At 38.7% G+C, this 144,179-nt stretch overlaps 1 protein-coding gene across 1 annotated transcript; it reads right to left on the minus strand.

The window, feature by feature from the left end:
- Positions 1 to 41,391: 41,391 nt before the first annotated feature.
- Positions 41,392 to 116,938, minus strand: LOC149251351 (GEM-like protein 1). Its single transcript, XM_089459365.1, has 4 exons — positions 116,393 to 116,938; positions 85,758 to 85,859; positions 84,742 to 85,016; positions 41,392 to 41,823 (listed from the first exon to the last, which is right to left on the minus strand). Exons 1-4 carry the CDS (start codon positions 116,775 to 116,777, stop codon positions 41,644 to 41,646), a joined length of 942 nt encoding a protein of 313 aa, XP_089315491.1. The 5' UTR covers positions 116,778 to 116,938; the 3' UTR covers positions 41,392 to 41,643.
- Positions 116,939 to 144,179: the final 27,241 nt, after the last annotated feature.

Here is a 144,179-nt window from a genome sequence, read left to right on the forward strand (position 1 = left end):
GTCCATATGCTAAAGGATCTCACTCCACCATGCCTAGTGTGTGATCAAGTTCTAGAACCTCACTCCACCATTTCCAGTGTGTGATTAGGGTCCTCCTCGAAGAGGCACTCACTCAATGCTTCCTTTTGATCCCTTTGGGTCTCTTAGATCCATTCTCCCTTTCGAGAGAATGTCCATCCATTTTGCAGAAAAATCAACACTCGTCAACGAGAGGGGTGATCTCCATCAGCCCTAGCTTCTCTTTGAAGTATAGAAACTTGTCCCTCGATAATGACTTCGTTAGAACATCAATTTTTTGCTCATCATTGGAGATGTATTTGAGCTTTATTTCTCCCATATGCACCATGTCATGGATGTACTGGTATTTGATCTCAATGTGCTTCGACATGTCATGGAACACGGGATTCTCTGAAAGCTTCACATAGCTTTGGTTATCGCATTATATCACTGTCAATTCCAACTCTTGGTTGAACAATCTTGAAAACAACTTCCAAACCCATATTGATTCGATACAAGCCACATTAGTTGCAATGTACTTTACTTTAGTAGTGTTGAGTGCGATCGACCTCTACTTCTTGCTCACCCATGATATCATAGTAGATCCCAAACTAAAGAATACTCTAAAGGTACTCTTCTTGTCTTTAGCACTTCCCGCTTAATCAACGTCTATATATCTCTAGAGCTATACATCCTTGTTTTCAACATACCACAAGAAATAGTTTACTGTATCACACAAATATCTCAAGATGCCCTTCGTTGTAATCCAATGCTCGTGTCTCGGTTCTGCCTGGAACTGGCTCAAGGTATTCATAACAAAGAAGATGTTTGGTTTGGTGTTAACCGAATACATCAACATAACACTCAGCCATCGATACATAGATGGATCTACCAATACGGAGGCAGAGCCTATTAACTTCTTCAAGTTAGTCACCATGGGAGTTTCCATGGATTTGCAATCCATCACACTAAATCTTCGAAGGATATCTAACACATACTTTCCTTGACCAAGGAAGACTTGACCAGGTTTTTTCCATACTTCTAATCTGAAGTAATAGTGCATCAACCCAAGATCCTTCATGTCGAACTCAGAAGCCAATGCTTCTTGCATTGAATGATAAGAGGCTCGACACCTGTCAAAAACAAGTCATCAACATGTAATAGTAAGATCATAGGTGCATTCCTCACAACCTTTAAGTAAATTTTTGGATCAGCTTTTCTCTTGGTAAATCCTAGTCTTTTCAGATAATTGTCTACATGAGCATACCAAGCTCTTGGAGCTTGCTTGAGGTCTAATAAGGCCTTTTTTAATCTGAAAACATGAGATACCTTTCCATGTACCTCAAATACTTTGGGTTTCTCTATGTACACCTCTTCCTCAATTACTCCATTGAGGAAAGTATTATTTACATCCATCTGGTGTAGTTCCCATCCCATGCAAGCAACAAGTGAAATGATGGATCTAATGGAGGTGTACTTAGAAACTAGAGAAAAAATATCATCATATTCTTCTCCCTCTTTCTGGGAGAATCCTCTAGCCACAAATTGTGCCTTGTATTTTTCAATACTACTATCTTTAGCATGCTTTATCTTGTAGATCCACTTTGAAGTCACCATTGACTTCCCTTCAAGCCTTGAACAATTTCCCAAACATCAATCTTCATGATTGATTGATACTCCTCATTGATTGCTTCCTTCCATAGATGTTTACTAGATGCTTCTTCATATGTGGAAGGTTCTTCATCGATGATTTTTTTCATGAGGGCTGCATAGTTGGAGAACCTCTTAGGTTTTTTCACATCTCTAGATGTTCCATCAGGAGTTGGATGACTTTCCAACTCTTCTAATTTGGATCTAATCCATGTGGGTCTCTTCTTGATCTCTGGAACTATAATTGGTTCTATTGGACTTTTAGGCCGTTATTGCCTTCCGGTACATTTTGTAGAACTTGAATGCTCCTCTCTTGAGTCCTCCTACTTTACTTCATCCAAGGAATTTATGGAAACTTCCTTAGACCTCCAATATGCCACTTTCTCATCGAAGGTGACATCTCGGTTGACCTCAATTTGTTGTTGTTCTGGAATGTAAATTTTGTACGCTTTTTAAGATTCATTATATCCAACAAATATTCCTTTCTTTCCTGTGTTAGAAAAATATTATATATGACAGAGAAATGCAAGACATATAATATGCAGAAAAACAAAAACACATAAAACCAAAGAGACACAGATATACGTGGTTCACCCAGTTTGGGCTACGTCCACCCCGAACAGCCAATCCTTCCTTTCTATTATCCAGAAAAATGAAGAGACACAACCTACAGCAGATCCGCTGTAATATCCTATGTTTTCTCTCACAGTCTCACCTCTCTATTTCTCGCTCTCAAATATCTGAGAATCCATTTCACTTCCATCCAATGCTATTTTCCTGGATTGTTCATGTACCTGCTTACAACTCCCGCTGCATGTGCAATATCAGGCCTTGTGAAGATCATTGCATACATTAAGCTTCCAACTGTTGATGCATATGGAACTTTAGACATATAATCCATGTCTTCTTGGGTCTTTGGGCACATCTCCTTACTAAGTTTGAAATGGCTAGCAAAAGGTGTACTAACTAGTTTTTCATTGTGCATATTAAATCTTTTCAACACCTTTTGTATGTACTCATTTTGAGACAATGTTAATTTGCAATTTTTTCTGTCTCTAGTTATTCTCATACCAAGGATTTGTTTTTCAGCTCCCAAATCTTTCATTGCAAATGAATTTTCCAATTTTCTTTTGAGCGGATTTATTTCCTACATGTTATACCTTGCAACAAGCATGTCATCTACATACAATAACAATATAATATAGCTGCCATCATTTTGCTTTTTTAGATAAACATAATGATCAGAGTGACATCTAGTATAACCTTGTTCAGAAATAAACTTGTCAAATTTTAGATACCACTGCCTTGGTGCCTGTTTTAAGCCATACAAGCTCTTCTTCAACTTGCACACTATTTTCTCCTTCTATTTTACCTCATATCCTTGTGGCTGCTGCATATATATCTCTTCCTCCAAATCCCCATGGAGAAAGGTTTTATTTACATCTATTTGCTCAAGATGAAAATCTTCAACTGCTACTAGAATTAAAATAGTTAAGTCATTTTAACAACAGGAGAAAATATTTCATCAAAATAAATACCTTTCTTCTGTGCAAACCCCTTCACCAAAAGTCTAGATTTGTACCTCCGTTTTCCTCCATCTTCTTCCTTCAACCTATAAACTCATTTATTCTGCAATGTAGTTTTACCTGCAAGAAACCTGACTAAGTCCCAATTTTGGTTATTCATTAAGGAGTCCATCTCTTCTTCCATGGCTAGCTCCCACTTCTTTTTGCTTTCAACATGCATTTCTTCTTCATAACATTCGGGTTCACCAAAATCAGTCAACAATAAATAATATAATGAAGGAGAGTATCGTTCAGGGGGTATACTTATCCTGGTAGATCTTCTAACACCACTTTCAAGTGTTTGGGGTGCCTGCTGCTATTGTGGTGGTTGTTGTTGTGGTTGTTGATTATTATTATTTTCAGGCATCTTTGCTTTTTCAGTGATCCCATTAAGAACTGTGTATTCCTTATTTTCCTTTTCCAGTTTCTTTTCCTGCAACTGATTCTTATACAAGACCTTTTCATTGAATATTACATCTCTGCTCCTAATGATTTTGTGATTTTCATAATCATTTAAGCGATAACCAAAATCATTAACACCATATCCAATAAAGGTACATTTCTTTGATTTTGCCTCAAGCTTTGTTCTATTTTCTTTATTAATATGGACAAAGGCCTCACAACCAAAAGGCTTTAAAAAGGAGTAGTTTACCTTTTTAGAAGTCCATGCTTCCTCTGGAATACCACCATCCAAGGAATTTGAAGGCCCTTTTTTTATTAGATAAACAGCGGTATCTACAGCATCTGCCCAAAATTGTAAAGGCAATCCTGCATGCAATATCATGCACCTTGCACGCTCCATGATTGTTCTGTTCATCCTTTCTAACACACCATTTTCTTGTGGTGTTCTTGGAACTGTCTTCTCTCTACGAATTCCATGCTCTGAACAGTACCTATCAAACTCTTTGCTGCAATATTCACCTCCATTGTCTGATCTGAGACACTTCAATTTCTTTCCTGTCTCAATCTCAACCAAAGCTTTCCATTTCTTGAAAGTATCAAATACATCAAATTTATTCTGAATACAATAAATCCAAGTTTTCCTAGTTACATCATCAATAAAAGTAACATAATAATGAAAGCCACTGAGAGATGATACCTGAGCAGGTCCCCATACATCTGTATGCACAAGCTCTATATTTTCTCTCTTCTTTTCTTTCCCAACTCTAAGAAATCTGACTCTCTTTTGTTTTCCATAAATGCAATTCTCACAGAAGTCCAAATCAACATTCTTCAAACCTGGCAACAAATTCCTTGAGTGAAGAATCTACATCCCCTTCTCACTCATGTGTCTGAGCCTATGATGCCATAATGCTGCATCTGCTCCTTTGGAAGTTAAAGCATTAACAGAGTTAGAAATACCATTGCATAAATACAATGTACCAACCTTTTCACCTTTTGCTATTACCAGGGCTCCTTTGGTGACCTTCCAAGCTTTATCTGTGAAAGTTGTCACACAACCTTCACCACCTAACTACCTTGTTGAAATCAGATTTTTCTTCAAATCTGGAACATACCTTACCTCCTTTAGTAGCCATTGGTTTCCATTCTGTTGTTTTACAAGAACCTTACCCATTCCAACAATTTTACAGGGTTTATCATCACCCAAACGGACTTGTCGAAAATCTCCTTGAACATAATCATGAAAAATTTTCTTATCAGGTGTGGCATGGAATGAGGCCCCTGAATCTACCACCCATGAATCAGTAATATTTTCAAAAGAAAGAATCAAAGCATCTTGTAACACCTCACCTATCACATTTGCTTCATGATTGTTTTCTCACTGTGCATGTCCTTATTTTCCGTTCCGAGATCTACAGTCTTTCTTAGGTGTCCTTTCTTTCCGCATTTCCAACACACTATCCCTGATCTAGGCTTGGATCTGCCTTTCCTTGATTTACTGTGATATCCTAAGATCTTTCCTCTTTCCATTCTTCTTCCCCTAGACTCTGCACTCAAAGCATTACACGATGTCTCACTAGAGCTTTTCCGTCACATTTCCTCGCTAATGATAGCACCGACAACATCATCAAATTTTAAAGTACTAGATCCAGAAACAGAGTTACTAATGGCCATTACTAAACCATTCCAACTTTCTGGCAATGAGCACAAGAATAACAGAGTTATAACTTCATCATCAAATTTTACCCCTACAGAACATAACTGACTTGTAACTGTATTAAAATCATTTAAATGGTCTGCAACAAATCCACCTTCCGATATCTTCATATTAAATAATTGTTTCATAAGAAATACCTTGTTTGAGGTTGAGGGTTTTTCCTATAGTTTCGCCAACGCCTGAATCAAACCCTCTGTCATTGTTTCCTTCGAAATGTTGAAGGTGACCGATGCTGCAAGCCACAACCATATTGTTCCGAGTGCCTTTCTATCGAGAATGCTCCATTCTACATTTGTCATAGCTGTCGGCTTCTTTGTTTTTCTGCTCAATGGTAGGTACAGATCTTTCTGATACAGATAATCTTCCATCTGCATCTTCTACAGCGGGAAGTTTTGGCCATTAAATTTCTCGACCCTAAACTTACCATCTTCCGCCATTGCTCCCACTCGAACGAGAAACCATTCTTTCCTGTGAGTTTATCAGCCAAATAGACCTTTGGCTCTGATACCAGTTGTTAGAAAAATATTATATATGACAGAGAAATGCAAGACATATAATATGCGGAAAAACACAAACACATAAAACCATAGAGACATAGATATACGTGGTTCACCCAGTTTGGGCTACGTCAACCCTGAACAGCCAGTCCTTCCTTTCTATTATCCAGCAAAATGAAGAGACACAACCTACAGCAAATCCGTTGTACTATCCTTTGGTTTCTCTCACAGTCTCACCTCTCTATTTCTCTCTCTGAGAATACACATGTATTACTCAGCGTCAATACAATACCCTCATACATAGAGATAGGTTTCCTTCTAGGGCAAAAAATCCTAAACTAAACATAAATTCTATCGTCAGATCATCCACCTAATGAACGGCCCAGGTTGACTAGAAAATACTATACTTTTACAAGGCAATTTTACATCTGTTTTTAGCTTCAGGGGTGCTGCCCCCGAAACCCCCGCCAGGGGACCGCTGGTCCCGGACCCCCCAGCCAGGGGGGATGCCCCCCCCCCCCCCCCCGAACCCCAGTGGGGGGGACAAGTCCCCCCGAACCCCAGTGGGGGGGACAAGTCCCCCCGCACCCCCCCCCGGCCCGGTGTGGAGGGGTATACAATCTTCCTGGGGTATACATCTGGCTGAAACAAAGACCTCTAAATAATCATGCTCCACACCCAACATCCTAAAGGCTCAAGTTGTTCATCTTTTCCTTGGGAACATGAATATATACAGGACAACCAAACATTCTCATGTTCACAACCTCTGGCTTCATTTTAGAGAAAGCTTCTTCAAGAGTCATACCTTCAAGAACTATATGAGGACTTCTATTTTGAATGTACATAGTTGTTTGTGATGCTTCGCCCTACAAGAATAACAACAATTCCAGATCATGAATCATGGCCTTGATAGATTATTCAATGGATCTATTCTTTCATTCTGCTGCACAATTATGTTGTGGATTATATGGAATAATTAGCTCCCTCTTAATCCCAACCTCTTTGCAGAAATCAACAAGCTCCTTTGAGCTGTATTCTCCTCCATTGTTAGATCTTAGTATCTTAATCCTTTTACTTGTCAATTTTTCAACTTCAGCTTTGAATTCCTAAAACTTGTCAAATACCTTTTCTTTTGTCTTCAAGAGATATATCCATGTCTTATGGGAGAAGTCATCAATGAATGTCACATAGTACAATGAAAGACCAAGAGATTTTATGGGCATCGGACCACATACCTTAGAATGAATTAGGTCCAAACGTTCCTTAAATATATTGTCACTATTTTGAAATGGTTTATTGATGTTTCTCCCAAGAGCACATCCTTTGCATACACCATTGTTCTTTATCTGTAGTTCAATAACCCCTAACACGATTTCACTTAATTCAAGCAATGTTGTAAAATGAACATGTCCATACCTTAAATGGCATATCTCACTTGGATCTATTTTGTCTTGTACTAATGCTTGAATTGGTTGACTCACAAGCCTATACAGTCTTCTATCACGAATCCCAATGACCCTAGCATCATCTATGCTAGAGCCGTTTGACCATATAATTACTTTTCCATCCACAAAACCAACCCTATATCCTTTATATTCTAAACAAGAAATGTTCATAAATGACATTGTTGAGATGAACGTTGCTACTAGATTCCAACTATATGGATGTTTTTCCAATTCCTTTGACTACATAGTTGTTATTATCTCGCAACTCAACCCTTTGAGAAAACTTTTTCTTTGTCATGCTTGAAAGATTCCCACGTTCTCTGGTCATGTGTCTTGATGCTCCATTATCTACCAGACACATGTCATCATCATCTATAAAGGAACCTGTCAAAGCAGAATAGTAGAAGAAATATTTTTCACCTTTGGACTTCTTTGATTTTTCATCTCCTTCAACTTCTTTTGTGAAAGCATGTTGTTTCAATTTTCTTTTCTTGTTAGCCATATTACGACAATCTCTCTTGAAATGTTCATATTCTTGATAACCATAGCATTGTATCTTTGATAAGTCTTTCTTCTTCTTAGAGCAAGAGGATCCCTTTCCTGACTTCTTATGTTGAGGTCCAAACTTCTTCTTTCCCTTTTTCTTGAGGCGAGTTGCAAGGGATTAAACTTCTTCATATTGACAATCTCTAGTCATAAATCATGTTTCTTCTTGAGCACATGATGTCCATAATTACTAAATTGTAGGAGCTTCTTCCCAACTGCTTATGCCTGCTGCAAATGCATCCCATGATTTAGGGAGACATTAAGTGTTCTAGTCACAAGTTCTTGATCAGGAATTCACTCTCCAATAGCTTTAATTTGATCTCTAGTTTGTGAAATCCTCACAAAGTATGAAGCCATAGTGTCATCATTAGTCATCTTTGTATTTCGAAGCTCATTCTTTAAACCCATGGACTAACCGAAAAAGAGATAAATTCCTTCACACATGCGAGTTTCTCAAGAGAGATAGGAGAGATAAAAATTGGCATTCTTCTTCATCCTTCTTTGTCCTTTGCTCACTTGCCCAGAAACTTTCTTGAGAGAGTAATGTGAATTTCCCAAATGAGGAGCTTGAGCTACCTTTATATAGTAATATGTCTAGGGTGAATGGACGTGTCTCTTGGCCAGGGCCAACTTGACTTGGAAGGAAGCCGACATATCAGAGCCAAAAATTTCATTTCAAAAAATTCAAATTTACATCTTTTAAAAGTCGCCATGGGAGTAACTCAAAATTAATTTTCCTTTGAATCAAGCATTTATAAATATACTTTACAATGATAAATATAGTTACATCAAGTGACCAAAAGTACATTATTAAGACCGACAATAATTACAAATTCAATAACGGCTAGGGTAAATCCTTCACTTCTTGTTTGTTGATATAAGATAAGGATTAAATTTTATTGTTGGGTCATGCCCTGAGGTTCCTCAACAAAGGTGTGATTTTATTTCATTCCATAATTGATCTTATGGTTGGAGGCTTTCCCCTTAGAGAGATCCCTTCCAATAGGGCCTAGTTCCATAATTTATCTTGATTAGACAAAGGTAATTTTAACTTCTAGGAGTCTACCTGTTTGTATAAATCCATAAGCATTGAAGAACCAACTTAAGAGGGACACTCATATTGACGTAAATATCCCTATTGGAGATAAGACACCTAAGCCCAAATCCAACAACCAACCATTTTTTTCTCAAAATTCTTGTTTTTGTCTTTTATTTATTTATATTATTGAGAAAAACTCTAAAAATAGAAAAACATAACCATAAAAAATGAATAGTAAACCCTTGAAAATGTTTATTTTATTATCTAGAAAAACTTTGATCTTAACCATTTTTTGGGATTTGTGCCCTATTGATGATCTAAATGCCCAAGGAAAATGAAACTTCTTGTTTTGTGCTTCCAAAGGTTATCTAACATCTTTTGGATGGCATTGAAGGTGTTTTTACAATTTTGAAATTTGGTTAATAGTTATATATTCTTAAAGATTGGTAATGGCCCTTACCTAAGGTTTCGTGGGAAAGGTTGTTTCTAACCCCTTAAAGCCATAATTACAATTATAAAGTGTTTTTATCACATATTATCAATATTTTAAAGTGTTTAAAGCTAATACAACTATTGCAAAAGGTTTCATCTTGATTAGGGCATTTTCTATTTTTTACCCTAGGGAGATAGGACCCCCTTTTCATGCAAGTTTAGATCAAAATGTTGTAGCTTATCATTTACTTACATGTTTGAGTCATATTTGGGTTGTATTTTCACTTAAATTTCAATTCCCAAGCTCAAGCACCCAAGGATCCATCATCCTATTGTGTTTCAAACACTTTCGAGCTACTTCAGAGACACTTTGAATCTGGTATTTGCGTTTTCTAGTTATTTTGCAGATCTACAAGTGTAGGAAATAGACAAGCCTGTCCAACTCAAGTGGTTATCGATGATAATTCATATCACTTGTTTTATGTACCTTTCCTCACTCTTAAGCATCAAATGCAACCATTTATTGGGTATTTTGAGCAAGTTTTGTATGTTGTTTTGTATTTTCTATAGTGATAATCCATACATCAGACTTCCTATTTTGTTTCAATTAATTCCCAACCTTCAGCATATGTAGTGTTTCTAGGCATTGGTATTATTGTCTTGTTGATGAAGTATGTATAGATTAGTATACCCCCATCATGGCATTATAGGAGTTCGCCTAAAGTGAGAGGAGATTGCAGTGAGGATGTTAGGTCCCTATACTACTAGTGTACACTCTTATTGTTATTAGTGTTACCCCCTTATTTTATTGTTGTGCCCATGTATTCCGCATATTGTTATTATTGTGTCCCATAGGAGCCCATTATTTTTATTTTTGTGCCCTTACATTATTATTGTTATGTCGGCTCTGATTATATTGTGACCCCTTAGACTCCTATATATAGAAAGGAGGTCTTGTAATTTGTATCATTCAATAATTGTTCATTTGTGTAATTTAAAGGAGGTTTCCCCTCAAAGAGGTTGATTTTTAAGTCGTTGATCTATCTTTTCTTCTATTCTGTGAGTTGGTTGCATAACATTTGGTAACAGAGCTTTTGATTCTATGGTTTCACTACTTCAAACAAGCCATCATGGAATTTTCACTATAACGTTTTTTCTACGAAGCTTCAGAAGCAGAAAAACAAATCCATTTGAGATGAAATGTGAAGAACTTTTTGTTCGAATTTCACACTGTTTCTCGCTATAGTTTCTGAGATATGAACCGAGGAAGTTAGGGTTTTTGGAGGCTCCCGAATTCCATCCCAAACAGGTGACCTTGGGAAAATCGTCATAACTTTCTCTTTGAGCATTGCATTCAAATTTAGTAAAAATACACAGAAAGAGGATGGACTGTAGTTTGTTGGGTATCATTTTCAAGGTTGAAGGTCTAAATAGTGACACGTGGCAGCTCATACAAGTTTTCTCTACTAAACTAGTGTATAATCAGGTCACTATGGGAGATTTTGCATAACTCTTTCTTGGAAACTGCAATCTTGATCAGAGTAGTGGGGTTGGAAAGAGGACTCAACGGTCTACTATAGGATGAAATTTTAGACCTTGGAGATCCAAAACTACAGAGCTACAACATATTCAATATCAAGCTCCTACAAAGCAGAAAAAAGGTGTGTAGTATTTTTAAAAATTTGCATAAATTTTGTTTGAAATTCTATTTTGAAGTAATTAAAAAGGCATGGTGATTAAAATTATCATTAATTGATGCCCCAAAGAAATAAAATGGAAACACCTAGTAAGGAACCTGAAATCTCTACTATGACTCATGAAGAAGAGGAAGAAATGCAACATGATATTTCAAAATTATGAGACCAAGAGCAAAAAATTTCACTCTCACAAAAAATAACAGATGCTAAGATAGATGGTTTAAAAGCAAACATGGAAGAAATGATGAATCTCAAGATAGAGGGGTTGAAGGAAGGTTTGACAAAGTTGCTAGAAGAAAGGCAATCCATGAAAATCATGATGAAGACAAAAGGAATATCAATTACGATTCTAGAGACTCCAAAGTAGGGTTTAAGAACCACGACATTCCAAAGATATAGATGAGGAAGTTTGATGGCAAGGAACCGTAACTTGGATACGACATATGGAGAAATATTTTGATCTACAGGATGTGAAACCCTCACAAAAGGTAAGTATTGCATCTTTATAATTAGAACCCAATCAGTTTGTATGGTATAGATGGCTTTGTTCTCGTAAACCACTTGTCACCTGGTCAATTTTTACAGAGGAAATGATAGCACATTATGAAGATACAAAGAGAAACACCTTCTTTAGCCAATTGATAAATCTCAAACAAAAAGGTTCAAAGGAAAAGCACATTGAATACTTCCAAAAATTGAATATTAAGGTAACCGATATTCCAGATCAACATAGGATTGATGTTTTCATAGGGACTTTAAAAGATAACATCCAACATGAGGTTCACCTTTGGGAGCCTAATTCATTGGAGAATGAATTCAATGTGGCAAGAAAAGTTGAAATCAAAATTATGGCAAAAGGGAAGCCTACCACTCACAACTATAAAGATGGAGTGTTGTTGGTCCTAGTCTTCCACAACCTACAAGGTTAACGCCACAACAATTGGAGGAAAAAAGAGAAAAAGGGATTTGTTACAGTTGTGATAGCAATTACACTAAAGGTCATAAGTGTGCTAAAAAGAAATTATTCTACATAGATTGTGAAGAGAAGGAAGAAAAGGAACAAGAAACATCAAAAGAGGAGGATATACACCAGGAACCAACCCTAGAGAACGAAGAAATCAATCTGATCATATCTTGTAATGCGTTGACAGGAATTACCACTCCTAAAACTCTCAAGATAAAAGGACATATCAAGAAGAAAAAGGTAATAGTATTGATTGATTCAGATAGTACCCATAATTTTATTCATTGTAAGATAGTTTTTTTTAAACACAATAGGTTACTTTTTATATATTGCAAAGAAGGAAAAAGGAAACTAGTTCCATGTACAATCCGAGGAGGGCTGGATCAAAGTAGTGTACAACATGGAGTGCAATCCCTACAGCTACTTTAACAACCCTGCTTCTTAAAAACTTCAAAAAAATACAAAAACCTACACTTAACATTGAAACAACGGACTTAAACAAAAAACCCGCACTTAAATTTGGAAAAGGCGGGCAATAAAACAGACACACGGGACTATAGTTCCGCTTTCCAAAAACTTAGCGCAAATATCAAAACTGGTCTTTAAAATATTCAATCTTCGTCGTAGGTTTCCTCAGTCAAATCTGACGGACACTGCCTAACGCTGATCAATCAAACTGCACGTCTCTCCACAGCTGTTGATCCTCACGCAAAAGATCCAACGGCGAGTGATAATTTCGGGTGGACAAACCGTGCAGAGAATACCTTCCCAATAAAGTGGTATTCTCGCCCCACCTGCTTGCTACGTGTCCAATGGTGAGTGGAATCAAGGGGTTCCCTTCAGAAACCACTTACCGCTTAATCTCCTCCCGATAAATCGCTCCTATGTATTCCCGCCTTTTCGCTTTGACTAGGTCTCGCGCTAGTTAGCGCCCGATGACCCTTGGTCTGCCTCCATCGAGTTCCTCTCCCGATACCTCTGATGGCATTCCTTATCCGTTGATCTCCGGATCCAACAGATCCTGTGCTCTGTCTCCTCACGCTTTCTTTGTGGCAAATCTGGTCTCGGATGAGGGGGGACTTGCTGCTGGTGAATGCCTTGCTGTCTCGGGTCGCCTGGGAGCTTGCACAGGCGACCTTGGAGATCTTATTGTTGCTTGCAATACCATTACTGTCCAGGCGTTCGTGGGTGACACGTCTAAAGCCGACCTTGCCCATGAGAGGAGGACAATTGGAATCTTGTTTCATCATATAGTGTAGCATATTGGGATTTTGAGAGTCGAGTGCTCTAAGCAATGTTGTTTACAGTTGAGAACCTCTGCTGACTTATATTCTCTGCTTTCTTCATGTAATCTCCAATTTGAGTTGATATTTTGATTCTTCTTTTTTATTTTTCCCCCTGTAAAATTTCTTGTGAGATTTTTCAGATCTATATCCACTTTCTCGATCCTCATACTGGTTGTGGGATCATGGTATACTTTCTTCATAAACTTCATTATTCTCTTTGACAATCCCAATTGGTCTGTCAATTGCTTTTTTGGCATGACTATCAGCATCCTTATTTTGATTTCTCAAGACATGCTTTATGGTTATTTTTGCCAAGGTTTCAAAGCTTTTTCTGATCCTTTGATAGATTTTTTTGATGGCTATGCTTTTGAAGTCCCTTTTGGCATCCAATGTTGCTATTATGATAGTCGAGTCCCCTATTATTATAGAGTCCTTGATTGCATTTTTGTTTAAAAGCCTTGTGCCTAGGAGAAGGTTGTATACTTCAACCCTGTTGTTTGTCATTTCTCCAAGGTTCCATTCATAGGTTATTATTTTTTTCCCATTTGGATCTAGAATGACTCCTCCTGCCCCTGATTTACCTGGGTTATTTTTTGCAGCTCCATCAAAAAATAGAATGTGTCTCTTCTGTTCTTTTATCCATTCTGCAAATTCTTTATCATCCAGTCTTAATTTCCAATTCTTGTTTGTGTGAAATTCTTTGTTTTTTGTTGTAATTGTTGCTTTTGCTTTGTTTTCTAGCATTGCTTTTCTGTACCAGTCTTTCTCTTCTTGTTGTAAGTCATTCTGGTCCATTTTTGAGATTCCATTTGTACTTATTATCTCTGCAACTTGGCTCCAAGTTTTTGCTAGGATCTTGCCTAGATTTGGCTTTTGATCTTTGAAAATGCATTTGTTACGGGCTAACCAAATTTGCCAACATGGATTGTAGGGAGGCACTTCCATATCCTATTTATTGTTGCCTTTTTTTTCTTTGTATATGGGTAGCTTTTATCCCAATTTTTATGAAGAGTTGTCAACTGAGTTGTTGGATTTATGTTTATTTCCAAAGGACTTATTGCATGTTTCCAGCACTCTCTCGCCACCATACAGTTAATGAAGAGGTGTTGGATTGGTTCTTCCTCCTTTTGACACATGACATATTTTAAGGGCCCTTGTATTCCTTTTTTTTTTTTTTTTTCAGAGGTAACAATTTTACCTTTGAGAAGTGTCCATGTGAAGACTTTAATTTTGGGCAAAATTTCTGAATTCCAAGCTGCCTACCAAAGGCTCCAGTCATTTTGATTGTGTAGTTTTTGGAGGAGGTTATACCCCGATTTCACTGTGTAATCCCCTCCATTTGGAACCCAAACAAAGTCATCCTACTCTTCTATGTTGATGAGGGTGGCCCCTGCCAGATGGGCTTTGAAGGTTTCCCACTTACTTTTTAGTCTTGGTGGTGTTTCCAGCTTTTTCCATCTTACCCATTTATTCTGATCCCAATCCGAGATAGAATAAAGAGTGTTAAAACTTTGCACTTCCATCCATCTCTGAAGTCCCCTTAAGTTTTGTTGTTGAAGGGATATTTTTCCCATTATTCTATCCTCCCAGATAGAAATTGTTTTTCCATTCCCTGGGTTTTTGGATATTTGGTCTCTAATGAGAGGGATTATCCTTTTTACCAATTTCTAGATTTGGGTGCATGGCCTGTCTAGAATAGTTTCAGTGAGCATCTTTGTTCCATGACAGTTTAAGTATTTCATTTTCAATACTTTTGACCACCAGTGGCCATTCCCATTTATCATTCTCCAGATAATTTTTTTACCTAGAGCAATGTTCATTAGTCCTGGCAAACGTATTGCTATACCTCCTTTTTCATAGGGAAGAGTAACTTGCTCCCATTTAACAAGGCTAATTTTTTTATTATCTTGATTTCCTCCTTGCCAGGGAAAGATTCTAATTATCAGTTCCATTTGCTTGTGGGCGCTTTCCGGAGCCATAATGATTGCATATTGATATATAGGCAAGACCGAGAGAAGTGCTTTAATCAGTGTCACTCCTCCTACCAGGTTGAGTCACATCACTCCCCAATTCTGAATTTTTCCCTTCATTTTCTCTACTTGCTTGTTCCAGACTTCTGATTTTACCACTTCCTTTGCTAAGGGCAGCCCAAGATAAGTGAAGTGGCTCCAATTTATTTGTAAAGGTATTTCCAGGATTTGATAGATGTGTTGCATTGTTTTTGATGGGGTGTTCCAGTTGTATATTCTGCATTTGGAGTTCTTTAATATTCCCGCTGAAGCTAGAAGAAATTCATCCAGTACTTTTTTGAATCATTTTGCTATAATGCAAGATGCCCTGCCTATGAGAAGGGTATCATCTGCAAAGAGAGAATGGTTTATAACTTTGACTCCTCTCGATATTTGGATCCTTGTTATTATTTTCTCTTTTTCTCTGATTTTCCAGCATAGCACTCAGTAATTCAGCCATGATGATGTAGAAGAATGGAGAAAGCATACAGCCTTGCCTCAGCCCCCGAGTGCTTTGGAAAAATTTACTAGGCCGACTATTAATTAAAGGGGCTATCCAAGGATTTGAAATACATGCCTGGATAATCTCTATGAAATTTGTTGAGAAGCCAAACCTTTTAAGAGTTGCTGCAAGAAAGTTATGATTACTCTGTCAAAAGCATTAGCCATATCTAACTTAACAATCATTCTTCACTCATTTCTTTGGATACTGTTGTGGATAGCCTCCTAAACAATTATCACATTGTCTGTGATTTGCCTCTTGGGAACAAATCCTCCTTGGTTTTCTGAGATTATTTCCGGAAGTAATTTCTTCATTCTATTTGCTAGAATTTTGGTGAGAATCTTATAGGACGAGTTGCACAAGGATATTGGCCTATATATATTAAAATTTGAAGGATTGGGTTCTTTGGGAATGAGGGCTAGGAAGGAGGATTTTGTATTTCCTCCAATCGTTTTTTTTGGAAAGCATTTTTTATCATTCTCATTAGGTCTTTTTTGATAATTTCCATATGTTTTCTGTAAAAGGCTATTGTAAACTCGTCTGGACCTGGTGCCTTATCAGGGTGGAGATTCCACGTAGCTTCTCTGACTTCTTCCTCAGTAATATCTTTATCTAATTCCTTGTTTTGCTGGTCGCTTATTTTTTTTATATGCAGCAAATTTCTTCATTAGTTGCTTGTTGGTCACTTGTTGAGAGGAGTTCTTTGAAGTGTTTATGTGCTGCGTTTTTTACTTCTTCTACTCATTTTATTTCTTGACCATTTACTTGAATCTGTTCTATCTGATTTTTTGACCTCCTTATTTTCATTGTATTGTGGAAGAAGGTTGTATTTTTATCTCCGGATTTTAGCCAAAGACATCTCAATTTTAGTCTGCTTTCCTCTTCTTGTTGCCTATTTTGCTTATATATTTCCATATATATTTCCTTTTCTTGTATTTGGTCTTGCTTACTTTCTTCCTTGTTCTCTTTTTCCTTGCAAAGGTTATCCATCTTTTTTTGCAATTCAACCTTCCTAGCTTTGTCTCGAAGATCATTTTCTCTTGCCCAGCTTTTTAAGTGCATCTTTAGGTTCTTTAGCTTAGTTTCCCAAACATACTGGGGAGATCCTGTGACACTATTTTTCCAGCTATCCTTTATTTGTTTGCCAAAATCTTCCTTGTTGTCCCAAATTGGATTATATCTGAAGGGAAGGGGTCCTTGATTTTCCAGCTTTCCCAATGTTAGCACCACTGGCTTGTGATCTGAAGCTAAGTTGTGGACAATTTTACTTTTCACAAGAGTGTAAGCAGCTGCTATGCTTTCATGAATAAGAATTATGTCCAACCTTTCTTTTATGTTGTTTTTTCCAATTCTTTTGTTGTTCCAAGTGTATTTGCCATTGCTTGGCAGAATGTCTATTAATTTGTAATCTTCTATTATTCATTCAAGAGCTTCTCTTGACGGATCATTATGGAAGGTTCCGCCAAATTTTTCTTCTGTGTTCCTTATCAGATTTAAATCCCCTCCCAGGATTAAGTGCCCACTTTGTCTCTCTGCTATTTCTTCTTTAACTGATCTCCAGCATTGTTCTTTCTCTCTATAGTGATTTGGAGAATACAGATTTATAGTGTTATACTATTCTTTTGTATTGGGATTCCTTAACTCTGTTCGAATCCAGTGTCTACTGGTTTTGTGGGTCATTAATTCCCATTTTCTTTTGTCCCAAATGGTGTTGATTCCTCCTTATGCTCATGTGGCTTCTAACGCTACTTCTTCATAATTTTTTAGTTTTTTAATCATTTTTTGACTTTCTTGCTTGTTTAGTTTGGTCTCTTGGATCATATATATATATATATATATATATATATATATATACATATATATATATATCTGGTTGTACCTTGGCTAAAATGTCTCTAGCTGCATTGACTTTAAAGGATGTGCCAAGGCCACGACAATTCCAAGAGACCACTATCATTATTTATTGTTGTGTTGGTGTGATCCTCCCTTTCCTCTTTGCTAAGTTTTTTCATGACTTCCTGTTTGTTTCCCAAGGAATGAATCCATTCGTTGTTGCGTTCCTAGGGCCGTTTATTTAGTTGCTGCCTCATCTCTGATTTCTTTATTGGATTTCCTTCCTATTTTTTTTTTTTGATCCCAGGCTTGGGGGATTTCTTTGGCTTTGTTTCTAGTTAGAATGCGGTCCACTGAGGGAGGAGGAGGGGAGGATATTGGGTTGGGGGTGGATATGAGAGCTATAGGGTTTGAGAGTGGGGATCTGGGAGAGGGTGGATCAAAGGAGTCTTCTAATGGCTCAAAAGAATTCGGAGTTGTGTGGTGAGGAGGAGTCATTGTAGGCTGGGAGGTTGTTTCATTTGCTTCATGGGACTGATAAATATTTCGGGCAGTCTGCTTATTGGTAGGTTTTTACCTTTTCACTTATTCCCATGTAGGTTCTTGCTCTTCTGCATTTTCATTCTCTATTTTTTTAAGGCACCTATTTGCAAAATGACCATACTCGTGACATCCCTTGCATTTAAATGGAATTTTCTCGTAGTCCAACTGTTGGATGTGTGTCCACTAGTCGACCTTGATCTTTATTGCTTCTGGTAGGCCTTTTAAGAAATCTACTTCCACACATATTCTTGCACACGTGTGCATGTTATCTTTTGGCTCACATCTGTCAATATATTTTCCCACTATATTTCCTATAGTCTTTACAGATTCATCTTCCCAACAGTGAAGAGGAAGATGCAGGAGCCTGACCCACACAAGCACTACATTTGAGACATCCATCTCCGGATCAAAATATGGCATCCACATGTTCAGGTGTAGACCTCTGGAGTCCATGAAGTAAGGTCCGTTTCTAAATATCATATCTCTGTCCTCCTTTGTTTCAAAGAGAAAGGTGTAGTAACCCCTTCCACAGAATCCTATTTCTATCTTCCCTTGTGTGGTTGCATTCCAGTTTCTTTCCAGCCATTTTTCCACTGATTTAGGTGAAGGCCATAGCCCTGTGAACTACCCAACAAGTCTGTGTTTTGCCAAAGATATGGCTGCTCTTCTTAGAAGTGTTGGGGGGAGGGAAATCTCTAAGATACTTTCAAGTTTCTTGACAAATTTATTGACAAATGGCCCGTTCCTTAGAGCTCCATTCTCTGCGATTAAATATGTGAAATCTTCTGCATTTTCTCCATTCCCTGTCTGCGTGGAAGAGTGAGGATCTCCCTCCTCAGAGAGTTGCATGGTCTGGTTGGCCTCAGAAGCAGGAGGCTGCCGAGAGATGGATCTGCAGGGTCAGCGGCGGCTAGGTCAGCACAAGCTTGGGCTAGGCTGTTGCGTGCGTGAAAAAAATAAAATAAAATTGTAAGATAGTTAAGGAATTAAATTTCTTCCTATATCCAACATGAGAGTGTCAAGTGCTGGTTGCAAATGGAGGAACCACAAAATGCTCTATAAAGTGCCATAATATCAAGTTATCGATGGGAGAATATGTATTGAATAGTCCAATGTTTTCCATTCCAATGGGTGGTGATGATGTTGTACTAGGAGTCCAATGGCTACAATCTTTGGGTACGATAGCTTTTAATGTTCAAGAACTTTTCTTGAAATTTTTTTCATAAGGAAAGGAAGTTGAATTAAGGGGTATCAAAGGGAAACTAGGAAAGATAATCAGCTCTAACGGCATGACAACGGTTCTAAAGAAATAATAAAGAGACGTAATTGCACAATTATGTTCACTAGAGATTCAAACATCGAAATCATCCATTTCTCCAAACCTCCAAAAAGCCTTGGGCAATCATTCCAAGGCATTTGAGACTCCTAAAGGCCTCCCACCTATTCGTGATCATGATCATGTTATTCATTTGATTCCAGGAAGTATTCCTCCAAACATCAGGCCTTACAAATATCCCTATGCCCAAAAGAGTGAAATTGAACGTATGGTTGCAGAAATGCTAGAGGCTAGTATAATTCAACCTAGTCAAAGTTCTTTCTTTGCTTCAGTAGTATTGGTGCACAAGGATGGATCATGGTGCGTGTGTCTGAATTATAGGGAGCTCAACAAGCTCACTATTAAAGATAAATTTCTCATTCCTGTCATTGATGAATTATTGGACGAATTACATGGAGAAATTTACTTCACCAAGTTGGATATTCATTCAGGATATCATCAAACAAGAATGAAGACTGAAGACGTTCCAAAAACAGCATTTAGAACTCATGAAGTTCATTATGAATTTTTGGTCATGCCTTTTGGCCTTACCAATGCACCTTCTACATTTCAATGTTTAATGAATTCCATTTTCAAACCCTCCCTTAGAAAAGTTGTGTTAGTATTTTTTGATGATATATTAATCTACAACAAGTCTTGGAAGGATCATTTTGACCATGTTGATAGGGTGCCCAAGCTATTAGAGGAGAAACAATTATATGAAAAACCTCCAAATGTTTCTTTGCAGTATAGGAAGTGGAATATCTAGGTCATATTGTATCTCATGAGGGTGTTAAGGTAGACCCTAACAAAATTAAAGCCATTAAGGAATGGAAAAATCCCACATCCATAAAGCATCTGCGAGAATTTCTTGGGTTGACATGGTATTATTGCAAGTTTGTTAAGAATTATGGGAGAATAGCAGCACCTCTAACAACATTACTGAAGAAAGATGCATTTTCTTGGACTCCAAAAGAAACTAAGGTCTTTGAGCATCTTAAAGAGGAAATGTGCCAAGCATCGGTCTTAGCTACGCTAGACTTCACAAAAACCTTTATTGTGGAATGTGATGTCTCAAGAAATGGAATTGGTGTTGTTTTCATGCAAGAAGGAAGATCCATTTCTTTTGAAAGTCATCCAATCAAAGGAAAGTATTTACACAAAGCTATTTATTAGAAGGAAATGTTAGCAATACTACATGCACTTAAGAAATGGCGACCTTACCTAATGGGAAGGCACTTCAAGGTAAAAATAGATCATGATAATCTTAAATACATTTTAGAACAAAGATTATCTTTAGAAGAGCGGAAAAAATGGGTCACAAAGATGTTGGGTTATAACTTTGAAATCATCTACAAATAAGGGAAGCAAAATGTTGTTGCAGATGCACTCTCAAGAAAAGATGAAGATGTGGAAGCATTGCTTTGTGCCATTTCTATTGTCCAACCAGATTGGATAACGGAAGCAAGGGATGAATGTAGGAATGACGAAGAAGTGTGGGCACTCATTCAAAAGTTGCAGCAAGACCCTAGTGCATCTGATACATTTAGCTAGAAAAATTATTCATTATGGTACAAAGATTGCTTATACCTTTGTAAGAACTCCCAACTCAAACAAAAGATTCTTCTGAAATTGCACACCTCTACCTTAGGAGGGCACTCAGGAATTTTAAAAACTTACCACAAGATTAAAAAGGAAAATTTTTTGGGATGGCCTTAAATATGATATTCAAAAGTTTGTGGCGGAATGTTTAGTTTTCCAACAAAATAAATTTGATACAATTAATGATCCAAAATGGATCTAGTATAGACTTCTAAGTTTAAAAATATTCTTTACAGAGGAAAATGAAAGTCAAAGGATGCTCTTGGAAATAGTCTCATTGCATAGATCTCTTCAATATGAATCTAATGCAATTTGAATGGGCTAAAATGGACTTCGGATGAAGAAGTTATTGAAAAAAGAAATTTGCCCAATGTCTTTAGGCATTTTCTTATTAAATGGGACTTAAGAGAAATAAGGGCTCCTTAAAGAAATCGCATCAGAGAAAGCCAAGCGGAGTGTTACTGAACAGCCGGTCATTTACGTATGTGACATGCGATGGGGCCAATTAGCGATCTTCGATATATCACATCGGAGGAAGGCCTGCATGCGATATCAGAATCCCGGGCAAGCCGATTTGCGATTGTGATAAAGTGATTGCAATGGAATATGGACCGTCGGATTGAGGAGTAGATCAACAATCGGGAATTAATCGCTAATCACATTTCGGAGTGTCAAGTGATGGCATGCGATGAACACAGCGATTGCGATATGTCGATAAAGCGATAGCGATACGCTGATGCGATCGGCGATCGAATTGCGCAATACAAAGGGTCGTTGACATATGCGACGTGCGAATGTGATCAGCGATCAAGGCGTGGACCCGATAGATTAAGGGACGCGATTGCATATTATTTGAAGTCTGGATTTTCGGATTTTCAGTGTATTCCCGTGTATTGATGTTTTTGGCAATTTCTTAGGTTTTAAGGACGGACCCAATGAGTTTATGAATGCGATTTCATATAATTTGAAATCCGAGTTATGCAGATTTTCAATGTATTTTCGCACTATCTCTGTGTATTGTAATTTTGTTCCGTTTTTGGGAATTTGTCCGAAAAAAGGTCGCTTGTTTCTTTTCATTGTGAAACGGTCCCTATTCCTACAGTGTTTGGTTCCACGTTGTAATGGGGCGTTTCTATAACAATGATGCATTATGTAATATGCAAAGCCACAGAGCCAGCAAGCCAAATGGCCAGTCGTAGAGCCACAGAGCCAGAGGGCCAATTGAAGAAACGTAGAGGCAAAGGAATGATTACACACAGAGAAATGGACAGGAAGTCACAGAGCCGAAGGGATGCCTCACAAAAGCCAGAGAGCACAATTGAAAGAGGAAGTTTTGGAGTCGCTTGGAGGTCAAGTGAAACCAGAAACTCAGAGAGCCGGAGCTGAGAGCTAAAGCCAAGAGTCGAGAGCTAAAGCCAGAGCCAGAGCCAAGAACCAGAGCCAAGAGCCGAGAGCCAGAGCCAGAGCCAGAGCCGAAGCAAGAGTCAGAGCCAAAGCTGAGAGCCAGAGCGAGCCGAGAGCTAGAGAGCCAAACGGCCAGCGATAAAAATGGTATTCTAAGCCCATAGGTATAGTTGTAAACCTATTGGAGTTGAGTGTGGAACTTGTAAAAGAATTCAGCCATAATCCCAAAGAGTCTAATCGAGTTGATTAGAGCTCAAGGAGATGTAGCCCAAGAGGTTTGAGTGAACTCCATATTATATTGTTGTTATGTGTAATTGCTTATTGCTGCACTGTATTTGCTGTTATATGTTTTATATCATTTTAAGCAAATCAGCTTAAAGCACTTAACAGTTAAAGGCAAACACAAGCATACACCTATTTCAAGTTCTTTTAATTCTGCAAATTATCAATCATAAGCATAGATCTTGGGAATATATAAGCTTTGGAGTGGGAGAGGTTCTTGTAAGCATGACAAGAAGCCTTTAGAGCCCCATTTCAAATCAAGTGGTATCAAAGCATCAGGTTGATTAACCCCACCTTCAAAGAAGGTGATATCAGAACTGGTTATATCAGAGAAAGTTATACCAGAGCAAGCGGCATCATGATGCTTGATTGATCAAAGCAGGATGCTTGATTGACAGAGCAATATATATTCTTGCTTAACTTGAAAGGTGTTTAAATAGTCAAGGATTGGTTGTTTGATTGTTTGTAAACTGATTGTTGTTTGAGTTTGTAAAGGTTCAAGGAAAACTATTGATAGCTAAGTCCAGGAGAGGACAAGAAGGAAGAAGGGCTAAAGGCATTCTTCTTATCCCAAAGGACCTCAAAGAAATCCTTGAAGAACAATAGGTTTGTTGCAAAAGGTTGCTTGAATAAGCTCTTTATTAATCTTGTTTGAAGTTCTTTTGTTCATTTTGATAATGACAACTTCTAAAAGTGAGTCCTCAATTTCTTCTTTCTTCACAAGATTATTTAATGAAGACATGAAACAAGACTTGTTCACCATGATGGATATGGTGAGAAAAATGTATGAGGATGGAAGGAAGAGCACCATACTTAGAGAGCAGTTGAATTCCATGAAGGAATAGAAGCAGTTGCTTTCTAACAAATTGCAGGGAATGGAGAGGCAACTTCATATTGCAAATATGAACCTGCAAAGGATGCATGATTTGGAGACACAGCTCCTTGTTGCCAAAGAAGCCTTGATCAAGTATCAGCTTGAAGAAGAGGTAAATAATTCTTGTTTGTCTTCAAATTCTTCTAGGAATGTTTATGTTGGTTCTTTTGAAAAACATACCAGAGGCATAGGGTCCAAGTTAATGTCCAAAATGGGCTATGAAGGAAAAGGCTTGGGCATGAGCCAATAATGGTTGAGGAAAGGCATAAGTATTTGGGTCTTGGCTATGGACAGTGTTATGGAGAAAGTTCCAAAGCTGCCATGAAGAAAATTGAAACAGTTCCAAGAAGGAGTTTCATTTCAGGTCTTCTACCTCAAGAGTATAAAGATTGTATTCATGGAGAATGAAATAGCTTGAAACATCATTTTCAAGAAGAAGGTGTTCATAAGCATACACTTGAACCAGAAAGTTGTGGAAACTCTGAAACCATTGAAGAGGTTGATGGTGTTCCAAAGGGAGCCACTTCTTCATTTGATTCACCTCTGCATGAAGGTAATAAAGGCGAAAAAGAAAGGTATAAATCTAGTTCTAATCATATTCCTTTTGATTATGTAAAGCATGATAAATTGCCATATAAGCATAGGAAAAGAATTGCATGTCCCTTTTGTGGTTTGGTTAACCATAATGTTTCTAGATGTTGAAAGAGAATAGCCACATACAAGAAACTTTTGAAGGAAAGGAAGCAAGAAGCCAAAGGCCCATTGGACAATGCAAAGCATGTTGTCAAGAGGATGCACATGTGTTGCACTCACTGCTATAAGCAAGGGCATATTGCTAAAAAATGTTGGACTCTGAATCCAACGATGCTTCCACGAAACTTGAAGAAGGTGGAATAGAGAATAGCAGGAATGGAAAGAAATATTCCATAAATGATGTGTTTCAAGATGATTCACATGTTGATGTTGATGTGCAGACAAAGGTAGGACCTTTGAAATCGATTGGTAAGAAATGGTTAGAGTTCTTATCCAATTAAGGTTGCATGTCTTCGGAAAATGCATCAAATCAATAGAATGCATTTCTTTGTTAATGTAATGCAAGTTGCAGGTTTTTATCAAGAAGGTGAACGGAAAAAATTAAGAGACTCACTTTATTGCTGCAATGTTATGTTCATTTCAGTTTCAAAAGTACAGTGTACTTAAGCGAAATTTGAAGGATGAAATGCATGCATAAGCATGATATGCATGAACACAAGGATGTTGATGATTTCCTTGTATTTGAACATGTATGTGTGATTAACTTGAAGAGTTGATTACTTTGTTTTTAAGCATGCATATAATGTAATATTGACTTGGAAAGAATTGATTTGGGCTCCAATATGGAGATAATGATGAAGTGTTTAAGCGTTGAAAAAGAATCTTAAAGTTCTTTTTCTACATGCTTGACTTGAAGGGCCAATTGTTTTAAAGCCATGTTTTATTGGCTTGTTATCTAGTCAATCATTTGTATGCAGATGTAAAACATGAAGGTAATTCACAAGATGTGAAATTTGTTTCTTTTGATGAAGCAAGAGTTTAGGCCATCCAATTGTAGTCTGTAATCCTGTTGTTGTTGACAGTATGTCAAATAGGGACAACTGAAAATTTTGTGAAGCAGATGTAACTTCACATTGGTTTGAGCCACCTTGGATCGATGATCAAGGCATAGAATTTCAAACTACCTTTTGTGACCTTCTCAGCAGAAGTTCTGCAAGAAGTCAAGGAGGAAGACAGTTCTTCCCAGGAGGACAAGCACATCCAGGAAGGGAGTGTTCAAAGGCTTTGGTTCAGAGGTACTATGCAAGGCAAGTGTATGGAGGCTGAAAGAAGAGGGTGAGGTATTCTCATTTACTGTTCAGATCAGTATATCAGTCTTTTGGAGTCCAAAATCTTTTTAGTAGGAAGGTGTGATCCAAAATAGATCTAGTATAAACTTCTAAGTCTAAAAATATTCCTCACAGAGGAAAATGAAAGTCAAACGATGCTCTTGGAAATAGTATCATTGCATAGATCTCTTCAATCTAAATCTAATGCAATTTAAATGGGCTTAAATGGACTTCCGATGAAGAAGTTTTTGTAAAAAGAAATTTCCCAATGTCCTTTTAAAAGGAGGCATTTTCTTATTAAATGGGACTTAAGAGAAATAAGGGCTCCTTAAAGAAATCGCATCGGAGAAAGCCAAGCAGAGTGTTACCGAACAGCGGGTCATTTACATATGCGACATGCGATGGGGCCGATTAGCGATCTCCGATATATCGCATCGGAGGAAGGCCTGCATGCGATATCGGAACCCCGAGCGAGCCGATTTGCGATTGCGATAAAGTGATTACGATGGAATATCGATCGTCGAATCGAGGAGTAGATCAACGGTTGGGAATTAATCGCTAATCGCATTTCGGAGTGTCAAGTGACAGTGTGCGATGAACACAGCGATTGCGATATGCCGATAAAGCGATAGCGATATGCCGATGCGATCGGCAATCGGATCGCACAATACAAAGGGCCGTTGACATATGTGACGTGCAATTACGGTCAGCGATCAAGGTGCAGACCCAATAGAGTAAGGGACGGGATTGCATATTATTTGAAGTCCGAATTTTCATAATTTCAGTGTAACACCTGTGTATTGATGTTTTTGGCCATTTCTTGGGTTTTAAGCATTCCACCTGTACGATTGCGATTTGCGATGACAAGATGGACCTGATGAGTTTATGAAAGCGATTTCATATAATTTGAAATTCGAGTTATGCGGATTTTCAATGTATTTTCGCGCTATCTCTGTGTATTGGAATTTTGTTCTTTTTTTGGGAATTTGTCCGAAGAAAGGCCGCCTGTTTCTTTTCATTGTGAAACGGTCCCTATTCCTACAACGTTTGGTTCCACGTTGTAATGGGGTGTTTCTGTAACAATGATGTGTTATGTAATTCGCAGAGCCATAGAGCTAGCGAGCCAAATGGCCAGTCGCAAAGCCACAGAGCCAGAGGGCCAGTGGAAGAAACATAGAGGTAGAGGAATTATTACACACAGAGAAACGGACAGGAAGTCGCAGCGCGGAGGGATGCCTCACAAAAGCCAAAGAGCACAATTGAAAGAGGAAGTTTTGGAGTCACTTGGAGGTCAAGCGAAACCAGAAGCTCAGAGAGTCGGAGTCAAGAGCCAAAGCCAAGAGCCAGAGCCAGAGCCAGAGCCAAGAGCCGAGAGCCAGAGCCAAAGCCAGAGCCAAAGCCAAAGAGCCAGAGTCGAGAGCCAAAGCCAAGAGCCGAGAGCCGGAGAGCCAAACGAGTAGAGATAAAAATGGTATTCTAAGCCCATAGGTACAGTTGTAAACCTATTGGAGTTGAGTGTGGAACTTGTAAAAGAATTCAGCCATAATCCCAAAGAGTCTAATCGAGTTGATTAAAGCTCAAGAAGACATAGCCCAAGAGGTTTGGGTGAACTCCATATTATATTGTTGTTATGTGTGACTGCTTATTGTTGCACTGTATTTGATGTTATATGTTTTATAGCAGTTTTAAAAAATCAACTTAAAACACTTAATAGTTAGAGGCAAACACAAGCATACACCTATTTCAAGTTCTTTTAATTTTGCAAATTATCAATCATAAGCATAGATCTTGGAAATATATAAGCTTTGGAGTGGGAGAGGTTCTTGTAAGCGTGACAATAAGCCTTTAGAGCCCCATTTCAGATCAATTAAGACCCTCGATATATTACAACCTTTATCCATTCCAAGTCAACGTTGGGAGAAGGTTTCAATGGATTTTATCACAGGTTTACCCAAATCCGAAGGAAAGAGTGCCATTATGGTGGTAGTTGATAGACTTACCTGTCAGGCTAGGTTAACTCTAGAAATTATTGAGCGCAAGACAGAACTGATAATTTTATTCATTAGCCAACTATTATTTATACATACACAAAACGGATCAGTTCATCTTCTAGATGACTGTCCAGCTTCACCTCATCTGTTTCGGATTAGGTGTCAACATTCCCCCCCTTAATCTGAAGGGATGTTGGTGAGTCCAAGCATCGTTCTGAATCTTTCAAGCTTTTCTCTTCCAAGCGCTTTGGTGAAGATGTCTGCAATTTGCTCGTTTGTGGAACAATGACGGAGATGGTATGTTTTGGCCTCAACATGATGTCGAATCAGATGATATTTAGTATTGATGTGCTTAGTACGATCATGGAACTTTGGGTTCTTGGCCAACTTTATTGCAGAGGTGTTATCAATCATGAGTGGAGTTGATTGTATTTGTTTTACCTGCAAATCTTCAAGAATTTTCCTGAGCCACACAATTTCTTTCGTTGCTTCAGTTGCTGCCACATATTCTGCTTCTGTTGTGGAATCTGTTGGTACTGATTGTTTGCGTGATCTCCAGGAGACAGCTCCCGATCCAAGACTCATAGCATATCCTGAAGTAGATACCCCAGTTTCTTTGTCTCCATCGAAGTCTGAATCAGAGTATCCAATCAAGTTGAAGTCGTCCACCTGTGTATACTTGATTCCAAGGTCTTGAGTTCCCTTCAAGTACCTTAGAACTCTTTTTGCAGCAGACCGATGTCCCTCACAAGGCTTTTGCATAAACCTGGAGAGGATTCCAACAGCAAATGAAATGTCTGGTCTGGTAGTAATGAGGTAGATGAGACTTCCTACAAGTTGTCTATACTTTGTTGCATCCTCAAATTCCTTTCCTTCAATAGATGTGAGCTTCAAGTTTTGTTCCATTGGAGTAGAAAGGGGATTGCACTCTGTCATGCCAAATCTGTTTAACAAATCTCCAATGTATTTCTTTTGAGAAAGAAATATGGACTTTGGGTGTTGGGTTACTTCAATGCCAAGATAGTAATGAACATAGCCCAAATCAGTCATTTCAAAAAAAATTCCTAATTCTTTCTTTATGGATGCAATATAGCTTTCATTGTTCCCTGTCACTAAAAGATCATCTACATATACCACAAGATATACAACTGTTTTTCCAACTTTCTTGACAAATAAAGTTGCATCATCAAGATCAAAATGATTGAAGTTGAGTTTCAGAAGATGCTCAGTTAGTTTTTCATACCAGGCTCGTGGTGCTTGTTTGAGGCCATACAAGGACTTCACAAGTTTGCATACTTTGTGTTCATGTCCTTTCATAGCAAATCCTTCAGGCTGGGACATAAAAACATTCTCTTTTAGATCTCCATTCAAGAATGCAGTTTTTACATCCATTTGATGGACTTTCCAACCGTTCTAAGCAGCTAGTGCAAAGAGTGTCCGAATGGTGGCCCATTTTGCTATGGGAGCAAAAGTTTCCTCATAATCGACCCCTTCCTTCTGTGAAAAACCTTTTGCCACAAGCCTAGCTTTGTGCTTGTCAAGTGAGCCATCAGCTTTGTACTTGTTCTTGTAGACCCACTTGCAACCAATTGGTTTGGTTCCAAATGGAGGATCAACCAGCTTCCAAGTGCCATTCTTTATGAGGGCATCATACTCTTTCTGCATCGCTTCTTTCCATTTATCATGAGAAGCAGCTTCTTTGAAGGAAGTTGGTTCAAAATATGTAGACAAGTTCAATTCACAATCATAAGTAACATCCATATCAACAGGTGAATTAGAGTTATCTACATCACCTCCATCTTGTCGGTTTGAATTTCTGGTTCCTGTTTTTCCAATTTCATCAGGATGAACACTTTCAAGTGTCTTTGTCAGCCACTTTGGGGGACCTTTCTGAGATGGTCCAGGTTGTTCTGTTGATTGAGTTGGGTCTGAATCAAGATTGAGTCTCCCAATTCTATCAATTACATCACTTAAAGCATCATCCGTTGTTGGAGTGTCATGCAGGGGAGATTGTTCTTCAGAAGGAGATTCCACATGTTGATCTAGTATAGGAATCCCCCCTTCAAGATGTGGAATCTGATTATCAAACTCTTGGAATGATTTCGGTTTTGTGAATCTATCCAAGCGATCAAGTTGCCGCTCAACAACACTGTCAGATTTGGATGATTCAAGAAAAATGACATCTCTAGATAAAACAAACTTCTTATTTACTTCATCATAAAGGCGGTATGCTTTAGATGTGTTTGAATACCCCAGGAAGATACACTTACGACTTCTAGCACCAAGTTTGTTTCTATGTACCTTTGGTATTAAAGCATAACAGGTGGAACCAAATATCATGAGATGTTTTACCGAAGGAACATGTCCATACCACAATTCATAAGGAGTCTTGTTTCTTATAGCACTAGATGGACATCTATTCTTTATATATGCAGCACATAGAATAGCATCAGCCCAAAACATTGTCTTTACATTTTTGAAGAAAAGCATGGATCGTACCATATTCAAAATTGTTATGTTCATTCTTTCAGCGACACCATTCTGTTGAGGATTATAAGGCACAGTTGTTTGATGTTTAATCCCATGTTGGCGAAGATAGTGTTCAAATTCGTTTGATGTATATTCTTTTCCATTATCAGTGCGAATAGACCCAATATGAGATTGTGCATCATTTTCAATCCATTTATGAAAATTCTTGAATGTTTGAAAAGCATCAGATTTGTTCTTCAATAAGTAAACCCAACACATTCTGGTGTAATCATCAATAAATGTCATGATATATTTATTTCCATTTGCAGAAGGAACAGGCATTGGACCACATAAATCTGAATGAATAAGTTCAAGCTTCCTATGTGCTCTTGAATGTGAATCATGAAAAGACTGTTTGCTATGCTTTCCTAGAATGCAAGCATCACATTGTTTATGTTTTCTAGGAATTGTAGGCAAACCAGCAACACCATTTTTCTTCAACAAGCGGAGACTATCATAGTTTAAATGTCCAAATCTAGCATGCCATAATAAACTTGATGGAAGTGTACCTTCATCATGATGAGAAATATATGAAAAATGTTGTGCATGAGCAGAGGTTCCTTGCAGTTTAAGAAGTCTTTCTTCTTCTATACCTCTCATGACAAGTGAATGGTCAGATGCCTTTCTTACCTCAAGCTTTCCATCAAACATATGAATGGAGTGACCTTGCTGGCGGATGTGGACCAGGGACAGCAAGTTTCTCTTGAGCTGTGGGAGATATAGAACATGATCCAGAAGAAAATCTGGAAGACCAGGCAGTTTAAGCTTGATTGTGCCAAGCCCTGATGGCTTGATTTTTTACTGATCTGCAAAGTATACTGCTCCATCAACATTGTCAGTGAAATCTTCAAAAAATTCTTTCCTATGAGTCATATGACAGGTTGCTCCTGAATCAAGCAACCAATCATTTTTCGAAGAAGCAAGTGAAGCATTAAACAAGTCTTCATTTACTCCAATGTTACATTGTGCCTCAATATAGTGAGCGGATTCAGGTGCTTTACCTTTGTCTGTGTCATCAGTTTTACCTTTCTGTTGGTTTCTTCTCTGCTCAACCTTGTCCCATGGTAGCTTGCATGTAGAAGCATCATGTGATCCATTTCGTTTGCAGTGAATGCAATGCAGATCTGCCTTTTCTGCTTGAGAATGTCTGCCCCCCCTGCCTCTGAAGTATCTTCCTCTTCCTCTTCGTCCACCTCTTCCTCTTGCAGAATCTTGAGCAGGATGCTTTTCTTTGTGAGCAAGGAAAACAGTCTCTTCAGAAGATTTAGGGACTGTTTTCTTTCCAAAGGCTTTTTCTCTTTCAGCAAACTTTTTCACAAGAGAGTCAAAGGTTATATCTTTAAGGTTTCCATTTGCTTGTACAGACTCAAGATAATTAGAGTAGGTAGGATAGAGTGCTTTGAGAAAGGCAATAAGAGAGATATCCAGCTCAACCTTAGTGGATTTAATATCATGCATTATAGACTTTATTTCAGATGCAAGAGCAAGAGGATCATTATTTTTCAGTTCAAGAGTGAAGAGTTTAACCATGAGCTGAACAACTTCAAGTGCAGAATGTGTATCATAGAGTTCTTTCAGCTTTTGTAAAGCTTCAAAAGCAGTGGAATAGGATGAAATATGACGACTTACTTCCTCATTTACAGATGTTGCGATCAATGCATAGGCTTTGCTGTTCTTGTTTTCCCAAATGGCGAGTTCTTTGTCTGATGTGGGTTGCACAGGGTCTCTGTCTTCTTCTCCGACACACACACCTTTCCACAGCTCATTGTAGATGAGGGTGTGTTTTACCATCCGAGACCATTCAGAATAGTTCTCCTTGCCAGTGAGAACTATTCCGACCATTGAAATGATTGAATGCATTCTGTAAAAAAAATTATCTCTGCCAAAAAACTTCTGTTGAAAAAAAAATCTTTATGCCATATCCTTATGCATTTTATTTTCTTCTAAAAGGCGCTAAGGGATCTCTTCAACATATATCACTTCAATATATATCAATGTAAAAAACTGTTGAAAAAACAGCGCAATATATAAAACTCCGCTCCAAGTATAAGCATGATATTGCATACTGTAATATGAGTCACATACTATAATATGTCATAATGTTTTTGTAACATAAATTGGATGAATTCAGTCAAAACTTCGCTGGCCTTGTCAGGCTGCGCCAAAAATCCCTGTCTCAGATAACAACAGGATGAGAACACATTCAATCTTCTGCCAATTTCCAGTGGACAAGAGATCCTTCAACGACTGATAACTTAGCAAACTCAAGAAACCCTACACCAAGCAGTAATACAGCAAATTCAACAAGACCTCTGGCTCATACAACAGTACCTCACAATTTCCAGCGGAGAAGATCATATCATAATGGGAAGAGCTAACATATGATTACAGGTTTTTCTCAATAGATGAACAGTTAGCTTGCTACTGTGGGTTCCCAAGATGTCGCGGAAATATGGACGATGAGGAGCAGTTCTTACAATAAAACAGTTATTGAGTATATCTGGCACCCACGGGTTCTCAAACCGTTGTGCATACAATGGGTTACGGGTGCTTGTTGCGTGCAAAAATTCCTCTTAAAAACAAATGAATTGGACACAAGGAATTGTCCCACAAGGAGCAGTTCTTACAATAAAATCGATACCATGGTTCTTGCAATAAAAACGCAGCGAATAAAAGACTGAGCGAATAAAGACTGAGGTAAAAAACTGAGCGATACCACAATTTTCAGGCAGTCACCATTACACGCTTTAATTTTCCTTCCTTCGCAGGGCATCTTGGTTTCTGGCAAAAAATATGTCAGTCTTCAATAAAAAAAAAAAAAAAAAAAAAAACGCAGTCACCATTTTAATCTTCCTTCCTTCGCATGGCATCTTGCAAGTCTCTATCCTAGATTCAGCTGCATGAATTTCCTCCTCGAACATCGACAGAAATCAAATCGAGTCTAATACCACCGCCATAGCTATCACTCAATTATCCGAAGTTGCAGGTAGTAAAGGAAATGTCAATCTCATTTTCGAGCAGTATTACAAGGAACAAGAGATTATACCAGAAGAGTAATGGGATAGGCTTTTACCATGGTTAATGGAGCTTCAACGCATCAACGCATCAAGGTAATGGAGCTTCAACGCAGCGTTCCAGGGAATACATGAACGCATCAACGCTCAGGTAAAAAAAACGCACATTAATTACTCATGGTCTGAGGGCGCAGTCTCCATGTCAGGACAGAGGGCGCAGTCTTCAGCAGTGTCAGGGAATCGCTCAGGATGATGCAGCACTCAGCAAGAGTTACACTATTTTGGGACCTGAGCTCTGATACCATGTCAGGCCAGGTTAACTCCAGAAATTATTGAGCGCAAGACAGAACTGATAATTTTATTCACTAGCCAACTATTATTTATACATACACAAAACGGATCAGTTCATCTTCTAGATGACTGTCCAGCTTCACCTCATCCATTTTGGATTAGGTGTCAACATTACCAAGTATGAAAACTTTTGTGCATTATCTCATCCATTTAAATCCAGTACAATTGCTATTGCATTTATAGAAACAATTCAAAAAGCTGCATGGAAGCCCAAAGATTATTGTAAATGACAGAGATCCTATTTCAAATGGAAATTTTTGGACGAAATTATTTTCTTGCCTGGATACTCAATTAGTTCAGTGCTCATATTATCATCCTCAATCAAATGGGCAAACTGAGATAGCGAACAAATGTTTGGAAGGATATCTTCGTTGCTTTGTATCTGATAAACAAACACAATGGGTCAAGTGGTTACCTTTGGTTGAATGGTGGTATAACACTTCCTTCCATACTACAGCAAAAATGACCCCATCTATGGCACTTTATGGATATCATCCACCATCCATAACATCATCTTTAAGAGAAAATTCTAAGGTTCAAGCAGTGGAAGATCGCATAGAGCATCAACAACAAGTTCTCCAACTCTTAAAGGATAATCTCACTTTGGCGCATAATAGAATGAAATAATAGGCAGATCAACATCGCAACGAAAGAAGTTTTGATGTAGGTGACTGGGTATTTTTACGGCTACAACCATACAAACAAATGTCCCTCAAGCAAGCTAAGAAGGATAATAAATTATCACCAAATTATTATGGCCCTTACAAGGTATTGCAAAAGATTGGTACTAGGGCATACAAAATGGAGCTTCCTGCATCTTCCCGAGTGCACCTAGTTTTCCATGTTTCATGTTTAAAGAAGGTTATAGGTGACAAGCTACCAGTTCAAACAATATTGTCAGAACTTGACGAGGAAGGAAAAATCATAGTGGGACCTGAAGCAGTCACAGAAACAAGAACCCAACAGCTATGAAATCGATTAATTTCAGAGTATCTGATCAAGTGGAAGAACTTACCCTCTGAAGACTACACATGGGAGGATGATAATTTTATATGAAAGCATCCAGAACTACTCAAGCGTTGAGAACAACACTTTTTTGGAGGAGAGGGGCATGTTAGGTCCCTATACTACTAGTGTACAACCTTATTGTTATTAGTGCAACCCCTTTATTGTATTTTTGTGCCCATGTAATCCACGTATTATTATTATTGTGTCTCATAGAAGTCCACTATTTTTATTGTTGTGCCCTTACATTTTTATTGTTATGTCATCTTTGATTATATTGTGACCGCTTAGACTCCTATATATAGAAATGAGGTTTTGTCATTTGTATCATCCAAGAATTGTTCATTTGCATAATGTAAAGGAGGTTGCCCCCTCGAAGAAGCTGATTTTTAAGTTGTTAATCTATTTTTTCTTTATTTTGTGAGTTGGTTGAATAACAGAGGTGACAATTGGTGCACCTCCTATGTGCACCACTTAGTACCTTGATCGAACCTTGTTGAGACGACTAATTTGGGTGGTAACACTACTCACTTTATAGAGCTCATATAAATCGCTTATTTCATGACTTTGAGGAGGTTGCCTTGGTAGTTGAGGTTTCTATTTTGGTTATTAAGGTTATTAGCTTTGTTTGAGGAGGTTGTGGAGATCCTTTTGACTCCTTACTCATGCATTGTGAACATCATTATATAGGTGGCATGTTAGGTCCTTATACTACTAGTGTAAACCCTTATTATTATTAATGCAACCCCCTTATTATATTTTTGTGCCCATGTAGTCCCCATATTGTTATTAGTGTGCCCCATAGAAGCCCACTATTGTTATTTTTGTGCCCTTACATTATTATTGTTATGTTGGCTCTGATTATATTATGACCCCTTAGACTCCTATATATAGAAAGGAGATCTTGTCATTTGTATCATCCAAAAATTATTCATTTGTGTAATGTAAAGGAGGTTGCCCCCTCGAAGAGACTTATTTTGAAGGTGTTTATCTCTCTTCTCTATATTTTTGTAAGCTGGTTTCATAACATTTAGTATCAGAGCTTTGGATTCTAGGGTTTCGCTACTCCAAACAGGTCTTCGTGGAATTTTCACTATAACTTTTTCTGTGACGTTTCAGAAGCTAAGAAAAAACTCCATTTGAGCAGAAATCGTTTTGAACCTCAGGTCCGAATTTCAGATCTTTTCTCACTATATTTTCGGAGATATGATCTGAGGAAGTTAAGGTTTTTGTAAGCTCCAGAATTCCATCTCAAACAAATCACTGTGGCATTTTCGCTATAATTTGTTTTCTACGAAAGTTTAGGTTTTGGAATTAAAACCCATTTGAGCGGAAATCTTGGTGAAGCTCAGATCCGAATTTCAGATCTTTTTTTGCTATATTTTCGGAGATACAATCCAAGACATTTAGGGTTTCTGCAGCTCCTGAATTACATCCCAAACAGGTGACCTATGGAAAATCGTCATAACTTTCTCTCTAAGCATTAGATTGAAATTTCGTAAGGAGTTACAGAAAGAGGACGGCCTGTAGTTTTCTTTGTATCGGTTTCAGGTCCTAAGGTTGAAACAGTGACACGGGGCACTTCGTACAAATTCGCTCTACTGAACTAGTCTATAATCAGGTCATCGTGGGAGATTTGACATAATTCTTCCTTGTAGAATCCATTCTTTATCAGACTTGCGGGGTTAGAAAGAGGACTTAGAGGTCTACCGCAAGACGCAATGTTAGACCTTGGAGATCTGAAATTACAGAGATACAACAGATTCAAGATCAAGCTCCTAAGATCAAGAAAAAGAAATATGAGGAAGTTTGATGGCAAAGATCCGGTAAATTGGATACTACAGATGGAGCAATATTTTGATCTACGTGGTGTACAATTGTTACAAAAGATACATATTGCATCTTTATATTTAGAACTGAATCAATTTTTATGGTATAAAGGGCTTGTTCTCGTAAACCACTTGCCACTTGGTCAATTTTCATGAAGGAAATGATAGCACATTATGAGGATACAAAGAGTAACACCTTCTTTAGCCAATTGATAAATCTCAAACAAAAGAGTTCAATGGCAGAGCACATTGAAAACTTCCAAAAATTGAATATAAGGGTAAATGATATTCCAGAGAAGCAAAGGATTGATTTCTTCATAGGGACTTTAAAGGATAACATTCAACAAGAAGATCATCTTTGGGAACCTGATTTAATGGAGAAGGCATTTAGGTTGGCAAGAAAAATTGAAAGCGGAATTATGGAAACAAATAATCCTACCACTCACAAATATAAATATGCAAGTGTTTTTGTGTGTAGCATTCCATAACCTACAAGGTTTACACCAAAACAATTGGAAGAAAAAAGAGAAAAAGGGCTTTGTAACATTTGTGATAGAAAATACACTAATGGTCATAAGTGTGCTAAGAAGAAATTATTTTACATAGATTGTGAAGAGGAGGATGAAAAGAATCAAGAAACATCAAAAGAAAAAGATATACACCCTGAACCAACCCCAGAAAAAGAAAAAATGAATCCGACCATATCTTGTAAAGCATTGGCAAGAATTACCACTCCTCAAACTCTCAAGATAGAAAGACATATCAATAAAAAAAATGTTCAAGAAGTGAAAGATCACATCGAGCATCAAGAAATGAATCCAACCATATCTTGTAATGCATTGGCAGAAATTACCACTCCTCAAACTCTCAATATAGAAGGACATATCAAGAAGAAAAAAGTTCAAGCAGTGAAAGATCACATTGAGCATCAACAACAAGTTCTCCAACTTTTAAAGGATAACGCCACTTTGGTGCAGAATCGAATGAAACAACATGCAGATCAACATTGCAGTGAAAGAAGTTTTGATGTAGGCGATTGGGTATTTTTACGGCTACATCCATACAAACAAATGTCCCTCAAGCAAGCTATTTATGAGAAGGAAATGTTGGCAATACTACATGCACTTAATAAATGGCGACCTTACCTAATGGGAAGACACTTCAAGGTAAAAAGAGATCATGATAGTCTTAAATACTTTTTAGAACAAATATCATCTTCAGAAAAACATAAAAAATGGGTCACATATATGTTGGGTTATGACTTTGAAATCATTTACAAAAGAGGGAAGCAAAATGTTGTTGCAGATGCACTCTCAAGAAAGGATGAGGATGTGGAAGCATTGTTTTGTGCTATTTCTATTATCCAGCCAGATTAGATAAACGAAGCAAGGGATGAATGGAAGAATAACGAAGAAGTGTGGCCACTCATTCAAAATTTGCAAAAGATCTCAGTTCAAATAATATTGGCGGAACTTAACAAGGAAGGAATAATCATATTGGAACCTGAAGCAGTCACAGAAACAAAAAATCGACAGCGACGAAATCGATCAATTTCAAAGTATCTCATCAAGTGGAAGAACTTACCCGCTGAAGATTCCACATTGGAGGATGATAATTTTATATGGAAGCATCTAGAACTACTCAAGCATTGAGGACAACACTTTTTGAATGAGAAGAGCATGTTAGGTCCCTATACTACTAGTGTAACTTCTTATTGTTATGAATGCAACCCCCTTATTATATTGTTGTGCCCATGTAGTCCTCATATTGTTATTAGTGTGCCCCATAAAAGTCCGCTATTGTTATTGTTGTGCTCTTACATTATTATTGTTATGTCGACTCTAATTATATTATGGCCCCTTAGACTCCTATATATAGGAAGGAGATATTGTCATTTGTATCATCCAAGAATTATTCATTTGTGTAATGTAAAAGAAGTTGTCCCCTCAAAGAGGCTTATTTTGAAGGTGTTGATCTCTCTTTTCTATCTTTTGCGAGTTGGTTTCATAACATATCATAACCACCGCATACTATATTGTATTGTTAACAATATCTACATAGTTAATTGAGGAAATAATGGTTCTTTATGCTAGATCTAGGTTATATTATTTTTTGTTGAGAAGATTGTTAAATCTATTTTCTATCTAAGATCAACATTTCTCATTGTGAACTTTGTTAGAAGCCTATGCACAAAACTCTTTATCCACTTTTCGGGTCTACTGTGAATGGTTAATTAAAGTGCTCTCTTGGATATTTTGTCTATATAGATACTTATAAAAATGGATGGATGTAAATGAATCAATGGTTTTGTGTGCCAATTTGATGAGTAAGCATCTCCTCTTCAAATCTTATGGTATTTTTTTTTAAATGTATTCAAGTTTGCTAATACTTTTAAAGTGTTGATTTTACACCCTCTTTTCCTTCTCTTGGTAAATCCCTTCAAGACTATTTGAAAATTTTAGGGACAAACTTCCTTTTGACAATCTTGAAATTCGTTTAGGTTACTAAAATGATTTGGTAGAGTTTCTGATCTTTCAACTCTATCTATATTTCTAGTCCACCTACTTCTAAAGAGGAGCCCTAGTTAACCTTATATGCCTAATCACAAACTAGGCACTAGTCTATCCGTATTATAGTCAAAATTAAAATTAAAATTATTTTTCTCCCTTTTATTTAAGTAGATATAGAGTTTATCTAATTGACGTCTTAGTTTTCATCTCTAAAACCCTAGATATTTTATAGAATTTTCATCATTTTAAGCTGAAATCATTTTTTCTGAAAATCTATGTTGTTGTCCCAAATTTCTGCATTAAATAAGAGTTCATTGATTCATTTTTAGCATTTGTTATATGTACTTAATTTTCAAATTAATATGTTGGTTTCATAGTAAATTAATTTCTTATTCTATCCTAAGAGAAACCATAATTTCATTTCACATTAAAGGGCTAAAACTTATTGCTACAATTAACTGTTTATAGTTCAATTCAATTCATTATTAAAACAAGTTTTAGCAACCTTGATTAATTTTTAGATCTAGAATTTGTGAGAACTAAGACATATAAGATATACATCATAAGACACAAACTTGCAGTTGAAATCTTAACTCAAATATGGAATTAATCCTAACTAATCAACTGGATCCCTAAATCTCTTATCATTCAAAGTTAGTTATAATTGGGTAATAACAAAAATAACTATGGACTTGTTTTGTCTTGCCATAGAGAACCTTATTGATACTAGAGAAAGCTCCCTCATGTTGAGCTTCATCCCAACATATATAGAAGAAAGTAGTTGTCTAGGTAATAATGTCAACTCTTTCAAGTTACACTCAAACTTAGTGCTTTGTGAACGCCTTACAATAAAGGGTGCAAATTTGTCTCATAACAAACCCAACCAAAGCAAGGCGTTGGTTTCTTCCCTTCTCAACCAACCAAAAAACTTCAAAATTCATCTTTTAGATTTTTGCTTAGTAATCTATAATTACAACACTTAAAAACCATAAATTACATTTCATTTAGAAGCCATTTGCATTGTCAGATCAAATCTTAAGTTTATCCCATTAATCTCTAGCAAATCACTGATTTTTGGCCTAGAAGCCTTAGCTCAATTTGCTTGCTTTAGCCCTAGTTTGGGAGTTGATTTATATTTTTAAAAGGACATTTACAGTTTGATTTAGATCTATAAATTCCATCAAGATAAAACTTTAAAATCAAAATGAAAATATTGTTGTTTTGAAAGCAAACATTGACTTTTTCTATATCAAAATACCTAGGGCATTTTCTCTTGTACCTCTTTCATTGTTTATTTGTAAATCTTAGAGGCATTTGATTTCTGTTCCAAACATAAAATTTACAGCAAGAGATATATATAAATGAACTTAGAAGTTGATTTGTGGTTTCTAGACGCAAATCTTCAATCTCTAGCATCAAAAACTAGCCAATTTGTGTACTTTGTCTTAGCTTCTTGATGTTTCAATTCTTATAAATAAAGCATTTGATAAAGTTGATGCAAATTTGGAAATTATCTCGAGAATACATTAAAAGTTAAAACAGATGGATAGATCAGTTTGCATACTTTAAAAGCAAATCTACTTTCTTTCATGGTTGATATCTAACTTGATTTGCTAGTTTAGGCCTGGATTTATCATTGTTTACATTCCTAAAAGAGAGTTGTTGATAGATCTAATTCAAATCTGAAATTCCTGCATTTCATATTTCTCAAACAGATTTGGACTTGTTTTATTGTTTTCTAGCGGAAGGCTTGTTGAATCTCTTCACATAAATCTAAATCAACTTGCATTATTTTAGCCTTGTGTTCTGTTGATCAATGGATTTAGAGGCTAATTTAAATCTGAATGCAGTAATGAACCTGAAAGCATTATAATCATAAATATTAAATCAGATAACAAAAATGAGCTCCCTCTTGTTTCCACTTCATACTACAACACCTTGAACTTAGTTAACCATAGGGAAGCCCCCCTTGACTAGATCCATCCTTAATCTAAAGTGAGAAGGAAAAGGCACTAAGGTGACTGTGGTGGCTTTCCTAAGTTGCTCTTTGGTCTCATGCTTGTGCTAAGAAAGAACCTAGGAAGTAAGATGCACAACAAATAGGAACCTGTTTTTGAGAATAATACACAAATATAAAATACAAACACTCAGGTATGACAACCTGTTACCTAAAATCAAACAAAAATTACACCTAGTTATACACCTGCATGAACATACTAAAATCGTACGCATAAGTGTTAGATCACCCAACAATACATCCAATACATGTGAGGAAACATTAGATGTTTGAAACCATTTACATGAATGTTGGTGATTTTATTCATTAACATAGCTTAAATCTAATTCTAAGTTTGATGGACCTAAATATCATTTTAGTCAAGAATGATGTTGATTCTATATATTAGCATAGCTTACAGTTATTTCTAAATCTGATGGACCTAAATATAATCCAAGTCTTTAAATATGAACAACAATTCACTTCAACAATGACAGTAATAAAAATAGAGGTGCCGAAAATAATTTACTTGAACAATGACCACTTAATAGAGATGCCTACAATTCGGAACATATGGGGACCAGCATATCTATAATTTCATGACAACTGTTGGAAACAATAATGTAAGCAGCCCATTTCGAAAGGAAAATCGCATGTGGAAAAGGGATTATGTGAGATCCAAGTTTATTTAGGAGAAAGCAAAGACACAAAGATAAAAATAATACCAAATCAAATGTTTGCTACAAATACGGGTGTGTGTTTTAACCAAAGGGAGAAAATTTTCACAAGAAATATGCATGGATTTAGGTTATACATGACCATGACTGTGAAATACAAATATTCTAACGTTGATCATCCATGCTCCAAAGAGGATACCTTACAGTATAAACAACTTCAAACTTGCCCAACAGGTGATTATGAATTAGATGTCCTCCTTTGATGGTCCACTGGTTAGCTATGCCCCCTCTCTTTTCAAAATTCCTTGCAGATTCTTTACTGCTTTATCATAGTTTACAAAACCCATGAACCAAAATTCATGGTTGTCAGTAGAAATTATCTGAATGTATTTCTCCGCAGGGTTGGATCTATTTGCTGAAGGATTGACATCTTTCAGTTGATGAAGAGGTAGCACCACCTATCCATCACCACCAAATATTAATACTCTATCACTATGTGTACGAGTATGCATTGCAGCAGCAAAATTCCAAGGTCTTTCAACAAACAATTCTATTTCATTAAATTAGGAGGCAAAAGATGAACAAATGTTAACAGAGATGTAAATTCCACTTTTACCAATAAACTGAAGCATGTTAATAATGTTACTGATATTACTGCAAAATACAAAAAGGGGAAATGATACACATATCTGCATGGTCACGATACTTCATGTGATGGCACAAAAGAATGGAAACATGATGAGATATAATTTATCCACAAGCGATACAATCATAATAGATATTCAGCAGACCTCCACCACATGTTAAACAGATCAGCAATAAAAAATCTCTAGCGACACTAATACAAAAAATGTAGTCATATCCAGAAATACTGTAAATTTTTTGCAAGTCCACACTTTTCAGCCAGTCAGTTGGCCGCAAATAAATACAGCATTTTAGTATTCAACGTTATGTACTCACTTTAAAGATACAAGCCCAATAGAATAAAATAATATGTAATTTTAATTTCATGGTCTTATTCATACTGTAATTTAGTGTATATAACTCAGAACTTTTGAGTTCCTAATAACTGAGGCAGCTTAGGGGCTAATAAAGGGCTTTAGTGATCCGAATTGGATCCTCAAACATTCTTATAGTTTCCTGAACTCTATAAAACTCATACCAAAGTTTTAAAGTGTTGTGGATGTGTCGAGCTTATCAGAAATAACCTCAAGACAATGGCAATTTGTGGTCAGCATGGAGCAACGAGGACCCTCGGTCAAGCGCACAGACTGTTGGCCCATGGTAACCGCGTGCTGGCACAAACTAGCAAAACGAGAAGTCAAATCCAAAAACAGAGGCCGTTTCTGATCAGGACATCCCCCTCAGTGAAGGAAAGCCCCGAGCGCTTGGTCACGGGGAAAAGCATAGAACTACACGGAAATCGCTGATTCTGTCAGAAGGCAGGCCCCGCGCTAAAACCGGCAGGATATCGGAAGGCCCTCAAGTGGTAAGCGGGTTCGGCCGAGTGCTGCCAATTCCAAATAATGGGTGTCACGCGTCCAGCGGATGAGAGAGAAAACCGCTCTCATCGCGCGGGTAAAGGGCATGCTACTTACCTGCGCGATATGGACGGAGACCGTAGGATCTGGAGGCCCCAGATCAACGGTGGAGAAGCAATCCGATGGATGACCGGATTCGACAGGGAAATAGGCTAAGGCAGATAAGATTTGAGATCCGACATGACCGATGAGTTGGCAGAGGGAGTAGTTTCGCGGGCGATCTTGGAGCAATGAAAATAAAGACCGTTCCAACAGAACTGACACTCAGTTCGTGGGGAAACAGGTTGCCACCTCTCTGTGAAGCGTTACAGTGATGATGACGCAGAGCAGGGGAATTCCAGTGGACAGAGGTAGGAGATCCAGAGAGCCGGGAAGCAAAAACAAACAGTCAGGGAGCAGATTGGCTTTAAGCCACGAGCGGACAGAGAAAGCAAAGAGGAGGAGGAGAAGAAGCAACAAAAGAGAGCAAAGAGAAAGAGAAGAAAAAAAAATTGCAGAGAACAGAGAAGCCGAGCTGACCTGCATAGCAAAGGCAGCATCGACAGACAGAGAGAATCCGAAAGTCTGTGAACTCCAGAGAAGGCTTGAGAGGTTCAAGCAACTCCTCTGTGTATACCTGTCAGGTATTGAGTACCAAATTAGACTCATACCACTGAGACTAGTTGAGGTCGAGATTCAGTAAGGGGAGTCTGTGTACTCTAGAGACTTGGGGGATCCAAGTACAGCCCTACTAATCATTATCTATTAAGTGAGACTCAATTTGAGCTCACTGTTGTAAAACTCTGCTTTTTAAGACACAATAGAAAGGCCACCACTGAAGGCTGGACCAAGAGACGTAGCCCAGGAGGATTGGGTGAACTCCTTATTAAATTTGTTGTGTTTATGTGTTTGCTTATTATGTTCTCTTACCGTTTCAGTGTCTGTGTATTTCGCAATCTTATCGATCCGTGGCATAAAATAACATAGACATCCCCTAGCACATAACTCTGTAATACCTTCATTAATTAACTGAGATCATTCACGAGTGATTTCAGATCAAGTGGTATCAAAGCTCCTAGGTTGTTAAGGTTAGACAAGCTTGTGCTGGATTTTGTTGTTGAATGCTAACTAGATCAAAGCTTAAATTAGGAGAAGGAGAGTTGGTCGAAACTAACCCAGAAATTGGAAGAGTTTGTCCTAAGAAGAAAATGTCAGAAAAGGGTCCCTTGGGACCAGACCCCCAATTCATAGCTAGTTTTGTGGCCATGAGGTCCATGGTACAAGAAATCTACAGGGAGTTTAAGAAAGGAAAATATGAAGATTCATCACACTCCAAAGAAAAAGGAGAAGAAGAATCTCTCCTCCATGACCACTCAAAAGGCAAAGGGAAAAAGAAAACTTGCTCACACCTCCTAATAGCCCTGAACATAAAAAGAAGACATATTTGATTAAATTAGATGTTAGATTTGATTTACCAATATATGATGGAGAGTTGAACGCAAAGAAGCTGAATAATTGGACCAAACAAATTGATGTTTATTACAGAGTGCAGAGTATCGACTCAGACAAGAGTAAGATTCAGTTGGCCAGCCTATGCCTCGGAGGCACTGCCTTGGTATGGTGGAAAGGCAAGACACAAGCTGACATGAAGAAACATGGTAAGATTCTTTCTGTCTGGAGTGAATTTGTTTCTGCAACCAAAAAGCAGTTCTATCCACTAGCTTACATGCAGCAAGTCATGATGAGCTGGCAAACTCTTCGCCAATTGAAAGGGAAAAGTGTACAAGGTTACACCCAAGAATTTAGGAAAAGAGCTTTGATTCTAGGAATTTCATTAGACTCACCTGAGACTCTGTTGAAGTACATAGATGGTCTACACAACTACATGAGGCACACTATCCTCATGTTTAATCCCACTAGTATAGATGAGGTATCTGTTCAAGCTACACATTTCGAAGCTAGAAAAAAGAATGGGAACCCAGAAGTTGGAGGATCATCCAAGCCCGTTGCAAGCAAGAATAAGGAGAAAAGAAAACAGAAATGGAAAGAGAGGAAGGCAAACACTGCACAGAAACACAAGTCTTCATGCACTCACTATAAGAAGGATGGGCATGATGATGAGCACTATTGGATTCTGCATCCGGAGCTGAGACTTAAGAATTCGAGAGCAAGAAGAAGAACTCTGCTGCAGCTATTCAGAAAGATTTGGAGTCAGACTCAGGAGATGAAACAACCATTGCAGCCACAGGTATAAAAGGTTGTCCACTTTAGAGAACGCAGAAATCAAGAAGCAGGTGCAGGAGTTGCTCGAGAAGGGTTTCATCAGACCTAGCACATCACCATGTGGGTCTCCAATCATTTTGATGAGAAAGAAAGATGGCTCGTGGAGAATGTGCATTGATTACCGAGCACTAAATAAGATAACGATCAAAAATCGTTATCCCCTTCCTTGCATAGATGACCTATTAGATCAATTGAAAGAAGTTGTTTATTTTTCCAAGTTAGACTTGCATAGTGGATATCATCAGGTCAAAGTTGCAGAACAAGATGCATGAAAGACTGCTTTCAAAACAAAGCAGGGATTGTATGAGTGGCTGGTTATGCCTTTTGGCTTAACCAATGGTCCTGCTACTTTCATGAGAATAACGAATGATGTACTCAGACCTTTTCTTGATGATTTTGTTATTCTATATCTAGATGACATTCTTATATTTATCAAAACGTGGGAAGAACATTTAAAGCATGTTAAGCAGACACTAGAAATTTTGAAAAGAGAAAAACTTTATGTTAAACTCTCAAAATGTGAATTTGACAAAACATCTTTGAATTATTTGGGACATAGAGTAGGGGGTGGTGAATTGAAGATAGATCCCTCTAAGGTGGCAGCGATTGTAAACTGGCTTAAACCCAAATCTGCTATAGAAGTTAGAAACTTCTTAGGAGCAACACAATATTGGAGAAAGTTCATTTCTAACTTTTCCTTAATTGCAGCTCCCTTACATGCTTTAACAAGATTGAACAAGGTGTTTCAGTGGGAGGCAAACAGCAGAAAGCCTTCAACACCTTGAAAGAAAAGATTAGTACAACACCAGTACTAGCACTGCCTGATCTTCAAAAACCATTTGAGATCCAAACGGATGCCAGTGACTATGCCATGGGAGCAGTGTTGATACAGCACGGTAAACCCATATGTTATCATTCTGAGACATTTGATTCTGCAGTAGTTAACTATCCCACGTATGATAAAGAATTGTATGCATTAGTACAGAGTGAAAAAGTGGAAACATTACTTAATGGGCAAGGAGACAGTTATACATACTGATTATCAACCACTTCAATATCTACACTCCCAAACTAAGTTGCAGCAATCAAGACACTATAGATGGATGGGTTTTCTACAACAGTTTCATTTAGTCATCAGATATAAAAAGGGCATACACAATAAAGTTGCAGACATGTTATCCAGACCAATTATAAATGCATCTACTATACTTAAGCATAACTCAGTATCGCATGAGAGCTACATTGAACAATATGCTCAAGATATAGATTTCAAAGATGTATATGCAACTTTAAGTCAAGGCAAACGAGTAGAAGAATTGGATTATCACATTAAGGGCCAACTCTTGTATCATTGTGGGAAGCTATGCATTCCGCAAACTGAAAGAGTAAAGATAATTTAGGAAGCACACTCTTCTCTAATATCAAGTCACTTTGGTGTAAGTAAAACGGTTGCAACGCTGCAAAGATTTTGTTATTGGCCAAAAACGAATGAGACAGTTTCTAGATATGTAATAGGATGTACCATGTGTGCTAAAGCAAGCCCAGCAACAGAAAACTAAGCTTGTACACTCCACTATCAGTTCCTTCTCATCCTTGGGAAGTGTTTCCTTGGACTTTGTTGGAGGACTGCCTAAATCTAGGAAAGGTCATGACTATTTGTATGTTGTTGTGGATAGGTTCAACAAAATGTGTATTTTGATACCTTGTAAAAAACAGATTACCGCTGAACAAACTGCAAAGTTGTTCTTTCAGCATGTATGGGTTCATTTTGGATTACCCACTTCCATTGTATCTAATCGAGACACTCAATTTGTTGGGAAGTTTTGGTCCAGTCTGTGGGATGGACACCAAACTGAAAAAAAAAAAGCACAGCCTTTCATCCACAGACAGAAGTGGTCAACAGGACAGTGATCCAGTTGCTCAGAGGCTATTGCAGCAAGCATCCCAAACTTTTGGATGAACATTTGTGTTATGTGCAGCATACTTACAACCGAGCAAAACATTCTCCCACACAGAGATCTCCTTTTGAGACCTGTTTTGGTTTCACACCAAGGTCTCCCTTGGATTTTGTCTTTGGTAAAGACATAGCAATTGATGGACACAGTGATGTGGACAAGGCAACCAAGTTCATTGAACAAATCCAAGAGATTCACCAGGCAGTACAGGAATAGCTGGAAAAGAGCCAAGCCAAATACAAGGCAAGGCATGACAAGCATCGGATGGAGCATAGTTTCCAAGTTGGTGATCAAGTCTGGTTGTATATCAGCAAAGACAGAATGCAAGGTGAAGGTAAAAAGCTAAAGCCAATAAGGTATGGACCTTTCAAGATACTTGAGAAAATTGGTGAGAATGCTTTTCGCCTTGATTTACCAGCTTACATGCACATCTACTCAGTCGTTAATGCAGACAGCTTGAGACTATTTGAACCTTCATTAATTGAAGATCCTGAAGAGCAGAGTCAATTGCCTTCTATTGATGATCTGTTACCTGAATATCTCAATGAATTGTAGGAAGATACAGTTCTGGATAGGAAGGTGAGGACGACGCGCAGGGGAGATGTTGAGTACCTCAGGATTGGACTCAAGGGTTCAAAGCCAAGCAGCGCAAAATGGATAGAGATTGGACAAGTGACACTGTTATACCCTCAGTCGATGCTTTAAAACCAACTTTTGGTGGTCAAGAATCTTTTTTTCAGTGGGAAGGTTGTGATCTGAATTGGATCCTCAAACACTCTTATAGTTTCTTGAACTCTGTAAAACTCATACCAAAGTTTTAAAGTGCTATGGATATCGAGCTTATCAGAAATAACCTTTGGACAATGGCAATTTGTGGTCAGCACAGAGCAACGAAGACCCTCGATCAATCGCGCAGACCATTGGCCCATGGTAACCGCGCACTGGCACAAACTGGCAAAACGGGAAGTCAGATCCAAAAACAGAGGTTGTTTCTGATCAGGGCGTACCCCTCAGTGAAGGAAAGCCTCGAGCGCTTGGTCACGGGGAAAAGCATAGAATCGCACAGAAATCGTCGATTCCGTCAGAAGGCGAGCCCCGCGCTAAACCAGCAGGATATCGGAAGGCCCTCAAGCAGTAAGTGGGTTCGGCCGAGTCCCATGCAATTCCATACAACGGGTGACATGTGTCCAGTGGATGAGAGAGAAAACCGCTCTCATCGCGCGGGTAAAGGGCATGCTACTTACCCGCGCGATATGGACAGAGACCGTAGGATCTGGAGGCCCCAGATCAACGGCGGAGAAGCAATCCGATGGATGACCGGATTCGACAGGGAAATAGGCTGAGGCGGATAAGATTTGAGATCCGGCATGACTAATGAGTTGGCAGAGGGAATAGTTTCACGGGCGATCTTGGAGCAACGGAAATAACGACCGTTCGAAGAGAACTGACACTCAGATCGTTGGGAAATAGGTGGCCACCTCTCTGTGAAGCGTTAATAGTGATGATGACGCAGAGCAAGGGAATTCCAACAGACAGAGGTAGGAAATCCAAAGGACCGGGAAGCAGAAGCGAACAGTCAGGGAGCAGATTGGCTTTAAGCCACGAGCGGACAGAGAAAGCAGAGAGGAGGAGGAGAAGAAGCAGCAAAAGAGAGCAAAGAGAGAGAGAAGCAAAAAAAATTGCAGAGAAAAGAGAAGTCGAGCTAACCTACAGAGCAAAGGCAGCATCGACAGACAAAGACAGAGAGAGTCCGAGAGTCTGTGAACTCCAGAGAAGGCTTGAGAGGTTCAAGCAACTCCTCTGTGTATACCTGTCAGGTATTAAATACCAAATTGGACTCATACCACTGAGACCAATTGAGGTCGAGATCCAGTGAGGGGAGTCTGTGCACTCTAGAGACTTGGGGGATCCAACTACAGCCCAACTGATCATTATCTATTAAGTGAGACTCAATTTGAGCTCACTGTTGTAAAACTCTGCTTTTTAAGACGCAATAGAAAGGCCACCATTGAAGGCTGGACCAGGAGACGTAGCCCATGAGGATTGGGTGAACTCCTTATTAAATTTGTTGTGTTTATGTGTTTGCTTACTGTGTTCTCTTACTGTTTCAGTGTCTTTGTATTTCGCAATCTTATCGATCCGTGGCATAAAATAACATAGACATCCCCTAGCACATAAGTCTGTAATACCTTCATTAATTAACTGAGACCATTCACGAGTGATTTCAGATCATTTAGTCACATGAGTTTACTCCATTACGTAATGTTGGTTGTTGTCATGGTTCATGTTAAAACTGAATTTTCCCTTGATAGATTCAAGTGTTAACTTCAGTATTGCTTGTGCACACATTTGTGATCAAGTTTGACTTCTCCTTCCTCCATCTTGATTGTTTAGCAGTGACAGCTTATGGACACATTCACAGTGGGTTCCATAGATGTAGTTATCAGTTTCTAGGGTTTTCATTTAAGTTATAGAGATTAAGTTTCAGAGGTCAGATTTGCCTCCTTGTGTTTTCAGTTCTGTATTTAGGCAGTTATAAGTTTGTTTAATGTTCATTATGTAATATGGAATCATCCAAAGGGCTGAGTAGTTTCCAAAACCTGAGTTGAGGTTTCCACTTATTGGACAGCAGGTCAGATCAGAAGTATTAATTTCTCGTAAGTCAGTTTCGTGCATCCCTGTCAGAGGAACCACTACAGGAAAACCTCACGCTCAGTTAGGATTCAGAGCTTAAGTGCTGAGTTTAGGGTACTAAGTAAAGGAGAATCTGCTTCACCAGTATGGCCATTTCATTTGTGTTTCATCTTTAAGAAGGGACTTCAAGACAGTTCCAAATACCACCTTGTTATGAATATCATTTTGGATCCTTGAAGATACCTGGTTCAATTTCTCAGTGAATGTGAATCAACTAGAGGGCGCACTTAATAAGGGTGTTTGGGTAGACCTGCAAAGAAAATTTTAATTTCAGACTAGCACATAAACATCACTTTCTGGGTCCGTAGCAGAAACTTCATGATGCAGATTTGAAAGAACAGAACGCAAGAATAAAATAACTCATTTTCCTTGGTGATCTTCAACAGTTTTACAGAAGTAATGGCACCTTTGGATGGTCAGCCTGAGCATATTGAAGCTGAACTGCATTGGATTCTCAGTCTAGGGCTGACCTAAGCTTGTTTGGTGTGGATGAGGTCGACCTCTGTTGAAACCGATTGATGGGCCTCCAAACTGTATTTTTACGGCTCATTTTACATCTACATTCCATACATTATTGCTCCAATGCCATAACATTCATGAAAAAATCATTCTTTTGATGACCAATATAACCTATGTTTTTTATATTATATATAATTGGCCTAATTCAAGTTGAAATGTGACATATGCTTGATCTTAGAGTGATTTATAGTTTTTATTATTATTATATATGTTATATACAAAGGCTAATGTGATCCCCAAAGGCTATGTGCACAAAATCAAATCAGCAAGACAAGATTGATATCCTTCATTCATTGCTCCAGACAAACTTGAAAGACTCTCGAAATTTCATCAGAGTTCTGTCCCTTCACCTTGTCTAGAAAAATGGATTGATCCCATAAAACAGGCTGCATGATTTTAGGAGATTTTGGGACAGATTTCATCAATCAAAGGATTGAGTGAAGGCTTTGATAGGATTCCTTTTCAAGTGTAAGATGAAATCTCCTCTAGAGGACAATCATTCATCAATTTGTAAATTCAAATTTGGAAGTAATACATCATTTGGGTTCAAGTTTCTTGCTGAAAATAGTGTTTTTATCTTGAGGGATTCACCCTATTGCTTGCTTCAAATTTTGGGCCTACTTTGGAGAGGTTGAATCCCCTCTACATATGGATTGAATGGCTACTGTTTTATTCTCTTCCAAGAGCTGTAGTTTTATTTCTGCAATTCTTGTACTTTTGTTTCTAGCATTCATTTGCTTTCATGTATTTCCTTTACTATTTTTGCTTTATGGTTTGTCATTTCTTATTATTATAATAGTTTGGTTTATGGTTTGTCATTTCTTGCTATTACAATAGTTTGGTTTATGGTTTGTGATCTTCTGCTGTTAGAATAGTTTAATTTCTTAACATTTACTTTATGTTTATTTCCTTTATGTACATTTACTTTATTGTCATTTGTTTTACCTCTCTCCCTTGCTCAATCTCAGCTCACCCATGACTCTAATGTGCTCCTTTCTTGACACCATTAACTGATTGGGTCTTGTTATGACCATTGTATCCTTCCTCTCTACTAACTAGCAAGACCTCTTGAAACTCTTGATTGGGTAGAGAACCATTAGTAGTAGAGAGCTAAGAGAAGGAATGAGGTTTGGAATTGGGCAACCCTTCTTGTTATTAGAATAGTTTAATTAGTTTACAACCTTCCTGGCAGTTTAATTAGTATTTGGTATGGCTTAATGTTCATTTCCTTGTTTCCATTCTTAGAATTAGCATGCCCCGTTTGTGGTAGATAGTTGTTTCAGTGTAGTTTGCACATACAGTGCACAGCACCTCACAAGTTTGTATGAAACCTGGGTTGACATTTAAAGGATTTCAACATTCTTGTTGCAATTTTCTAGCCCATTTAAGAGAATTCAGCAATCTTTAAGTTTGCCTGGAACATAGAATGAGACAGATCAATCTTGTCTTGCTAATTTCTTGCACTTAGCCTTTGGGGATAACATTAGCCTTCATATATAACATATGCAATAATAATAAAAACCATAAATCACTTAAAGATCAAGCATATGTCACATTTCAACTTTAATTAAGCTAATTATATATAATTAGAAAAACATAAGTCATATTGGTCATCAAAAGGATGATTTTTTCATGAAGGTTATGGCTTATGGGAAAGAATGTATGGAATGTGGATGTATGTAGAATGGCCCATAAAATAAGACAATTTGGAGGCCCATCACCAACTTTCGTCCAACTTAAGTTTTTAAAAAAATTATGTATTTAATGCTAGAGGCTGTGCTCCTCTTAGAATTTTTTGTGATTTCTTTTTTGATGATCTGAATCTGTGCTTAGGAGGAGGTTGCTGGTTGGAAATAGGGCATTTTGTTGACATATGAAGTTGAACTAGGATTGAGAGTTACCAAAAACCAGGGCACATCATCCGTCTTTGAAAATCAGAGGAAATAAAGGCAACAAATTGTAAACCTGTAGTGGAAAATTGGGGGTGATTGGGCATGGTGATAGGTAACACAGTGATTGGGTTGTAACACCATCTTATGATCAGGTAATAACCCCATCTTATAATAGCAATTACAGCTCTTAGGATAACAGCCAGGTGCATTGCAACATGAATGTTTCACCTCTATCCTGTTGTGAATGAAGACACATCTTTGAGAAGATTTTTCTATTTTTAGAAGACTGTTCATGTACCCTACTTGAGGAGTTGTTTCGAACCTTACCCCATAGGTGGAGGGTGCAATAATGTGAGATGTTTGGTAGTTATCTGGTTCTATTTTTACAGCAGATAGAGAACCATTACAGGATTCAATGTGCTGCATTCAAATCTATTTTAGCACTCAGAATATTGACATGTGTCACTAGAAACCCTCTCACAGTGGTCAAAAACTCTTCAATGAAGTAACTCCCATTATTTCAAGGGATATATGGGGCTTTCATGGCATAATCAAGGGTCATGTGTACAAAAGAAGGGGAATGCCCTAGTGTTCTATAGGCACTTTGTGAAGAGGAAACTACTGGATGGTCATCCTTGGAGGATGTCCAAGCTGAGAAAGGCTATGGTAGCAAGGAACTATTCAAGCCCTATTTTGTGCATATTTTCACCATTACTGAGTGCCTAGCTTGAATGAGATATTAGATCGATAAAGATAAGATGCTCAATAAGATAATAATGAATTCTTGTTTCAGAGCATTGTGTCCGAGATATTAGGCAGCAGCTCTTATCTACTAGAAGCTTGTAAAATAGTAAATTGTTATACACAACATCCAGCTACATATTGAAGCCAATTGCAACATAATAGAAAGTGAGCTGGAAATTTAAGCGTTAATTGTTGTATTGTTTTGTCTTGCCTATTCCTTTATGGAGTCAGAACCACACTTTTGTTGAAAGAAATTGTTTATGAGGTTGTCGTCTAGGTTGAAGGACGTTCATCATCCAGTGAAGGAAGCTTCTATCTGTGAAAATTCGAGAATCCCACCCAAATCAACTACTGCAGCAACTGATTGAACTTCTACTATCTGTTAAATACTGAAACAAATTATTTACTATTTCCTACAGCAAATATCGAAGCTAATACAACTACAGCCTTCACTAAATTAATTTTCCCAAAACAAGAACAGAACAATAGAGAAAGATACACAAGTGACACGGTATTTTTTGGACAACTGTCCCTGGAAAAACCCAATGTGGGAAAACCAGTGCAGCAGCTCTGAGGGTTTTATATTATTAAGCAGTTGTTTCTGAATACAACTCTGGATGCCCTTCTGGCAATCCAGTTACAGAGAAAATAAATTGGCAGAAAAACTTAGTGAGATTACCTCACTTAACCCGGCAATCCCCGGTTGTTCCAGCAGCTGAACCAACTATCCCCTTTGCGTGACTCCCAAAAGGCTTTGCATCAGCTCAACTGGGAAACGTTTTCCCTCTAGAGCAGTGTCCAGCCTTCCCAACTCAGAAATGTTAGCTCCCTCAGCAAACTTGGAATTATGCGTTGAAGACTGCACAGCTTTTGTGTGAGCCCTCCTAGCTCAGTGTCAAGCTCTGCGTGGGCCCTTTTGGCCCAGCGTCAACCCCTCCTAGGTCTGCGCTGCCTCCTCATGGTGTCTCTCTGCCTCTCTACTGCGTATTCTAGGTCCTAGAGAAGATACTCCAACCCAACTATCCATGCCCCTCACTGCAAAATCTCACTATCGATATTCGCCCAACAACTGCTCTGCTTCAGAAAATCAAACTTCTAAACTCACTATGTTTTTCCAATTGACCCTCAAGCCTCCTTAAATAATCTCCTTGTTGACATTCAACGGCCCAGATTAGAAGTTAATCAATGGCTAAGATCATTTCTGCTTGACCTCATCTTCTTCTAGAAGTTACACCCACAGTTTATATTAATACCCTTTAATTATTTTATTTTCCTAAAGTTTAGACTTAGGGTCCCTTTAAAAATAATTAATTATTTTAATAAAATTGTTTTTGGGGGGAATTTCCCAAAACACTTTCTGGGTTCTTTGGAATACATGTGCCCAAGCCTCCTTAGAAAATTTGAGACTTATAGCACATTCGATGCTACCAGAAATCAACACTCCCTCTTAGCAAGGAATGTGCTCTAGTAATGCCTCCTACTGAAGCATCACCCTGACTTCATAACATCTCCCTCTGTGTTGCTGATGTCTGACATGTCCACCAACCACTACGCAAATGTTGCATTTGTACTGTCGCTGACCCTGCCTGCCACTGTCAACATTGCATCCGTATTGCAACTCCCTCTGAAATTATGCATTCGTGCTACTGCTAACACTGCCACTACCAACTTTTACTGCGCTGCAAACTGTTGTTGCTACTACATCAGCAACGGAAAAACATCCCAAATTACTAAACTAACTGTGTTCAGTATGATACCATGTGAATGTTGGAACCAGACTGCTGCTAGTCTCTGTACTAACTCTTTGAATCTACTGCGATGTTGCTGACCTTTGCTCTGTGCCATCTGCATTGTTGGAGAACACATCATCCAGACCTCACAGGAGAACTCATCATCCTACTACACAATCGTCATGGAGAACACATCATCCAGACCTCACAGGAGAACTAATCATCCTGCTACACAATCGTCATGGAGAACACATCATCCAGACCTCACAGGAGAACTAATCATCCTGCTACATAGTCGCCACGGGGTGTTACAAGGAAAGTTTTGATTCTTTTACCCTGTGATCATATGTCGCTCCAAGAAGTACCCCGCGCCCCCCCGTCATGGAGAACACATCATCCAGACCTCACAGGAGAACTAATCATCCTGCTACATAATCATCATGGAGAACACATCATCCAGACCTCACAGGAGAACTAATCATCCTGCTACATAATCGTCATGGAGAACACATCATCCAAACCTCACAAGAGAACTAATCATCCTGCTACATAGTCGCCACGGGGTGTTAAAGGGAAAGTTTTGATTCTTTTACCCTATGATCATATGTCACTCCAAGAAGTACCTTGCGCCGCCCCGGAGCTCCTAGAGCTCAATATATCATACAGGGCCCTCATCAGAGGGTTTCTGAACGACACCAAGTCGTTCTCGGAAAGTCAAAAATTTGACCTTTCCTAGGGGCTTTGTCAGAATGTCGGCAACCTGTTCATCTGTACCGATATGTTGGAGCCTTATTGCTCCTTGCTGCACCATATCTCGAATATAGTGGTACCTGATATTGATATGCTTGGAGCGATCATGAAATACGAGATTCTCTGACAAATGAATCCCACTCTAGTTGTCACATAGGATCACGGTGGTATCCAATGTAAATCCAAACAGCTCACTGAAGAGCTTTCGCAACCAGACTGCCTCACAGGAGGCCATGCTAGCAGCAATATACTCTGCCTCGGCAATGCTCAAAGCCACCAACTTTTGCTTCCTGCTCATCCAGGATATCGAAGCAGATCCCAAGGAGAAACAACACCCAAAAGTGCTCTTATGATCCATCACACTGCCTGCCCAATCAGCGTCTATGTATCCAAGTAGTCTCACATCTTCGGCAGTGTATCTTAGCCCATATGTAATTATGCCACGAAGATATCTTAACAGATTCTTGGCACCAATCCAATGTATGTGATGAGGTTCAACCATATGTTGACTTAATGTGTTGACTGCAAAGCATATATCTAGACGGGAGTTCACTAAGAACATTAATGCTCTGACGAGTTGCCGATACTCGGTAGAATTTCGTAAAACAGGTCCAGCAGCACTACCGCTTAACTTCTTGAAGTCAAGCTCCATCAGGGTAGTTACAGGCTTGCAGTCTACCATATCGAATCTTTCCAATATCTTCACCACATATTTTCCTTGAGATAGGAAAATTTCCCTTGGCTTCTGCCAGACTTCAAGTCCTAGGAAATAGTGCATCAGTCCTAGGTCCTTCATTTCAAATTTAGAAGCCAACTCCCTCTTACATTTGTGAATGAGAGGGTCTGCACCTGTTAGAAAGAGGTCGTCAACATACAGCACCAGTATGAGAGGTTTGTCATCTTCAACCTTAAAGTAAAGGTTGGGATCGGCTTCACTCCTAGTGAATCCCAGCTTCATCAAGTAGCTATCGATCCTTTCATACCATGCTCGAGGTGCTTGCTTCAGCCCATAGAGGGCCTTCTTCAGCCTCCACACATGAAATTTTTTAGCACAAATCTCAAATCCTTCGGGTTGCTCCACGTAGACCTCTTCTTTGATCGAACCATGCAAGAACACGGTCTTAACATCCATCTGATGTAGTTTCCATCCTTGTGAGGCCGCAAGGGCTATGATCGAGCAGATGGTGGTATATCTGGCAACAAGTGCAAATATCTCGTCATACTCTTTTTCTTTCGGTTCCCTAGTGTCAGCCTCTTGAGAGCTCCTCACTGTAGGAAGATTGTTCACCTTGTTGAGAGCCATATCTTCGTCAAAGGTGACATCATAACTAATCACGACTTCCCTTTGATTGGCTACATAGATTCTATAGCCCTTAATATTTTCACCATAGCCCACGAAGATTCCTTTCTTTCCAGATGCACCCAATTTATTCCTTTTCTCTTTCGGCACATGAAAATATACAGGGCTTCCAAAAATTCTAAAATGAGATAAGTCAGGTTTCTTACTGGTGAACCTTTCTTCAGGAGTCTTGGAACCCAATGCTTGATGAGGGCATCGGTTTTGTACATATACGGTGGTGTTTGCAGCTTCAGCCCAAAGAAACTTTGGAAGTCTTTGATCATGGAGCTTGGCACGGACAGCTTCCACAATCGTATGGTTCTTCCTTTCCGTCACACTATTCTGTTCAGGAGTATATGGTGTAGTAGTCTCCCTCTTAATGCCAGCCTCTTTACAAAAATTATGAAAATCATTAGATTCATATTCAGTTCCATTATTAGTCCTTAAAATCTTGATCTTCTTTTCGGTTTGATTCTCGATCAAGGCTTGAGATGTGTCACAAGACATGACACCTAGCAGACTTCCTCCGACCTGGTATAATGAATCAACTCGAAACCCAAGAGTGAAGGCATTTTTAATATTGTTTTTCCATGCACATATCTTGCCATTGATGAAAGCCACCTTGTAGCCTTTGTCTTCCATTGCCAAAATGAACACCAGGTCCTTTTTGAAGTCAGGTACATATAATACATCCTGTAAGTGGATCGTATTACCTTGATTCAATTTAAGAGAGACATTGCCTACACCATTCACGGGATATTTCATATTATCTCCAAGGAAAATTTCTAGGTTAGTTTCTTTCTCTATCAGATTATGGAGAACTTCTTTGTAACCAATGAAGTGCCTTGAGGCACCACTATCAATGAGCCAAATTCCCATTGAGTTCGAAGGAGCAGAGGTAGATAGAGTAGCTGGTAGATAATATTCATCCTGCTTATTGTCAACAGTGTTAGATTCATACCTGGAATTTCTAGCCTTCTTGAATGATTGTCCTCTTCCTTGACTTCCAGCACTCCTTTTACCTCTGCTATTAGATTTGTCATTCCTTTGATAGCCATGAGAGGGATTTTGATCATCGTCCCAGTGTGAGTCTCTTCTATCAGGGCACTCCCTTGCATAGTAACCTGCTTTATCGCAAATGTAACATCGTCCTTTTCTTCCACCCTTAGGTCCAGCCTTTCTTTTTTATTTAGTCTCGAAATTATTACTTTTCTTAGCATGAGAAGAAAAGGCAGCAGGAAGACATTCAGGCATGGGCATTTCTTGCTCTTCTACCCTTGTTTCTTCTTGAATGCATCTAGCCATTAATTCCTCGAAACCAAGAATTACATTATTGTTCAGAAGAGTAGTCCTGAACACATACCATTCGGATGGTAATCCTCCAAGAGTTGTGAGTGCCATTTCCCTATCAGTAATAGTCTCCCCAGTAGATAGGAGATCATTCCTAATCTCGGTGATTCTTAAGAAGTATGCTTGAATACTCTCATCTTTGCCCTTCTTAATTTCCTTCAGCTTATTTCTAAGAAACAAAACTTGATTTGCATCATTAATTTTAAATAAACTCACCAATCTATCATAGATTTCCTTGGAGGTGTTCAAGTCGAAGATGTAGGCCACCAAGTGCTTGTCGATAGAGTCCCGGATGATCTTCTTTGTTTTGACTTCGCCAGTTTTCCATTTGTTCTTCAGTGATTTCTCTTGCTCTTGCTCGGGCTTTGTCTTCACCTCAGCTCTGATACCATGTTAAGTTAGGTATGTTCTATGCTCAGAGCAGTTTACTTCTTTTTCTTATTATTATCCACAGATTAGCAATCACATGTACATTAAATAAAGTGCAGATAGAACATTAACCGATAGACAGAAAACAAGCCAAGACAAGAGACACAAGATGTGGCAACTAGCCAGGGACAAACCCCAATATGGGGAAACCCTTTGATCAAATCTTCTTTTATCTTCAATAATTCAGTAGAGAGAAAGAGTACAAGGATCTGATTTATATCAGCAGCAGCAAACCCCAGATCAACCCTAAACTAGGGCAGCAGACCCTAGATCGAACTTGTCAAGATTCCACCGGTGAGTCGTTCACCGTGCACTAGTCCAAGATTTTGCCACGCACCAGTGCAAGATTTCGCCGCACAATAGTGCAAGATTTCGCCGCGCACCAGAGAGAGAGATGTGATGATTAGTGTGTGTCCAAATGAGGAAAAGACCTCATGTATTTATATATAAATTTTGATGATGAATAGATGCGTCTGTTGGGCTTCTGAGCCTACATGAGTTGCTGGTCGGCTTGATAATTATTCCATAATCAAAATAAATTCATATCTCCATAAATACTTATCAGAATCGGATGATCTTTAGATCAATCTTACACCTCTCAATGAGAGGAATCCAAGAAAAATATAATCAGCCATGAATAAGGTGACCCACATGAAGTTTGGCCCTAGTTGCCAATTTTAACAACAAGGGATGTGCATTGGGTAAGAATATCAAGAGACCATTGGAAGTAGTGCTTCATAGTCAAAAGAAATCTCGGAGCTTATTCGTTTTGATGTTTGTGGTCCTATGACTCCTAAATCACTCGGAGGTCATCTATATTATGTCACATTTATAGATGATCTTTCAAGGAAAACTTGGGTTTACTTAATGAAATCCAAGGATGAAGTATTTAACAAATTTCAAGAATTCAAAGTTGAAGTAGAGAACCTTACAAAAAGGAGAATCAAGATATTGAGATCTGATAATGGAGGAGAATATACATCCAAGGAAATCAAAGCTTTTTGTAAGGAGCCTGGGATTAACAGGGAGCTGATAGTCCCATATAATCCTGAACAAAATGGAGTTGCAAAACGAAAGAATCAATCCATTGAAGAAAGTGTAAAAGCAATGTTACATGATCAAGATTTACCAAAATTTATGTGGGGTGAAGCTACAAAGACAGTTGTATACATACAAAATCGAAGTCCCCACAGGTCTCTAGATAACAAGACTCCTGAAGAAGTGTTCACTGGGAAGAAACCAACCGTAGATCATCTCCAAATTTTTGGTTGTCATGTCTATATACATATACCTAACGACAAAAGAAAAAAGTTGGATCCATCTGGCATGAAGGGAACATTCGTGGGCTACAGTAACTCTTCTAAGGCCTATAGGATCTACATAAAGGAAGGACATCGAATAGAAGTCAAACGAGATGTGATATTTGACGAAAGTATTGCATTCAAGAAATCAAAAGATCTCCCTATGGACTCTAATGATGAAGAACTTGTTGAAGGAAATATAACTAGGTTCGGTCTTCATAAACGTACTTTTGATATTTGCATTTATTCAAGAAAAGAAATATTATTTTTATAATATATGTCAATGAGTTTCTTGCTCATTGAAATAGGTCTAGCACATGTTAAAGTGTTATAGGTGAGTCAAATAGTCAAAATAAAATGTTGAAGACCTAAAGGGCATGTTACACCATGTATATGTTTGTATGAGAGTCAAAGAATATCCCTCCAAGCAAAGCCAAGTCTCCTCCAAGAATGTGGCACCATCAAAAGAAGCCAACCGAAGCAAATAAGTCAAGTCAGCCTACAGTCTTCAAGTCAGCCTAAAAGGAGGGACAAGCCTCTATATATAGAGGTTGTCCACTCCCTCATAACGTCATAACTTACCTTTGAAATCAGCGAGCAAGGAAGACCGAACAAGGGTAAAAAAAGAAAGACGAAGAAGGAGCCTCTAGTGCAGCGAAGAAGGAGACTTAAACCAAAATTGAAGGAACTGTTTTTAGGGTGAAAAACAGTCACACGTGTGAGAAATATAGGACAGTCTACGGTCACTACAGTAGCAAGATAACAGTCATATATATCTCATGGCTTGGGCTAGTAACCTAGGCCTATAAGGCCTCCTACTCAAGTGCAGGACAAAGGACCAAAGTATAGGGGAAACCTCCCACACATGCGAGAAATTAGGGTTGCAGTGCTTCCATATCAAGTCTGCAACTACATCTCAAGAAAGGGCTCGGTTGGAGGAAAGATAAAGTACTCTTCATATGTAAAGGAATCTACCAAGGAATAAAAAGGAATATATGTTATAGAAGATACCTAATAAGGACTAATAACAGTTGCCAGAAGAAGGACGAAGTGTCAAGGAGCAAAGTGCCAGAAGAAGAAAGACTAAGTGTCACGGAACAAAGTGCAGAAAAGAGGAAGGACTTGACTTGTGCTTATTCTAGTCAAGGGTCTAGGGTTTGGCATTAATCAATAAGAAGTTTCAATAAGAGAAGCTTACCAAAGGGTTTTCCTCTCAAGAGAAGAAAAGTTTTGGCCCTGGCAGAGAGCCAACATCTTGTGTTCTTGTTCTTATGTTTCTAATAGCAGTTTGATGAAGTACACACACATGCACTAATAAGGAGAAGAAGAAGATTAAGCTAACAAGAAAAGTAAAAAGACTCCACAAATTGTTATCAAGTAAAGAAGAATCACACTACACCTAATTGCCTTTGATTCTTCAAAATGGTATTAGAGGTAAGGTGACACATCAAGGAAAGGACATCTACAAAAGTTGAAGCATCAAGCCAAGAAGTCTCAATCACTTCAAGAACAAGAAGGTCTACCATCTATCATTCATCAAGGAAGACTACAAAGCAAAAAGAAGAGCCTTATATAAAGGCACCTACAAGAGGAGCAAATCAAAGAAGGACCTACATCATCTACAAGCCATCAAGCACATTTCATCATCAAGTCAAGTCTACTTGGAGAAAGCAACTTGATGAACATCAAGATCTAAGGAAGGCAAGCCATCAAGTCTTCAAGGAGAAAGCAAGTCTACTACATCTCAAAATCTATCAAGTAGGTATATGTCTCCTTTTGAATATAAATCAATGTCTTTTTGCAAGGAAAGCAACAAATTGGTAGGTACCAATAACTTTCTTGCATGGAAGAAGAGCACTGATTTACTTCTCAAGGAGAATGAACTTCTAGAACATATCAAAGGGAATATCACTATTCTCGCTAAGGAGCAAACGCAAACCTTAGCCAAGTACAACAAGGATGAGACAAGAGCTCAAATGATTCTAATAGAATCCATCAAGGACTCTCTCATTCCTTATGTCTCCAAACTTGAAACATCAAAAGAAATCTATGATAAACTAGTACAGCTAATTCTCGGTAACCACAGCTAGAGAAGTGATATCTATACGAAATGAATTGTACAAAATGAAGATATCAAAGGAAGGAATAGCTCCCAAATTCATGAAGATATATGATTGGGATCAACTTCAAGAGTTAGGGCAAGTCATGTCCAACAGGGAAATGACAACTATAGTAATCAATGCTCTCCTTGAGGATTGGGGCAACTTCACATCAAGCATATATGCCAAGAAGGAAGCCACCCCACTAAGTGAAATTTGGTCTCTATGCAAGATAGAGGAAACAAGATTCAAAGCAAAGGAAGATGTGGGATGAAAGGAGCAAGCTTTTGCTACCATGGCTGAGAGAAAAGGAAAATTTGGCATATTTGGTCCACAAACAACAAACAACAAAGATATATCCAAAATCCAATGTTATGGATGCCAAGAATATGGACACTACAAAAGGAATTGTCCTAAACTAAGGAAGGACAACAACAACAAAAGAAAAAGGGAAGAAGCTCATGTGACTCAAGAAATGAAAGAAGAAGACAAGAAGCAAAAAAGGGAAGATCCTCGGATTTCTACTATGACTAAGTCAAACTCTTTACTTAAAGTCTTCTTTCAAAGTTTTAAGTAGTATAGGAGCATGTAGGAATAGAATAAAATTGCATGGCTAGAAACATCTTCTAGAATCTAGAAGAATGATGTACATAGAGTTCAAAATACTCATGGAGAAGGAGCATTTATAATGGACCAAAATGCATGGTTAGAAATATCTGCTAGAATATAGGAGCATGGTAGATATTGCTCAAGATATTCATGTAGAAGGAGCATACCTAGTATAGGACCTCATCCACAATGAAAGAAAATTGATCATAATTAAGAATCTTAGAAGACCTCCATCATCAAAAGGAAAGAAACATTTGCAGGGTAAGGGTCTTCAAGATCTTATGATGGAATCTTCAAAAGAATATTCATAAACAAAAGCAGATGTCTCATTGGGAATCCCATTCATGGGATTCAAGAAAAGGATGATATGCAGGCAACCTAAGATGAAGCAAGAAGGGCCACACCATGGACAATCAATTGAAGATAAGATGATCAAAGGAGAATCAAGATGAGGTATGTATGCATCAAAGTTTAGTCATGTTATCATATGTATATTATTGAGTCATGGGAATAGTTCTATAACATGATCAAGTAGGAAAGAATCTCTTTCACCAATGACATGCTCGAAGGCATGTACTACAATGCAATGAAGGTCAACAAAAGAAATACTCACATAAAGAGAATAAGGTCGCTGACTAAGGAGCAAGTGAAGAAGGAATGTTGACTAATCCTAGAAGCAAGCAATGAAGAAATACTCCCACAAGGAGCATAAGGTGGTTGACCAATCTATCCAAGAAGAAGCAAGTGAAGAAAGAGGTCAAGCATGTGAAGAACACCATGATCACCAAGAATCACTATCTAACAAGATATTTTGAAGACATCTCCCAAAAGAAGGCATGACAACTCTGACAAAGGAAGAAAAATATCAAAGGACCCTTGACACCTATGAAGGCCTTGGAGATATGAAAGGTACAAATCACTGATTCTACTCTACAAAGATGTCATGATGAAGAAGCCATCCAACAAAAGCACCATTTAATGTTGAAGCAATATCAAGATGAAGTCATGAAGGGCTACTAGATCAAAGCATGGGAACAAGCAAGTACAAAGAAGCATCCATGTGAAGAGTAGTCTGAAGCATAGACAAGATGACAAGGAATAACTAGATGACAAGAGAACTTGATATATGACAAGAAGGCCACTTTCCACGAAGGAAGCAATGACATGACAAACCAGGAAGGAAAGTGATCGATGGATGGTGCCCTACCAAGAAGTTCAAACAAAAACTTCATGACATCAAAAAAAGGAAGGAGATCAAGCAGTTGGAGGACCCACGAAGAAGAAGTTGTTGATGAATGAACAAGTCCCTAGCTAAGAGGGAGTTATAACAAGTTCCCAATTACAAAGGAACTTGGACAAATACCTTGTCAGAGGATACTCGGGCATGTCTTCCTCAATTGAGAGGAATTGATATACACAACATTCTTGTATTCACTTGAGAAGAAAGAATGGGAGGATTGGGTAATCATCTGGCATCTGATACTCTTTGAGGATGTGTAGGGCATCTAGATAAGTGTAGGCAAGAGGACTGATATTCTTTTAGGGTTGGGAACCCAAGATAAGAATAGTCGTAGAAGGTCATACTCAGTGAACACCTAGGTGGGTATGTACCTTGAGAGACAATGACTAAGGTGTCTATAAGTCATTGGTCTTGCCAACATTGTGCTCTGATCTATTGAGAGATAGAGTTGTCAGTCAAGGCCTTGTTGTGGAAACAATGTTGGTTACTATGATGCTATAACAAATGGATTTCCAATCCGGTTTCTCTTATGTGAATTCTTCAAGATTGAAACATAGCCAAACACCTTGTAATGTTGTATGAATACCTCCCTAGTTAAGAGGGAGTGTTGAAGGAAATGTAACTAGGTTCGGTCTTCATAAATGTACTTTTGATATTTGTATTTATTCAAGAAAAGAAATATTATTTTTATAATATATGTCAATGAGTTTCTTGCTCATTGAAATAGGTCTAGCACATGTTAAAGTGCTATAGGTGAGTCAAATAGTCAAAAGAAAATGTTGAAGACCTTAAGGGCATGTTACACCATGTATATGTTTGTATAAGAGTCAAAGAATATCCCTCCAAGCAAAGTCAAGTCTCCTCCAAGCATGTGGCACCATCAAAAGAAGCCAACCGAAGCAAATAAGTCAAGTCAGCCTACAGTCTTCAAGTCGGCCTAAACAGAGGGACAGACCTCTATATATAAAGGTTGTCCACTCCCTCATAACAGCATAACTTACCTCTAAAATTAGCGAGCAAGGAAGACCAAAAAAGGGTGAAAATAAGAAAGACAAAGTAGAAGGAGCCTCTAGTGCAACGAAGAAGGATAGACTTACACCGAAGTTGAAGGGACCGTTTCTAGGGTGAAAAAAGTCACACATGCGAGAAATAGAGGGCAGTCAGCAATCACTACCACAGCAAGATAACAGTCATATATATCTCATGGCTTGGGCTAGTAACCTAGGCCTATAAGGCCTCCTACTCAAGCGTAGAAGAGAGTCTCTCAAGCGAAGGGCAAAGGAACCAAAGTATAGGGGAAACCTCCCACACATGCGAGATATTAGGGATGCAGTGCTGCCATATCAAATCTGCAACTACATCTCAAGAAAGGGCTCTTCATATGTAAAGGAATCTAACAAGGAATAAAGAGGAACATTTCTTATAGAAGATACCTAACAAGGACTAATATCAATTGCCGGAAGAAGGATGAAGTGTCGGGGAGCAAAGTGTCGGAAGAAGGAAGACTAAGTGCCAAGGAACAAAGTGCAGAAAGGAGGAAGGACTTGGACTTGTGCTTGGAGGACATTCTAGTCAGGGGTCTAGGGTTTGGCATTAATCAATAAGAAGCTTCAATAAGAGAAACTTACCAAAGGGTTTTCCTCTTAAGAGAAGAGAGGTTTTGGCCTTGGCAAAGAGCCAACACCTTGTGTTCTTGTTCTTATGTTTTTGGTAGCAGTTTGATGAAGTACACGCACATGCATTAATAAGAAGAGAAGAAGATTAAGCTAACAGAAAAGTAAAAAGACTCCACAAATTGTTATCAAGTAAAGAAGAATCACACTATACCTAATTGCCCTTGATTCTTGAACAGAACTTCCGGTATTCGAGGAAGAATTTATTAGGGAAGAAGAAGAGTCAAACCATGAAGATGAAGGTCCCTGTGAAACTATACCACTTGTGGTAATTCTCGAAACTAGAAAAAGACCTAACTTGTCGAAGTCTACACTTCTAGATGCAGAAGGTCATGGAGCAGCTAAGGGTACATTCAGGGAAAGCAAGAAGTTTAAACAATATTCTGGGTATGCAGCCTACATGACAAAACTAATTGAAGCAGAGCCATCCACTTTTGAAGAAGTTGTCAATCACCAAGAATGGAAGGATGCCATGAATGAAGAATATCAATAAATAATGAAGAATGGAGTTTGGGATATCGTACCTAGGACCATAGACAAATTTGTGGTAACTTCCTAGTGGCTCTACAAGGTCAAACGACAGCAGATAGAAGTATTGATAAATATAAGGCAAGATTTGTGGCTAAGGGCTTCTCTCAACAAGAAGGCATCGACTATGAAGAGACATTTTCTCCGACGGCAAGGTATACAACTATATGTTCGTTGGTCCCTTTGGCAGCATCGATGGGATGGAACATCCACCAAATGGATGTCAAGACTGCATTCCTAAATGGCACAATTGATGAGGAAGTCTGTATAGAACAAACCTTGGGATTTGAAGTTAAAGATAGAAAGGCATATGCCTGCAGGTTGAAGAAGGAATTATATGGCCTCAAGCAAGCACCAAGGGCATGGTATGCAAGAATGGATGCATACCTACAAAGATTAGGTTTCACAAAGAGTTTTGTTGATCCAAATCTTTATATTACGGTTGTGAAGAGAGAGTCGGTAATCATTTTTTGTATGTGGATGATCTTCTTTTGATAGGTGTGGAAGGTCGAATTGGAGAATGTATGAAGCAACTAACAACAAAATTTGACATGAAGGATCTGGGGCTAATACACTACTATTTGCGACTGGAAGTCTGGCAAGGACCTAATGAGATCTATCTAGGTCAAGGGAAGTATGTGATCAATATGCTGAAGAGGTTTGACATGATGGACCACAAACCAATGACAACTCCAATGATCACAAACTTGAAAAGACTAAGGAGTTCTGAATCAAGCCATGTGGATCCTTCCAAGTATAGACAATTAATTGGCTCACTAATGTACTTGGTGAATACTCGACCAAACATATGTTTTGCAGCAAATGTTTTCGGTCAATTCCAAGTGGAGTCGAAGCATGATCATTGGATAGCAGTAAAACATATACTGAGATATCTGCAAGGAAACATCCATTACTGCCATAAATATGATAGGAAGAATGATGTCCACCTGATTGGATATACAGATTCTGACTAGGGAGGCAGTGAGCAAGATGGAAAGAGCACTATAAGAGGATGTTTCAGTTTGGGATCCTCCATGATCTCATGGATAAGCAGAAAGCAAGAGAGAGTTGCTTTGAGTAGTGTCGAGGCTAAGTGCTTTGTGACCTATGAAGTAAGCAGAGAAGCGATCTGGTTGAGGACGTTGTTATCAAACCTATTTGAAGGACCGATGGATCCTACAATGATACATTGTGTTAACACTAGTTGTATACGATTGTCTAAAGACCCAATGTTTCATGGAAAGACAAAGCATATCAACAACAAGTATCACTACATTCGGAAGCTAGTACAAGATGGTGTGTTGCAGCTACAATATATCTCCACTGATGAGCTGGTAGTTGACATATTGACAAAATCTCTTCCTAATAATAAACTTGTGTATTTGAGAGACAAGCTTGGTTTGGTTGATGTATCCTCCCTAGTTGAGAGGGAGAGATAGCCACATCATTCTTGTCTTCACTTGGGAAGACAGGATGGAGGATTGGGTAAGCATCTGGCATCCGATACTATTTGAGGATGAGGTAGGGCAGCCAAGATAAGAGTAGTCGTGGACCGATATTCTTTGAGGACTAGCTATCCAAGATAAGAATAGTCAGAAAAAGGTCATACTCTGTGAACACCTGAGTGGGGTATGTACCTTGAGAGACAATGAGGATGGTTTCTATAAATCATTGGTCTCGCCAGCATTGTGCTCTAATCTAGTAGAGAGATAAAGTAGTTAGTCAAAGCCTTGCTATGTGACAATGTCGGTTGATATGATCAGTGTTGATAATATCGCCGAAATATCGGCGATATTCGCAAATATCGCGATATTTTCGGCGAGCCGAAATATCGCCCTCGAAAAATCGCGATATTTTCATGTTTTGAATTTCGCGCGAGAATTCCGAAATTTCGGCGATATTTTAGTAAATATCGCGAGACGAGGGTAAATATCGCCGGTTAGGTTGTATCGACTTATAAAATGGTTTTTGAGTTTTCGATGCTCAGAAACCGAACTGGAAAAACGTGACAAGAGGCTCAGCAAATCACATGAGTTTCACAGCTCCAAAAGTAAAATGTTGCCACGCTGGACTGGTCCAAGTCAGGATAAACGCGCTTCGTTTCGTACGACGCGTGGCACCTGGCAGGCTCCTCATAGGGTCGCATTCACTCAACCTGTTGAGAAATCTTAGAACTATTATCCGGAATGGTTTGTTTTCCCTTTTTCTCGTATTTAATTTGCCGTCGCTATCGTCCTTCAAATCGGAGAAAACAATGGACAGTAGTAATTCTTTCATTTCATTTGAGGAGAGGTGCAAAAATCCACGGGCCCTAACTTCTCGATTGCCCACGGTAATGTAATGAGGACGTCTCTACAAAATCAAATCTCTTACAACATCTATTGACCAGGGCTTGTGATAATCCATTATGTGTGGGATTCAAACTCTTTGGGCATCTAGTTTCTCATATATTTTCACATAAAATTTCAGATAATATTGTGTTTCTAAATTAATTCATTAACATTAATTTACTAATTATCCGTATTTTTTTTACTAATTATTCATATATTTTCATAAAAATCAGGTAATATTGTGTTTCTAAAATAATCCATTAACCTTAAATTTTTTTAACTAGTGTCTCCTTCATTAATTGACATAACCTTTATAGCTTCATTAAATAGTTTTTAGTTAGTAACCAATGATTATATTATGATTTGAATTTTTATATCCAATAATAATATAAAATATTATTTATTTTAAAATTTTAAAATATATATTTATTTTAAAGTTTTAAGTTAAATGTTTATATTAATATTAATATTAGCTTAATTATTTTATTTCATTAAATTGTATTTTTGAAATTTGTTAGTTATTATATATACATTTTTATAAGTCGACCCATTTTGGGAGTATGGGGAGGCTGTTGGTGGGGCAAATCAGGCATATATATCATGCAACTTGTGTGGGACCAAGATGTCAAGAGGGATTACACGATTGAAATACCATCTGGCTAAACTCTCTGCATATGATGCAGATGTGATGCCTTGTATGGTTTCTAGTGCAGAGGTTATACAAAAAGCTCGTGAAGCAATTGCTGAACAAGACAGAAAGAAAGCTACTAGGGAGAGGCCAATGGTCTCAGATAGATAGCTGCTAGTTTTATTTGTTTTGCAACTTTTGCTACATATAAGTTTATAACTCATGATGATGAAATACTTTTAAAGTTTTATATATGTGATGTTGTTTTGTTTGAGTCCTTGATTGGACAATTATCAATTTATCACTATCAGGGATCAGTAGGATATGTGATGTTATTTTGTTTGAGTCCTTGATTGGACAATTATCAGGGATCAGCAGGATTTGGTATCGCCTTTGAAGTTTGATGTATCATTTCTATTTGACATCATATATATCAATGCCTTCTTCATATTTATGTGCCAATGTGTTTAGTTCATGTTGTTATTGCTTTATATGTTTAGAAATCTGAAAAAAATGAATATATTATGCATTTTTTATGCTTGCCGATATTTGCCGATATTTTGCCGATATTTGCGCCGATATTGCCGATAAGATATTTTCCGGACCCTCGCCGATATTTTCCCGATACCGATATTATCAACACTGGATATGATGCTAAACAGATGGGTTACCAAACCAACTCTTCTTATGATACCTCTTCAAATTGAGAATGTCCATGTACCATTTATGAATACCTCCCTAGTTAAGAGGGAGTGTTGAAAAATGTGTAACTAGGTTCGGTCTTCATAAATATGAAATGTACTTTTGATTATTGTATATTATAAAATGAAAGAAAATTATTATTATTATTTTTGGAGCATGGGTTTCATGCTCAAGGTCTTTTATTTTATAGGTCAAGCACCCATTGAGTGATTCTAGGGTTTGTCCTAGGTCAAGAAGTCAAAAGAGTCATTGTCATAAGTTGAAAACCCCATCGAGCACATTGTAACTTGTAAAGAAAATTATTTTTGTCCTTAAAAGTGTCAAAATACCCTCCAAGATCAAGTCAGCCTAGCAGCTGGCAAGTCGGCCTAATTTGAGGAGTCACGTCCACCTTTGAGAAGCCTATATAAAGCAAGTAACTCGACCTCCTTGAAGCACATTCATCTCTGTCTCATTCAAGCGAAGGAAGAAGAAGAAGATGGCAGCGAAGAAGGAAGAGGACGAAGAAGACTTGGTTTTGGGATATTTCTCTCTCACACGTGCAAAGGAAGGCTAGGGTTTTTGTAGCATATCTAAGGTTTTCTTCTACAGGTTTGATCTTGAAGAAGGGAAAGAAAGAAGGTCAAGCGAAGTTCACAAGAAGCCATCCTCAAGCCCCAGGAGTAAGAGAACTCCAAGCGAAGGTCTAAGGAAGCCTTGGGAGGCTAATCGAGCTCACATGTGTGGCAGCGACAGCGGCAGAAGGGCCGAAAATTTCAGGTCTCCAGTGGAGGCGGAAATTTTGCAATTGGATGACGAACTTGTGCTATTGGAAGAGATTTGACTGGGTTTGACTTAGACAAGGAAAGCACATCATCCACAAAGGTTAGACTTGGTCTTGGTGTAAAGGTCTTGGAACTCATCAATTGAAGAATCTATAAGGAAGAGAAGAGATTTGCAGGTTTTCTTCTCAATTGGAGAGGTTTTGGCCCTAGCTTGCAGACTATATTATGTGTTCTTGTTCTTCTTGTTTTTGGCAGTTGTTTGATGATATTTGAACATAATAATAAGTAAAGAAGCTAATAAGTAACTTAAAGTAAAAAGACATCACAAGCAATTATCAAGAAAAGAGAAATCACTCTAATCATAGCCCTACAAAATTCTCAACATGGTATCGAAGCTAAGGTTGGCTAAAGGCATTATGAAGATCTTTACTACATTGAAGAAGGTTCTAAAGAAGTGTTTGAAGATAGAAAGTCATCTCAAGAAAGGTATCAAGGAAGCATGGAATCTCATATTTACTCCAAAGAAGGAAGTGACCAAGACAAAGGACGAAGGACTCTTCTCGGCACTCACTAGCACTTTTCAAGATGAGAACATTTGGGTGATCGATAGTGGAGCATCAAGACACATGACTAGTCATCACAAGCAACTAAAGACATTATCAAAAGGAAAGTCTTCTTACTCCGTAGATCTTGGTGATAATAAGAGCTATCCTGTGAGAGGAATTAGATCAACCTAGATAGAACTGGAAAGTGGAGGCAATATTCATCTCAACAACATCCTATTTGTTCCAGGTTTGCATAAGAACTTACTTTCCATTTCAAGTCTAGAAGATAAAGGTGAGAGAATGGCTTTTATTGATGGAAAAGTTGTAATATGGGGTAAAGACTCAAGCATAGCAAATGCTAGAGTAATTGGGATTTGTGAAGAAAAACTTTGCAGGTTGCTATCTCCTCTTGCTCAAGATTTAGTTACATTGAAATCAGCCCATGTGAACTTTGGCATAGAAGATTTGGTCATCTCCATTTCAAAATCTTTCCAACTCTAAGTTCGATAGTAGATGGCACTCCTGAATTGAAAGAAGATCACGAAGGAGTATGCAAGGGATGTGCATTGGGTAAGAATACCAAGAGACCATTTGGAAGCAATGCCTCACAGTCAAAAGAAATCTTGGAACTTATTCATTCTGATGTTTGTGGTCCTATGACTCCTAAATCACTTGGAGGTCATATATATTATGTCACATTTATAGATGATCTTTCAAGGAAAACTTGGGTTTACTTAATGAAATCCAAGGATGAAGTATTTACCAAATTTCAAGAATTTAAAGTTGAAGTAGAGAACCTTATAGAAAGGAGAATCAAGATATTGAGATCTGATAATGGACGAGAATATACATCCAAGGAAATCATAGCTTTCTGTAAGGAATCTGAGATTAAGAGAGAGTTGATAATCCCATATAATCCCGAACAAAATGGAGTTGCAGAATGAAAGAATCAATCCATTGAAGAGAGTGTCAAAGAAATGTTATATGATCAAGATTTACTGAAATTTTTGTGGGGTGAAGCTACAAAGAAAATTGTATACATACAAAATCGAAGTCCCCACAGGTCTCTAGATAACAAGACTCCCGAAGAAGTGTTCACTGGGAAGAAACCAAGAGTAGATCATCTCCAAATTTTTGTTTGTCTTATCTATATACATATACCTAAGGACAAAAGAAAGAAGTTGGATCCATCTGGCATGAAGGGAACATTTGTGGGCTACAGTAACTCTTCTAAGGCCTATAGAATCGACATAAAGGAAGGGCACCGAATAGAAGTCAGTCAAGATGTGATATTTGACGAAAGTATTGCATTCAAGAAATCAAACAATCTCCCTATGGACTCTGATGATGAAGAACTTTCGGTATTCGAAGAAGAAGTTACTAGGGAAGAAGAAGAATCAAACCATGAAGATGAAGGTCCCTGTGAACCTATACAACCTATGGTAATTCCCGAAACTAGAAAAAGACCTAACTGGTTGAATTCTACACTTCTAGATGCAGAAGGTCATTGAGCAACTCAAGGTACATTCAGGGAAAGCAAGAAGCTTAAATGATATTCTGGGTATGCAGCCTACATGACAAAACTAATTGAAGCAGAGCCATCCACTTTTGAAGAAGTTGTCAATCACCAAGAATGTAAGGATGCCATGAATGAAGAATATCAATCAATAATGAAGAATGGAGTTTGGGAGATCATACCAAGGCCCAAAGAGAAATCTATGGTAACTTACAATTTGTTTTACAAGATCAAACATACATTAGATGGAAGTATTGATAAATATAAGGCAAGATTGGCTAAGGGCTTCTCTCAACAAGAAGGCATCGACTATGAAGAGACATTTGCTTCGACAACAAGGTATACAACTATACGTTCGTTGGTCTCTTTGGCAGCATCGATGGGATGGAACATCCACCAAATGGATGTCAAGACTGCATTCTTGAATGACACAATTAATGAGAAGTCTATATAGAACAACCGTTGGGATTTGAAGTTAAAGATAGAAAGGAAAATTTCTGCAGGTTGAAGAAGTATGGCCTCAAGCAAGCACCAGGGGCATGGTATGCTAGAATGGATGCATACCTACAAAGGTTAGGCTTCACAAAGAGTTTTGTTGATCCGAACCTTTATATTAAGGTTGTGAAGGAAGAGTCGGTAATCATTTCCTGTATGTGGATGATCTTCTCTTGATAGGTGTGGAAGGTCGAATTGAAGAATGTAAGAAGCAACTAACAACAGATTTGACATGAAGAATCTAGGGTTGATGCACTATTATTTGGGACTGGAATTCTAGCAAGGACCTGATGAGATCTATCTAGGTCAAGGGAAGTATGTGATTAAGATGTTGAATAGGTTTGACATGATGAACTGCAAACCAATGACAACTCCAATGATCACAAACTTGAAAAGACTAAGGAGTTTTGAATCAAGCCATGTGGATCCTTCCAGGTATAGACAATTAATTGGCTAACTAATGTACTTGGTGAATACTCGACCAAACATATGTTTTGCAGCAAATGTTCTCAGTCAATTCCAAGTGGAATCGAAGCATGATCATTAGATAGCAGCAAAACATATACTAAGATATCTGCAAGGAACATCCATTACTACCTGAAATATGATAGGAGGAATGATGTCCACCTAATTGGATATACAAATTCTGACTGGGGAGGCAGTGAGCAGGATGGAAGGAGCACTACAGGAGGATGTTTTAGTTTGGGATCCTCCATGATCTCATAGATAAGCAGAAAGCAAGATAGAGTTGCTTTGAGTAGTGTTGAGGTTGAGTATATTGCAACTTGTGAAGTAAGCAGAGAAGCAGTCTGGTTGAAGACGTTGTTATCCGACCCATTTGAAGGGTCGATGGATCCTACGATGATACGTTGTGATAACACCAGTTGTATACAATTGTCTGAAGACCCAGGGTTTCATGGAAAGACAAAGCATATCAACAACAAGTATCACTACATTCAAAAGCTAGTACAAGATGGTGTGTTGCAGCTACAATATATCTCCACTGATGAGCAGGTAGTTGACATATTGACAAAATCTCTTCCTAATAAGAAGCTTGTGTATTTGAGAGACAAGCTTGGTTTGGTTGATGTATCCTCCCTAGTTGAGAGCGAGAGATAGCCACATCATTCTTGTCTTCACTTTGGAAGATAGAATGGAGGATTGGGTAAACATCTGGCATCCAATACTTTTTGAGGATGAGGTAGGGCATCCAAGATAAGAGTAGTCGCGGACCAATATTCTTTGAGAACTAGCTATCCAAGATAAAAATAGTACAAAGAAGGTCATCCTTTGTGAACAATCGGGTGGGGTATGTACCTTGAGAGACAATGATGATGGTGTCTATAAATCATTGGTCTCGCTAGCATTATGCTCTGATCTAGTGGAGAGATAGAGTTGTTAGCCAAGGACTTGTGACAATGCCGATGGATATGATGCTAAACAGATGGGTTACCAACCCAACTCTTCTTATGAGACCTCTTCAAATTGAGAATTTCCGTGTACCATTTATGAATACCTCCCTAGTTAAGAGCGAGTGTTGAAAAATGTGTAACTAGGTTCAGTGTTCATAAATATGAAATGTACTTTTGATTTGTAAATTATAAAAAGAAAGAAAATTATTATTATTATTTTTGGAGCATGGGTTTCATGCTCAAGGTCTTTTATTTTATAGATCAAGCACCCATTGAGTGCTTCTAGGGTTTGTCCTAGGTCAAGAAGTCAAAAGAGTCATTGTCATAAGTTGAAGACCCCATCGGGCACATTGTAACTTGTAAAGAAAAAAAAATGTCCTTAAAAGTGTCAAAATACCCTCCAAGATCAAGTCGATTTGGCAGTTGGCAAGTCGGCGTAATTTGAGGAGCCAAGTCCACCTTTGAGAAGCCTATATAAAGGAGGAAACTCGACCTCCTTGAAGCACATTCATCTCTCTCGCATTCAAGCAAATGAAGAAGAAGAAGAAGGCACCGAAGAAGGAAGAGGACAAAGAAGACTTGGTTTTGGGTTATTTCTCTCTCACACGTGTGAAGGAAGCTAGGGTTTCTACAACAGATCTAAGGTTTTCTTCTACAGGTTCGATCTTGAAGAAGAGAAGGAAAGAAGGTCAAGTGAAGGTCACAAGAAGCCATCCTCAAGCTCTAGGAGTAAGAGAAAGCCAAGCGAAGGTCTAAGGACGCTGTGGGAAGCTATTCAAAGCTCACACATGTGGCAGTAGCGACTACAAGAGGGCCAAAAATTTTAGGTCAGCAATGGAGGCCAAAATTCTGCAGATGGAGGTCGAAGTTGTGCTACTGGAAGAGATTTGACTGGGTTTGACTTAGACAAGGAAAGCACATCATCCGAAAAGGTTGGACTTGGTCTTGGAGGGTAGAAATCTAGGGCATCAATAGTTAGGTGATTTCTCTACTCATGAAAATTTCTTGTGATAGTCCTTTTATTTTTCTTTATTACAATCTTCTCTTCTTGAGTTATTATTGTGTTACTTTCATCAAGACAATTACCAAATCATGACCAATAAAGAGACAAGAGACACAGTATATAGGCTTGTCAGCGAGGGCCAAAACCTCTCACTCTTTGAGAGGAAAACTCAAACGAAATTCTTCTTATAGAACCTTCAATTGAGGAATACCAAGACCATGACAAAGATCGTTGACACTAGAGCCCTCTCAAGACCAAGTCACAAGCCTCCTTTTCAACATTGCTCTTCCTCTTTTCCTTCTTGGCTTCCTTTAGAATTTCGACCTCTTCTTGTAGATCTGCAACCTTACAACAGAAACCCTAGATGATTTTTGCTCCTTGAATGGTCTCCTCAAGAGGGAGACTCCTTTCACTTCCTTACTCGACTTCCTTGAGGGAATTCCTCTCCATAACTTGATCACCTTTGTATGACTGGCTATGATGGAGTACCTCATCCTGGGTGTATAGATGTGAGGAAGGAGCAATCATGGATGCATGAGGTACCTTAGCCTTTGTTTTTCCACCCTCTGAATGCCTTTTACTTTTTCTTGATTCTTTTTTGTATTACCACTCGTAGATCAAGGAATGAGAACTTGCTTTATATGATGTATAGCAGTTATTACCCCCTTTGGTATGGGGCAGTCCATTGCCCAATAGAGGTTGGGACATGCAAGGGTTCCTTGCCTTCTATGAGATGGGGCAACACTGGCCCAAGAACGGGTGATGGTCATATGAGAGAGGTAGATCTCATGCTTAGCTTCTGCCTGCATGTTATTTTGTAAGTCTTTGGCCATCTTTTGCATTTTGATTTTTTCTTTTGTTTTTTTCTTGTCGCCATTATATGCTTTTTCTATTTCTTTTAGTTACATCAACCTCCCAAGGTGCATTTCTAGGCCCTACCCAAGTATGAGGATATGCGGGTTCCAAATCCTAGAGAACCAATTATCAGTTGAACTCGAAGAAGGGAGGTAGAATAGGGGCTCATAATTTAAGATGGAAAATGGTAAGTATGGAATAAGGAAAGATGGGGTGCACTATTCTAGGGAGATATTTTTTCCTAGGGTTTCAACATTTCTTTACTCAATTAAGTGATGAAACAAACAATCCATTCAGTGGTACAATATAATATGATCAAAACAAAAATACAATATCAATGTTCATTCCATTAACAGTATCACTCTTCCATTCGCACATATAACCAATTCATATTAAACTTCAACTAATCCACGTCGAGTTCCAAGTCCAACAAACTATAGTCAATGAAAATTATACATCCAACTACCAATTACTAGAACTACCCATACCATTTCACAGATTAAAATAATGCACCACTAGTGTACTCTTGTGAATTCTAATAAGAAGGCCTAATGGAGTACCCTTCTCTGAATCTGCTATGAGAGGAATCAATCCTAAGTTTAGGATTTGTTGTTTTCTCCTTCTAATCAACCTAGAGGACAAGTTTGTAGTCTTCCTCGAGAATTGTACTAACTTCAGGAGATTTCAATATGCCCCAAACCCAAAAACAAACCTTCAGGAGGGTCTGACTTCTACAAGAAACTTTTGTTTTGCTCCAGAATCCATGGATTGCTTCAAGGGAACGATACTATCCGTCTCGGGAGTATTTTCGCCCAAGATTAACCTCAGAAAATTCGTGTTTCCTACATCAAACAATTTTGGTTTCCTCAAACTTCGATCTACTGGTTACAAACAGCCTCATTTGCCTCAGAATTATTTTGTTTACTGCTATGTTGCACGGGTTCCCGCACCCGAGGGTGGGGTTCTCGAACCTGTCCCGGGTTCCCGCACCCACGTACCGGATTCGGGTACGGGTTCTTCCCAGAAGAACCCAGAAGAACCGGGTTCTTCCATGAAGAACCGGGTTCTTCAAAAAAAAAATTGGGTTCTTTTCCTTTAATGGGTTCTTGGATTCTTGGGTTCTTTTAAATTCTGTGGTTTTTTTTAAGGCTTGTGGCTACAATAAAGTATAAATTATGGCTGCTAGCAGCATATATTTCATTGTTGTCCCACCAAACACACAAGGCAGCCCAATAAAATAAAGTTTAAAATGTTGAGTCTTTGAGAACTCAGAATACTTTAGGATTTTTGAGCGTACTCCTGAGTTTGTAGGAAACTTGGCTAGTGTATCTCAGTCAGCTGTGTGTGACAAAATCTGTCCCATACCATGATTCATGTTAATATGTAAACAATGAACAGTTTTTCGGTAATAAATTTTGAAATTTCAATGTCAATGTTGAATGTTCAATGATGTGCATGTTTAAATGATTATCATTAAAGTTTTCTTGTTTAAAGTGGAAAAAATATACAATTTGAAATTTCATATATATTATTAATTTATTAATTATAAATTTATAATTTATAAAATATAATTATTAAAATTTAATATTATTATATTACCCGACGAACCCACGCACCCTGTTTCCAAAAATGTCGTCCCCGTCCCCGTCCCCGTCCCCGTTCCCATCCCCGAACCCACGTTTCCTGGCAACATAGGTTTACTGCCTCAAGATCGCTCTGCGAACCTAAATGGACTTGCGACCTGCTTCAGAAGATCTTTTCGTCGATCATAGAGAGAACTCGTGATGATTAAGCCAAGAAAAACTTTGGTTTGTCCAAGCGTTATCCTTAGAGAAAACTCGCCCAACTTTAGGGTGACTAGATGTTGCCTTGCCACAAATCTTTCTAGAAATACTTTGTTGCTCCTTCAGATCGTTATGCCCCTGTTGCCTAAACAAATAAACAAAAGACAAAATATGTTGAAAGACTTCATTACTTCCTCAAATGATGCTTCCTGTTGCCAAAACAGGAAAAGGTGACTAGGTACGGTGGGATCACCTCCACCAAAACTAGTCCAAGAGAGAAAATGGGGTCTTAAACCCTCAATGCCTCAAGCTCAACAAAACAAAGACAAATGATCTAATCCAAGTGATACCTTAAGTCATTATAATCCTCTTGTATTTATGGATTTCCTTGAAGGGGGGTTTTCTCGTTAATTAATTGATGAGGTTCACACCACGCCCCAACTTTGGGATTTTTAGCCCTAGCTGCCCCAAAACATCCCCAAACATTGGGTATTTTGGGGTTTTCTTCTTTATCAAGGACTATAGCCTACAGGGATTGATAGTCTACTTCATCCCTTGGACCAATTAATCTCTTGAGGACATTACATGGGGCTATGCTATCTCAATCATGGTTTCCAAAGTAGTGACCCTTCCCAAAGCCACGGGCCACTGTACTAGGATTGAAAATTAACCCTCCATTTAAGGTGAGGGAACAAGATCACGACAAAGACCATTCTTCTTTCCAAGTTACCCATAATCCATGCCAAAATGCCCAAATACAAACAAGCATAAGAACCTGATTGCAAAATGAATAAATTACCTTGTGATCAGAAGCCCACCTTCAAAATGTGATCTTGGCAAATGGGCAAGGAGACATATGACCGATGCAGGTAGCAAAGACATGAATGGCACGTCACATCGGCTACAAGGTGGCTCTCAGGGGTTGCTAGCTATCGACTGGAAGAGATGAATAGGACAAAAGTTTCTCCTAGGGGTCACCCACTTTGGTGGGTAACAGGAACCACTTGTGGATGCACTTACATTAATTTTCATGGGTAGCATTAATGGAATCAAAATACGCTCACAAATTTTAATTTTTTGTCGCATGGTTTAGCAAACACTCCACTTAATAATGGTCTTGTCTTATATGTGAACATTTAAATTAATCATGTGGATGGTTAATGTTTAAACACATTTATTTATTAAGTGTATCCATATGATGTGAATAAATTTCATGTGAAAGAATTTCTCTCTTGGTTGTCATATTTCCACATGTAATAGGCATCTCTTTTATTGGACATCAGAGTTCATGAGATTTAAGAATTAATGAGCTTTATTTAAAGATCTCACCAAGACACTCAACATTAATAACACCATTAAATCAACCAATCTAATCTTTAAACATTTGATCCCTTCCAACCTTTGGTTCATTTTCTACCCTGTTTCCCTTGACCTAGTAGTTGCCCCTCTAGAATTCCCTTCTAGGACCCTTGCTAGTTTGAGTAGTAATAGAGCAATAGCCCATTGTCACCTCAGCTAAAGCTCCATACTCTTTACATACTTTCACTAATGGGAGGAGACCCAGTATGAAGGGAATCACCTAGATAAATGTGTCAATAAAGGGAAATGAGTGATTCCTAAAGGCCTATTCACAAGAGAAACTCAAATTGTGGTTTGCTTGCTTGAAAAGCAAGGTGAAAGGCTCTCTAAGAAGGGCCAAGGGGATGTCAAGGGCTAGATTTTGCAAGTAAGACTTGTAATGGAGAGGCCTAGTCCAAGAAATCTTTGTGGGAAACTTGGATTCCAGGTGGTCTTTGTGAAGTTGTCTTTAAGAGGTTGCAGGACCACATGGGACCAAGTGGACCCGCAATAGGTCAAAGGGATGGAGTTGATCAATCAAGGGTATGTTTGACCTAATTGTGGAAGATAAGAGGATCAATGGACAAATATTCTTGGAACAGAATGCAATGATTCAAATGAGGTCACTAGCCAAGGCAAACCTAGGGCAAGAAACAGTCCTCAAGCTAGGGCTTGCAATATTTCGAGATCCCACCACCGAATTTGCTTCAAATTTGGAGCGTCTCTAGAGCAAACTCCGGCGCAATTGTGGACCAAAAAATACAAGTGTTTGGATGGCTAGATTGTTAGATAATTGATGCCCTAAGTGACCTATGTAGGCTAGACCTAGAAAGAAAGAGAGAAAGGTGAGAAAAATATGCTTTAGAGTGACCACCTATGGAGGACCATTACCTAATCCTTTGGGGGAAATGGAGTCAAGGTGATTCCAATGTTTGGGATGGTTTCACTTCATCAAGGAGGCCTCTAGAACATTTTTGCATGGCAATTAGGGCATGAGAAAACAGCTTCAAGGTCTTTATACTTCAATATGCAATATGTGACGACTTGTCAAGATGAATTTCAATGAAATATCTCTAGGAACATTCACTTATTCAAAAATGGCCTATAACATGATGCAACGCTAATAAAAGACAAATTTATACCCTTTCAAATAAGAAAAGCAACAAAATTCCAACCTAGTATAGTGATAATCCCAGCATCATTTATGTGACATAGAAAAGAATGAAAAAATAACGTTAAAAGAGCTCTTACATGTGAGTACAAGTATATCCAATCATCATTATATGCCAATATAGAAGCTCCAAGACAAAAATGAAGAAATCCAAACATCAAAATTCATCCATCCACCCAAATTCGCCCTCCAAAGAGAATAGTGAAAATCTCACAAGAGAATATGATCAATACAAGTGATGATGAAAGAATGAATCAACTCATCATCTATTTATACAATGTCTAATGAATTCAAGTTAGCTTATTTTGGCCTAATTTAGCCCCTAGAATAAAATAATGTGCAAAATAATAAGTACTTTTGGTGACATGCCCACCAAACTAGCTCAATAACAAAGGAGTAAGCCTCTCAGGAGGGTCAAATGATCAATAACATGTGTCGTTGGGCCTTAGAAGGTGCCTAATGAAGTCCATAGGTGCCATAATGTGAAATAGGACTCCAAAAATAGTGGACAAGGGGTTGGCCCCTTGTTCTCCAAGTAATAAACCTGTGGTGCTCCCAAATGGATGTGGGGGCACACAAATGTCCTCATGGGCCTCCAAATAGATCGAAGATGCCAGTAAACTATCTGCAAGGGCTAGGATGATGATATAAGTGATGCCACATCATCATATAGATCTTGGACCATCTGCCAAGTGTATGGTGCAATTGTGGAGCCGGCTAGGCATGGTGAACTAGGTGCATCTTCCTTGTCCAATAGGTGAACCACAAGAAATCTTCGAATGACTCTGGGATGCATGGGATGTTATCTATTGTTGGGAGGCCCATGGCTCTCTACACACACCTTACATGTGCCAATGTAACCCTCTGGAGGGTTAGGACCCCGTATAGGGAGACCAAACCCAAAATGGAGACCATATGTAATCCTGCATAAGATCCAATGCGTCCCCTTGCCCTCCAGTACACCAAGTCATTAAAGAAATCAAGTAAAAGAGTTTACAAACCATGGAAAACAAGTGGGCACTTCATAATGGCATACCCTTCCATAGTGAGCTTTGGCATGCGCAAATGTCTCCAAGCTCAAAGGGGGGTTAACCAAGCACCCTACTAAGTGGTTTCTGCTTCTAAAGGGTGTGGTATGTCCATGGTACATCCTTCAAATGGTGGTGGAATGTGATAAAGTGATGGAACATAGTAGGGGATGAAGGGGAAATCTTAGGTCACATGCCATGGTACAAGGGTAACTAATGAAAGGGAAGCCCACACTTGGGTAAATGATGTGTAGAAGGGAGTAATTGTTGTACATGAGTTACCCCGACCTTGATTGTTCCACCCTTCTTCGTATGCCTTTTTCCTTTTATGATTTTTCTTTGGTTAACTGCTCGGAGCTTAACGAAATGAGAGCATGATGTGTAAAGTATAGCAATGGATATCCCCTTTAGGGTGGGGCAATTCATCGCCCACCAGGGGTTGGGACAATCATGGGTTCGTGAATGATAGAGGAGGCTCATCTAGGGCCTATAAGAACCAGGGTGATAGCCATGGAACGGGGTAGAGCTCATGTAGTGGCATTTGCCCACATGCTAAATGTGTTTGCCCCAACCGTCTTATGCATCTTTTGGTACAATTTCCTATTGAATGTGGCCAATTATGCTTTTTCCTTTCTTTTTAGCTGCATCGTTCCAGGCCCGACCCAAGGTGTGGGAAAAGGAGAGGGGGAGGCTGACCCTTTGTGGACCTAGGTGGGAGGAGTGATGAATGGGATTATAATGAGTGGAAGGGGAGTGATATATGTGGATCAGAGAGTGGAACCACGCAACCAAAATCAAGGTTTCCCATGTAGTACCATCCCTAAAGCCCAAAGGTCAATAAAAGAGATCCCACGGGACTAGGGTCCAAGGTTAACATCCAAAAGAGACCTAGGGGACAAGAGCACAGACCTAGTCCACTCTTTTCGCTGAATCCCCCCATTAATCCATGCCCATGAGTTTCCATGATAAGTAAACTAAAATACTCAATTACCAAATGACAAGGCATACCTTTAGGTTTGGGAGGTCCACCTTCAAAGATACGATCATGACAAATGGGTGAGGGACCACATGGCTGGCTCAGTTGGCGAAAAAATGGCACAATGAGCTAGTTGGTGGCTGCAAGGGGCTAATACTGGCTGCCGGCTGAGGACCATTGTGGAGAAAAAATTTCTCCTAAGGATATCACCCACAAAGTGGTGGGTAACATACCCCACTTGTCCAATTTGGGCTAGCATTGTAAACAAACCCATAGATCATAAGCTCCTTTTGTTGAGTAACACAACTAGTCCTAGGCCTTTACCACAACAATAGAATTTAGGACTAATCAAAGGATTCACCCTCTTGGCTTGGTTTCGCCAAGCCTAAAGTGAGTAGTGAGTAGCAAGCCACTTAGGTGACAGGTGGTGACTTTCTAACTAGTTGCCTTATGCCTTCCCCTTTCCCAAGTTAGGACTTTTCCTCTAGGAAGTGTCTGACAGCTAACACTAACCACTAAGTTAGAGTCATTCATAACACCATAAATTTATTACATTTCAAATTTAATATTATTGTGTTAATCCTCCAACAATAATTCCTGATTTTACATTTTCTCCTCTTCAATGTGCATTTACTGGCAATCACTGCATATTTTCTAACATTGAACACAAGCAAGTTCTTAAAACTTGTGCCTCATCCAACAATAACTCAATGTAAAACTCTAAATTTCTCTCATACTACACATTCGTCACTTTGAAGCTACAAATATTATGTAGTGTTGTATCATGAATCAAGGGAGAACTAAAATAAATCTTTGTGTGACTCTAAATTTCCCCCTTACTACAAATTCGTCACTTGAAGCTGAGAGTGTTAAGTAGGGTTGTAACTGAACAAGAAGACTCTCTCCCTTTGAAAGACACCTTTCATTGGTACTATTCACCTATCAATTATTTACAATTAATATTATAATGACAAGGAAAACAATTCAGCTATGTGCATTTTTCTTAATTGTCCTTTATGCATGCAACATTAGAAGCCTCAGTATTTCACTTTCGGCATTTCACCTCCTTTTCTTTTTATTTCATAAGTTACAAGAGTGTCAATTGGGAGATACAAGAAGCAAAGTTCTTATTCATTGACGGTACCCTTTGGATTCTCTTCAAGTTTAATAACTGGGTGGGTAGATATGAAAAAAGTAGTGGAGCTCGATATTACCAAACCCAACTCCTAGGAGGAGAACAGCAATAACATCAAGTGGAGCTCGTCATAGAGGAGACAACCGTCTTCGGAGGTTTCTTGGCCCTTATTATACCGTCTCAAATGAGAGGTTCAGAAGGATTGTTAATCAGAACTATAGAGAGTACGTGCATTTGCACACTAACCCCTTTTACATTTTGGTTGAAAACGTGTTTTCCAGAGAAGGCGAGATAAGTAGCAAATTAAAACATGAAAAATCCTTTCCTGTTGTTCTTTAATTCCAGAACAAGAAGTTACGATGACTATTGTCTCTTTCTACAGCATTTCAAGAAAAAACATATACTAGTAAGCACATGCTCCTATAGAAAACAAAGGTTGAGATCTCTTTGGTTGTAATTTTAAACATCTTAAACAATGAACTGATTATCAGGACCAATAATCATCCCATGGATCAAGATTGATAGAATATTATATTATTTGGTTTCCATTCAACCAATAAATCTCCACTTACTGATAGTAAACAGTTCTTGGACTTTAAAGCAAAGAAAAATGCATTAACCAGTTTGAGGGCATTGCTATAACTGAGCCATGTGAACTAATTCTGTTAACAAGTATGGCGTTATCACTGATGTGAGAGAACAATGAATCTAAAATCGTGGCAGGCTAATTTATAAGACATTTGCAGCCTTTTAAATCGCATGAATTATCTCACATCTCCTAAGAGAAGAACAAATCCTCCACCTATTGTAGCCATATATTTTGTTTTCCTTGTATGTATCTATATGCACTTGTTAAGTAAACGTGAATTTGTGTTGCCATATGTTTAATTAATACTCAAAAGAAACAAAGAGAGATCCCTTTTCAAAATGTTAAAGACTTCAATTATTTTCACACATAAAATGGTTTTGAATAATTTATTTTTTCCGCTTGTCTTTCTCAAGTTCAACTTACAGTGAAATTGTCAGTAAGGGGTCATACCTTGTAAAAACTCCATTCAGTTTTATCAGGATTGACCTTGTAAGAAAGAGGGTTATCACTGCAAAAAGCAATCTTTTCAGTGGACAAATAAAGTGTTCCTATGACAGGCCCAGCAGTAGTTGACAAGTAGCAAGTGTAAGTCTTCTGTAGTTGTTCTTCTGGGAGGGTTTCAAATGTCTGGCGGAAGATCTTTTCATAGCCACCTTCAGTAAGCACTTTCGTCCCTTGAGCAAGCCTTTCCATAGCTGTGTCGGCAATACTAGGGCCTGTTTTCACTGATTTAAAAAATAAAAATAAAAAAGTTATCATTTTGACATGTTGCCAAAAAATCATTAGCTGACTTATACAATAGCCTCTATGTCTCTATCCCTGATTAGTACCAGATAGTTTCCTATTAACAGTTAAAATAAACAGTATCATATATGAGTCATTTCTTTCCTCATTTATGGCATGTACTTTTAACCTTACCAGCTAAAGGAATGCACCAAATCAAAATAGTTGTGACAGTCAATTACAAGAAAAATTATATGCCACTATGCAACAACAGAACTCATATGTTTATCATCAACAATTTATTGCACCACAGTTCAGATGCAGTCCAAATAGGTCTAAGCATGCCCAATAACATAATTGACTCTCTGAAAATGACAAAGTGATCCACTGCAAAGGCACTAGCCAAATTAAAAATGATACTCAATTTTTTTTTCTAGTTTACCAAAAGCTAATTGTTTTTGCAGAAAGTGACTAGACAGAACTATAAAGTATTTCAATATCTCTTATCTATAGGTTCTCTAAGGTTGGAATTCATCAACCAACTATGTTTTAACTTCTATTTAAATTTCAGCAAAACTAAATCAACAACTGTATCCACTGCACCATTACAGATTCAATTTAACACATTGCATGATGATGTCCCAGTTACTTATCTGCCATGCTACTTTAGTATATTAAATAACAAGGAACCAAGATCCACCTGAAGTGTTGTGCTTTCGAGAAAGATGGAATTTAAAACTTACAATGTTGCCAGACATTCCCAGCCAGGTCTTCTGCCATTTTTGTTGCCTCCCCAACCTTCTTGCCCCATCTACCCAATACATTCTTGACTGTTTCCATAGAATCTGCATGCATGAAATAAATCAACTAATTTTCTTCTCCTGTTAGTCAAATTTAATGTGTTAAGAACTTAAGACTCTGAATAATAAAAATCTGCCTTGAATGTAAACAGCCAATTTTCCCACTCATCTTCTTCAGGAGTAAAAACATACTGACAATCAACAATTTTTCATTCAAGAGTACAACCAAAGGGGCAGCAAAAATGAAAACCATTCGCATTATTTTTTCTAAACATAACTCATCTTATTTGAAATTAAAGAACAAAATACATTTCCAATCACAAATCACTGAGCAAATTTGAATTTGCAGTGCCCCAAATAGGCAGGCCTGGGTGGTGCTCCTTTCTGCAGGATTGAAGTTGACTTTGAGGGAAAAACAATCATTCCGGTCAGCACCTACTGGCACCCCTTTTTGAAGTTTTGGTTAGCACACCAACTTGTGCCCATCTGTGGACTGTGCCACTGCCTTTTACATGCACTACACTCGACAGAGAAAACCCTGCGCCGGACCAACCCTGTGCTATGGCATTTGACCTGCTAGAGGTATTGAGATGCACATCTCACATCCAGTATTGCAACTACCTGATTTAACTGATTAATTTAATTTTATACTGCATTTAACAGATGGGAACCAGGGATCTCAGGTTGGATATATAGAGAATTGTGTTGAATATCAATTGGACATATTTAGGCTTCAGTTAGATACTATTAGACTTGAGTTATCTATTACTGAGATACATGTTGGATCCTGTTATCACAAAATCTCACACCTTAGTGCAAAGCCTTTCACAAGGGTGTAGACAAATGTAGCATGTAAGTGTTACCATTGTCACCTTAGTAATCACTTCCCTTATTTTAGTGAAGATTGAAAGCAAACAAAGGGAGGCTTCCTTAGCAACTTCAACGAATCCTATAGCAAGAAGGGATCAAATCTACGACATCCTATGTTAGTTACTCATCATACCACCACTAAATTAAACATTCAAGATGAAAAAAAGTGGTTTAATGAAAGCAATTTCCAAGTTTACATGAGTGAAGTATCCAAGACAATTTGTGATATTTGTCAAGTGAAAATAAGCCAAGAGGGTACCCCAAACACTATAAATAAAGTAAAAGGACTATGGCTGTGTAAAACTTGTGTGAAAGATGACAATCTTCAGCAATATATCAAGCTATAACAGCAGAAATAATTCGTCCCTTCAAACAAGCACACAATAAACTAGGGCTGAAAATCCAAGTTAGACCAAGGTTTTTATAGACATTTATTTTCTGAAATATAAAGGGAACATAACAGCCCTAACAATGCAAGAAGTCAAGCCACGGAGAGCTGAAATTCAATTAGCAATACAATAAATGAGAACAAGATATGTTTTTGATGATTAAATGCTAACTAAACCTTAAACATCTAGCCTAATTATGGCAGAAAATTGAAGTACAAATGCACATAAACCCTATTCTGCCCCTAGAACAACAAAAGAGAAGGTTAATTTTGATTTGTATGATTCACTAATGGGAGTTAAGACTAGTGCCCACTTTTTTTTTGGGACTTATGGAATCTAACCATGCACTCCCTTGAAAGAGGCTGAAAAATGGATTTTGGATAAACCCTAGGGTAGTCCAGCATACACCCTAAAAGTTTTCCTATAGAATGATAGCTAGGGTAGTCTACTACAAACCCTACTTTAACCTCCTATGTGTTTCAACAAGCTTTTAAAAATGATTTGAAGTTATCACATCCATCTTATGAATCCTCCACTCCATCTCTGAAGAAATGGCAATACCCATTCTGGTTGACTTGAGTTATGTATTAGTGAGATACATGTTGGATCCTGTTATCACAAAATCTCACACCATAGTGCAAAGCCTTTCACAAGGGTGTAGACAAGTGATGTAACTATTACCATTGTCACCTTAGTAATTACTTCCCTTATTTTAGTGAAGGTTGAAATCCAACACAAGGGAGGCTTCCTTAGCAACTTCAGGGAATCCTATAGCAAGAAGGAATCAAGTCTACGGCCTCCTATGTTAGTTACTCAAAAATACCACCACTAAATTAAACATTCAAGATGAAAATGGTGGTTTAATGAAAGCCATTTCCAGATTTACATGAGTGAAGTATCCAAGACAATTTGTGATATTTGTCCAGATAAAATAGGCCAAGAGGGTACCCCAAACACTATAAATAAAGTAAAAGGACTATGGCTGTCCAAAACTTGTGTGACAGATGACAATCTTCAGCAATATATCAAGCTACAACAGCAGAAACAGTTCATCATTTCAAACAAGCACACAATAAACTAGGGCTGAAAATGCAAGTCAGACCAGGGTTTTTATAGACAATTATTTTCTGAAATATAAAGGAAACATAACAGCCCTAACAATGCAAGCCCCAAAGAGCTGAAATTTAATTAGCAATACAATAAATGACAAGGTATGTTTTTGATGATTAAATGCTAGCTAGACCTTATAGACATCTAGCCTAATTATGGCAGAAAATTGAAGTACAATTGCACATAAACCCTATTCTGCCCCTAGAACAATAAAAGAGAAGGTTAATTTTAATTTGAACAATCGACTAATGGGAGTTAAGACTAGCACCCACTATTTTTTTGCTGCTTATGGTGTCTAGCCATGGACTCTCTTGAAAGAGGGTGAAAAATGGATTTTGGATAAACCCTAGGGTAGTCCACCATAAGCCCTAAAAGTTTTCCTATAGAATGATAGCTAGGGTAGTCTACTACAAACCCTACTTTACCCTCCTATGTGTTTCAACAAGCTTTTAAAAATTATTTCAAGGGAAAGTTTGAACATACATCTTATGTATCCTCCACTCCATCTCTGAAGCAATGGAAATAACCATTCTTAGCTATCACATCCATCTTATGTATCCTCCACTCCATCTTTGAAGCAATGGAAATAACCATTCCGATCGATGCATATCTGACAACAGGAGAAAAAGTCCCCTCATAGTCTACTCCCTCCTAGGAGAACTCTCTTATCACATCAACGAGCATCTTCACCATATTGAGCTTGTGTACTGCACAACTCAGAGAGCAAGTACAACCAAATCTACAGAAGCATGAAGTTAGCCATATCAGAATCACAGAAGCATTTCAACTTTATACATATCAGATTCCCAAACTTAATTACAAACAAGAGACATATACTCTTTAACATCTTGCTAGGGACTTTGTCATAAACCCTAGACTACTTCATAACAACTTTCATTCCATCTAGGGTTTCAATATTTCTTTCAAAGGTGTAACATACCCTACTACAACATATAGCAAACCCTAGAAACAATTCAAACAAATATAGATCTACAAGGTATATAACAATTTTTAAAATTCATATGTTAGATTTTCCACTAGGGTTTCATACAAATCCTATATTTCATACAAGAGAATTAATCAATCAAAACCAATCAGACATGACTAACTTCCACTAGGGTTAGTTGCAATCCCTAGATTTTCAATCAACCATCAATCACAACTAAAACTCGGATTTGTGCAAATCCCAAATCATCATATTGCCATTAGAGATTTTACTTCTACTAAGGTTCAACTCCATAACCCTAGAATTTCATTTTCACAATCTCATCAATCATTATATAAATAGATCTCAGATTGTTATATCACACATACTAAAGAATTTAACTACTACTAGGGTTTAGCTACAAAACCCTAGATTTGCAAATATCATCTTAGAATCTTAGGCAAGGACTTATATTAAATCCTAAGACTTATGACCATCAATAACTAGGTCAACACATGTATCTAGAAAATCATTACCATGCATAAGCATATCATATGTCTGACAACATTAATACATTAGACATATACTAGACCAAGCTAGAATTTCGACCAAAAGGACATATCTATATATACCTAAGGCTCCATCATCATGCAAAGGCATTTCATATCATGTGTTAGTCAAACCCAACTTCACAAATAACAATAAAGTTAGACATATAACAAATTTGATTAGACTAAGGTTTGATCACAAAAACACACACATACCAAGGAAATCATTTCTAAGGCATTATAAGGGCCTTGCTTACTTATTCCACCAAACCCTAGCGAGTTAGGGTTTCATTATAGGAACATAGCAAACCCAATATTACCAAAGCTTTCAAAGGTTCGAGATTTTGGACTTTATCATTCAACCCTAAGTTAGGTTTTCCTGATCATACCAAAATTGAAAATCCCAAACATGACATCATCAATAAAACTTCAAATAGCATTTCACAATATCTCTAAGTAGTTTAGGATTTCGAATAGTCATATTATACCCTTAGGTTAGGGTTTTCCAGAGAACCTGTCTCGGGTTCTATAAAATCTTTTAAGAATAGGAGTGGGGTAGATTTATCAAGTGATGAATGACCCAAAATAAGAATTAATATGATTCACTATAGCTAGACACAACAATGTTAGTAATGGATTTTCAAATGAATAAACATTTATTTATAAAGAAAACAATGCTTTAATAGTTTAAGGCATACCTTTATTTCTTGACAAACCTTATCTTGGGTTGCTTTCTTCCATACTACTTGAGGATATAGTAGATGTTTTCCTAGTCAAGACAATAGAGGGAGAATGATGATTAGTATTTAATATAATCAAAATTAAATGAATACATGAAACCAAAAACTGAAAGGAAATGAGATAATTATCTTTGGGAGTTGTTGGGGGCTCCCTCGAAAGCTTGAGGGATACCTACAAACTTATAAAAACAATACAAATGTCTTTTTCGAAAATATGTTAAAAACCTATAAATTCTAAAACATCAAAAATATAAAATAAGATATCTAACGGTACAAGCAAAGGACTTAGTAGTGTAAGTCTCTTTCTTCAGCAATGTTGGCTTGATCTCTTTCTCTCTTCTTGTTTCTTGGATTGTCAAAAGAGACACTCCTATAGTGACCCTTCTTATGACATTGATAGCATTCTACCTTAGACATGTCAACTTTATTCCTTGGTCCTTTCGATTTCTTTCCTTTATGTTGAGCAATGTAGGCATTTGATACTCCTTCAAGATTGGCAACTAATGAGATCCTTAATTCTTCCTGACTGCAGGCAGTCCATAGTTCTTCAAAAGTGGGAGCTACCTTCCAACTGTTAAGTCCTGCAGCAAATGCACCCCAAGTAGGTGGCAATCCTAATAGGGCAGTGATCACGAGTTCTTTGTTTGAAACAATTTCATCAATGGCCAAAAGATCATCCCTGATTCTTGCTATCTTCACAAAGAAAGAGGCCATTGTGTCTTCTTTAGTCATCTTTGTGGTCCTTAGCTCATTCTTCAAACTTGCTACTTGACCAATGTTCCTAATAGTGAATAATTTTGACAAGGCTTCATACATTTCCTAAGCATGATCGATGTTGGCTATAAATGGGACTGGATTGTCCTTTATTCCTTCTACCATTAGATTCATGGCCATCAATTTTAGTTCCTTGAATTTCACTTTGTCAGCATCGCTGGAGTCTTTTGTAGGCTTCTCTATTTTTCCTTTGACCAAGTCTAGTACCTTGTTCTTTTCAAGGATGAGGTCAATCCTCTTCTTCCAAGATCTATAATTTGAGGCTCCTTCAAGTTTGTTCTCTCCCTTGATTGTGTTAGACATCTTCCTTGAATATAGTAGATTCCTTCCTTGAGATAATCCTTTTGAATGGTTCCTTGATCAAGTGCTTGAGACTGCATTTTTCTTCTTTCTTTACCAAAGCTCTGAAACCATGTTAGAAAATCAAGAAGGCAGAAAGATTTTCTTATTCTTGATAATTATTTGTGATGTTTCTTGTTATTACAATTCTTTATATCTTCTTTCTTTTAGTTCATCAAGCAATTACCAAAGCAGCAGCACATAAAACAATAGACACCAGATGTAGGCACTATGCCAAGGCAAAACCCCCCTTAAGGGGAAAACCCAATCAAGAAATTCTTCCTTTCAATAGTATTCTGTGAAACTCTTCACCCTAGAGAAAGACCAGACCTTCCCTCCACACCAAGTCAACCTCCAAGAATTTCGACCCCTTTCCAACAACTTTGATTAGGCGATAGCTTCCGGCAACAGGCAGCTTCCAGCAACAATGGAACTTGGAAGACTTCGATTTCCCAATCTAGGGCACGAAACAGAGAGAGAGGGGCATCAAAATTTCGATTTCCTTCTTCTCCTTAGACTCCACCCAACTCGCACTTCGTTTGTCTTCCCAGCTACAAGAGATATCAAACTTCTTGTGAGAGAGTGTGTTCCAAATGAATTCGATGTGCTTGTATTTATAGGCTCCATGTGAGGTCGAATTAGTGTCCTTAGGCCGACTTGATCTCTTCTAGGCCGACTTGGTGTGGAGGATACATAAATTATATTTGACTCAATACTTAACCTTTTTACATGATTCAAAAGCCCAAGAAGGGTCTCTTTAAAAGTACAATGACTCTATTGACTCGGAATAAATCCTAGAAGTCCTCAATGGGGACTTTGACCTAAAACATGGTGACCCAAGCATGAAACCCATGCTTTAATAAGTCACAATAATAATAATAAAAATTATTTTCTTTATTCTTTTGACAAGTACATTACAAGATGACTCAAATACATTAAATGAAGACCGAACCTAGTTACATTTTCCAACACAACTTACTTATCAATTTTTCCTATAGTACTTTCTCTTTCCACTATGTTAGTATTTCAATTTTTCTAAGAGAGGTTTGTTGAGAAACCAAGATGCTGGTAGATTAGGATTGATTTCTCTTAATTTGATAATTACTTGTGAATGTTTGTTGGCTTCTTATTAAATTTATATTCTCTTCATCAAGCAATTACCAAAATTGTACAAAATATGAAGATCGCAAAGAGACAAAGAACACAAAAATTAGACTCCGAGCCAGGGCAAAACCCCACAAGGGGGGAAACCCAAACAATCCTCTTCTTATAGAATCAGATCAAAGTGAGATATCCAAGATCCAAGACCAAGACTGCCACAATGATCCCAAGTCAGCCTTCCTCCAAGTCACCTCCAACCATGTCAAAGTCAACAATGTCAACGCTAGTCAAATCTCTGAATTTCTGGTCAAACCAGAGAAAAGTTCGGTCCTACAATAAAGGCCAAATTTCGGCCCTATAATAGCTCTGAAAAACCGCAGAAAACTTGCATATGTGAACAGACTTAGGGCAGAAAACAACATAATTCTCTCTCCTTTGACTTCACTCTCTCTCTTTTGACTTTCATTGATTCTTCTTCTTCTTCTTGCACAGTGAATCGATGTGATTGTTGAGTGAGTGAATGAGGTCGAATTTCCTTGTATTTATAGCTATCCACGACGGTCGAATGGTTGCCCCTAGGGCCGACTTAGTCTTGTGGATGACATTTTGACTTTTGATTCAAGACAAAAATAATTTTCCTTTTATTACAAGAAGTCCAAATGGGACTTTGACTCAATTACATTTCTTTGACTCATAATAAATTTTCTTTTGACTCAATTGACCCTATAAGCATGAAGAACATGCTTTGACTAGAAATAAAATAATAATAATGAATATAATAAATACATCAATAGTACATTTGAATTACATTATGAAGACTGACACTAGTTACATTTCCAACACTCCCTCTTAACTAGGGAGGTATTCATAATGACACAACAAGATACTCTCAAATTGAAATATTCTCATAAGAAAGGATTCAAATTGATAAGCATCAACATAACCAGCATTGTCAAAAATAGAAAGGCCTTGACTAACAAGCTCTATCTCTCCACTAGATCAGAGCACAATGCTAGGAGGCATAAATTTGGACACCACTACCTCTCTAGGCACATACCCCATCCGAATGTTCACCAGGTATGTCCTCACAAGATTATTCTTAACTCGGATACACATCCTCAAAAAATATTTGTTATGAATAAAATATAAATATATAGCTAATAATAAAGAATAGTTAATTAAAATAGTAATTAGTTATTCAAGTCTATGGGTACATTTTGGGACCCGCAAACTATTATATCAGATTGGGACAGCAAGTTCCTAAGTGCATTATGGTTGAGCCTTTGGTCGTTATTGGACACCAAGCTCACCAAGTCGTTACATTCCATCCCCAGACTAATAGTCAGAAAGAGGTCGTCAACAAGATGACAGCGCACATACTTTTCATGTACAACTCCAAGCACCCACAAACATGGGATGAGAGTCCTCCCTATGTGCAGCACAGCTATAATAGAGCTCTCTATAGCTCAACTGACCACAGCCCCTTCCAAGTGGGCCTCAAATTTCAACCATTGTGCCAAATTGATGTTGCCATGCCTCTTGCAACTACACAAGCAAAATCTACACATGTACAGTCTTAGGCTGATAAAACCACCAGGTTTATTGAACGCATCCAACACATTTTCCAGTAGGTTCATGATATACTAGATAAAGCCAATGCCGAGTACAACAACGTCATGACCAACATCGAGTGCCACACAAGTTTCAAGTGGGTCGCAAGGTATGGTTGCATCTACAGAAGGAACGCCTTGTTGGAGCCCATCAAAAGCTTTAACAACTTCGATACAGGCCTTACACCATCACCAAGGTCGTGGGTGACGATGCTTTCAAGCTAAGTATCCCTCCATTCCTTGGCCTGCACCCAGTATTCAATGTGGATTGTCTTCAACCATACTTTCAACCATTGTTGGACACATCAGACATTGTTGAGCAGCTACACCAATAGAGCTCAATCCAGAGTGCATTGAACAGGCCACAACTAATCAGATAATGGACACACAGGTTAAAAACACTCGCCAAGAGAGGATCCAACTATATTGGGTTGTTAAAACCAACCAAATCTTGCACCAAGGCATGTGGCTCACCAAGGACCAAGTTCAGTAGAAGTATCCCCATCTCATGGAGGAACTCAACGCAATGGGGACCATTGCTTCCTAAGGGGGGAGGATTAATCCATGTGGATATTGGAGGCCACCCACCTATTCCACTTGGACCATGTTACCGCTCAAACTAGCAGGGGTCCTAGAAGGGGCACCTGCTATGTCAAGGGCAACAATGGAGCAATAGCCCACTACCACCTTAGCTAAATCTCCCTACTCTTTACGAACTTTCACCAATGGGACGAGACTCGATATGAAGGGAATCACCTAGATAAATGAGTCAATAAAGGGAAAGGAGTGATTCCTAAAGGCCTATTCACAAGAGAGACTCAAATTGTGGAAAGCAAGGTGTAAAGCTCTCTAAGAAGGGCCAAGGGATTTCAAGGGCTAGGGTTTGCAAATGAGATTTGTAATGGAGAGGCCTAGTCCAAAATACTTTATGGAAACTTGGATTGCAAGTGGTCTTTGTGAAGTTGTCTTTAAGAGCTTACGAGAGCACACGGGACCAAGTGGAACCAAAATTAATTCAAGGGGGTGGAGTTGATCGATCAAGGGTATGCTTGACCTAATTGAGGGGAAGAAAGGGATCAAAGGAAGAATATTCAACAATCGTAATACAATGATCCCAATGAGGTCACTAAACAAGGGAATCAAAGGGCAAGAAACAATCTCGGAGCTAGGGCTTGAAGTATATCGAGATCTCACCATCCAAATGGCTTCAAATTTGGAGGGCTCCTAGCAGCCACAACAACGCGATAGAGGCTAGGAGATCGAATTTTTTTGATGGGTAGCTTGTGAGAAATATAATGCCCTAGGTCCCCTATGCAGGCTAGGCCTAAAAGAAAGAGAAAGAAGTAATAAAGGTAAGCTTTATGGTGATCACCTATGGAGGACCAGTGCCTAATCCTTTGGGAGAAATGGAGTTAAGATGATTCCAATGCTTGGAAGGATTTCACTTGGTCAAGGAGGCTTCTAGCACAATTTCGAATGGCAATTAGGGCATGAAACAATTGCTTCAAGGTCTTTATACTTCGATATGCAATATGTGATGACTTATCGAGATCAAATTTTAACAAAATATCTCTAGGAATATTCATTTATTCAAACATGGCCCATGACATGATGCAATGCTAATAAAAGACAAATTTTCACCATTTCACACAAGAAAAGCAGCAAATTTCAGCCTACTATAGCGAAATTTCCCAGCAACATGCATGTCACATAAGAAAAAGACAAAATAGCATTAAAAGAGAACTTACATGTGAGAACAAGTATATCCAATCATCCTCATATGTCAATATAGAAGCTCCAATACAAAAAATGAAGAGATTCAAAAATCAAAATTCATTCATCCTTCCAATTTCGTCTTCCAAAAAGAATAGCGAAAATCACAAGAGAGAATGATCCAATCCAAGTGATGATGAGAGAACGAATCACCTCTCATCTATTTATACAATGTCTAATGAATTTGATTTAGCTAATTTGGGTCTCACTTAGCCCCTAGAATAAAATAATTAGCAAAATAACAATAATATTGGTGACAAGCCCACCAAATAGCTAAATAATACATGGATAAGCCTCTCAAGAGGGTCGAATGATCATCAAAGTGAGTCGTTGGGCCTTTGAGGAGGCCTGATGAAGTCCAAGGAGTGCCATGATGAAAAAAAGGACTCCAAACATAGTGGACAAGGGGGGGCGGAGCGGCGGGCTTGTTTTCCAAGCAAAAGCCTGTGGTGCTCCCAAGTGGGCGTGGGGGCACAATGTCATCCTTATGGGTCTCCAAATGGATCGGAAGTGCATGTAGACCATTTGTAAGGGCTAGAATGATGACATAAGCCCTTTCTCTACAGCGGGGGACAATCCTCTTGATCTTGGAATATTTGCCAAGTGTATGGTACATATGTGGAGCCGGCTAGGCATAGTGAAACAAAGTGCATCATCCTCATCCAAAAGGTGGAATAGGAGCAATCAACGAGCGTTGTTGGGGATCCATGAATTAATCTTGGCTATGGTGGAGGCCCATGGCTCTCAACACTCACCCTACAAGTGCCAATATGGCCCTCTGGAGGGCTAGGACCCCGTATAGGGAGACCAATACCCAAATGGGGATCCACCTGCAATCCTGCATAAGATCCAATGCGTCCCCTTGCCCTTTTATACAACAAATCATTAGAATAATCAAGTAAAAGAGCTTACAATTCATGGAATCAATGGGGCACTTCATGGTGACATGCCCTTCCATACTGGGCTTTGTTATGCACAAGAGTCTCCAAGCTCAATAGGTGGTCATCCAAGGACCCTATTAGGTGGTTTCAACCAATGATGACAATATCGTCGAGATATCGCCACTATTTGCAAATATCGCAATATTTTCAGGGAGATGAGATATCGCCAAGGAAATATCGCAATATTTTGTCTCCCCGAAAATATCGGTGATATCTCGGGAAAATATCGCGCTACGATGCAAAATATCGCTGGGCTCAAAAAGAAATTCGCCGTCGTGGCTAGAAAAGGTCGATTTTGTTTTTTTTTCATTCATTTTGATCTTTTATTGTTGGAGAAGGAAGGGGAGAGCATTGTGCTTGCCGCCACGAAGGATTCAAGGGTTGAATAGCCATTATTGCCACCAACAACGAATATTTTGTTGATCAAAGATTGAAGAACAATGAGACAATCTTCATTTCTTCCATTAACAGGTATGTTCATATAAACCCCTATGTTAATGATTTTTTTGATAGTTTTAGGGTTATTCTTGCTTGCCTATTTGCCTACAAACATTTTGCTTTCTTTTTCCATTTGCTATGATTTTCATGCCCATGAACAAATGCAAGGGTTTTCTCCATATTTGGATAGCAAACTCCATTTTTTTTTTACTTTTCAAATGCACCCTCTTATTATCATTTATGATTTTTCATTGAATTCACATTGCAAATAATGTAGCAAAAAAATTATTTTGTAAAATGAGGTGGTTATTACTTATTAATTCCATTTTTTTTGGTGCCCTAGGTGAGTTAGCTCACTACAAAATTCAAATATGCCAAAAGCCTTGGACCCATTTGGGAGTATGGGGAGCCTGATGATGGGACAAATCGGGCATATCTATCATGCAAATTGTGTGGGACCAGGATGACAGGAGGGGTTACGCGATTGAAATACCATCTGGCTAGACTCACTGGACATGATGTTGGGATTTGTACAGTTTCTAGTTCAGAGCTTATACAAAAATCTCTTGAGGCAATTGATGAAAAAGACAGAAAGAAACAAGGTCGAACGTGCAGGTAGATCTTTCAGGATATCTTCTTCTGATTTTGATGTTGAGGGTAGTGGGAGGGGCTCCGCAGCATCACCTGCTACTGCTAGTGCGAGGTCATTATTTTTTGTTCCACGAACAGAACATGGAGCACAACCTAGCATAAAATCAATTGTTAAAAAAAATGAGAAGGAAGAAGCAGATAGAGTCATGGGGAGGTCTCTTTTCTAGAACGACTTACCTCTCAACATCACCAAAACCAATCCATTTTGGCAGCGAATGTGTGATGATATTGTTTTTGTGGGCCCAGAGTACAAAAGCGCTACATATGAGGAGTTGTTGGGGCTAATTCTTCAAGCAGAAAAGTAGGACATCAACTCTAGATTGGCAAAGTTGAAAAAAACATCGGAAGTTTCTGGATGAACAGTGATGTCTGATGGTTGGACAGATAGGAAGGGTAGGACCCTTCTAAATTTCTTGGTACATTGTCCTAAAGGTACCATGTTTATTAAATCAATGGATGCATCAGAACATATCAAAGATGCAGCAACGATATGTGAGTTGTTAGATGGGTTCATTCGGGAGATTGGTGTGCAGAATGTGGTGCAAGTCATAACAGACAATGCAACTAATTATGTGTCTGCCGACAAGATGCTTATGGAGAGGCATCGCACATTGTTCTGGACTCCGTGTGCAGCGCATTGTCTCGATTATGGGGAAACTCTCCTTCATCAAGGAGGCGGTTGATATGGCTAGGAGCGTCCCCAAGTTTATTTATAACCATGCTTTTGTTCTTAGCCTCATGAGGAGGTTCACTAAAAACAAGGAGTTGCGGCATCCTGCAATCACACGTTTTGCCACAAAATTTATTACTCTTCAGTCTTTGCTTCAATGTCAGTTCGAGTTGAAGCAAATGTTTGTGTCTGATGACTAGCGTAATTGTAGATACAACAAGAAACAGGACGAGAGAGCCACTGCAAAAATGGTGTACTCTGACACGTTTTGGCGTGGAGTAGAAGAAGCATGCTCAGTTAGTGAACCTATATTAAAGGTTCTCAGATTGGTAGATGGGGAGAAGCATGCAATGGCTTATTTGCATGAGGCCATGGATAGGGCCAAGGAGGCCATTCATTCTTATTATGCAAACAAAGGTTTTGCCAGCCTTGATAGGCATATGATGTTATGGGATGTGATTGATAGTCGGTGGACTGGGATGCTTCATTGACCCATTCATGCAGCAGCACTCTTCCTCAACCCCGCATTTTCATACAAATGCGGCTTTGATTTTGATGGCGAGGTGATGGAAGGGCTCCATTCCTGTATTCTTAGGATGGTACCTGATCTTGAGCTTCGTAGCAAAATCAATCGCGAGATACAATTTTATCGGGATTGTGTTGGCATATTTGGCTTTGATAATGCTATTAGGGAAAGGACCCTCTTCATGCCACGTAAGTGACAAGTCATCACTCATTAGAAATTAGAATTTTCAATTTAGAATTTCCTTACTTATAAATCTATTTTTTTAAATTCAATTATGTAACTTTTATTTGAAAGTTTAATTATGTTTTAAGTTTTTGAATTTTTTATTTCTTTATTTTGTTGTAGATATTTGGTGGCGAAGCTATGGTGCAAGGGCACTAAATTTGCAGAAATTGGCCATAAGAATCTTGAGTCAAACATGTAGCTCTTCAGGGTGTGAGCGCAATTGGAGTGTATTTGAGAAAATACACGCAAAAAAGCGCAACAGGTATAACTTTGAGCTCCAGCTTTTAGTTGAGCAATTACACTTATTGTAATTTTTTATTTTTTATTTTTAATTTATGACCTTCAAGTATCAAGAGTCAAGAGTCAAGACTCATTAATTTTTTCGACACTCTTACAAGTTGGAGTTCGCACGCCTCAATGATTTAGTGTATGTGCATTACAATATCCGACTTCAAGTGAGGCAAATAGAAGCACCAATGAATCCAAATGCCATTTCCTTAGACAATATTGATACATTGTCTCAGTGGAGGGTGGAGTCTGAGGAGCCCATCTTGGAGGAGTCACCTTCATGGTTAGAGCCAGATGATCCATTAGAACAGGGGCAGCAAGAGGAGAAGGACTAGGAGGAGGAGCATCACTCAGAGGAGGAGTAAGAGGAGGAGAAGGAGGAAGACACTGTGGGAGCATCAGCATCAACACCATCTATTATAGATATAGGAGAGCACAACTCCATACCTAGCACTCATTATTTGACATTAGGTGCAAAGGCAGGGTCAGGGCCTTCTACTACTAGGGGCAGGCCTGGCAAACAGCCCATCATGTTTTCCCGTAAAAGGGGGAGAGGGCAGTGATTTCAGATAGATAGCTGCTAGTTTTATTTGTTTTGCTACATATAACTCATGATGATGAGATACCTTTATATATGTGATGTTATTTTGTATTGGTTCTCCACATTTGAGTCCTTGATTGGACAATTATTATCGCCTTTGATGTATCATTTCTATTTGACATCATATATATCAATGCTTTCTTCATATTTATGTGCCAATGTGTTTATTTCATGTTGTTATTGCTTTATATGTTTAAAAATCTGGAAGAAAAAAATGAACATATTATGTATTTTTTATGCTTGCTGATATTTGCCGATATTTTCGCCGATATTGCCGATAAGACGTTTTCTGGACCCTCGCTGATATTTTGTCGATACCGATATTTTCAACACTGGTTTCAACCTCTAGAGGGGGTGACATGTCTGTGGTACATCCCTCAAGTGGTAGGTGGCAGATGATATAATAATGGAGCAAAGTGGGGATCAGGGGAAATCATCCAGACCACATGCCATGGTTCATGGGTAGCTATAATAAGCGAAGCCTACACCTCGATATGTGAGTGTAGGAGGGAGTAAATCGTGGCACATGAGTTACCTCGGCCTTTGTTTTTCCACCCTTCTTCAAATGCCTTTTGCCTTTTATTGATTTTTCTTCATAATTGCTTGGGGCTCGAGGGGATGAAAACATGATGTGTAATATGTAGCAGTGAGTACCCCCTTAAGGTGGGGTGGTTCATTGCCCACCAGAGGTTGGGACAATCATGGGTTCCTTAATGATACAAGGGGCTCATCTAGAGCCCATAGGAACCAAGGTGATGGCCATGGATAAGGTGTAGAGCTCATGTTTGGCTTTTGCCCACATGCTAAATTTGTATGTCCCAACCATCTTTTTCATTTTGTGGTACATTTCCTGTTGAGAGTAACCAAATTATGCTTTTTATTTTCTTTTTAGCTGCATCAACCTCTGCAACATCGTTCCAGGCCCAACCCAAGGTGTGGGAAAGGGGAGGGGGAGGCTAACCCTATGTGGACCCAGCAGACACATGTGGACATGGATGGGAAAATAGATGAATGGGGCTAAAATGAGTGGAAGGAGAGTGATGTAGGTGGTATCGGGAAGCGGGACCACGCAACCAAAATCGGGATTTCCAATGTAGTGACAACACAAAATCCAAATGGCCAGTAAAGGAGATCCCGCGGGACTAGGATACAAGGGTAACCACGAAATCGAGCAGTGGAGACAAGAATACAAGCCTAACCCGCTCTTTCTGCTGAATCCCCCACCAATCCATGCCCAAAAGTGCCCATGACAAGTAAGGAAAATTACTCAACTATACCAAAGAAAGCCATGCCTTTGGGGTCGATAGGTTGACCTTCAAACATACATTCATGACAAGCAGTTGAGGGACCACATGGCAGGCTCAGGTGGCAGAGACAATGGCACATTGAGTTATCTGGTGGCTCTAAGGAGCTGCTAGCTATTGGGTGAGGACCATCTAGGAGGAAAAAAACTCCTATATACACTACCCACAGGTGGTGGGGAACATTTGGCTCCAACTGGGACATGAGCTCTCGGAAAAGTGTATGAAACTACTTGGACGGGAGGTCATGAGAACCCCAACAATCTCTTGGTACCGTACACCTATTACCTGCACATATCAAAGACCAAGCGCACAGGGCAGCATGTTTTCGTGGTCTTATGATCACCCATGCTTAATATTAGGTCGTAAAAATCAACAAGAAATTAAAGTGCAAATTTAATCTAAATGCAACTAATCTACCATGAGAAATGTCAAATGATGTTAGTTCTAATGAGAAAATCAGCATGCAATGCATCCTACTCTAACATGCATAACATTCAATGTCAAGTGCTAGGTATAATCATAGACCCAATGCAACCAACATGTCAATTGATCAATACAAGAATGCATGCCTTCATGATTATTTTTGCAATGGACCCAGCAATACAAATGGTAGTAATGATATGAGGGGTTATAAGAGTAGGAGGTGGGAAAACAGGAGAGCCATATGATATAGAAAGGAGCCCTAGAAGAAGGGAAAGACACCAACCGAGAAGATTGAATTTGATCTTTTAACCAGAATATAGAAATGTCAATGATAAGGTATATGAATCTTTGATGGAGAGCTATTTTGGGCCTATCACCCTCTGGGTAAGAAGGACTGATGTCTCAAACAAATTTAGGATGATATTATTTTGGTCATTGGGAAAACAAGGATTGCACTCATCAACGTATTTGGGGAAAAACCATGATTCCTAGTTTTTCGTAGGGGAAACCAGCTCTTCATCAAAACTAGGGGAACGAACTTCATCACAAACATCTATTTCCAGGGCAGTGATATAACAAGGGGAGGAATGCTCAAACATGAAGAAAAACCCTTTATCGATGGCATGGCTAAAAGAAGCTTCTTCATCAATTTCTTTTACATTAGAGTCAATAGAATTACCCACAAATTTTGGAAGGCCCTTCTTTGATTGAATCATCTTAGAACATAAAGAAGAGACCCTTCCAATCACTAGGAAGGGCTTCATAAGGGCCAACATTGTTATTCAGAAGGGGCGGAGCATTTTCTTCTTTCCTGAGCTCATTCTTATGGATTTGAGAAACTATGGGGTCTTCATTTTTATAATCATACCCAATTCCCCAATCAACAGCCCAAAAGTCACTCATAGATTCTTCATTTATTTGACTATCATGATCTTCCTTAGAATCATCTCATTTTTCACTATATATTTGATGTTGGTTAGGATGCCATTCATTCTCTTCTTTAGACAGGGAGGACTTTTCCTCCTTCATCTGTTCTCGAAGAATGCTATCCAAGGTATTTACTACATGATTTTAATAGAATTCTTCAAGAAGAAGGTCATTGATAGGACTTTTATTATATTCACACTTCATGTTACGGAGCCTTTCTGATTGCTCACAATAATGGGAGAAAATCTCTTTGGAGTTATGTAGCCATCAGTTGCTTGTAAGACTCTTCATATTCCATCATCCGTTCATGCAACACCTGAAAGATTCCAGGATCCAGATCTTCTTCATCATCCTTAGAGGACATGCTTTCCAATTCATGAGTTTCTCTTTCAACACAATCCTCAAGGTATGCATCAATCACTTGATCTTGATGATTTGGAGAAGGATCAAGATACTTTTCCTCAAGCATAAAACCATATTCAATAACTTCCTCCTCTCGAAGGGCCACGTCCAACATTTGGCATATGTCTTCATGAGATCGGAAACATGGCCCTTCCGACATAAAGAAGTGCATAGTCAACATTGAGAGAGAAGGAATGCTTTTAGGTTTACATGACTCAAGCAAATCAATATTAGGGGCAATGGATAGGACAAACAATTCCATTTGGTCACAAGGTTGAGTTATATTTTGCTTTGAAAGATACCTCATGAACCTTATCACGTGATTGGCTGCGGAGTGTGGATCCCCATCTACCATTGGCATATTCTTCATGGATTCCAATGAGGGATATGTTGGGATCCATGTCATATCTATGGGGGAAATATATGTGGTCAACATGTTGTTGGGTCCTTAATGACATGGGAGTCGCAAGGGTGAATGAAATTGCCTTGACAAATGCTTGCTTCATCCTACAAGCATTGACCTTAGAGATCAATGAAGAACTAGGGCTTCATTCTTCCAATGGAGTCGCCAAGAATGATATGTCAATATTGTCATATGGAGAACAAGACGCAAGTCTCGTGTCCCCGGCAACAGCGCCAAAATGTTACCGATCAAACTAGCAAGGGTCCTAGAAGGGGATCCTAAAGGAGCAATTGTTAGGTCAAGGACAACAATGGAGCAATAGCCCACTGTCACCTTAGCTAAAGCTCACTACTCTTTACAGACTTTCACCAATGGGAGGAGACCTGGTATGTAGGGAATCACCTAGATAAATAAGTCAATAAAGGGAAAGGAGCGATTCCTAAAGGCCTATTCACAAGAGAGACTCATTGTGGTTTGCCTGCTTGAAAAGCAAGGTGTAAGGCTCTCTAAGAAGGGCCAAGGGGATTTCAAGGGCTAGGGTTTGCAAATGAGATTTGTAATGGAGGGGCCTAGTCCAAGATATCTTTGTGGAAACTTGGATTCCAAATGGTCTTTGTGAAGTTGTCTTTAAGAGGTTACAGGACCACACGAGACCAAGTGGACCCAAAATTAGGTCAAGGGGGTGGAGTTGATCAATCAAGGGTATGCTTGACCTAATTGAGGGGAAGAAGGGGATCAAAGGAAGAATATGCAACAATCTTAATATAATGATCACAATGAGTTCACTAGCCAAGGGAATCAAAGGGCAAAAAAATCTCGAAGCTAGGGCTTGAAGTATCTTGAGATCCACCGTCGGAATGGCTTCAAATTTGGAGGGCTCCTAGGAGACACAACAGCGCAGTAGAGGCTAGGAGATCGAACTTTTTTGATGGGTAACTTGTGAGAAATATGATGCCCTAAGTCCCTTATGGAGGCTAGGCCTAAAAGAAAAAGAAAAAGGTAATAAAGGTAAGCTTTATGGTGATCACCTATGGAGGACTAGTGCCTAATCCTTTGGGAGAAATGGAGTCAAGATGATTCCAATGCTTGGAATGATTTCACTTGGTCAAGGATGCCTCTAGCACAATTTCGCATGGCAATTAGGGCATGAAACAATTGCTTCAAGGTCTTTATACTTCGATATGCAATATGTGATGACTTATCGAGATAAAATTTTAACAAAATATCTCTAGGAACATTCACTTATTCAAACATGGCCCATGACATGATGCAACGCTAATAAAAGACAAATTTCCACCATTTCACACAAGAAAAGCAATAAATTTCAGCCTAGTATAACGAACCTCCCCAGCGACATGCATGTGACATTAGAAAAAGACAAAATACCATTAAAAGAGCACTTACATGTGAGAACAAGTATATCCAATCATCATCATATGCCAATATAGAAGCTCCAAGACAAAAATGAAGAGATCCAAACATCAAAATTCATCCATCCATCCAATTTCGTCCTCCAAAAAGAATAGCGAAAATCTCACAAGAGAGAATGATCCAATCCAAGTGATGATGAGAGAATGAATAACCTCTCATCTATTTATACAATGTCTAATGAATTCGATTTAGCTAATTTGGATCTAACTTAGCCCCTAGAATAAAATAATGAGCAAAATAACAATAACATTGGTGACAACCCCACCAAATGGCTCAATAATACATGAATAAGCCTCTCGAGAGGGTCAAATGATCATCAAAGTGAGTCGTTGGGCCTTTGAGGAGTCCTGATGAAGTCCAAGGGGTGCCATGATGAAGAAAATGACGACAAACATAGTGGCCAAGGGGGGGGGAGGCCTTGTTTTCCAAGCAAAAACATGTGGTGCTCCCAAGTGGGTGTGGAGTCAAAAGGTCATCCTTATGGGTCTCCAAATGGATCGGAAGTTCCTGTAGACGATCTGTTAGGGCTGGAATGATGACATAAGCCCTCTCTCTACAGCGGTGGGCAATCCTCTGGATCCTGGAACATTTGCATGCGTATGGTACATCTGTGGAGCTGCCAGGCATAGTGAACCAAGTGCATCATCCTCATCGAAAAGGTGGAATGGGAGCAATCAACAAGCATTCTTGAGGATCCATGAAGTAATCTTGGCTATGGTGGAGGTCCATGGCTCTCAACGCTCACCCTACAAGTGCCAATATGGCCCTCTGGAGGGCTAGGACCCCGTATAGGGAGACCAAGCCCCAAATGGGGATCCACCTGCCCTCCAATACAACAAATCATTAGAATAATCAACTAAAAGGGCTTACAAGTCATGGAATCAATGGGGCACTTCATGGTGGCATACCCTTCCATAGTGGGCTTTAGTATGCACAAGTGTCTCCAAGCTCAATAGGGGGTTAGCCAAGAACCATATTAGGTGGTTTCAACATCTAGTGGGGGTGACATGTCCGTGGTAAATCCCTCAAGTGGTAGGTGGCAGATGATATAATAATGGAGCGGAGTGGGATCAGGGGAAATCATCCAGACCACATGTCATGGTTCATGGGTAGCTATAATAAGCGAAGCCCACACCTGGTTATGTGAGTGTAAGAGGGAGAAAATCGTGGTACATGAGTTACCCTAGCATTTGTTTTTCCACCTTTCTTCATATGCCTTTTGCCTTTTATTGATTTTTCTTCATAACTGCTTGGGGCTCAAGGGGATGAGAGCATGATGTGTAATATGTAGCAATGAATAGCCCCTTAAGGTGGGGCGGTTCATTGCCGACCAGGGGTTGGGACAATCATGGGTTCCTTAAAGATACAGGGGGCTCATCTAGGGCCCATAAGAACTAGGGTGATGGCCATGGATAAGGGGTAGAGTTTATGTTTGGCTTTTGCCCACGTGTTAAATTTGTATGTCCCAGCCATCTTTTGCATTTTGTGGTACATTTCCTGTTGAGAATGGCTAAATTATGCTTTTTCTTTTATTTTTAGCTACATCAACCTCTGGGCATCGTTCCAGGCCCAACAAAAGGTGTGGACAAGGGGAGGGGGAGGCTAACCCTATGTGGACCTAGCAAACACATGTGGACCTAGATGGGAAAATAGATGAATGGGGCTAAAATGAGTGGAAGGGGAGTGATTTAGGTGGTATCAGGAAGCAGGACCACACAACCAAAATCAAGATTTCCTATGTAGTGCCAACCCAGAAGCCAAATGGTCAGTAAAGAAGATCCCGTGGGAATAGGATACAAGGGTAACCACAAAATCGAACAGTGGAAACAAGAATAAAAGCCTAACCCACTCTTTTCGTCTAATCCCCCACCAATCCATGCCCAAAAGTGCCCATGACAAGTAAGGTAAATTACTCAACTATACCAATGAAAAGTCATACCTTTGGGGTCAAGAAGCCCACCTTCAAACACACATTCATGACAAGCAGTCAAGGGACCACATGGCAAGCTCAAGTGGCAAAGGCAATGGCACATTAAGCTATCTAGTGTATCCAAGGGGTTGGTGGCTGTCAACTGAGGACCATCTAGAAGAAAAAAATTCTCCTATATACACTACCCACAGGTGGTGGGTAACAAACCCCTAGCAATGTTTCCTTTCAATTTCCTATTTTCTAGCATACTTTTATTTTTAGCAGTTTTTCAGGTCCTGAACTTTCGGAGCCATTTTGAGGCCCTAAAAGACATTATTTAGGAAAATGAGCAAACCCATTGCCTACAATAGGGTATGGAGTCAAAAGTTGTTGTCCTCAGATAGATCTTTCTAACAAGGTATCGTATGCACCAACGGAGATCATATGCCAAAGTTACGACCTCGAGAAGTTGACGTTCCAACTAACCCCAACGAGGCCCACAAACTTTTGGCGCTTCATCTCCTAGGGTTAGGTTTTTGGATGTTTAGGGTTTTTCCTTGTTTCTTGATTATAAAAAGGCTTGTGAGCCTCATCGTAACACAATTCAAAAGGCACCATCGTCCAAGCTAATTTGTTTTTCTTATGTATGTATGCAATTTTCAGCGCTCGTTATTTATTAATTGAAGTCATGTTTCGTTGTATCTTTGTGTTCTTATTTAAACTTGTATTTCATTTTGTTCCTTCATAAATCTGGATCATGACATGGCAAGCTAACTATGTAGAGCAGTTGACGTGGACCAATCAGAGGGTGCCACAAGGCAACCCAAACAGGTTGGCAAAAAATCTATTGGATTGGTTCAAACCCCTAACTTCTCTGCAACAAACACAACGGCAACACCATTGCACCAATGGGATGAGTTTTGTAATGAACTAAAAGAACCTATATTTAAATTTTACAAATGAATCATTGCCAAAATTGGCATTGACAGGGTTCAACCCCACAACCTCTATCCAACAACACAGCGCTCCAACCAACAAGTGTAAAGTTTTGTAGATGTTCTATGCTAAGAGCAATTTCACTTTTCTCACAGCAATCATACAAGTAGATAAGCAAAATGCAGATAGAACATATAAGCAGATCTTACAGAAGACAAATCAGAAACAAGAAAAATGTATGTGTTTGTTTCGGCGGTCAACAGGATGCTTCAACCAGCAAAGTCTCCTTTGGTCAGCCAGCCCAGCATGTGTCACAACAACCCTCCAACCAGTAGATGAGTCAACCCAAGTCAGTTCTACAAAAGTCAACGCTGTCCTGAAAAGTCAACGCAGGGGCAGCAAGCTAAAAGTCAACGCAGCAGCAAAACGGTCAACCCTTTGACCTCGATTTTTGTGCCAGGTAGTATGGCCTTCAAAAATCGAACCTCCCACAAGTTTTTAGCTTGTTTGGACCAAGCGTTGACCAAAGTCAACACTGGTCAAACTTCTGCGAAACCCTAGCAGCAGAAAAATCCTCTTCGTCCTTCCCACGTGTGGCTGAAATTCGTCCTCCAGGTAGCTCGTACTTTTTAGGATGAGAGAGGAAGATGTGAGTTGTGTTGTGATCAAATTCTCTCCAACTTTTCCTGTATATATATATCCATCAATGAGGGTGTGTGACACATCTGTTGGGCATGTGAGCCTACATTACAAAACTCGCTGACCTTTGCACATATAATTTATTAAGAATAATAAATTCAAAATATAAGTTCTGCTCATCGGATTAAGACTATTTTTATATGGATTTTACACCTCTCAGAAAGAGGAATCCAACAAAAATATTAGCCTCTTAATCTGAGCATCAGAACATGGAGTTTGGACCTAGTTGTCCAAATTTAACACTCCCTCTCAACTAGGGAGAACTCCATCTATTAGTGCAATTAACATCGTGAGTCATCCCGCCGAAACTTGCTTTGCTGGCTTCTTTATTTCAGAACAGAAGTGGGTCAGTCACAAAGACATCATTCCCCGACTGACATAATCAGTCCAGAGGTCCCAGACCTCACAAATCTTGATCCCAGATCAAGTGGTTGGACCATGCCATCCTAGATAGAGAGTACGGCAATCTCTGATGCGTCCATCAGTCTTTGCTAATAGTCTTTAGCTTTTCCACACCTCATTGGCCAAATGAGAGGTACTTCCCATGAGCCCTGAACTCAATGGGTAGGATGCATACGGGGCACAGATTAAATGAGTGGCGAACCAGCTCAATAATCACAAGGGTGGGGCAGAAGCATTATGAGTGCTTATAGCTCCGAGAAGCTATCCCCAAAGCCCCCCAGAGCTCCCAGAGCTCATCGTCCAACAGGACCCACATCATAGGGTCTTTCCACGACACCAAGACTCTCACGGAAGGTTAGGAACTTGACCTTCCCCAGGGGCTTAGTGAGAATATCCGCGACCTGCTCATCAATTCCTATATGATCGAGCCTTACGGCGCCTCGCTGTACCATATCCCGAATAAAGTGGTACCTGATATCAATATGCTTGGATCGGTCGTGGAACACAGGATTCTCAGTCATACGAATCCCACTCTGATTATCACAGAGTATTACAGTGGTATCTAGCACATGTTGGAACAGCTCACTAAAGAGCTTCCTCAACCAAACTGCTTCACAACAGGCCATACTAGCAGCAATGTATTCGGCCTCCGCGGTGCTCAAAGCCACCGACTTCTGCTTCCTACTCATCCATGAGATCGAAGCAGAACCAAGATTGAAACAGCATCCAGATGTGCTCTTACGATCCACCACACTGCCAGCCCAATCGGCATCAGTATATCCCCGGAGTATCACACTCCCGGCAGTGTATCTCAGCCCATGGTTTATCGTGCCCCGAAGATATCTCAAAAGATTCTTGGCACCAACCCAGTGAAAATGATGAGGCTCAACCATCTGTTGACTCAAAGTATTCACTGCAAAACATATGTCCGGACGGGTGTTCACTAAGAACATCAAAGCTCCTATGAGTTGACGATACTCAGTAGGATTGGCCAAGATAGGCCCTGCAGCGCTGCCACTCAACTTCTTAAAGTTGAGTTCCATTGGTGTCGACACGGACTTACAGTCCACCATCCCAAATCTTTCCAGAAGCTTCACAATATACTTTCCTTGAGAAAGGAAAATCTCTCCAGGTCTCTGCCAGACCTCCAGGCCTAGGAAATAGTGCATCAGTTCTAGGTCTTTCATCTCGAACTCAGCAGCAAGCTCCCTCTTACATTGATGAATGAGAGGGTCATCACCTGTCAGGAAGAGGTCGTCCACATACAGCACTAGAATGAGAGGCTTTCCTTCCTCAACCTTAAAGTAAAGGTTTGGATCAGCATTGCTTCGAGTGAAGCCCAGCTTCATCAAGTAACTATCCATCCTCTCATACCAAGCTCTGGGTGCTTGCTTTAACCCATAGAGGGCTTTCTTCAACCTGCAGACATAAGTGTCTCGATCTTGAACTTCAAATCCCAGAGGTTGTTCTACATACACCTCTTCCTTTATTGCACCATGCAGAAAAGCGGTCTTGACATCCATCTGATGAAGACTCCATCCTTGCGTAGCAGCAAGGGCTATGATGGATCGGATGGTGGTATATCGAGCCACAGGTGCAAATATATCGTCATAGTCAATTCCTTCCTTTTGAGAGAAGCCACGGGCAACAAATCTTGCCTTAAACTTTTCAGCACTCCCATCAGATCCATGTTTAATCTTGTAGAGCCATTTAGCGGTGACAACAGATTTGTCCTTCGGTCTCGGGACCACATCCCAGACATCATTCTTCATAATAGCCTCATATTCTTCATGCATAGCATCCTTCCAGACTTGATGCTTGATGGCTTCTTCAAAAGATCCAGGTTCAGATTGTATAATAGTACTCATGGCAGCTAGATACCCTTGGTATCTACACGGCTTCTTGCTTTCTCGGAATGTTCCCCTTGGGGCAGCATGACCCTCAGCATCTTCGAGGGTGTCCCTGAGCCATGATGGCCTCTTTCCTAGAGAAGGGGAAGGATCAATAGGGTCCATTGGCCCTTCAACATCAGGCATAGTCTCATCCTGGGGTTCTTCCAGATTTCCAGGTCTTTCTTCATGGTTTTCTTCAGATCTAGGAAGATCTACTACTTTCTTCAGGGAAGCATCTTCGTCAAAAGTGACATCATGGTTTATCTCTACTTCCCTTTGACCAGGTACATAGACTCTATATGCCTTAGAAGTCTCACTGTAGCCCACAAACATTCCTTTCTTCCCAGTAGCATCCAACTTACTTCTCTTTTCTTTCGGCACATGAAAATAGACAGGACATCCAAAAATTCTAAAATGTGAGACATCAGGTTTTTTACCAGAGAAAACCTCTTCGGGAGTTTTGGAGTCCAAAGCGGAATGAGGGCATCGGTTTTGAATGTACACAGCAGTATTTGCAGCTTCTCCCCACAGAAACTTTGGAAGACCCTGGTCACATAGCATGGCACGGGCAGCTTCCACAATAGTCCTATTCTTGCGTTCAGCAACACCATTCTGCTCAGGAGTATATGCAGTGGTAGTCTCCCTCTTAATGCCAGCTTCTCTGCAAAAGTCTTTGAACTCATTTGACTCATATTCAGTGCCATTGTCAGTCCTCAAAATCTTGATCTTCTTTCCGGTCATATTTTCCACCAAGGCTTTGAAGGTACGGAACCACATGAAAGCCTCATCCTTCTTCTTCAAGAAGTATATCCAGGTTTTGCGAGAGAAGTCATCAGTAAATGTCATATAGTAAGAACATCCCCCCAGGGATGTTACAGGCAACATACCGGAAAGATCAGAATGGACCAGTTGCAATATCTCAGATGTCTTTGTGACACTTGAGGGGAAAGGTCCCCTTGTATGTTTTCCTTCAGCACAGCCCTTACATACACCTTTATGATTATTTCCAAAATCAGGCATCCCTGTCACCACCTTCCTTGCTTCGGGAAGAACCTTGTAATGAAGGTGTCCAAATCTTCGGTGCCATAGTTCGGTTTGACGGATAGTATCACAAGTCATAGCTCCCAACGGACTCCCTCCAACCTGGTAGAGTGTACCAACTCTAAAACCAATTGAGATAGCTTCCTTGAAGCTCTTCTTCCACATGAGTACCTTTCCATCAGAGAAAGTTACATTGAATCCTTTGTCTTCCATGGCAGATACAGACACAAGGTTCTTCTTCAATTTGGGTACATAGAGTACATCTTGTAGATGGAGGACTTGTCCTTGAGACAAGTGGAGGGTCACAGTCCCGGTCCCTTTCACATGATAAGTGGCATTATCCCCAAGGATAATTTCTAGATTAGTATCCCTTTCAACCATGTCAGAAAGTGCTTCCTTGAATCCGGTGATGTGTCTTGAGGCACCACTATCGATTAGCCAGACATCCATAGTGTCGGGCGGAGATGCAGCTGAGAGAGCAGATATTAGAATATACTCATTTCTTTTATCAACAACATTAGACTCCTCATACCTGGTATTTCTGGTCCTTTTAGAAGGTGGATGGTTTCCTTCAAAGTGAGCCTTCCTCTTTCCTTTGGATTTGTCATTTCTTTGATTCCCATTCCTTCGGTTGTTGTTGTTGTCGTCACTATCGGGAGAATTCTTCTGGAAGGGGCATTCTCTAGCATAGTGTCCAGTCCTATGGCAGGTGAAACATTTACCCTTCTTCTTTTGAGTCTTAGTCCTTCCTTTGTCCTTGGAACCACCAGAGTTCTTCTTTCGGGAATGAGCAACATAGGCAGCATTTCTTTCATTATCAAATTCCTTCATCCTTGTTTCTTCTTGCATACATCTAGACAGAAGCTCATCAAAGTTAGGGATGGTATTATTGTTGAGAATGGTAGTTGTGAATACTTGCCATTCATATGGAAGTCCTCCAAGTGCGGTGAGAACCATCTCACGATCAGCTATTGTCTCCCCAATAGCTAGCAGATTGTTCCTGGTTTCGGTCAACTTCATAAAGAAAGTTTGAATAGACTCGTCTCGGCCCTTCTTCGTATTCTTCAACTTGTTCTTGAGGAATAGCACTTGGTTCACATTGTTTACTCGGAACATAAGTATCAGTTTGTCATACATCTCCTTGGATGTGCCTAGTTCAGATATGTAGGCAACCAGACTCTTATTTATGGATTCCCTGATCAGCAGTTTTGCTCTGATTTCTCCCTTCTTATACTTGTGTTTAACAGCAGCAGAGGCATTTGATGGAGGTTCTTGAATCTTCCCTGTCACATGATCTAGGAGATCATGATCTTCTAATTTGAGATCTAATAACATCTTCCAGGCATGGAAGTCATCACTTCCAGTCAGCTTGTCATTCTCCCTGAATTCAAGCTTAGAGGAATCCATTTCCTTCGATGATGAATGCTATAGATAGAGTTTGTCTTCACCTCAGCTCCGATACCATGTAAAGTTTTGTAAATGTTCTATGCTAAGAGCAATTTCACTTTTCTCACAGCAATCATACAAGTAGATAAGCAAAATGCAGATAGAACATATAAGCAGATCTTACAGAAGACAAATCAGAAACAAGAAAAATGTATGTGTTTGTTTCGGCGGTCAACAGGATGCTTCAACCAGCAAAGTCTCCTTTGGTCAGCCAGCCCAGCATGTGTCACAACAACCCTCCAACCAGTAGATGAGTCAACCCAAGTCAGTTCTACAAAAGTCAACGCTGTCCTGAAAAGTCAACGCAGGGGCAGCAAGCTAAAAGTCAACGCAGCAGCAAAACGGTCAACCCTTTGACCTCGATTTTTGTGCCAGGTAGTATGGCCTTCAAAAATCGAACCTCCCACAAGTTTTCAGCTTGTTTGGACCAAGCGTTGACCAAAGTCAACGCTGGTCAAACTTCTGCGAAACCCTAGCAGCAGAAACCCTAGCAGCAGAAAAATCCTCTTCGTCCTTCCCACGTGTGGCTGAAATTCGTCCTCCAGGTAGCTCGTACTTTTTAGGATGAGAGAGGAAGATGTGAGTTGTGTTGTGATCAAATTCTCTCCAACTTTTCCTGTATATATATATCCATCAATGAGTGTGTGTGACACATTTGTTGGGCATGTGAGCCTACATTACAAAACTGGCTGACCTTTGCACATATAATTTATTAAGAATAATAAATTCAAAATATAAGTTCTGCTCATCGGATTAAGACTATTTTTATATGGATTTTACACCTCTCAGAAAGAGGAATCCAACAAAAATATTAGCCTCTTAATCTGAGCATCAGAACATGGAGTTTGGACCTAGTTGTCCAAATTTAACAACAAGCCACTGAGATTCTTGGTTATCGAGGTTGGGAAACTATATTTAAAGTTTATTTGTTATCTGTTGCCAAAAACAAATAGGTCACGGAGTCAACCCGCGACTATTTGACAGTGTCCTTAGGCTTTTCCCTTCGCGTGAGGTTAGGACTTTTCCTCTAGGGAATGTATGAGCAATGACACCACGTGTCCTATCATCATAGGAATATATGCCCTACCAAACATTGTTTATGCATTAATCGAAACCAAAGAAAAAGATCGATACAAGTTCCAAGAAGAGCATTTCAAGATGCACAACCCCAAAGTAGTCTCAAAGCATAGGACTATAGTAGCCATAGGAAGTAGTCTCAAAGCATAGGACTACAATTGCCATAGAATGGCCATACACTAATGAGAAGTACCTTGAAGAATTCAAGAGGGTGTTCTAAGTTATGATGAAACTGTGGAGAAGAAAAGGATAACATCAAAGAAGCAAGCTAGGAAAGCAGCTTCTAGCAGCACCCTACCACAACTCAAACTATAGAAGGGGAGAGAACAACCACATTCCAAGACAATAAAGAGACTTCAACCACTAAGCAAGGTGAAGCCATTCAAACTCAAAAGGTTGCGACAACAAATGTTCTAGGGGCAAACAAAGAGCGTTCCAACACAGCCCCAACAAAAGGCACAAGCCTCAAAAGATTTTGACTCCTACCTCTCATGCAACTTAAACAAACACACAACCAAACAAGGTTAAGAGCCTCAAGCCCAGGGGAAAAATGGAACTAATCACTAGGGGGGAATAGTCATAGACCTCTTAGAGCCAAAGAAGAAACAATCAAATAGCCTAAGGACTTGTTCTTCGCAAACCAGAGAAAATATCCAAGCAAACATCGCTACAAGGTCAGTGCAATGGAAGAAATATACACCCCCAGCTAGAACAATCCCAGTTTTCAACAATTCAGAGAAGGGACAAAGGCAGTTGATGATGATGTAGCATGTTTACTCTTCATGTTGACAATGAGTATGTGCTTTCAAACTATTTCATAGCGTTTACTCTTCTCTTTTATATTTTCTGCTAACTTGGTATTGGAAGATGGATAGAACTAGAATAAGTTTAGCTACCTTGCATGCTAATTCTTCTGAATCCACCGAATGTTATCAGTTATATTTTCAGTTTCAACCAATATTTTATTTCAATTCCTTTCTATTTTAATCTGCTCGTAGTTCTAAGATTTTACTTCATGCATTTTTTACTTCTCCGTTTTAAAACCAAAAATTGTAAAAAATAACAATATAATATTTATATCACCCTTAAAATGAATGCTGCAGCCAATGCCACAAAACGGAGGGTTTGTCAATAAAGGGTGGGAATCACGTTTCTAGGATCAGCCTGTGCATTGACGAAGATCATTTGTCCGGATCAGCAGCACCTTATTTGATACCGAAGTATCAACATGTTCTGGTCCGCGTGTTACAGATGGTATTATTGCTGTCTAAAAAGGATTCTAAAGCAGATTAAGAAGGTTCCAAATAGAATTAGTACATGATGCAATTCAATTGGCATATATTGAGTCCCTTTGGAACCCATAAATACCAGTAAAAAGCTATCAAACCAAACCATATCCCAGCAGATTGAATAAATATCAGCGAAATATCCATCAGTTCGTGCAACTCGTATTGCAAGACTGGCATAGTAAAATATATTTCGAAAACATAATATCATAAGCATATCGCAAGGATGGCATCAAAGACTTCTGGAATTTCCAATTTAACAGTTTTTTTTAAAGCCTTGTTGCAGAAATATATTCTCGGGGGCATGGTTCCCAAATTTGAGATTCGACAGGGCATGCTGTTCAACATCTATTGGCAACTCAAAAGCTTAATGAAGAAGAAAATTTAATCAGGGATGTCATAATTATACATTATACTGTACAAGACTTGTTCGCAAACACACGATAGACTAGATTGGGAATTAAATTTTATGTTATCGTACTTTTGTCAGATGAAGAAGGAACCGATGTTGTGGCCACGTAAGGGTTTGCCTGAAAAGAGGGTTCCTGTTGGCCGGCAGGCATTGGAGGAGCAGATGCTGCGGATTCAGATTCGGCAACCCAAGTGGCAGCTTGTTGATTGACTGGATGGGCGTCGGGATTAGCAGGCGATCCCATCACCCAGGTCCCCCCCCACTGCCCCTGAAGAGGTGGCGCCCCCTTGCTAAGATCCGCCGCCTCCAGCTTAGGATATGGCGCATACTCCCCCCCGATGTCCCTGTGCCCCTGCTCTGTCGTCGACGGAGATTCTTCTGCCTTTAACTGCTTTTTTGATCCTCCCTCCTCTTTTTCCTTCTGTTCCTGGTTGCTGCTCTCTCGCTTCTCCATCTCTCTTCTAAATCAAATTCAGTAAATCCAAACCAATAATAACGCAGGCGAAGGAAGCTAAGCTATCTCAGAACTTCTTCATATCATGTAAAATGCCATTTATGGGCCAATATGGCGTTATGCCATGGCAAGGATGTATACACAATGTGTATCCATCCGCGACATAGCACCAGTACAAATAACCCAGAATGGATGATCTCACTTTGATTTGACCCGGGGCCCTGTAATGCCCAAGCACGTGGAAACTTGGCGAACATTACAACATTGTCCATTTTGGGCAATACATGGGCAATACATTAGTATGAATATACGACCAACTATGTATTTCTGCTTTCTATTGTTTTGGGGCGCAGGCGAGTGAGGCTTTGTCTTTAGCGAGGGGTTTGTTTAGTTATTATCATCGTGCACGTAAGGGCTTATGTGCGGGTAATTCGGGCTTTGGTTTTTAATTATTATCGTGCGTGTTTGAGCAATGTTGAAACAGTACAACTAGCATGCCCTTTAATGGTGAATGGGAATGCATGAATGTCTAAAGTAAATTAAAAGATGGATAGGTAGAGCTATACCTGAAAAGAGTTTTAGTTATGACGTGAAGTTATGGTTAAAGCAAAAGGTCATTTTTATTGCTGTCATTATAGTGTGATTTATTATTAATTAAGTGCAAAAATATAATTTTATTAATGTGATAAAACTATAATTTATTTATTTATTTATAATAAAAAATTATGGTCATAAAATATGTATGTTTATTAAAAAAATTTAATGCAGTTTATTTGGCAAGTTTATGAAAAAAAGTAAGTGTTAGAACTCTGAGTTCCCATGTTTAAAACCTTGTCTACTTCCCTGGGTCAGATATTTGGGTGAGGCTTTGTCCAATTAAGAATATATTGGTAGTTTCAAAAATACACTACTGTCACACAAGTATGAACCCTATCATATATATATAAATTTTATAAAAGAGGTTAAGTTTGTATATTAATCAATTTGCTATTTATCATCAATATAAAAGTAATGGTATATAATAAAATTATATATATATATATATTAATAACAAAAATTAATTTTAAAATGGTTTTTTTCTTCTTTCTTTTTACTATTTTGAGTTTAGGTTAGGGCTAGTCTATTTATTGAATGGAAGAAGACCAATCCACCCACAATGGGAGGCTTATCACCATGATTGTGCGATGCTTGGTCGAGCCTAGACACCCCTTGGCAAGTTTAATTCCCCCATAGTTACTTCCATCCTCAACTCCACCCCATGAAGTTTGAACATGTTACCTAAGTGGAACTAAACTTGTGTTTACACCACCACTATTTATAATAACAAGCTTTTACAATTGAAGTGACAAGTATCACCAACAAACCCAAAATGAAACTCATATAAAGATATAATAGTGTATATCTTAGAGGAAAAATGAACCATAACAACAAATTCCTCCAATATAATGTAATGGTATATATAATAAATTTTGTATTAAATATTATTAATGTTCCTCCCATATAATGTAATATGTAATAATGTATATAATAAATTTTATATTATAAATTATTGAATGATATTAATTTGGATTTCTCATAACTATATTTATTTACAAATGTTGTGTTGGAATATCTCCAATTAGGTATTGTCCCTCTTATCATTTTGGTAGAATTAGTGTGAATTTCATTATTCATTATCTAGAGCTCAAGGCTACTTATAAGATTACTTCTTCATAAATAGATTCTCTTTCTAAATATATGGACAGAGATTTGGGTAAGGTTGTTATTAATGAAATTACATCCAACGATGCTTCATGATAGGATTCTTTTATTTTTAACAACAGTGAGTACTTGATATATTAATTTTGCGCTTGGTCGTAGCAAGATACATAGGTGGATTACATTTGAATTTTCCCTCGGGCTTCTATTTTGCCATTTCTATCCTAATTTACAGAGCCCAGATATTCATGACCATTACAAAACTTTATAACATACACATTAATCTTATTTAGCCTACTAGTATATATTCGACAAAATTGGGACAACAAAATTACACATAAGAAACCAGAAATTGCAAAGAGTAGTTAGCCAATAGGGTCAGTCGGGCAGTTCAGATCAATGCCTGAATTCTGGACTTCAGATTTGCTTTGTTCTTCCTGGGGTGAACTCGTCTTTGACATCAGTAGTTGTATGTATTCTATCATGGTACGCAACGCAACAACCTCATCCTCGAGCTTATCGACCTGCCTACCTTTGGCCTCAATGTTCTCTGAATTTTCATATGCCACCACCCTTTGACGATACATCAGGTCCTTTATGTCTAAGAGTTGGACTTTAATTTCAGCCAGTTCCTTTGCACACTGCAAGCACAAAGACGGAGTCGGGGGGTGAGCTCTGATGATGACCCAAGGCATGGTGCGAAGCCTCCTTCCCTGACACCCAACCAGAGCGAGGGCGCCTGCTTCCCCAAGAACTTGTATCCATCTTTAAGGCGGGACAGGGTCGAGCCCCATTGTGCCAGTGAATTCCTTCCTGAGATATCCTACCCTGAGCCAGCCCAAGCAAATTGGAGAGTTGTTGAAAAGGGAGAGCGCAAACCTAGTCCCAGAGAGAGATTAAATTCTCGCATCCTAGATAAATAACCAAATTCTCTTCACTTGAAAAACAGAACCCAAGTCAACCTGGGATTAAAATCACAAGCAGGATGAGAGGGGATAAAGATCTTATCTGAGATTTATAACCGTGGCCCTGCAAAATCCATCTCGAGCCACCAGGATCCCAATAAGGCCTCATCATTACCCTGTGTGGAGAGAGAGCAACCATTATTTGTAAACGGAAGTTCAAGCAGTTGGGTTGTCTCATCTGGGCCGTGGGGAGTAAATGATGCACGTAGGGAGAGAGGGCTCACATGGAAACTAGCTTCGATCTCCTGCAATGAACCTTGAACATTGAAGCTGACATGAGAAGTCTCATGCTTAACTGCAAAATCTGCCCTGACGACTTCAGGTGGAGGGGAAGAGGTGGCTACATGACTGAGGATATTGTCAAGGTGTCATCACACAGGCGTACGGGGAAAGACAGAGAATAATCAAGCCACTAACGAATGGGGAGTAACGGGGGATGACAAGGGCAGCTAACACATTCTTAATATACCATGAAAGGGGGAGAGTGTAAGGGGGGGACAAGGGTGGGAAAAACATGGGGGGTTAAGGTATAGGGCAGGGACTTAAGACCCCATTGACTTCCAATGTTCCTTTTGATAAACAACAAGCTTTATTAGCCATCAGATCTGCATATGTATTAAGGTTTCGAAGGATGTGTCAACATTGAGAGGATTCAAAGGATGAAAGGATGCTTTGAGGATAAAGAAGAGTCTGGATTGTGTGGTTGTCCTAGGCAAGGGAGGAGTTTTTGAGGTGTCTAATAATCAGATAGGAGTCACCCATGATAACAATGCTTTTGACATCCCACTTCTTGGCTAGAAGGAGCCCCATATACAAGTTGTGAACTTTTGCTTGGTTGTTGGTCTTGATACCTAGTCCCCATGCATACTTGTCCACAATGATTCCATCGGGATCAAAGAGAATCCCTCCCCTTCCTGTCACCCCTATGAAAGGATTCTTAACACGAGATTTTTTTTATTATTGAGGTTTTGTCTTCAAGAGAGAGTTATTTTAATGAAATATATCGTTATAAAAAATTGAAAGATTTAGAATTTTCTTTATGAGAAGAAGTCTTATTCAACTCATCTAACAACAATCCATTTATATATTCATTAAACAAAAAACTGATTCTTTTTTGGAGCAATCACATTAAAGAAGATAGTCTTATCATAAGAATAAAAGTGAATTGTGTTTATTAATGATTGAGTCGTACAGTCCAGCATGAGGGAGATGTGTAATTTCACCCGTTGCCAACATTGAGTTGACACATGTCCCTTTTTAAATAAAAATATAATATTCTTTAAATTAAAAAATAATGTCGTATAAAAAAAACAAACAAACAAATATACATATTTAGTTAGTTTTACTTAAAAATATTATACAACTTAGTTCCACTCTAATTGTGTTTGTTTTATTAGTTGTTGATATTAAGGAGATATGGTAAAACTATTTCACTCTCACCCTCAACTATATATAAAATATTTGCATGTTCATATAAAACATGATAAATTTATATCATTTAAAAAAACAAAGTAATTAAAACAAAAAAGAAATAAGAAAGACGCTTGGTGACAGAGCTATGAAGTGGTATCCGGGGATTCTGAAACTGTTACAGGGTTCTACACACACGAACGCCGGAAGGGGCCCTCCTCCTCCCCTCTCTCCTAAGATCGACGCCTTCAAACGTCTGGTAGCCTCCTGCGGCAAGAGGAAAGCAAACCCGAATCTGCAGAAGTTTGTAAAGAAAGTTGAATCCATCCCCTCTGTTGAACTGCCTGTGGAACGCCTGTCCTAGACTATGCTAAACCAAGCAGAACGCGGCTCATTGGTCAATTTACAGGCCTCCGGCCCTCTCCCAAAGCTATAGATGGATGGGTCCTGCGAAACTGGAGGCCCTTTTTCTCTGAAGGAATCCGAAATCATCTGGTAGGTAGAGGCTATTATGTTTGTTTCTTCGACTCAGCTGAAGATCGAGATCTTATTTTCCACAACGGTCCATATTTCATGGGCCCCCAAGGGCTCTATCTGAATAAATGGACACCGAAATTTGATCCTTCCCAAGATATTCCTTTAGTCGTTCCTATCTGGGTAAGGTTACCCCACCTCCCTCTTCATTGTTGGAACCCAGAATCTATGGAAACCATCGGGAACAAACTAGGTAAATACATTGATAGGGCTGAAAGGAGAGAACAATATTTGTGTGCCAGAATATGCGTTGAATTTGACTTGGCGATAGGGTTGCCCGAGGTGATCAAGCTAACCGTAGCTAGTTGGTCTCACATACAGGAACTTGATTATGAACAACTCCCCTTCAAGTGCCGACATTGTCACAGCTATGGCAATTTCGCTCGAAACTGTAAGAAGAAAATTGAGTAAGAATCTGAAAAAGAGAAGGGTGAACAGTGGACACAAGCCCGAAAAGCAGGCACATCCAAGCAGACCAACAGAGCGAAAGGGAAAGGAGGGAATATAGAGACCGGAGGACCATCTGCTAGGAAGAGACTACCTGAAGCTCATGCCACAGCAAATGCCACCGCTTCAACAAATCCTTTTGTTGTTCTAAACCCTCCAAAAGATTAGAACCACCTAGATCTTGAAGAGGGAGAGATGCAATAGCATATTGAACAGATAACAAACATAGAAATAAACTCAGGATCTCAGGAACAAGCTGGAGCAGCCACTTCAGAAATCCCTTGTGTAGATGCAACCCTGCAAGAAATCCATGGCTCTCCAGCAGGCACCATATCCACACTCTCTTATGCAGATTTGATGAAAAAGAAAAAGTTGTTAGACAACTCTGGCTCTTCTGAAGAAGACTCTTTTGAGTGATCTACCAAAAAGTCAAGAAGGAAGTCTCATAAGGAGATCAGAGAAGAAGAGGCGAAGAGATTAAAGATGCAGGGAAGTCAGTCTACAATCGAAATGTCATTAGGCAGAAACACAAGGGTTCGACCCACAAAGGGAGGCCCTACTCCTTCCTTCCCCGGTAAATAATGCAAATTATCTCTTGGAATTGCAGGGGTTTGGGGAACCCATTGAAAGTTGAAGCAATAAAAGATCTATCAAGAAAGGAACCCTCATATATCCTCCTAGTCCAAGAGACAAAGATAGAAGAGGATGCTCTTCTATCCTTAAGTCGAATCAAGTGGAATAAAAACTCAGGAAAAGCGGTCAGCGCCTGAGGTACTTCAAGGGGTCTTGCAACCTTATGGTCATATGATATGTTTTAGCTGAAAAGCTCCTTCGCAACCCAACACTGGATATACACAGAACTTCAACATCTTCCTAGTAAGATTTCTTTGGCTCTTTTAAATATTTATGTCCCAGTTAACTTCTTGGAAAAGAAGGATTGCTATAATTCTCTCTCAGACTTCCTAGAAATCTGCACTCCCCCAAACGTCATACTGGCGGGGGATCTTAACATCACTTTAGATCCGAAAGAGAAAAAAGGTGGAGTTTTTGGTAAAGATCCCTTCCATGATTCGGTGGAGTCTTTGATTCTTGCTTGGGACCTCCTTGACTTCAAACTTAAGAAAGGTCGTTATACTTGGACCAACAATATAGTTGGCAATGCTAGCATTGTTGCTCGTCTAGATCGGTTTCTAGTTCAAAGTTCTTTGATGGATGGGAAGCATTTAATCTCTTAAAAAAGTCTACCGAAGATAACATCTGACCATAACCCCATCTCTCTGCTGCTAGAAAAAGAGGAAGACTTAGGCCCTATTCCATTTAGATTCAACCCTCTTTGGGTAGCGAGAGAGGGTTTTATGGACATAGTGGCTCAAGCTTGGTCGCAACCAGTTGAAGGATCCCCCAGCTTTGTGTGGGAGTAGAAACTTAAGTACACAAATACGCCTTAAAAAGTTGGGCAAAAAAACCCCTCACCACTCCAACGAGCAATAGACAAAAGATTGTGCAGGCTTTAGCCGAGATTCAGATAGGCGTGGAAGAAACTGAAATCACTAAAGCTCAACTACTCATCGAACAAAATGCCCAGCTCAACTCTTTTCTCTCCTTTCGCCAGGAAGAGGAGTATTGGTGCCTCAAGTCTCATAGCCTCTGCCTGCAAGCTAGAGATAGAAACACTTCATTCTTTCATAGACAATGCAGAGCTCGTCTCTGTCAGAATCACATCTCGAAAATATCCACCAGGGAGGGGGAAGCCATCAAAGGCCATCCTCTTTTAAAACAGGCTGTCACATCTCATTTTCAACAACTGTTTCAAGAGGATGGTTCTTCTAATGATGATCTGGCTGCTGATTTTTTGTCAAACATCCCTTCACTTGTCACCGTAGATTTAAATGTTGGGTTATTGAAGCCTTTTACTGAAAAAGAGATAGTGGAAGTCATATGGTCAATGGAGCCGGATAAAGCCCTTGGGCTGGATGGCTTCTCCATCCATTTCTATAGAGTTTGCTGGAATGTAATAAAACTCGATCTTCTTCAAATGATAAAAGCCTTCCAAAAGAAAGCCAAAGTGGGAGGGTGCACCAACTCCACCTTCCTTGCTTTAATCCTGAAAGAAGTAACCCAGAGACTTTTGACAAGTTCCGGCCTATCTCACTCTACAATGCCTCATACAAGATTCTCGCCAAACTCTTAGCCAATAGACTCAAGCCCTTATTAGGGAAGTTGATCTCCCTTCTTCAGGGTGGGTTTGTCAAAGGAAGGCACCTCATAGACAATGTGATCCAAGTGCAAGAAGCCCTCCACTCTAGTCACACTCAAAAGGAAAAAGGCATGCTCATCAAGTTGGATATGTCAAACGCTTTTGACTGGGTTAAACTCTCATTCCTCTACAAAATCCTTCCCTCTTTTGGTTTTAGTGTTGACTTTGTCAATTTGATAAAAGTCTACACATATAGATTGAAATTTCATAAGAAGTTACAGAAAGAGGACGAACGGTAGTTTCCTGTGTATATTTTTCATATACTAAGGTCAAAACAGTGACACATGGCCCTCATACAAGTTCGCTCTTCTGGAAAGGTCTATAATCAGGTCATCTTGGGAGATTATGCCTAACTCTGCCTTGGAGAATCTAAATTCGATCGGACTGGTGGCATTGGAAAGAGGACACATAGGGATACTATAGGTCACAATTTCAGAATTGGATGATCCGAAATTATAGAGATACATCAGATTCAATATTGAGCTCCTACAAAGTGAAAAAAGGTGTTTGTTTTTTTTTTTTTTAATTTTGCATAAGCTTGGTTTGAAAAATTAGTTTGAAGGAATTCAAAGGGCATAGTAAAGCATTATTATCAATAATTGATGCCCCGAGGAAAGAAAATGAAAACACCTAGTAAGCAACCTGAAAGCTCTAGCATGACCCATGAAGAAGAGGAAGAAATGCAACATGATATATCAAAATTACGAGACCAAGTGCAACAAATGTCACTCGCACACAAAAAGTAACAGAATCTAAGATGGATGGTTTAAAGAAAGGCATAGAAGCTAAGATGAATGACGTGGAAGTTAAGATGGATGGCATGGAAGCTAAGATGAATGGCATGGACGCTAAGATGGATGGCATGGATGATAAGATGGAAGAATTGAAGATAAATTTGAATAAGTTGCTACAAGAAATGGTCACTAATGGTGAAAGGGTAGTAAAGGAAACTCATGATGAGAACAAAAGAAATGTTAATCATGATTTCATAGACTTTAATGTTGGATTGAAGACCCACCATATTCCAAAAATTGATATGAGGAAGTTTGATGGCAAGGATCCCGCGATATGGATACTACAGATGGAGAAATTTTTCGATCTCCATAATGTGCAAAACATACAAAAGGTGCGAGTTGCAACTTTATATTTGGAACCAAATCAGTTTGTATGGTATCGATGGCTTTGCTCTCGTAAACAAATTGTCACTTGGGAAATTTTTACAAAAGAAATGACAGCACATTATGAGGATACAAAAAGCAACACCTTTTTTAACCAATTGATAAATCTCAAACAAAAGGGTTCAATGATGGAGCACATTGAGGAGTTCCAAAAATTGAACAAAAGGGTAAGAGATATTCCAAAGGAGCATAGGATTGATGTGTTCATAGGGACTTTAAAGGATAATATCCAACATGAGGTTCGCCTTTGTGAACCTAATTCATTAGAGAAGGCATTTAGGTTAGCAAGAAAAATGGAAAGCAAAATTATGGCAACCAGGAAGCCTACCACTCACAACTATAAAGATGGAAGTGTTGTTGCCCCTAGCCTTCCACAACCTATAAGGTTGACACACAACAATTGGAAGAAAAAAGAGCAAAAGGGCTTTGTTACAGTTGTGATAGCAAATACACTAAAGGTCATAAGCGTGCTGAGAAGAAATTATTCTACATAGATTGTGAAGAGAAAGAAGAAAAGGAACAAGGGCTTTGTTACAGTTGTGATAGAAAATACACTAACGGTCATAAGCGTGCTGAGAATAAATTATTCTACATAGATTGTGAAGAGGAAGAAGAAAAGGAACAGGAAAGGTCAAAAGAAGAGGATATACTCCAGGAACAAAGCCTAGATAAAGAAGAAATAAATCCGACCATATCTTGTAATGCATTCGCTGGAATTACCACTCCTCAAACCATCAAGATAGAAGGACATATCAATAAGAAAAAGGTAATAGTGTTGATTGATTCAGGAAGTACCCACAATTTTATTCATTGTAAGATAGAAAAAGAATTGAATTGCTTCCTTTATCCAGCATCAGAGTGTCAAGTGATGGTTGCAAGTAGAGGAATGATAAATTGCTCTGGAAAGTGCCATAATATCAAGCTATCCATGGGAGAATATGTATTGAATAGCCCAATGCTTTCCATTCCAATGAGAGGTGTTGATGTTGTACTAGGAGTCCAATGGCTACAATCCTTGGGTACAATAGCTTTTAAATTTCAAGAACTTTTCATGAAATTTTCTGCGGAAGGAAAGGAAGTTGAATTAAGGGGTATTGCAGGGAAACCGGGAAAGATAGTCAGCTCTAACGGTATGACAAAGCTTCTAAAAAAGGAACAACGAGGTGTAATTTCACAATTATGTTCGCTAGATGTTTCCACATCGAAATCATCTATTTCTCCAGATCTCCAAAAAGTCTTGGACAATCATTCCAAGGTATTTGAGACTCAAAAGGTCTCCCACCTATTCGTGATCATGATCATGCTATTCATTTGGATTCCAAGAAGTGTTCCTCCAAACATCAGGGCGTACAGATATCCCTATTCCCAAAAGAGTGAAATTGAACGTATGGTTGCAAAAATGCTAGAGGCTAGTATAATTCAACCTAGCCAAAGTTCTTTCTCTACTCCAGTAGTATTAGTGCACAAGAAGGATGGATCATGGCGCATGTGTCTGGATTATAGGGAGCTCAACAAGCTCACTATTAAAGATAAGTTTCCCATTCTTGTCATTGATGAATTATTGGATGAATTGCATGGATCAATTTACTTCACCAAGTTGGATCTTCGTTCAGGATATCATCATATCAGAATGAAGACTGAAGACATTTTGAAAACATCATTTAAAACTCATGAGGGTCACTATGAATTTTTGGTCATGCCTTTTGGCCTTACCAATGCACCTTCTACATTTCAAGGTTTGATGAATTCCATTTTCAAACCCTTCCTTAGAAAATTTGTGTTAGTATTTTTTGATGTTATACTAATCTACAACAAGTCTTGGAAGGATCATCTTGAACATGTTGAAAGGGTGCTACAACTATTGGAGGAGAAACAATTATATGCAAAAAGCTCCAAATGTTTCTTTGGAGTACAAGAGGTGGAATATCTGGGTCATATTGTATCTCATGAAGGAGTTACGGTAGACCCTAGCAAAATTAAAGCCATTAAGGAATGGAAAATCCCCACATCCATAAAGCATCTGCAAGGATTTCTCGGGTTGATAGGGTATTATCGCAAGTTTGTTAAGAATTATGGGAAAATAGCAGCACCTCTAACAACATTATTGAAGAAAGATGCATTTTCATGGACTCCAGAAGCAACAAAGGCCTTCGAACATCTTAAAGAGGCAATGTGCCAAGTACCGGTCTTAGCTACACCAAACTTCACAAAAACCTTTATTGTGGAATGTGATGCTTCAGGAAATGGAATTGGTGTTGTTTTACTGCAAGATGAAAGACCCATTGCTTTCGAAAGTCGTCCAATCAAGGGAAATTATTTACACAAAGCTATTTATGAGAAGGAAATGTTGGCAATACTACATGCACTTAAGAAATAGTGATCCTACCTAATGGGAAGACACTTCAAGGTAAAAACGGATCATGATAGCCTTAAATACTTTTAGAACAAAGATTATCCTATGAAGAACAACAAAAATGGGTCACAAAGATGTTGGGTTATGACTTTGAAATCATCTACAAAAAAGGGAAGCAAAATGTTGTGGCAGATGCACTCTCAAGAAAGGATGAGGATGTGGGAGCATTGTTGTGCGCCATTTCTATTATCCCACCAGATTGGATAAACGAAGCAAGGGAGGAATGGAAGAATGACGAAGAAGTGTGGGCACTTATTCGAAAGTTACAACAAGATTCCAGTACATCTTATACATTTAGCTGGAAAAATTATTCGTTATGGTACAAAGATCGCTTATAGCTCTGTAAGAATTCCCAACTCAAACAAAAGATTCTTCTGGAATTGCACGCTTCTCCCTTAGGAGGGCACTCAGGATTTTTAAAAACTTACCACAGGGTTAAGAAGGAATTTTTTTGGGATGGCCTTAAATCGGTTATTCAAAAGTTTGTGGCGAAATGTTTGGTTTGCCAACAAAATAAAGTTGAGACAATTAATACACCAGGTCTATTACAACCTTTATCCATTCCAAGCCAACGTTGGGAGGAGGTTTTAATGGATTTTATCACAGGTTTACCCAAGTCTGAGGGAAAGAGTGTCATCATGGTGGTAGTTGACAGACTTACCAAGTATGCACACTTTTGTGCATTATCACATCCATTTAAAGCCAGTACAATCTCTATTGCATTTATGGAAACAATTCAAAAGCTACATGGAAACCCAAAGATTATTGTAAGTGACAGAGGTCCCATTTTTACTGGAAATTTTTGGACATAATTATTTTCTTGTCTTGGTACTTAGTTAGCTCATAGCTCATCTTATCATCATCAATCTGATGGGCAAACTGAGATAGTAAACAAATGTTTGGAAGGATATCTTTGTTGCTTTGTATCTGATAAACAGACACAATGGGTCAAATTGTTGCCTCTGGCTGAATGGTGGTATAACACTTCCTTCCATACTGCAACAAAAATGACCCCATTTATGGCACTTTATGGATATCAGCCACCATCCATCACATCATATTTAAGAGAAAATTCTAAGGTTGAAGCAATGGAACATCACATCGAGCATCAACAACAAGTTCTCCAACTCTTAAAGGATAACCTCGTGTTGGCGCAGAAGAGAATGAAACAACAGGCAGATCAACATCGCAGTGAAAGAAGTTTTAATGTAGGTGGCTAGGTATTCCTACCGCTACAACCATATAAACAAATGTTCCTCAAGCAAGCTAAGAAGGATAATAAATTATCACCAAAGTATTATGGTCTATACAAGGTGTTGTAAAAGATTGGTACTATGGCATACAAATTAGAGCTTCCTGCAGCTTCTCGAGTGCACCTAGTTTTCCATGTTTCATGTTTAAAGAAGGTTATATGCGACAAGCTCCCAATTCAAACAATATTGCCAGAACTTGACGAGGAAGGAAAAATTATATTGGAACCGGAAGCAGTCACAGAAACAAGAACTTGACAGCTACAAAATCGATCCATTTCGGAGTATTTCATCAAGTGGAAGAACTTATCCGCTGAAGATTCCACATGGGAGGATGAGAATTTTATATAGAAGCATCCAGAACTACTCATGCGTTGAGGACAACACTTTTTTGAAGGAGAGGGGCATGTTAGGTCCCTATACTACTAGTGATGCCCCCATTACTATTGTAGTTGTATCCCTTATTAATATTGTTGTGCCCCTATTGTCCCCATATTGTTATTATTGTGCCCCATAGAATCCCTCTATTGTTATTTTTGTGCCTTTATATTATTATTGTTAGGTCAGCTTGGTTATATTGTGACCCTTTAGACTCCTATATAGAAAGGAGGTTTTGTTATTTGAATCATCCAAGAATTGTTCATTTGTGTAATGTAAAGGAGGCTGCCCCCTCGAAGAGGCTGAATTCTAAGGCATTCAACTATCTTTTCTATCTTTTTGTGAGTTGGTTTCATAACAATCCGGCTATCCTTCGAATAGCTTGCTCCTTGGGTTTCCCTGGGCATGACAATTGGGAAAAGATCAAATATCTGGGCCTTCCCTTAACCTTGGGACCAAGCCCTCCTTCCCTCTAGATCGAAGTAATAAGCAATATAAAAGAAAAAATAGCATATTGGGGAGTCCAATGGCTAACAAAGGCTGGGAAGCTGGTTTTAATAAAGGCAATCCTCTCTGCCCTCCCCATATTCCATCCTTCCCTCCTACTAACGCCTAAGTCTATCACGGAACAGATCTCTAAGATCCTTTGGGACTTTCTATGGAATGGTAGTAAGGGCAATCGCAGCAATTTATGTCTAGTAAGATGGGATATCCTTAAAAGACCACTTCAGCAAGGTGGGTTACAGATTCGGGATCCAGGCTTGGCAAATTTGCCTCTAGGTGGAAAAATCATATGGTAGTTGTATGCAGACAAAAAACATCATGTCAGCAAGATTCTTTGGATGAAATACCTAAAGGGAGGCTCCTTGAGAAACCTCACAACAGCATCTACTCCTATAGGAACAACAATTTGGCATTTAAGCAGAAGATGCATCGATCACTTCACGAGGGCTTCACTCAATGAACCTCTGACATATCACGTGCATTCGTGGCATATTAAACAATACCCTTAATTTGACTAAATATTGGAAAATATCTCTAAAAATCACATTATTTAACCCCCTACCAATATGAACCCAATACACCTTCCCAATTTAAAAACCCCTACTTTCACTACATATTGTAGGTATCCATTTTTTCATTAACATTTTTTATACCCCTTTATATTTTTTCATTAACTTTGGGATCCATTTTTTATACCTACCAATATAAAAACCCTCTACCCCCTATATATCCCCCAATATATTATGTCATTTTTTTCTCAATAAATATCCCCCAATATGAACCCATGTGATATGGTATTGCTCCCCCAGTGAAACCCCCATGGATCACTTATAGAAACATTTATATAGAATTCCGGGCAATGGCTTGAGAACCTTATTGTGGGAGGATACTATTCAAGGGAATGCCCCTTTGGCCTCCCTAAATTCCTGCAACAAGATAAAGATTTGGTTAGTGAACAAAGGTCTCCTCCGGCTTGCAGACATTTGCTCTTGGGACAACAAAGGGAATTGGGCAGGATGGACTTTTCCGGAGGTCCTAGAACCTCTCCACATTAAAAAAAACTTGTTGTATACAGCTCTCTCTAGCCTTGCCCCTGTACACTGCACATCCAAGGACAAATGGGGGTAGGGAAGAACAGGAATTTACACAGCAGCTCAAGGATTCTTCTCTTTACAATCTACTCATGCCCCATTACTGACATCGACGCTCTGGAAATTAGTCTGGTCCCCCTTTAGCCTACCAAAGGTGAATTTCTTCACATGGCTACTCATGCATAAAAAGGCACTAACCGGTGAAAATCTGAATAAAAGAGGGTTCCACGACTCCTTTAGATGTTGCTTATGCAACTATGTTGTTGAAACCTTTGATCACTTATTGATTGACTGCGACTTCATACAAGCAGTATGGAATTTGGTCCTTTATGGCCTCAGTGCTCCCTCCCCCTCCTAGACATATGTCGTTTCTCTTTACATCTCTTGGATAGACCAAAATCCTGAGAAAAAAACCAAAAATGCAGCCTGGAACAACATCTGGTAAGCCATTCCAAAATGCCTTTGGTGGAAAGTGTGGTTGGCTAGAAACGACTGCATTTTTAACAACAAGCTTCCGAATCCAGTGGTAGTGGCGGCCAAAGTGAAAGCCTTCTTGCTAGAAACTGCAGGTAAATCTTCTCACGCCTCCTCTTTACCTTCAGAAGCTTTTGCGTGGCTGGGATCCTGCTCGACTGGTAAGAGGAACGAAACAGTCAACAAACCGTTGAATGCTCCAGCTTGGCGCTTGCGAGTCACTGAAGGTGACTTTCACTCGTGGTGGCAGGGGACCTCAAAATCCACGATCTTCTTCGATGGAGCATCCAAGGGGAATTAAGGAATTGTAGGTGCAGGGGGTTTGATTCTTTCCCCGGACAGATCGAGTGAAACTGGCTTCTTTTGGGGCGTAGGCACTAGCTCAAACAACCAAGCAGAGAGTTATAGTCTCTTAAAAGCTTGTCAGATTGCGAAGGATCTCGGTTATAAAATAATTCAAATTTTCGGAGACTCAAAGATTCTGATTAAACTTTTAAACTCTGAAGATCATTTTTGTAATCCCACATTAAACAAAACTCTGTAGCGAATCCAAAACACTTTGAAAGATTTTGAAAAAGTTGACTCTTACCACATTCTGAGGGATTTAAGCAAGCAAGCTGACTCTTTGGCAAACAAAGGTTGTCTGCTGCCTCAAGGAAACTTTAGTCTCAATGGAGGACCCTGCTCACTTCATCCTCTTCCTTAACCAAGCTATAACAGGCAGACCTGCATTCATTGGTCTCACCACTCAGAATGAAGTTTGGTTCTCTCACAGAATATACGCAACTTCATCCTGTAGCTGCTTGTTTTGTCCTCTCATAGATTATGCTCAGCTCATCATGTAAATGATTGCACTTTTTTAATTAAAAAAAAATCTACCCGTTTGAGTTAAAAAACAAAAAAGAAATAAAGTTGATATTATTTATATTTTCATATTTTAAAATCCTTTTAAAGTAATTAAAACAAATAAAGTTAATATTATTTGTATTTTCATATTTCAATTGGATATGATAAACCATTTTAATATATGTGTTAATTTGTGAACCATGTGCAAAGAGAAAAAAATTTAAAATTATATTGAAATGTATTTAAAATTATATTAGTAAAAAATAACTTTAATGTGGACAATGTAATCCATAAATAAAATATCTCAATGCTCATGTTAATTAAATTATCAATATGAACAATTTACACATTATATGTGGTTTAAAATAATAATAATAATAAAATCTCTATATATTATATAAAGTAATTGAAATTTTTTTTTTTTTATTGTTAGAGCATTTCAAATATTATTATTTTACATTTTGATCCTTTTATTAGGGGCTAATTTTGAATGGAGCAAATATTTGTTGGAATTGCATGTTTAAGCTATTTTATTCCATGTATTCAAGGGATTTTCAAGGGGTTGAATCCATTTATGCATTAAAAAATACAATTATATATATATATATATAGCGAGAGAGAGAGATGCAATCTTTGGAGGTGCAGTTTTTTTAAGTTTTGCACTATAAGGGTTTGCACCTCAAGAGATTTGATCCCTCTTGGCTCTTGCTAGATTTGTGGTTAATATGGATATATACTAGTATACTTGCATTTGGGGTTTATGGATGGAATGCTTTAGTTTAAGTCTCTTTATGGCTAATATGTGTTTGGAGTTTGCAAAAGTTGTTTGTTTATTTGTGTAGTGGGGGATTTCAACTACGTGCTTTTTGCAACAATGAGTGGAGTGACATGCCACTTGAGATTCCCAATCAACTCATCTTAGACCCAAGGAAGATTGCAACAAACTTGATAATGTTCCCCAAATTTATTTCTTCACGGTGGGAATCACTCCCTTAGTCTCTTAGGGCTTCGATATTATGGAGCAATCATTGTTCCAAAGCTTACATAGTGGGTGTGGGACTCACAACACATGACATGATTTATAGTTCCTCGACATAGAAGTTATGCATTGCATCCACCATGTAGCATTTACGATGAGCACTAAGGAAGTCAACATGTAGAATAATAACTTATCATGCTTCTTACACCACAATAACTACATAACAATAATTTTTCATTCTTCTTATACCAAAATGATTGCACAATAACCCCATTCCCCACATACTTCACATTGCAGTTTGAATGGAATGTAGGAAAATGATCATTGGAATGTAAGACAATAAATAGTGAGTATTATTAGTTAACAAGTTTCTAATGACTATTTTTTAAAAGATTATGTCGACACCACTTTGTTTTGAAACAAGGTGAAGAAACTGAACAAGTTGGGCACCACCCCTATTTCACCTCATGCAGTCTCATAGTACACAACTCTTCCCCAACCCACCCCAAAGCCAATTTCAGTAACCTCTCAAACAATTAAAGGCACCCACCACTATGTGATGAGGCCTTCAAGAGGAAGTAGATCAAATCTCATGTCAACACCGAGTCAATACCTAACCAATCAGTACCTTACTTGCCACACAACAACAACAAAATTATTAGCGAATCAAAGGCAATGTCAACATGTTTCACATGACGAAAGGTTTTGATAGATGCTTCATTAGATTTACAACAAATGTACTAACATCTCTAACTACAATTTGATTCATTAACATTGCTTATATTTAGCTAGGCATTTATCTAGTTCATGGCCATAAATGACACATCAACACAACAAAAATCATAACATAAAAGCGTAAGCTTTGAGATCTTAGAAGAACCTCCTTCAATTATGTATGTCAAAAAAGAAGAGATCTTGAAAGGGATGTTCACCTTTTAAATAATTTTATTTTGTCTTACAAAATCTAGAGGTAGGGAACTGAAAATAGGAAATATTGAATCCATGTGTAAACTATACACTAAGAGATTTATCTATTTTATTTTATTTTTTTAGGGAAGCCACAACTCACATATGCATAATCTATTTAGTTAAAAGCCATATATTTGACTACTTTTCTTCATATAGTACATAAAAAATGAATTCAAAGTCTACACTTTTACATTTGAGCTGATTTAGGTGAATGAGAAAAATATGGTGCATCATGGTCACCTATACAATTGGCATTAAACACAACACAAAGATGTGGTGTATGTTGTTGGAGGGACACTGGGGACAATAACCAAAATTTTCTAAGCACGTGCTCAGTTGGCTCACCTCAAAGATACGCCTTTTTTGTAGCATCATCCTTAGAAAAAAATTCGAAAAGGAATGGCTATGAGTTTAGAGGAGGACAAACACTACTTTCCTAATACACACATTCATTAAACAAAACACAAAATGGGCAAGATTAGCATAGATCCAATGGTTCATTCAACACTATATTCAATGTATAATGTAGACAGATAAAACATCATAATGTGCATGGTTCTATTCATCAATTAGTGGCAAAAATTATTTGGTCCTAAGTTTTTACAACAAATTCGATGTTTTGATTGATTACATTGATAGAAGCCCGAGGGGTTGGGAGTATAAAGCCACAATCCTAATGCAACCATTCTTTAAAGAAAAGTAGTGCATCAAGGGTAAGGACTATAAAAGTTTAGTATTAGCCCTGATTGTGTCTATTTACAAAAAATTTCTACTTAGATGATGTTGAAAATGCAACAAGGAAATCTAGTTTTGACTTTGCCTTGGTCAAACAAGATTAAAATCCGAATTTCTATTTCAGCAGAATACTTGGAGGTAGTTAACTGAGGTGACATGGCTCTTGTCACTTAGTTAACTCAGTAAATTCGAGTTGGGGAAACTTGAGTTCAATTCTACATGATTGATTGCTAACTTTTAGCAATCTATTTAAGTTAATTTGAGTTATTGTCAGTTTAACTAGTATTAACTATCAGAAGAACTAGTGGAGGTCAAGTTGTGGAAATGGAACTTCAACCACACTCAGTGATCAACCAATTAAATCATCAATCAACCCAAAATAATTGTTGCATGTAGAGAATTTGAGTTACCCAATTGAGAAGGAGATTCCAAGGCAATGTACTATCAGTTGTAGCATATTCCAATATGTACAAGTGGTGTATGCAATTAGAAATTGGCCTAAGCCTATTGCACAATTACTTGGTGTGAAACTCCTAAGAAGTAGGGGCAATGGAACAATGCAAGGAAATAGGAGTTTAGGAAGGCTTCAAATTGGTTAAGTGTTGGCCAGGTTCAGGTAGTCAGGTAGAGGGATAAACTATACACTTGTAGGGTGTGCTCAGGCTTGAGAAAGCATTGTAATCATCTATATTCTCTCATTAATGCAATATAGATAGTAAGGGGTTTTGAGCAGTTGATTTCCCCTAGATAAATCTTTGTGCATGTGTGATGTTTCCTTTTGCATGTTTATGATTCTTGTTTTAGATGGTGAATTAACTTCCTCATATCAGTATAGTAGCTTAAAGTCTTGTGATTTAGCAAATTTCATGAGCAATATTGAATCTACACATCAATTTCTACATGGTATCAGAGTTGGAATCACTGTAGAGCAAATATTTCGAAGTTTTCATTGCAGGAGATTCAAGTTTGTAGATAAGGTTGCAGGTTTTCTTCAACACTGAGAAGATGGCTTTCAATGGACTAAGGCTCGAGTATTCCCTTGAGGGAAGTAGTACTGGAGGACAATGGGTTGAAGGAATTCATTGATAATGATATTCTGAAACCTGCAACATTTGATGCAAAGGAAATAGCAGAATGGAAGAAGTGTGTTGCTAAGGTAAGGAGGATCATATTAGAGGGAGTACGAGACCATATTTTCTCCAATCTCCACAAGAAAGAGACTCCATATGCAATGTGGCAAAAGTTGACAAATTTTTTCCAGAAGAGTAGTGACCACAGGAAATTGGCACTGTAGGACAAGCATTGAAATATCAAGATGATGAGGAACAAGACCATTCCACAGTACCTGAGCAGATTCACATAATGTCATGATGAACTTGGTCAAGTTGGTGTTACTGTAGTAGAGGATGATTTGGTGAGCCTAGCCCTTTTAGACCTTCCCAAAAGCTGGCACAACTACTAATATTCGATGAATGGGAGGGAGAAACTACCAAATTGGGAACGCTTGTGATCTGATTTGGTACAGGAGGAGATAAGGTGGAATACCATAGACGAGGCTTCATCCAAAGGTGAGGATGAGGATAATTGTACCTTGGATGGAAGGGCAAAGAAAGGGAAAGGGAATAAATCCCAATCCAAATCAGAATTGAGTCAAGGAGGCAAGAAGAAAGACTTGTCCAGAATTAAGTGCTTTCACTGTCATGAATTCGGGCACTATGCAACAAAGTGTCCACACAAGAAGTCAAGCAAGACAACCATAAGAGGAGCAGTGGGAGAAGCCTTGGATTCATAGTTCAAGCTTTATTTTACTCTCATTACATGCATGGCCAACACAGTGATAGGAAGTGTGTGGTATCTTGATAGTAGTGCCTCATTCCATATGACGGGGAACATATATTTTTTCAGTGATTTGGAGGATAAGTATCTCCAGATGAACATCGAGATGGGAGATGATGGAAGGTACATCACGACTGGGATTGGTATCGCCACCTTTCAGAGGGAGTCAGGCTCCCCTCTTGGGCTCAAGGATGTGATGTTTGCACTGGGTCTAAAGAAGAATCTTGTCTCTGTTGATTGTGGCTACAATGTGATCTTCAAAAAGGAAAGGAATTCTTGAGACAAATAGCCATGGGACAAGTGAAGCAGATCGAGGTTCGAGTGAAGAACCTCTACATGCTAGATGTGGAGGATTGTGTTGCATTGAGCACAAAAGCAAAGAAGGTGCAAAGTCGCGATGTCGGTGAAATTTGGCATAAAAGACTTTCCCATTTACGTCATGGCGCTTTGAAGATCATGCAACAGATTACCAGAGGCTTCCCCAAAGGAGCACTAGAGAAAAAGACACATGCAAAGGGTGTACCTTGGGGAAGTACACTAAAGCCACTTTCCATGATCGGGACAATAGAGCACATGTAATCCTTGAAAGGATCCACTCTTATGTTTGTGGACCTTTCTCGATAGCCTCCACTTCCAAGCACAAGTATTTTGTTATCTTTATTGATGATTGTTTGTGGAAGTGTTGGATCTTCTTCATGTAGAAGAAGGATGAGACTTTCTCCAAGTTCTTAGAGTTCAAGGCACTGGTGGAGAAAGAAACACGCAAGAAGGTGAAGGCTCTTAGGAGTGATAATGGAGGTGAGTACTTGTTGAATGAGTTTAAAAAAATTGTGTAAAATAAGGCATTTGATGAGAGTTGACAACACCCAAAACCCACAACAAAACAAGGTGGATGAGAGGAAGAATCGAAGCATTGTGGGAGAAACATGAGCGATTTCGCATGACCAAAGCCTACATTTACACTTGTGGGCTGAAGCATGAAACACAACAATATATTTGCAGAACAAGAGTCCTCATCAAATTCTTGGCATGATCACACTAGAGAAGGCTTTCTCAAGGAGGAAGCTAGATGTGTTGCGCTTCAGGATCTTTGGAACCTTTTTCTATTTCCACGTCTCCAAAGAGTTAAGGAAGAAGTTGGAGCTAACAAGAAGGTTGGGGGTGTTTTTGGGTTACATAGAAACTCCCCACAATTACCTTGTGTATTTTCCATCCCTCAAAATGATAGTTGTGCAACGGGATGTCAAATTTTATGAAGACAAATCCATGTGGTGCTCTCTTGAGAGAGAGCTACATATCCCACCAAAGGAGGATATTTTATCTCCAAAGGAGGAGCCTCGAGATGTTGTGGAGCAGCCACAAGTTGAGGAGTAGAGAGTGGAGACAACCACTCAAGAAAAATCATCCATAGAAGGTAGGAAGAGAACCAAAGAAGCTGAGATACTTGTGTAGGATGCTAGGGAGATTATGGGTGATCCTTCAAATCATCACAGGTAGAGAAGGTCACTAGATCGGTACACTGGCTACTTGGCTCTTATTACTGAGCTAGTAGAGACTGAGTCATCCTCTTTCAAGGAAGCAGTAGAGAAACCAATATGGGTTGATGCAATGGTGGAGGAATACGAATCCATTGTCAAGAATAGTGTTTGGGAGGTGGTTCCAAGACCAACAAGCAAATTACTTGTGGGTTTGAGATGGAGCTTCAAGGTGAATAAGGCAACAAACGGAAGCATAGAAAGTAAAAGGCCATATTTGTGGCCAAGGGGTACTCTCAAGTGGATGGGATTGACTACGAGGAGACTATTGCTCCTACAGCAAGGTACTCATCCATAAGATCAATCCTTTCTTTGGTTGCGCAGATGGGGTGGAATATATACCGTATGGATGTGAAAACAACATTCCTCAATGGAGTTATTGAGGAGGTGGTGTATATCGAGGAACCAGAAGGCTTAGAGACTTATGACTGAGATTCTCGTGTGTGTAGACTCAAGAGAGCGTTGTATGGTCTCAAGCAAGTACCCTGTGCTTGGTACATCAGGATCGATAGTTATCTAACTGGTTTGGGCGTCACCAAAAGTGAAGCAGGTGCAATCCTCTATCATATTCTGGTAGAAGTAAATTGTTGATTAGTATTTTTTATGTTGATGACTTGATCCTTACTAGTGATAAGCAGTTGATTATATATTGCAAGGATGACCTTGCAAGAAAGTTCAAGATGAAGGACATGGGTTTCATGCACTACTTCCTTGGTTTGGAAGTATTGCAAGGTGATGCAGAACTACTTGTCTCTCAAGGCAAGTATAACAATGAGATACTTCAGAGGTTCTGCATGGACATGTGCAAACCCATGGACACTCCTCTAGCAACCAACTAAAGAAAAGAGGATGCCACTTCAGGTGAGGAAGTGGATGCGACTGGTTACCAGAAGTTGGTGGGTTCACTCATATACCTTGTGAACACATGACCAAACGTGTGTTATGCAGTCAACCAGCTTAGTCAAGCCATGGTTAGGCTAACCAAACTGTTTAGGAGGGTGCTAAACATGTTCTACAGTGCCTCAGAGGCACTACTCAGTTTGGCCTTTGGTACAAATAGACAGAGGGAGTAAATTTGTGTGGCTTCACCGATGTAGATTGGGCAAGAAGTCCATCAACCCGAAAGAGTACATTAGGTGGAATTTTCAGTGTTGGGTCCACAACTGTTTCTTGGTACAACAGGGAGTAGAGATCAGTGGCACTCAACTTAGCAGAAGTAGAATACATGGCTGCAAGTCAAGAAACATGTAAGGAAATCTAGATGAGAAAGATACTTGTTGGCTTGTTTGGTCAGATGATGGATCCTACTGTGATTTACTGTGATATTCAAAGTTGTATCAAACTATCTGAGAATCCTTTTTTTCACGGTCGATCCAAGTATATTGATATCTGGTATCACCATCTATGGGATTGTGTGCAAAGGCATGTTATGTTTTTGTAGTACATTCCAACAGAGGAACAAGATGCAGATATTTTGACAAAGGATTTGTCAAGAGTCAAATTCGAGTTCCACAAGTGTAGGATAAGGGTGGTTGATAATCCCTTTCTTTCTGAGAGGGAGTGTTGAAAATGTATCAAGAAAATCTAGTTTTGACTTTGCCTTGGTCAAACTAAATTAAAAATAAAATTTATATTTTAGTAGAATACTTGGAGACAATTAATTGAGGTGACATGGCTCTTGTCACGCAGTTAACTTAGTAAATTCGAGTTGGGGAAGCATGAGTTTAGTTCTACATGATTGATTTCTAATTTGTAGCAATCTATTTCAGTTAATTTGAGTTATTGTCAGTTTAACTAGTTCTAACTGTCAAAAGAACTAATGGAGGTCAAGTTGTGGAAGTGGAACTTCAACCACACTTAGTGATCAACTAGTTAATTCATCAATCAACCCAAAATAATCGTTGCATGCATAGAATTTGAGTTACTTAGTTGAGATGGAGATTCCAAGGCAGTGTACTCTCAATTGTAGCATATTCCAATGTGTACAGGTGGTGCATGCAATTAGAGATTGACCTAAGGCTATTGCGCAATTCCTTGGTGTGAAATTCCTAAAAATAGGGGCAATTTCCCAAGGGAACAACGCAAGGAAATATGAGATTGGGAAGGCTTGATATTGGCTAAGTGTTGGCCAGGTTCAGGAATTCAGGTAGAGGGATAAACTATACACTTATAGGGTGTGCTCAGGCTTGAGCAAGCCTTGTATTTCATCTCTATTCTCTGATTAATGCAATATAGATAGTAAGGGGTTTTGAGAAGTTTCTTTCCCCTAGATAAATCTTTGTGCATGTGTGATGTTTCCTTTTGCATGTCTATGATTATTGTTTTAGATGGTGAATTAATTTATGTAGATCAATCGAGTAGCTTCAAGTCTCATGATTTAGAAAATTTCATGAGCAATATTGAATCGCAATATGCATGGTTTTATCCATCAATTAGTGGAAAAACTTATTTGGTCCTAATTTTCGACAACAAACTCGATGTTTTGATTGTTTACATTAATAGAAGCTCTAGGGGTTGGGACTATAAAGTCACAATCCTAATGCAACCATTCTTTAAATAAAAGTAGTGCATCAAGGGTAAGGACTATAAAAGTTTAGTATTAGCCCTAATTGTGTCCCTTTACAAAAGTTGGATACTTAGATAATGCCTACAAGGAGAGAAACAGAATGAGAGAAGGAGAAAATGATGGCCCCAGTGTTGTAGATCCCTTTAAGAAACCAAGTGTCTAACCACAAAATGGTGAAAAACTCCTAATGATCCTCCTCATTGTGTTCTTGTAGCTTCTTCTTTTATAGATTTTTCCTTCCAAAAGGACATGCTCTCTAAACCTTTGGTTTTCAAGAATATGCTCCAGCTGAATTCCTATTTTTGAAGAGGTGGTTAGGCTTATAAGATAATATTTTAATTTGTGATACTGAACTAAAATAATCCATAATGGGAGGTAACCCAAAAATTGTTGGGTGTGGAGCTTGATTATCTTCATTATTATTCATAGGTTTTTTGTTTCATCTGCATTGGATCCCTGTTCCTAACGGCCCAACAACACTGCCCGCTTAATCGCCGTCAGGGGGGCCTAAGGGGGGTAGTGCCCCCAAAACTAAAAATAGATGAAAAATTTCCTTGTAAAATATTGTAATTTTGTAGCCAATTTGGGCTATTCATTAGGCAGATGATTTGACGGTAGAAGTTACGTTAATTTACGGTTTGCTGGCATAGAAGGCGACCCTTGGTTATATGAGGGAATTGTATTGCGGTTGTGTATTATTATTCTGAGTGAGAAAGAGAGAAGAGACTTGGGGTAGATTTAGGGTTAAGAAATTTAACAACCAAAAATACCAGCCGCGGAAGATGCAGATGGAAGATTATTTGTATCAAAAAGATCTGTACGTACCATTGAGCGAAAAATAAAAAAAAGTCGACGAGTATGACACATGTAGAATGAGAGATTCTCGACAAAAATGCAATAGAAACAATACGGCTATGTTTGGTAGCATCGGTGGCATTCAACATTTCAAAGGAAACAACAACAGGGGGTTTAATGATGAAATTGGCTAAAATATATGAAAAACCCTCAGCCTCAAATAAGGTATTTCTTATGAAATGTCTATTTGATATGAAGATGTCAGAAGGTGGATATGTTGTTGATCATTTAAATGAATCTAACACTGTTACCAGTCAGTTAAGTTTTGTAGGGGTAAATTTTGATGATGAAATTAGGGCTCTGTTATTTCTGTGCTCATTACGAGAAAGTTGGAATGGCCTAGTTATGGCTATTTGTAACTCTATCTCTGGATCTAATACTTTAAAGTTTGATGATTTTGTTGGTCCCATCTTTAAAAAGGAAATGAGACGAAAAAAAAACAATGGAAAGAGGAAGGAGCCTAGGAAATCATAGTATGTCAAGAAAAGGCAGATCCAAATCCATATAAGGGATAGTGTGTTGGAAACATGGGAAGAAAGGACACCTGAGGAAATATTGTAAATCTCGGAAGGGAAAATAAAGAGACGAACAACAAGAGAACAATCATGAAGTGAATGTGATAGGTGATGTGTTGAAAGTTGCTTTGATTCTTTCATTAAAGAATATTATTGATGTACGGGTGGTAGATCAGGGGCCTCATTCCATGCCACACCTAGTAGGAAAAAATTTCATGACTATGTTCAAGGAGATTTTGGATAGGTTCGTCTGGGTTATGATAAACCCTGTAAAATCATTGGAATGGGTAAAGTTTTTATAAAGCAACATAATGGAAACCAATGGATATTGAAGGAGGTAAGGCATGTTCAAGATCTGAAGAAAAATATAATTTCAATAGGGTAGTTGGGAGGTGAAGGTTGTGTAACTAATTTTACAGAAAAAACCCGGAAGGTCACTAAAGGAGCCCTGGTAATAGAAAAATGAGAAAAGGTTGGTACATTGCATTTATGCAATAGTATTTCTAATTATGTTAATGCTTTAACCTCCACACGAGAAAATACAACACTCTATCATCATAGGCTCGAGGTCATGTGTGAGAAGGGGATGTAGTTTTTTCACTCTAGAAATTTGTTGCCAGGTTTGAAGCATGTTGATTTCGATTTCCGTGAAAATTGTGCTTATGGAAAAAAAGAGAGAGTAAGATTTATTAGAGTTGGGAATGAAAAGAAGAGCGAAAAATTAGAGCTTGTGCATACAAATGTTTGGGGACTTACTCAAGTATCATCTCTCAGTGGCTCTCTCTATTATGTTACTTTTATTGGTGATGCAACTAGAAAAACCTGGAATTATTGTATTCGAAAGAGACCTGATGTATTTGATACTTTCAAGAAATGGAAAGCTTTGGTTGAGAATGAAACGGGAAATAAGTTGAACTGTCACAGATCAGACAATGGAGTTGATTATTGCAGCAAAGAGTTTGATAACTATTGTTCAGAGCATGGAATTCACAGAGAGAATACTGTTCTAGGAACACCATAAGAAAATGGCGTGTCAAAAAGGATGGACAGGACAATCATGGAGCGTGCAAAGTGCATGAGATTGCATGCAAGATTGCCCTTGTAATTTTGGGCAGATGTTGTAAATACTATTTTTTATTTAATAAACAAAGGGTCTTCAAGTTTGTTAGATGGCGGTATTCCTGAGGAGGCATGGATAGGTATAATGGTAAACTATTCATTGTTAAATAATTTCAGTTATGAAGCCTTTGTCCACATCAATAAAGAAAATAGAACAAAGCTTGAGGAAAAATCAAAGAAATGTACCTTTATTGGATATGGTGTAAATGATTTTGTTTATCACTTATATGATTATGAAAATCACAAAATCATTAGGAGCAGAGACATCATATTCAATGAAAAGGTCTTGTATAAGGATCAAATGCAGGGAAAGAAACAAGAAAATGAAAACAAAGAATACGCAGTGCTTAATGAAATCACAAAAAAATAAAAGGTGCCTGAAAATCATAATGATTGTGTTGATGATGCTAGACTTGCCAACATTTAGGGGATCTCCCTGATGTGCAGTCCCAATTAGACCTCACACCATTTGGTGTAAACGAGTCCCATCTGACATAAAGGCCTGGTTTCTGAATTCTTCAACATTTTCCTTGGCTCTAACTGTCAGCAAGAGAGAGGGATGCAATGTTATCTTCAAAAATTGAGGTGTGCCTGGTGAGTGTTCAGTTGCAACTGTGTCATGGTTATTCTATTGCAGATAGGGGAGAAAAGTGAGCCTCTATTCACACATGAACTAGAATGGTCCCTCTAACATCCACAAATGCAACGATCGTTACAACCAACAAACAAACAAAGATCTGTCTAATATCCTGCGGAATAGTCCACAAGGATGGGACACCATTACAACAAATTCTCAATAAGATAAGTACTAAAATAACCGAAATAGTTCAACTATCTTAGCATATGTG

This window comes from Pinus tabuliformis, chromosome 7 (assembly GCF_031772625.1).
Source record: "Pinus tabuliformis cultivar Carrire ecotype Pingquan chromosome 7, CPIR1, whole genome shotgun sequence".
NCBI classification, from domain to species: domain Eukaryota; kingdom Viridiplantae; phylum Streptophyta; class Pinopsida; order Pinales; family Pinaceae; genus Pinus; species Pinus tabuliformis.

Coding starts and splice junctions, on each gene's coding strand:
- LOC149251351 (XM_089459365.1), bottom strand. CDS start 116,777: ATGGAGAAGCGAGAGAGCAGCAACCAGGAACAGAAGGAAAAAGAGGAG. Junction 85,860..116,392: donor TCCTTCTTCATCTGACAAAA/GTACGATAACAT, acceptor TCATGCATGCAG/ATTCTATGGAAACAGTCAAG. Junction 85,017..85,757: donor TGGGAATGTCTGGCAACATT/GTAAGTTTTAAA, acceptor TTTTTAAATCAG/TGAAAACAGGCCCTAGTATT.